General features: G+C 40.3%; 11 protein-coding genes and 5 pseudogenes across 11 annotated transcripts in view; all 16 read left to right on the top strand.

The window, feature by feature from the left end:
• Positions 1-794: 794 nt before the first annotated feature.
• Positions 795-10,665, top strand: LOC137353681 (ferritin heavy chain B-like). The gene is made up of 6 exons (XM_068020042.1): positions 795-899; positions 1,992-2,138; positions 2,990-3,115; positions 9,011-9,157; positions 9,952-10,077; positions 10,519-10,665. The coding sequence occupies exons 1-6, from the start codon at positions 795-797 to the stop codon at positions 10,663-10,665; spliced, it is 798 nt and encodes a 265-aa protein (XP_067876143.1).
• Positions 10,666-14,495: 3,830 nt separating this feature from the next.
• Positions 14,496-27,554, top strand: LOC137353682 (ferritin heavy chain B-like). Its single transcript, XM_068020043.1, has 6 exons — positions 14,496-14,600; positions 15,693-15,839; positions 16,365-16,490; positions 26,168-26,314; positions 26,846-26,971; positions 27,408-27,554. Exons 1-6 carry the CDS (start codon positions 14,496-14,498, stop codon positions 27,552-27,554), a joined length of 798 nt encoding a protein of 265 aa, XP_067876144.1.
• On the top strand, positions 19,256-21,202 carry LOC137353308 (ferritin heavy chain B-like; annotated as a pseudogene).
• A 2,494-nt stretch (positions 27,555-30,048) lies between the features above and the next one.
• Positions 30,049-38,750, top strand: LOC137353577 (ferritin heavy chain B-like; annotated as a pseudogene).
• Positions 38,751-42,941: 4,191 nt separating this feature from the next.
• Positions 42,942-46,181, top strand: LOC137353578 (ferritin heavy chain B-like). The gene is made up of 6 exons (XM_068019941.1): positions 42,942-43,046; positions 44,094-44,240; positions 45,030-45,155; positions 45,596-45,737; positions 45,868-46,057; positions 46,145-46,181. Exons 1-6 carry the CDS (start codon positions 42,942-42,944, stop codon positions 46,179-46,181), a joined length of 747 nt encoding a protein of 248 aa, XP_067876042.1.
• A 1,730-nt stretch (positions 46,182-47,911) lies between these two features.
• On the top strand, positions 47,912-51,319 carry LOC137353579 (ferritin heavy chain B-like; annotated as a pseudogene).
• Positions 51,320-53,620: 2,301 nt separating this feature from the next.
• Positions 53,621-63,190, top strand: LOC137353684 (ferritin heavy chain B-like). Its single transcript, XM_068020044.1, has 6 exons — positions 53,621-53,725; positions 54,842-54,988; positions 55,525-55,650; positions 61,545-61,691; positions 62,483-62,608; positions 63,044-63,190. Exons 1-6 carry the CDS (start codon positions 53,621-53,623, stop codon positions 63,188-63,190), a joined length of 798 nt encoding a protein of 265 aa, XP_067876145.1.
• A 2,491-nt stretch (positions 63,191-65,681) lies between these two features.
• Positions 65,682-74,288, top strand: LOC137353580 (ferritin heavy chain B-like; annotated as a pseudogene).
• Positions 74,289-78,029: 3,741 nt separating this feature from the next.
• Positions 78,030-87,603, top strand: LOC137353685 (ferritin heavy chain B-like). Its single transcript, XM_068020045.1, has 6 exons — positions 78,030-78,134; positions 79,229-79,375; positions 79,894-80,019; positions 85,953-86,099; positions 86,893-87,018; positions 87,457-87,603. The coding sequence occupies exons 1-6, from the start codon at positions 78,030-78,032 to the stop codon at positions 87,601-87,603; spliced, it is 798 nt and encodes a 265-aa protein (XP_067876146.1).
• A 2,169-nt stretch (positions 87,604-89,772) lies between these two features.
• Positions 89,773-91,742, top strand: LOC137353581 (ferritin heavy chain B-like; annotated as a pseudogene).
• A 3,748-nt stretch (positions 91,743-95,490) lies between these two features.
• Positions 95,491-98,119, top strand: LOC137353686 (ferritin heavy chain B-like). The gene is made up of 4 exons (XM_068020046.1): positions 95,491-95,595; positions 96,714-96,860; positions 97,393-97,518; positions 97,969-98,119. The coding sequence occupies exons 1-4, from the start codon at positions 95,491-95,493 to the stop codon at positions 98,113-98,115; spliced, it is 525 nt and encodes a 174-aa protein (XP_067876147.1). The 3' UTR covers positions 98,116-98,119.
• Positions 98,120-102,299: 4,180 nt separating this feature from the next.
• On the top strand, positions 102,300-105,082 carry LOC137353582 (ferritin heavy chain, oocyte isoform-like). Its single transcript, XM_068019942.1, has 4 exons — positions 102,300-102,404; positions 103,431-103,577; positions 104,373-104,498; positions 104,936-105,082. The coding sequence occupies exons 1-4, from the start codon at positions 102,300-102,302 to the stop codon at positions 105,080-105,082; spliced, it is 525 nt and encodes a 174-aa protein (XP_067876043.1).
• A 3,836-nt stretch (positions 105,083-108,918) lies between these two features.
• On the top strand, positions 108,919-111,167 carry LOC137353687 (ferritin heavy chain B-like). The gene is made up of 4 exons (XM_068020048.1): positions 108,919-109,023; positions 109,780-109,926; positions 110,452-110,577; positions 111,021-111,167. Exons 1-4 carry the CDS (start codon positions 108,919-108,921, stop codon positions 111,165-111,167), a joined length of 525 nt encoding a protein of 174 aa, XP_067876149.1.
• A 4,107-nt stretch (positions 111,168-115,274) lies between these two features.
• On the top strand, positions 115,275-124,554 carry LOC137353688 (ferritin heavy chain B-like). The gene is made up of 6 exons (XM_068020049.1): positions 115,275-115,379; positions 116,125-116,271; positions 116,975-117,100; positions 123,232-123,378; positions 123,913-124,038; positions 124,408-124,554. The coding sequence occupies exons 1-6, from the start codon at positions 115,275-115,277 to the stop codon at positions 124,552-124,554; spliced, it is 798 nt and encodes a 265-aa protein (XP_067876150.1).
• A 3,247-nt stretch (positions 124,555-127,801) lies between these two features.
• LOC137353583 (ferritin heavy chain B-like) lies at positions 127,802-135,677 on the top strand. Its single transcript, XM_068019943.1, has 7 exons — positions 127,802-127,906; positions 128,640-128,786; positions 129,317-129,442; positions 133,235-133,381; positions 133,898-134,023; positions 134,393-134,541; positions 135,563-135,677. The coding sequence occupies exons 1-7, from the start codon at positions 127,802-127,804 to the stop codon at positions 135,675-135,677; spliced, it is 915 nt and encodes a 304-aa protein (XP_067876044.1).
• A 5,848-nt stretch (positions 135,678-141,525) lies between these two features.
• The window catches only part of LOC137353689 (ferritin heavy chain B-like), a 2,063-nt gene continuing 1,796 nt past the window's right edge, over positions 141,526-141,792 (top strand). The window contains exon 1 of the mRNA XM_068020050.1: positions 141,526-141,627. Within this exon, the coding sequence (XP_067876151.1) occupies positions 141,526-141,627 (102 nt within the window). The remainder of the gene's footprint in view (positions 141,628-141,792) is intronic.

The following is a 141,792-nucleotide window of genomic DNA, read 5'->3' on the forward strand; positions in this document are numbered from 1 at the left end:
TCGGTGTGTTATTGCTTTGCTTTGTTACTGGTTAATTCTTGTTTTATAATAAATTGATAATTTTGTTATTAAATAAACCTGGTTAGTCTATTTATACTGGGGTAAAAATAGAGTATATGATTGACCAAATCAGTAACTGGGTAAACATTTAAATACATGTTGTGACCTGTGGAGAAGCGGGATTAGAAAAAAATTGCACTCCTCCCACCTCAGTCCAAACAGAAAATACAGAGGAACAATTTTCTCTGGTGACATAGTCCAGGACAAGGGGTATAATCTTAAAATTAGAGCTAGACCATTCAGGGGTGATGTCAGGAAGCATTTTTTCACAAAAAGTGAAATGAAAAGCCGGAACTGTCTCCCCCAAAATGTTGAGATCAATTAAATATTTCAAAAGTGAGATTTTTGTCAGGTTTGGGTATGAAGGAATATGGATCCAATGCAGGCAAAATGCATTTAGATACAAACCATGATCTAATTGAATGGTGGAACAGGCTTGAGGGGCTGATTGGCCTCCTCCTGTTCCTATGTTCCAATCACAGTCTAATCATCCAAACCTGCCTGAATTCCACAGCTCTCATTGTCTCTGGGTCCACCCCCACAACCCGTCTACATTGTTAATTGGTGCCTGGATTCATGAGCGATTCCTGACTGGCTACCTGGAATTGTCAATCATCATTAATGATGTCATTCCCTGTTTGAATGCAGGCTGTCCCAGTAGCATAAATACAAGAGCTTGGGTAGGAAGCAGTTATATTGTTGTTTGAGCTTAGCTTCTGTTAGTAGTAAAGATTATGATGGCCTCTCAAGTGCGTCAGAACTACCACAAGGACTGTGAAGATGCTGTTAACAAGCAAATCAACCTGGAGCTCTATTCCTCTTATGTTTATCTTTCCATGGTGTGTATTGCTTTCTGGGGGTCCTATTTCAAAGTTAAGAGTGGAATTTCAATGGATTTTGAGTAGCTAGAATTTTTCTGGGCCAATTAGTTGGGTTTATTATCTATCTCTGTAGTTCTCCCTGGTCTTAAATCAGTGAACACCCTTGAAACAGGGACTCTGTTCCTTTCTCTGTAATCTGTCCAATTTTGAAAGTAACTCTAAGGTTCCATGAGGTTTCCAATTGAGGATTCATGTTGAAGATGTATAAACCTAGTCACATTTTCCCACTTAAATGATGATTTACTTTTAGTGACTATTTAGCAAACATTGTCTGACTAGTTCTGGCCAGTCTTTTCCCCCTTTGTTAATGAGTAAATCCTGTGGTGCTGTCCTTTTTGTAGGAGGGGTAATTATCTTGCATGAAGCAGTAATCTACAGGTCTTTACTGAATGAAGAGAATAAAATCTCAATCACTTCAGTCTTCTTTGGGGGGAACAAAGGATATGTCCTACTGTTTAGTATAATTTGAATGCTGAAATGTAACTTTGATCCAAATACTATTGCTTTTAGTGATCTTGCAGGGAGGGGTGTTTCAACAATTTTGCATTTTACAGTATAAACTTGAAAAGCTAAGCCCCTTTTAATTGAAAGCAAATTCTTTTGAGGTGAAGGTGATTTATCTACCATGTAATTACTACCATTTTTCATTCTCATGAATGAGACTTGGGTAGTTGAGTAAATCCTGTAGTGTTAAGCTCTTGTCTGAGGAGTAGTGATATTACATGAAGCAGTAATCTTAAAAATCTCATTCTACTGAATGCAACTTCTCTTCTATCACTTCACTGGGGGACAAAAGATGTCCTGCTGATAACTATAGTTTGAGTGCCTGAAATGCAACTTTGATCCAAACAGTGTTACTGCTTTTTTTTTGTAATGTTACAGGGAGGGGTATTTCAACATTTAACATTTTACAGCCGAATTTTGGAAACCCAAGCCCCTTTAATTGAAAGCAAATTCTTTTGAGATAAAGAATGGGTGATTTATTTACCAGACCATAAATGAGATTTGGGTCTGACCTCTCTCCCCTTCCCATTTTGTCTCTACCTGCAGTCCTATTACTTTGATCGGGATGATGTTGCCCTGCGTCACTTTGCTGAGTTCTTCAAGGAGCAGTCACATGAGGAACGGGAGCACGCTGAGAAACTGATGAAATTCCAGAATAAACGTGGAGGCCGAATCATCTTGGCAGACATCAAGGTTGGGATCTTATCTTCACGGAATCCATGATCTAACTTGGATACTTTCAGGCTATGTTCCTTATTCTAATGTCAGTACTCAATCCAGAGTTTAATGAGTAAAATTTCTAGTGTTGGTGAGTTGGTATGACTGACCTTTGTCTCCTATATTTATAAAATCAATAAATGGATTTTCAGAAGTAACAACGTCTGCTTTGTCAACTATTGGCTGAAACATAGTGCTTAACTAGGTAACAGTCTTGAGACATGAAATCGTGTGACATTGATCACAAGTCGTGGGAGTCAGTTGCCAGCATTCGCCAGAGCTGGCGGGCAGCCATAAAGACAGGGCTAAATTGTGGCGAGTCGAAGAGACTTAGTAGTTGGCAGGAAAAAAGACAGAGGCGCAAGGGGAGAGCCAACTGTGCAACAGCCCCAACAAACAAATTTCTCTGCAGCACCTGTGGAAGAGCCTGTCACTCCAGAATTGGCCTTTATAGCCACTCCAGGCGCTGCTTCACAAACCACTGAACACCTCCAGGCGCGTATCCATTGTCTCTCGAGATAAGGAGGCCCAAAAGAAGTCTTGAGAATGTGGGCCACAGCTGTAGATGTCCCTTAGATGTAGTTGAGGATTATAAAGGAGTAAAAGAAAATTTAGCGTAATTGGGATCTGAGCTTTGACTAAAAATGGCAGTGCAGAGGCAATGAACTGATCCAGTGTCCTGTAATGGTCTGTCAACCCAGTGATTAAACCCCATCCCTCATAGTATTGGGGTGCACAGATTGTCTTTGCTGCTAACATTGTTGACCTTGAGCATAACATCCCTTGGACTTTGCACTCCCACTAACAGGACCACTATTTTGTTCCAGAAGCCAGAGCAGGATGAGTGGAGCAATGGTCTGGAGGCAATGCAGAGAGCTCTGCAGATGGAGAAGGATGTGAACCAGAGTCTGCTGGATCTGCACAAACTCTCCACTGGCAACACTGACCCTCATGTAAGTTAATATTGGAATGAGTTTTCAGATGGATTGAATGTGATAATTGGAATGTGCCTTTAACTCTGGTAGTGTTCCATATGTTTTTGGGCCTTTTATATTTTTATATATTTTTTTTTAAAAAGCCATTCACACTGTTTGTGGATCACCAAACTGTTCACAAGGTACTTGGTTTCTATGGCATCAATCTTTTGTATTCACTTTGTGTAATGGATTTGACTTGCCATATTCTAGGTAAATTTTGGTCTTGTCTGGCTAAACTTACTCACAGAATAGAATGATTTCATTCTGTGCTGACCACTTTGCCTGTTGCCTGTGCTTGTTCTCTAGAGCAAGTTTCGCTCCCATCTGCAGTACTTGCACCATTATCCCAGTGCAAATAAAATCTTATCGAATGAAGTTACTTGCATTTTTTAAAGCTAACTATACTTGCCTGTTTCTCATGTTCTAGTTGTGTGACTTCCTGGAGACTCACTACTTGGATGAGCAAGTGAAGATGATCAAGAAGCTTGGAGATCATATCACCAACCTGAAGAGACTGGGAGCCCCTGACAATGGCATGGGAGAGTACCTGTTTGACAAGCACACGCTGAGTTGATTAGCATTCTAGAATCGTTAGTTCTGTAATATTGGTTGAAATAAAATGTGATCCATTTCTCATTAGTATGCAATCTTATTTCTTGCTGGATGTGGAAATAAAGGTATTTATGGACTGAATTTGTTTTTCTTCTCTAAGTAACTCATTTTATTATTCAGATGACCAAGGTACCTTACTGTCCAATATCTAATTCCACTGAAACTTTACCATGCCTTTGAGTTTTGACCTCCTACATCCAGATTCGGTGAAGTGATTCAATGTCTGCTTCGGTTAGTCTGCTCGCATCTTCCAATTTTCAGTGAGAAACTTGTAGGGAATGTCTGAAATATGCAAGTTTCACTGCAAAAGTAATTTCTTGCATCGACAGCTGATATGTCATGCAGCTGTATGACACAAGGACGGGATGCTGAATTTGGTTTTGACCCCCTGTTCTCATTGAAGCAAAGGGCAATGCAGAGAGATTTGATAGAGAAGGGACCATGTTGACCAAGGAAGATCTAGTCCTGTTAGCTGACAACATAAGTACTCACCAACGCAGCCTTGGGGGCTTTGGGCAAGTGATGTAGGAGTATCTGAGGAGAATTTTTTTTTTAATACAACCAGTGGCAGTGCTTTGGAACCTGCTGGTTATGCAAATAGTGGCAGTGTAGCCAATAACTGACTACAAAAGGAAATTGGATCAGCATTTGGAGGAAAATACTTGTCGGTGCTAGAGTAGGGGAATGGGGCTGAATGTACTGTACTGGTCACAAAAAACTCCATGGACTGAATGGCCTCCTGTGTCATAAATGACTGACAATTCATTGTAAAACTTTCACCATCTTAATCTACCTTTGACCAGGTTGTCATTTGGCCAACTATTACTTGCAACCCTATTCACCCAGGAGCTATATTTATGAATGTCTGGGATGAGTGAATGCAGAAATACTTGGGTCAGGTAGTTATAACCCCTTCTATTTCAGGTTAAAATCATCGCTAGCAAACAAGTCTCAAGTTCAGCTTTGCAGAAGCAACAACACAGGAATTCACAACTCTTAAATTCCATGGGGCTAGACCTCCATGTTGCACTGAGACAGAGCAACAGTGTTCTGTTCGAAGCTCTCCACTTTTCATTTCCCCAACATGTCAGTTGGTTTGCGAATTCACTTTGGGCTGGCCAATCTTTTTCAAAATATTGTGGTTAGCACTGTGAGGATACATTCATTCTAGACCCATCAAGCGCAGTGTCAATTCTCCAAGAGATGGATCCAATTGTGCTCAACACAAAATGAAGTTCCATTTGCAGACTCCTGCGATTATGTTGACAAACTCTGAATCTGAGAACAGATTCAATCAGATTCACTTTGAGAAAACTCAAAGTAACCAACATCAAATACACCATTGACAGGATTCTACTGAAGAGATTAGGAAAAATGGAAGTACATGGAATTGCAGGAAACCTTTAGACATGGTCATGGAGTTGGTTGGGAGGTAGGAAACAGAGAATAGAGATAATGGGTATGAACTCCAATTGGCAGGATATGACTAGTCATCTCTCCCAGGGATCTGTACCAGGGCCTCAGTTTTTCATTATATTTATAAATGACATGAAGGAATCGAGAGCCATATATCCAAGTTTGCTAATGACGCTAAGTTACTTCGGTGTTACAGTAGGTGGAGTCAATTGGAGCAGAAAATTGAAAAGCAACATTGATAGATTGTGAGTAGCCAAAACTGTGATCGATAAATTTCAATGTGCGATAGAGCGAGAACAGAGAGAGATAAATCAGAATATTTTCTAAATGGTGAGGAGCTAGGAACTGTGGAGGAGCAGAGAGAGTTAGGGGTCTGTGTACAGAAATTACTAAAAGCTAGTGGAGTGGTATTTAAATGAATTAAAAAGTCGAATAGACTTCATCTCAAGGGTCTGGAATACAAAGGGGTGGAGGTTATGCTTTATTTGTATAAAGCTCTGGTTAGATCACATCTGGAGTATTGTGTTCAGCTTTGATATATTGACCTTGGTGGGAGTGCAGCACAGATTCACCAGAATGATACCAGGGATAAAAGGGTTAAATTACGAGGACAGTTTGCATTAACGACTCTTGTATTCTTCAATTATAGAAGAGTAACGAATTATTATAATTGATGTGTTTAACATGAGTACTAGATTTGATCAGGTGTTGTTATAACGGTGTTGCTACTTTCTTGTTGGTTTTTTTTGGTAGACTCATATTTTAGATTTATGGACATTGTTTTATTTTGGGAAAACTGAAAAGGATTCTATGGATTTTCTTGTCATTGTGGTCATTGAAAGGGCACTGAGAGGATTTGTGGTGAACAACCCTCACTGGCAGTCTCCAGTCTTCAGATAAATATCCCAGCAGGGGCTTTTTGACTTGGAGAAGATGTTTACAGAGAAGTGACAGGTCAAGATTTATAGGGGTCAGGAGGCTTGACTCTTGAGATATTGTTTTTGATTTTGCTTTGAACAGTGTGTTGCAGTGTGAACTGTTTTGAAGACAATTGGAGAAAACCAGCCAAGAGAGCAGTCACCATCAGCATCCTCTTCTATCTTTTTAAGAACTTCCTGTGAATTAAGTGTAAGAAATAGTGAAACTAATATTGCATGTCTCCTGAAAAGGCTGCCAGAAACCCTGATGGCGCATTTCACGTGGAAAACCTACCAAACCAATCTTCAATGTCGCCTGAAAAGAACTGTTCTGGAAAGATCCCAGTGGCAGCAGTCTACATGTATTTGGGACACCAAACCAAAAAAGGGACAACAGACATTTTTCTGTATCTTCTCTTTTTTCTTCAAGAATTAACAATATTTGGCCAAAGTATTCTTTTTTGCCTTTTTTGTAACAGAGCTCTAAAAAGAAAATCTCTTTTTCTGGTTATCCAGTGTATGTGTGTATGTGTCTGTGTGAGGTAAAGACCTGCTACCCGACCCTAACACGACGGGACCTGACGACATGTGTCGGGTACAGGTCGGGTCGGGTCGCTCATTTGGGTGCGGCTTTCAGGCACTTCAGGTAAGAAGTGTTGAAAGTAAAAAACCCAGCTGAGGTGGGAGTCCAGGACGTCAAAGAGGGAAACTCTAAGTCTGCGCAGTGAGCGAGTGAACGTCCCTATGACGTCATCACGCTCATGCTGCAGCTTCCTGCAGATTGGGAGTCGCAAGGTAGGTAAAAGGAACATTCCGGTAGTTGGGTTGGGCTCAGGTCGGTTTGGGCTGGGTCGGGGTCGGGCTCTGGTTAGGGCATGGGAAGAAAATGGAGGGACTCGGGCCGGATGGGGCTCGGGTCAGATGTGGTTCTGTTGGGTTTGCATTGGGTTTTTTTTCGTGACCTGAGCAGGCCTTTAGTGTGAGGGGCTAAGATAAAAGGGAACTTTCATATTTCAATCTGTGTGTTACTGGTCTTGTTTTATAATTAACTGATAATTTTGTTGTTTATTAAAGAAACCTGGTTGGTGTATTTTATTTTGGGGTAAAAATAGAGTCTATGATTGACCGTATTGGTAACTGGGTAAACATTTAAATATATGTTGTGACCTGTGGAGAAGTGGAACTAGAAAAAACAATGCCCTCCTCCCACCTCAGTCAGAACAGTATATAGAGAGAAACTATTTTCTCTGGTGGGGCAGTCCAGGACAGGGGCTATCATCTGAATATTAGAACTAGACCATTCAGGGGTGATGTTAGGAAACATTTCTTCACAAAAAGGGATATGGAAATCTGGAATTCTCTCCCCCAAAATGTTGACATCAATTAAACATTTCAAAACTAAAACTGTTAGATTTTTGTTAGGTTTGGTATGATGCAATATGGATCCAATGCAGGCAAATGTCCTTAAGTGACAAACCATGATCTAATTGAATGGTGGAACAGGCTTGAGGGGCTGATTGGCTTCCTCCTGTTCCTATGTTCCAATCACAGTATAATCATCCAAACCTGCCTGTCTTCCACAGCTCTCATTGTCGCTGGGTCCAACCCCCACAGCCTGACTCCATTGTTAACCGGTGCCTGGATTCATGAGCGATTCCTGACTGGCTGCCTGGAATTGTCAATCATCATTAATGATGTCATTCCCTGTTTGACTGCAGGCTGTCCCAACAGTACAAATACAAGAGCTTGTGCAGGAAGTAGTTATATTGTTGTTTGAAGTTAGCAGGAAAGATTATGATGGCATCTCAAGTGTGTCAGAACTACCACAAGGACTGTGAAGATGCTGTTAACAAGCAAATCAACCTGGAGCTCTATTCCTCCTATGTTTATCTTTCCATGGTGTGTATTGTTTTCTTGGGGTTCTGTTTCAAAGTTAAGACTGGGATTTCAATGTATTTTGAGTAGATAGAATTTCTGTAGGTCTCACAGCTCCAGCGACCTGGGTTCAATTCTGGGTACTGCCTGTGTCGAGTTTGCAAGTTCTCCCTGTGTCTGCGTGGGTTTCCTCCAGGTGCTCCAGTTTCCTCCCATATGACAAAGACTTGCAGGTTGATAGGTTAATTGGCCATTATAAATTGCCCCTAGTATAGGTCGGTGGTAGGGAAATATAGGGACAGGTGGAGATGTGGTAGGAATATGGGATTAGTGTAGGATTAGTGTAAATGGGTGGTTGATGGTCAGCACAGACTCGGTAGGTCGAAGGGCCTGTTTCAGTGCTGTATTTCTAAACTTAAACTAAATATTAATTGGGTTTATAATGTATCTTTCTAGTTCTCCTAGACTTAAATCAGTGAACACCCTTGAAACAGGGACTCTATTCCTTGCTCTGTAATATTTATGTCCAGTTTTGAAAGTAACTCCAAAGTTCCGCGTGGTTTCCAATAGAGGATTCACGATCATGTATAAACCTATTCAACTTGAATGGCAACAATTACGTTTAGTGACTAGTTAGTGGAACACTGTCTTTCCCCCTTTGTAAATGAGTAAATCCTGTGGTGCTGAATTCTTTTGTTTGAGTAATGAATTTGCATGAAGCAGTAATTGAAAAGTCTCATTCAGTCCAATAAGACTTTTAGATCACTTGTCTCTTCATTGGTGGACGAAGGATGTCCTGCTGATAAATGTAGTTTAAATGCTGAAATGAAACTTGGATCCAAATAGTGTTACTGCTTTTAGTAATGTCACTGGGAGGAGCATTTCATCACGGTTAGTATTTTACAATATTAACTTGAAAAACCAAGCCCCTTAATTGAAGAAAATTCTTTTGAGATAAAGAATGGATGATTTACCAGGATGTTATTTTTAACATGACCATGAATAAGATTTGGGTCTGACCTCTCCCTTTCCATTTTGCCTCTACCTGCAGTCCTATTATTTTGACCGGGATGATGTTGCCCTGTGTCACTTTGCTGAGTTCTTCAAGGAGCAGTCACATGAGGAACGGGAGCACGCTGAGAAACTGATGAAATTCCAGAATAAACGTGGAGGCCGGATCATCTTGGAGGACATCAAGGTTAGATTTAATAAGCCGCTCCCTTCAACAGATTGGACTGCAGTTTTGATTCGATAGGATAAAAGCAAAATACTGCAGATGCTGGAAATCTGAAATAAAACCAAGAAATGCTGGAACCACTCAGCAGGTCTGGCAGCATCTGTGGAAAGAGAAGCAGAGTTAACGTTTTGGGTCGGTGACCCTTCTTCGGAAATCCGGAATGTTAACTCTGCTTCTCTTTCCACAGATGCTGCCAGACCTGCTGAGTGGTTCCAGCATTTCTTGTTTTTATTTCAGATTTCCAGCATCTGCAGTATTTTGCTTTCATCCTATGTTCCTTTATTCTAATGTCAGTACTCAATCTAGAGTTTAATGAGTAAAATTTCTAGTGTTGGTGAGTTGGTATGACTGACCTTTGTCTCCTATATTTATAAAATCAATAAATGGATTTTCAGAAGGAACAACGTCTGCTTTGTCAACCATTGGCTGAAACATACAGTGCTTAACTAGGTAACAGTCTTGAGAATTTGGGCCACAGCTGTAGATGTCCCTTAGATGTAGTTGAGGATTATGAAGGAGAAAAAGAAAATTTAGCATATTTGGGGGAATTGGGATCAGAGCTTTGGCCAAAAATGGCAGTGCAGAGGCAATGAACTGATCCAGTGTCCTGTAATGGTCTGTCAACCCAGTGATTAAACCCCATCCCTCATAGTATTGGGGTGCACAGATTGCCTTTGCTGCTAACATTGTTGACCTTGAGCATAACATCCCTTGGACTTTGCACTCCCACTAACAGGACCACTATTTTGTTCCAGAAGCCAGAGCAGGATGAGTGGAGCAATGGTCTGGAGGCAATGCAGAGAGCTCTGCAGATGGAGAAGGATGTGAACCAGAGTCTGCTGGATCTGCACAAACTCTCCACTGGCAACAGTGACCCTCATGTAAGTTAATATTGGAATGAGCTTCCAGGTTTGAAGGTGATGATTAGAATCTGCCTTTAACTCTGGTAGCATTCCATAAGTTTTTTTTTTTGTCTTCATATTTAAAAACCAAGACATCCACACTAGATCTGGATCACTGAACAGTTTGCAAGGTACTTGGTTTCTCTGGCATCAATCTTGACTTGACTCCCAGTTTAATGGAATTGATTTGCCACATGTGGGTAAATTTAGGCTTTGTCTGGCTAAATATATCCACAGAATCTGAATGATTTTCCTTCTGTGCTGACCACTTGGCCCACTGCCTGTGCTTCTTTCTCTCGAAAGTCTCGCTCCCATGTGCAGTACTTGTGCTATTATCCCAGTGCAAATAAAAATCTTATCCAATGAAGATTCTTGCTTTTTTTAAGCTAACTATACTCACCTGTTTCTCTTATGTTCTAGTTGTGTGACTTCCTGGAGACTCACTACTTGGATGAGCAAGTGAAGATGATCAAGAAGCTTGGAGATCACACCACCAACCTGAAGAGACTGGGAGCTCCTGACAATGGCATGGGAGAGTACCTGTTTGACAAACACACGCTGAGTTAATTAGGGTTCTGCAACTATTAGTTCTGTACTTGCTGAATGCTTTTTGATTGCCAGTTTTCTCGTCTCTTGCTGTATATGGAAATAAAAGTATTTATAATGGATCTGATCTTTGTATAATTCAATAACTGATTTGATTATTCAGATCATTATGCCGAGTTATATACTGATTCCATTTAAACATTTCCCTCTCCCTGGCCAGCCTCCCAAACTTGGTTCAATGCCTTCCGAGGATAACTTACTCACATCTCCCAATTTTCATCGAGAAGCTTGTAGAGGATATCTGAAATATGCAGCTTCTGCTGCAGCCATGTTCTTGCTGCTGTAGGTGAAGTAGCATGAACTTGTGAAATATGGGGAAAGGATACCCAATTTCTACCTGCATGTGACCTTTATGTCCACTTTTAGACAAGAATTAACCACCTTTAATCTGCCATTTGATTAACTAATATCTGTATCCCTATTCACCAAAAGGGTATGTTTACCAATGTCTCGCCTCAGTACAGGGAGATGCTTGGATGAGGTAGTAGGAGACCCTTACGAATTGAGCTCATAAATCTTCCCTCATAACAGTCCTGCACTTTGCCGACAGTGTACTGTGATCTTACAGGTCTTAAATTCCATGGGGATTGTGCTCCATCGCTCCAGCGTTATGTGGAGCAACAACGATCACTTTAAAGCTTCTCCATTTTCTATTTCCCTAATTTGCTGGTTAGGTTGCAGAGTCAGTGTGGATCACTTTCCATCTATTGTGGTCAAGATTGGTATCCCTGGCTTGGTCTAGACCCACCTGGGGGTGCATCAACTTTCCAAGTCATCTAAATTTGGATCCAATTGTGCAAAATGGAATTTCCATTAACAAACTCATACAATTACATTATTAATTACTGACTCTGAACAGATTCAGTTTGAGGAAAGCCAATATCAAACACATCACGGACATGGTTCAACACAAGAGATGAGGAAAAATGGAAGCCTGTGCAATTGGAGGAAATCTTTATTTATGGGTGGAGATTTGGTTTTCAGATGGGAGACAGAGTAGGGATAATGGGTGTGTACTCCAAACTATGGCTCGTCATCCTTTCCCGGGATCTATACTGTGGCTTCAGCTTTTCATTATATTTATAAATGATATCGATGAAGGAATAGAGTGCAGGATATGCAGGTTTTCTGATGCCACTATGTTGGGTGGCACAGTTAGTGTAAATTGGAGCAGGAATTTGCAAAGGGACATTGATAGAGTAAGTGAGTGTGAAAATAGGACTGCAGGTAGAGACAAAAAAAAAATTGAAGAAAGCCAGGTCACATCCAAAATTCCCTCCATGGTCACATCAAAAATGGTGGCAGTATCATAGATGAAATACCCATTCATAACTTCAATACCTTGCTTTTGAAAGCATTTACAGTTTAAGGGAGAAAGTATGATTCTTACACAAAGCACAATTGGCTTCATTAATCTTTTCTGAAAAGGTTGAAAGTCCCTCCTCATGAAGTAGAAACAAGGCAAGTGGCTAAAATTAGACAAGAGGGATCCATGATATTTTTTGGTAGAATCTATTAGAGGTCCAAGTGCAGGTAGGAAACCGAGAGTAGAGATAATGGGTCTGTACTCTAATTGGCAGGCTACGATGAGTCATCTCTCCCAGGGATCTGTACCTGGGCCTCAGTTTTTCATTACATTTTTAAATGACATGAAGGAATCGAGAGCCATATATCCAAGTTTGCTAATGACACTAAGTTACTTAGGTGGAGTAAATTGGAGCAGAAAATTGAAAAGCGACATTGATAGATTGTGAGTAGCCAAAAGTGTGATCGATAAATTTCAATGTCAGAGCGAGGACAGAGAGACATAAATCAGAATATTTTCCAAATGGTGAGGAGCTAGGAACTGTGGAGGAGCAGAGAGAGTTAGGGGTCCGTGTAAATTACTAAAAGCTAGTGGACTAGTACATAAATGAATTAAAATGTCTAATAGTCTGTTAGTCTTCATCTCAAGGAGTCTGTAAAACATAGGGTGGAGGTTATTGTATATTTGTATAAAGCCCTGGTTAGATCACATCTGGAGTACTGTGTTCAGCTTTGATATATTGACCTTGGTGGGAGTGCAGCACAGATTCACCAGAATGATACCAGGGATAAAAGGGTTAAATTACGAGGACAGTTTGCATGAATGACTTTTGTATTTTTCAAGTATAGAAGAGTAAAGAATTATTATAATTGATATGTTGAACATGAATAATAGATATGATAAGGTATCGTTGTGATGGTGTTGCTATATTTCTCGTTGGTTTTTGTTGAGGACTCATATTTTAGATTTATGGACATTGTTTTATTTTGGGAAAATTGAAAAGGATTGTATGGATTTTTTTTCACTGGGGTCATTGAAAGGGCACTGAGAGGACTTGTTGTAAACAACACTCACTGGAAGTTACCTGTCTTCAGATAAATATCAGCAGGGGCTTTTTGACTTGGAGAAGATATTTACAGAGAAGTGACAGGTCAAAATGTACAGGGGTCAGGAGGCTTGACTCTCGAGATATTGTTTTTGGTTTTGCTTTGAACTGTGTATTGGGATATAAACTGTTTCAAGGCAATTGGAGAAAACCAGCCAAGAGAGCAGTCACCATCAGCATCCTCTTCCATCTTTTTGAGAACTTCCTGTGAATTAAGTGTAGGAAATAGAGAAACTGATGCTGCATGTCTCCTGAAAAGGCTGCCAGAAACCCCTGACGGTGCATCTCACCTGGAACACCAGCCAAACTGATCTTCAATGTCGCCTGAAAAGAACTATTCTGGAAAGATCCCAGTGGCAGCAGTCTAAGGGTATTTAGGACGGAAAAACAAAAAAGGGACAACTGACATCTTTCCATATCTTCTCTTTTATCTGCAAGAATTAGCAAGTATCAGGCCAAAGTATTCCTTTTTGTCTTTTTTTTGTAACAGAGTTCTAAAAAGAAAATCTTTTTTTTTCTGGTTCTCCAGTGTGTGTGTGTATGTTTGTGTGAGGGGCTAGGGTAAAAGGGAACTTTCATTTTTCAATCGGTGTGTTATTGCTTTGCTTTGTTACTGGTTAATTCTTGTTTTATAATAAATTGATAATTTTGTTATTAAATAAACCTGGTTAGTCTATTTATACTGGGGTAAAAATAGAGTATATGATTGACCAAATCAGTAACTGGGTAAACATTTAAATACATGTTGTGACCTGTGGAGAAGCGGGATTAGAAAAAAATTGCACTCCTCCCACCTCAGTCCAAACAGAAAATACAGAGGAACAATTTTCTCTGGTGACATAGTCCAGGACAAGGGGTATAATCTTAAAATTAGAGCTAGACCATTCAGGGGTGATGTCAGGAAGCATTTTTTCACAAAAAGTGAAATGAAAAGCCGGAACTGTCTCCCCCAAAATGTTGAAATCAATTAAATATTTCAAAAGTGAGATTTTTGTCAGGTTTGGGTATGAAGGAATATGGATCCAATGCAGGCAAAATGCATTTAGATACAAACCATGATCTAATTGAATGGTGGAACAGGCTTGAGGGGCTGATTGGCCTCCTCCTGTTCCTATGTTCCAATCACAGTCTAATCATCCAAACCTGCCTGAATTCCACAGCTCTCATTGTCTCTGGGTCCACCCCCACAACCCGTCTACATTGTTAATTGGTGCCTGGATTCATGAGCGATTCCTGACTGGCTACCTGGAATTGTCAATCATCATTAATGATGTCATTCCCTGTTTGAATGCAGGCTGTCCCAGTAGCATAAATACAAGAGCTTGGGTAGGAAGCAGTTATATTGTTGTTTGAGCTTAGCTTCTGTTAGTAGTAAAGATTATGATGGCCTCTCAAGTGCGTCAGAACTACCACAAGGACTGTGAAGATGCTGTTAACAAGCAAATCAACCTGGAGCTCTATTCCTCTTATGTTTATCTTTCCATGGTGTGTATTGCTTTCTGGGGGTCCTATTTCAAAGTTAAGAGTGGAATTTCAATGCATTTTGAGTAGCTAGAATTTTTCTGGGCCAATTAGTTGGGTTTATTATCTATCTCTGTAGTTCTCCCTGGTCTTAAATCAGTGAACACCCTTGAAACAGGGACTCTGTTCCTTTCTCTGTAATCTGTCCAATTTTGAAAGTAACTCTAAGGTTCCATGAGGTTTCCAATTGAGGATTCATGTTGAAGATGTATAAACCTAGTCACATTTTCCCACTTAAATGATGATTTACTTTTAGTGACTATTTAGCAAACATTGTCTGACTAGTTCTGGCCAGTCTTTTCCCCCTTTGTTAATGAGTAAATCCTGTGGTGCTGTCCTTTTTGTAGGAGGGGTAATTATCTTGCATGAAGCAGTAATCTACAGGTCTTTACTGAATGAAGAGAATAAAATCTCAATCACTTCAGTCTTCTTTGGGGGGAACAAAGGATATGTCCTACTGTTTAGTATAATTTGAATGCTGAAATGTAACTTTGATCCAAATACTATTGCTTTTAGTGATCTTGCAGGGAGGGGTGTTTCAACAATTTTGCATTTTACAGTATAAACTTGAAAAGCTAAGCCCCTTTTAATTGAAAGCAAATTCTTTTGAGGTGAAGGTGATTTATCTACCATGTAATTACTACCATTTTTCATTCTCATGAATGAGACTTGGGTAGTTGAGTAAATCCTGTAGTGTTAAGCTCTTGTCTGAGGAGTAGTGATATTACATGAAGCAGTAATCTTAAAAATCTCATTCTACTGAATGCAACTTCTCTTCTATCACTTCACTGGGGGACAAAAGATGTCCTGCTGATAACTATAGTTTGAGTGCCTGAAATGCAACTTTGATCCAAACAGTGTTACTGCTTTTTTTTTGTAATGTTACAGGGAGGGGTATTTCAACATTTAACATTTTACAGCCGAATTTTGGAAACCCAAGCCCCTTTAATTGAAAGCAAATTCTTTTGAGATAAAGAATGGGTGATTTATTTACCAGACCATAAATGAGATTTGGGTCTGACCTCTCTCCCTTTTCCATTTTGTCTCTACCTGCAGTCCTATTACTTTGATCGGGATGATGTTGCCCTGCGTCACTTTGCTGAGTTCTTCAAGGAGCAGTCACATGAGGAACGGGAGCACGCTGAGAAACTGATGAAATTCCAGAATAAACGTGGAGGCCGAATCATCTTGGCAGACATCAAGGTTGGGATCTTATCTTCACGGAATCCATGATCTAACTTGGATACTTTCAGGCTATGTTTCTTATTCTAATGTCAGTACTCAATCCAGAGTTTATTGAGTAAAATTTCTAGTGTTGGTGAGTTGGTATGACTGACCTTTGTCTCCTATATTTATAAAATCAATAAATGGATTTTCAGAAGTAACAATGTCTGCTTTGTCAACTATTGGCTGAAACATAGTGCTTAACTAGGTAACAGTCTTGAGAATGTGGGCCACAGCTGTAGATGTCCCTTAGATGTAGTTGAGGATTATAAAGGAGTAAAAGAAAATTTAGCGTAATTGGGATCCGAGCTTTGACCAAAAATGGCAGTGCAGAGGCAATGAACTGATCCAGTGTCCTGTAATGGTCTGTCAACCCAGTGATTAAACCCCATCCCTCATAGTATTGGGGTGCACAGATTGTCTTTGCTGCTAACATTGTTGACCTTGAACATAACATCCCTTGGACTTTGCACTCCCACTAACAGGACCACTATTTTGTTCCAGAAGCCAGAGCAGGATGAGTGGAGCAATGGTCTGGAGGCAATGCAGAGAGCTCTGCAGATGGAGAAGGATGTGAACCAGAGTCTGCTGGATCTGCACAAACTCTCCACTGGCAACACTGACCCTCATGTAAGTTAATATTGGAATGAGTTTTCAGATGGATTGAATGTGATAATTGGAATGTGCCTTTAACTCTGGTAGTGTTCCATATGTTTTTGGGCATTTTATATTATATATTTTTTTTAAAAAAGCCATTCACACTGTTTGTGGATCACCAAACTGTTCACAAGGTACTTGGTTTCTATGGCATCAATCTTTTGTATTCACTTTGTGTAATGGATTTGACTTGCCATATTCTAGGTACATTTTGGTCTTGTCTGGCTAAACTTACTCACAGAATAGAATGATTTCATTCTGTGCTGACCACTTTGCCTGTTGCCTGTGCTTGTTCTCTGGAGCAAGTCTCGCTCCCATCTGCAGTACTTGCACCATTATCCCAGTGCAAATAAAATCTTATCGAATGAAGTTACTTGCATTTTTTAAAGCTAACTATACTTGCCTGTTTCTCATGTTCTAGTTGTGTGACTTCCTGGAGTCTCACTACTTGGATGAGCAAGTGAAGATGATCAAGAAGCTTGGAGATCACATCACCAACCTGAAGAGACTGGGAGCCCCTGACAATGGCATGGGAGAGTACCTGTTTGACAAGCTCACCCTGAGTTGATTGGGGTTCTGCAACAATTAGTTCTATACTTTCTGAATTCTTTTTGATTGCCAGTTTTCTCATCTCTTGCTGTATATAGAAATAAAAGTATTTATCATGGATCTGATCTTTGTATAATTCAATAGCTGACTTGATTATTCAGATCATTATGCCTAGTTATATAATGATTCCATTTAAACCTTTCCCTGGCCAGCCTCCCAAACTTGGTTCAATGCCTTCTGAGGATAACTTACTCACATCTCCCAATTTTCATCGAGAAGCTTGGAGAGGATATCGGAAATATGCAGTTTCTGCGACAGAAGTGTTCTTGCTGCTGTAGGTGAAGTAGCATGAACTTGTGGAATATGGGGAAAAGATACCCAATTTCTACCTGCATATGACCTTTTTGTCCACTTATTATAGACAAGAATTAACCACCTTTAATCTGCCATTTGATTAACTAATATCTGTACCCCTAATTCACCTAAAGGGTATGTTTACCAATGTCTAGCCTCAGTACAGGGAGATGCTTGGGTGAGGTAGTAGGAGACCCCTACGAGTTGACCTCCTAAATCTTCCCTCATAATAGTCTTGCACGTTGCAGAAAGTGCACTGCGACTTTACAGGTCTTAAATTCCATGGGGATTGTGCTCCATCTCTCCAGCGTTATGTGGAGCAACAATGATCACTTTAAAGCTTCTCCATTTTCTATTTCCCTAATTTGCTGGTTAGGTTGCAGAGTCAGTGTGGATCACTTTCCATCTATTGTGGGCAAGATTGGTATCCCTGGCTTGGTCTAGACCCACCTGGAATACATCAATTTTCCAAGCCATCTTAATTTGGACCCAACTGTGCAAAATGGAATTTCCATTAACCAACTCATACAATTACATTATTAATTACTGACTCTGAACAGATTCAGTTTGAAGAACGCCAATATCAAATACATCATTGACAAGGTTCAACACAAGAGGTTAGGGAAAAATGGAAGCCTGTGCAATTGGAGGAAATCTTTCACTGGGTGGAGATTTGGTTTTTGAGGTGGGAGACAGAGAGTAGGGATAATGGGTATGTACTCCAAACTATGGCTCGTCATCCTTTCCTGGGATCTATACTGTGGCTTCAGCTTTTCATTATATTTATAAATGATATCGATGAAGGAATAGAGTGCAGGATATGCAGGTTTTCTGATGCCACTATGTTGGGTGGCACAGTTAGTGTAAACTGGAGCAGGAATTTGCAAAGGGACGCTGATAGAGTAAGTGAGTGTGAAAAATTATGAATGATGGAGTTTAATGTGAAGTTAAGGTTCCATGGACAGAAATTAATCAAAACCAGTGGACCAAAACAAAACAAATTGAAAAAACAAAATCAATGTTCATCTCTCACGAGGGCTGAAAATCAAAGTGGTGGAGGTTATGTTACAGTTGTATAAAGCTCAGGGTTAACCACATCTGAAGTACTGTGTTCATTTTGATCTGTTGGCCTTGGTGGGGGAACAGCACCAATTCACCAGAATGATACTCAGGCTAAATGATAAGGTCACTTTGCACTGACTGGTATGTATTCCTTCGTGTATTGAAGATTAAGTGATGATTATAATTGAGCTGTTGAAGATAATTAATGGGTTTAATAACGTAGATAGAGAGAAACTATTTTCTCTGGGACAGGGCTTCATCTTCAGATTAGGCAATTCAGGGATGATATTGGAAAGCATTTCTTCACAACATGGGAAAATAGAAATCTGGAACTCTCTTCCCCAAAATGGATCAAGTCAACATTCAAAATTGATGTTAGGTTTTTGTGAGTTAAGGTCATGAAATCATGAACCAAGGCAGGGAAATGGCATTAAGACACAGAGCAGCCATGATCTAATTGAATGGTGGAACAGACTTGAATTGGCCTCCTCCTGTTCCTTTGTTCCAATCACAGAATAATCTTGTAAATCAACCTGCACTCCACATCCCTGATTGGCTCTGGGTATCTCACCCCACCCGCTGCTCCTTAATTGGTGCCTCGAGGCATGGAGGATTCCTGACTGGCTATCAGGGATTGTCAATCATCATTGGTGATGTCATTCCCTGTTTGAATACAGGCTGATCCAGTTGCATAAATACAAGAGCTTGTGAGGGAAGTGGTTAGATTGCTGTTGTTGTGTTTGATTTAACTTCTGTCAATATTAGAAGTGAAGATGGTTTCCCAAGTGTGACAGAACTACCACAAGGACTGTGAGGATGCTGTTAACAAGCAGATTAACCTGGAGCTCTATTCCTCCTATGTTTACCTGTCCATGGTGAGTTTTGTATGTTTTGGGGTCCTAATTCAAAATTCAGGCTGTGACTTCATTGTATGCTGTTGTTTAGTGAATTGGCTTTTGGATGTATCTCAATAGCTCTCCCGAGACTTAATCCAGTGGATTATATTTAATAGTAATTCTGTAGAAGGTCTCATTAACAGACTGCTCCCGGCTCTGTAGTTGTCTTATTCGGAGATATTTTATACCTGAAACCAGCTCCATGGTTCCATGAAGCTTGTAATTGAGGATTCATCTTGAAGTATTAACTTGGTCAAATTTGTAACTTGGATGACAACAATTAACTTTAATTGGGTGACTCGTGAGTGAAATATGGACTGGCTTTCTCTTTTTACTAATTGAGTGAAATTCTTTGAATCCTCTGTCACGGAACCTGGATCTTGGTACTTGATTGTGCCAAAATGTTGAACTGCTGAATCTGGAAGGTTTTACTTTTTTTTAATTTAAATCCCTGAATTGGGGAAAGGGATTGGTGAAGGAGGGGGGGGAGGGAAGAATGTCCCACTGAAATTTGAGCTTTCAACCTGCACTTGGACCTCTAATAGATTCTGCCAAAAAATATCATGTTTCCCTCTTGTCTAATTTTAGCCACTTGCCTTGTTTCTACTTCATGAGGAGGGACTTTCAACCTTTTCAGAAAAGATTAATGAAGCCAATTGTGCTTTGTGTAAGAATCATACTTTCTCCCTTAAACTGTAAATGCTTTCAAAAGCAAGGTATTGAAGTCATGAATGGGTATTTCATCTACTATGATACAGCCACCATTTTTGATGTGACCATGGAGGGAATTTTGGATGTGACCTGGCTTCTTCAATTTTTTTTTTTTGTCTCTACCTGCAGTCCTATTACTTTGATCGGGATGATGTTGCCCTGCGTCACTTTGCTGAGTTCTTCAAGGAGCAGTCACATGAGGAACGGGAGCACGCTGAGAAACTGATGAAATTCCAGAATAATCTTGGAGGACATCAAGGTTGGGTTTAATGAATGAGTGACCTCCTGTCTGGATCCCTGTAAATTGATGCTTTAGAAAGTATTTGAAAGAATTGATTCCATGGTTTAATGCAGTAATTGTATACATTTGTGACCCACTAGTTGCTTTTCCCCATTGTTCACCTTCTACTTTCTCATGCGTTTTTGTTTTAATCCATTGTAAGTGAACTGTCTGACTTTCCTCTTCAGAAGCCAGAGCAGGATGAGTGGAGCAATGGTCTGGAGGCAATGCAGAGAGCTCTGCAGATGGAGAAGGATGTGAACCAGAGTCTGCTGGATCTGCACAAACTCTCCACTGGCAACACTGACCCTCATGTAAGTTCCTAACATTGCAATTTTTCATGCATTGGTGATATTGGAATTTGCCCTGCACTCTACATTGGTAAACTTCTGTGTCAGTTTGTTTTTCATTTTTAGATTTTTGTTTTTGGGCCAAGAAGCCATCTACGCTGTAGACCTGGATCATTAAACTGTTCCCAAGGCACTGTGTATCTGCAGCATCAAAATGTTTCTTGTGCAGTCCATTCCCTGTTTTATTAAAATTGGTTTGCCATTTTTGGGTAATTCTGCTCTTGTCTAGTTAAATGTGCCCATGTCACACTGTCCCAATTCCAAACCGGTGTAATTTCCCTTCTGGAGAAGATCCTCATTAAACACCTGTTTGGCATTTTCTATTTCATGTTCTAGTTGTGTGACTTCCTGGAGACTCTCTACTTGGAGGAGCAAGTGAAGATGATCAAGAAGCTAAGAGATCACATCACCAACCTGAAGAGACTGGGAGCCCCTGACAATGGCATGGGAGAGTACCTGTTTGACAAGCTCACCCTGAGTTGATTAGCATTATAGAACCATAGTTCTGTAATATTGGGAGAAATAAAATGTGATCCATTTCTGGTTATTATGTAGTTTTCTCATTTCTTGCTGTATGTGGAAATAAAAGTATTTATCATGGAGTGGTCTTTTGTTTTTCTTTGTATAGATAAGTAACTCATTTCATTATTCAGATTACCAAGATACCTAGCTGTCTAATATCTGGTTCCACTGCAACTTTACCATGCCTTTTGAGTTTTGCCCTCCTACATCCAGTTTCTGAGAACTGATTTCAATGTCTGCTTAGGATAGTTTGTTCACATCTTCCAATTTCACTGAAAAACCTGTCGGGAATATCTGAAATATGCAATTTTTATCACAAAGGTAGTTTCTTACATCTGCAGCTGAAATGTTGTGCAACATGAGAAAGGGATGCTGAATTTTGTTTTGACCCCCTGTTCTCATTGGAGCACAAGGCAATGCAGAGAGATTTGATAGAGATGTGAAGATACTGACAGGGGAACAAAGGAAGATCTATTCCTGTTAACTGATTGTACAAGTACTTGGGACACACACGTAGGGGGTTTGGGCAAGAGATGAAGGAATAGTTGAGGTGAACCTTTTTTTTTAATGACCTGGAACATCCTGCAGCGAAAGCAAAAAATGACATCAAAAAGAAATTGGGTGAGCAGGTGGAGGCAAAAAAACTTGTAGGTGCGAGAGTAGGAGAATGGGACTGAATGCAGTGTACTGGTAACCAGAGACTCCGTGGACCGAATGGCCTCTTGTGTCATAGATGACTGACATTATTCATTGTAAAATATTCACCATCTTAATCTGCCTCGTGGCCAGGTTGTCATTTGTTCAACCATTACTTGCACCCCTATTCACCAGGAGCCATACTTACGAATGTCTGGGATGAGTGAGTGCAGAAATACTTGGGTCAGGTAGTTATAACACTCTATGTCAGGTTAAAATTTTCCCTCACAATCAAGTCTCAATAGACTTCAGTTTTGCAGAAGCAACAACACAGGACTTTACAACTCCTAAATTCCCTGGGGCTTGACCTCCATGTTGCACTTAGACGGAGCAACAGAGTTCTGTTCGAAGCTCTCCACTTTTCATTTCCCCAACATGTCAGTTGGTTTGCAGATGTGCTGTGGAATGTTTCGGGCTGGACAATCTTTTTCAATATATTGTGGTTAGCATTGTTAGAATAGATTCATTCTACACCCATCAAACGCAGTGTCAATTCTCCAAGAGATGGATCTAATTGTGTTCAACACAAAATGAAGTTCCATTTGCAGACTGCTGCAATTATGTTGACAAACTCTGAATCTGAGAACAGATTCGATCAGGTTCACTTTGAGAAAACTCCAAGAAGCCAACATCAAATACATCATTGACAAGATTCTACTCAAGAGATTAGGAAAAACGGAAGCACGTGGAATTGCAGGAAACCTTTAAACATGGTTGTGGAGTTGGTTGGGAGGTAGGAAACCGAGAGTAGAGATAATGGGTATGTACTCCAATTGGCAGGATACGACGAGTCATCTCTCCCAGGGATCTGTACCTGGGCCTCAGTTTTTCATTACATTTTTAAATGACATGAAGGAATCGAGAGCCATATATCCAAGTTTTCTAATGACACTAAGTTAGGTGTTACAGTAGGTAGAGTAATTTGGAGCAGAAAATTGAAAAGGGATGTTGATAGATTAGGTGAGTAGCCAAAACTATGATAGATGAATTTCAATGTCAGATAGAGCGAGGACAGAGAGACATAAATCAGAATATTTTCCAAATGGAGAGGAGCTAGGAACTGTGGAGGAGCAGAGAGAGTTAGGGGTCCGTGTACAGAAATTACTAAAAGCTAGTGGACTAGTACATAAATGAAGTAAAATGTCTAATAGACTGTTAGTCTTCATCTCAAGGAGTCTGTAAAACATAGGGTGGAGGTTATGCTATATTTGTATAAAGCCCTGGTTAGATCACATCTGGAGTACTGTGTTCAGCTTTGACATATTGACCTTGGTGGGAGTGCAGCACAGATTCACCAGAATGATACCAGGGATAAAAGGGTTAAATTACGAGGACAGTTTGCATGAATGACTTTTGTATTTTTCAAGTATAGAAGAGTAAAGAATTATTATAATTGATATGTTGAACATGAATAATAGATATGATAAGGTATCGTTGTGACGGCGTTGCTATATTTCTCGTTGGTTTTTGTTGAGGACTCATATTTTACAATGATGGACATTGTTCTATTTTGGGAAAATTGAAAAGGATTGTATGGTTATTTTTTCACTGGGGTCATTGAAAGGGCACTGAGAGGACTTATTGTAAACAACACTCACTGGAAGTTACCTGTCTTCAGATAAATATCAGCAGGGGCTTTTTGACTTGGAGACGATATTTACAGAGAAGTGACAGGTCAAAATGTACAGGGGTCAGGAGGCTTGACTCTTGAGATATTGTTTTTGGTTTTGCTTTGAACTGTGTATTGGGGTATAAGCTGTTTCAAGGCAATTGGAGAAAACCAGCCAAGAGAGCAGTCACCATCAGCATCCTCTTCCATCTTTTTGAGAACTTCCTGTGAATTAAGTGTAAGAAATAGAGAAACTGATGCTGCATGTCTCCTGAAAAGGCTGCCAGAAACCCCTGATGGTGCATCTCACCTGGAAAACCAGCCAAACTGATCTTCAATGTCGCCTGAAAAGAACTATTCTGGAAAGATCCCAGTGGCAGCCGCCTAAGGGTATTTGGGACACCAAACAAAAAAAGGGACAACTGACATCTTTCCATATCTTCTCTTTTATCTGCAAGAATTAGCAAGTATCAGGCCAAAGTATTCCTTTTTGTCTTGTTTTTATAACAGAGTTCTAAAAAGAAAATCTTTTTTTTCTGGTTCTCCAGTGTGTGTGTGTATATTTGTGTGAGGGGCTAGGGTAAAAGGGAACTTTCATTTTTCAATCGGTGTGTTATTGCTTTGCTTTGTTACTGGTTAATTCTTGTTTGATAATAAATTGATAATTTTGTTATTAAATAAACCTGGTTAGTCTATTTATACTGGGGTAAAAATAGAGCATATGATTGACCAAATCAGTAACTGGGTAAACATTTAAATACATGTTGTGACCTATGGAGAAGCGGGATTAGAATAAAATTGCACTCCTCCCACCTCGGTCCAAACAGAAAATACAGAGGAACAATTTTCTCTGGTGACATAGTCCAGGACAAGGGGTATAATCTTAAAATTAGAGCTAGACCATTCAGGGGTGATGTCAGGAAGCATTTTCTCACAAAAAGTGAAATGAAAAGCCGGAACTGTCTCCCCCAAAATGTTTAGATCAATTAAATATTTCAAAAGTGAGATTTTTGTTAGGTTTGGGTATGAAGAAATATGGATCCAATGCAGGCAAAATGCATTTAGATACAAACCATGATCTAATTGAATGGTGGAACAGGCTTGAGGGGCTGATTGGCCTCCTCCTGTTCCTATGTTCCAATCACAGTCTTATCATCCAAACCTGCCTGAATTCCACAGCTCTCATTGTGTCTGGGTCCACCCCCACAACCCGTCTACATTGTTAATTGGTGCCTGGATTCATGAGCGATTCCTGACTGGCTACCTGGAATTGTCAATCATCATTAATGATGTCATTCCCTGTTTGAATGCAGGCTGTCCCAGTAGCATAAATACAAGAGCTTGGGTAGGAAGCAGTTAGATTGTTGTTTGAACTTAGCTTCTGTTAGTAGTAAAGATTATGATGGCCTCTCAAGTGTGTCAGAACTACCACAAGGACTGTGAAGATGCTGTTAACAAGCAAATCAACCTGGAGCTCTATTCCTCCTATGTTTATCTTTCCATGGTGTGTATTGCTTTCTGGGGGTCCTATTTCAAAGTTAAGATTGGAATTTCAATGCATTTTGAGTAGCTAGAATTTTTCTGGGCCAATCAGTTGGGTTTATTATCTATCTCTGTAGTTCTCCCTGGTCTTAAATCAGTGAACACCCTTGAAACAGGGACTCTGTTCCTTTCTCTGTAATCTGTGTCCAATTTTGAAAGTAACCCTCAGGTTCCATGAGGTTTCCAACTGAGGATTCATGTTGAAGATGTATAAACCAAGTCACATTTTCCCACTTAAATGATGATTTACATTTAGTGACTAGTTAGTAAACATTGTCTGACTGGTTCTGGACTGTCTTTTTCCCCCTTTGTTAATGAATAAATCCTGTGGTGCTGTCCTCTTTATAGGAGGGGTAATTATCTTGCATGAAGCAGTAGTCTACAGGTCTTTCTCTACTGAATGAAGAGAATAAAATCTCACTCACTTCAATCTTCATTGGGGGTAACAAAGGATGTCCTACTGTTTAGTATAATTTGAATGCTGAAATGTAATTCCGATCCAAATAGTATTATTGCTTTTAGTGATCTTGCAGGGAGGGGTGTTTCAACAATTTTCCATTTTACAGTATAAACTTGAAAAGCTAAGCCCCTTTTAATTGAAAGCAAATTCTTTTGAGGTGAAGGTGATTTATCTACTGTGTAATTACTACCATTTTTCATAGTCATGAATGAGACTTGGGTAGTTGAGTAAATCCTGTAGTGTTAAGCTCTTGTCTGAGGAGTAGTGATATTACATGAAGCAGTAATCTTAAAAATCTCATTCTACTGAATGCAACTTCTCTTCTATCACTTCATTGGGTGACAAAGGATGTCCTGCTGATAACTATAGTTTGAGTGCCTGAAATGCAACTTTGATCCAAACAGTATTACTGCTTTTTTTTTTTGTAATGTTACAGGGAGGGGCATTTCAACATTTAACATTTTACAGCTGAATTTTGGAAACCCAAGCCCTGTTAATTGAAAGCAAATTTTTTTGATATAAAGAATGGGTGATTTATTTACCATACCATTTCTGACATTGCCATAAATGAGATTTGGGTCTGACCTCTCTTCCCTTTCCATTTTGTCTCGACCTGCAGTCCTATTACTTTGACCGGGATGATGTTGCCCTGCGTCACTTTGCTGAGTTCTTCAAGGAGCAGTCACATGAGGAACGGGAGCACGCTGAGAAACTACTGAAATTCCAGAATAAACGTGGAGGCCGAATCATCTTGGCAGACATCAAGGTTGGGATTTTATCTTCCTGGAACCCATGATCTAACTTGGATACTTTCAGGCTATGTTCCTTATTCTAATGTCAGTACTCAATCTAGAGTTTAATGAGTAAAATTTCTAGTGTTGGTGAGTTGGGATGAGTGACCTTTTGTCTCCTATATTTATAAAATCAATAAATGGATTTTCAGAAGGAACAACGTCTGCTTTGTCAACTATTGGCTGAAACATACAGTGCTTAACTAGGTAACAGTCTTGAGAATGTGGGCCACAGCTGTAGATGTCCCTTGGATGTAGTTGAGGATTATCAAGGAGAAAAAGAAAATTTAGCGTAATTGGGATTCGAGCTTTGGCCAAAAATTGCAGTGTAGAGGCAATGAACTGATCCAGTGTCCTGTAATGGTCTGTCAACCCAGTGATTAAACCCCATCCCTCATAGTATTGGGGTGCACAGATTGTCTTTGTTACTGCTAACCCTGTTGACCTTGAGCATAACATCCCTTGGACTTTGCACTCCCACTAACAGGACCACTATTTTGTTCCAGAAGCCAGAGCAGGATGAGTGGAGCAATGGTCTGGAGGCAATGCAGAGAGCTCTGCAGATGGAGAAGGATGTGAACCAGAGTCTGCTGGATCTGCACAAACTCTCCACTGGCAACACTGACCCTCATGTAAGTTAATATTGGAATGAGTTTTCAGGTTTGAAGGTGATTAGAATCTGCCTTTAACTCTGGTAGCATTCCATAAGTTTTTTGTCTTCATATTTTAAAAAAACCAAGACATCCACACTAGATCTGGATCACTGAACAGTTTGCAAGGTACTTGGTTTCTCTGGCATCAATCTTGACTTGACTCTCAGTTTAATGGAATTGATTTGCCACATGTGGGTAAATTTAGGCTTTGTCTGGTTAAATATATCCACAGAATCTGAATGATTTCCTTCTGTGTTGTTCACTTGGCCCACTGCCTGTGCTTCTTTCTCTCGAGAAAGTCTCGCTCCCATGTACAGTACTTGTGCTATTATCCCAGTGCAAATAAAAATCTTATCCAATGAAGATTCTTGCTTTTTTTTAAGCTAACTATACTCACCTGTTTCTCATGTTCCAGTTGTGTGACTTCCTGGAGACTCACTACTTGGATGAGCAAGTGAAGATGATCAAGAAGCTTGGAGATCACACCACCAACCTGAAGAGACTGGGAGCCCCTGACAATGGCATGGGAGAGTACCTGTTTGACAAGCACACGCTGAGTTAATTAGGGTTCTGCAACAATTAGTTCTGTACTTGCTGAATGCTTTTTGATTGCCAGTTTTCTCATCTCTTGCTGTATATAGAAATAAAAGTATTTATCATGGATCTGATCTTTGTATAATTCAATAGTTGATTTGATTCTTCAGATCATTATGCATAGTTACATACTGATTCCATTTAAACCTTTCCCTCTCCCTGGCCAGCCTCCCAAATTTGGTTCAATGCCTTCCGAGGATAACTTACTCACATCTCCCAATTTTCATCGAGAAGCTTGTAGAGGATATCTGAAATATGCAGTTTCTGCTACAGAAGTGTTCTTGCTGCTGTAGGTGAAGTAGCATGAACTTGTGGAATATGGGGAAAGGATACTCAATTTCTACCTGCATATGATCTTTTTGTCCACTTATTATAGACAAGAATTAACCACCTTTAATCTGCCATTTGATTAACTAATATCTGTACCCCTAATTCACCTAAAGGTTATGTTTACCAATGTCTAGCCTCAGTACAGGGAGATGCTTGGGTGAGGTAGTAGGAGACCCCTACGAGTTGACCTCCTAAATCTTCCCTCATAATAGTCTTGCACGTTGCAGAAAGTGCACTGCGACTTTACAGGTCTTAAATTCCATGGGGATTGTGCTCCATCTCTCCAGCGTTATGTGGAGCAACAATGATCACTTTAAAGCTTCTCCATTTTCTATTTTCCTAATTTGCTGGTTAGGTTGCAGAGTCAGTGTGGATCACTTTCCATCTATTGTGGTCAAGATTGGTATCCCTGACTTGGTCTGGACCCACCTGGCCGTACATCAATTTTCCAAGCCATCTTAATTTGGATCTAACTGTGCAAAATGGAATTTCCATTAACAAACTCATACAATTACATTATGAATTGCTGACTCTGAACAGATTCAGTTTGAGGAAAGCCAATATCAAATACATCACGGACATGGTTCAACACAAGAGGTAAGGAAAAATGGAAGCCTGTGCAATTGGAGGAAATCTTTATTTATGGGTGGAGATTTGGTTTTGAGGTGGGAGACAGAGTAGGGATAATGGGTATGTACTCCAAACTATGGCTCGTCATCCTTTCCTGGGATCTATACTGTGGCTTCAGCTTTTCATTATATTTATAAATGATATCGGTGAAGGAATAGAGTGCAGGATATGCAGGTTTTCTGATGCCACTATGTTGGGTGGCACAGTTAGTAGTGTAAATTGGAGCAGGAATTTGCAAAGGGACATTGATAGAGTAAGTGAGTGTGAAAAATTATGAATGATGGAGTTTAATTTGAAGTCAAGGTTCCATGTACAGAAATTAATAAAAACATTGAAAAAACAAAATCAATGTTCATCTCTCACGAGGGCTGAAAATCAAAGTGGTGGAGGTTATGTTACAGTTGTATAAAGCTCGGGGTTAACCACATTTGAAGTACTGTGTTTTTTTTTAAGAGATACAGCACTGAAACAGGCCCTTCGGCCAACCGAGTCTGTGCTGACCATCAACCACCCATTTATACTAATCCTACACTAATCCCATATTCCTACCCCATCCCCACCTGTCCATACATTTCCCGACCACCTACCTACACTAGGGGCAATTTACAATGGCCAATTTACCTACCAACCTGCAAGTCTTTTGGCTGTGGGAGGAAACCCACGCAGACACAGGGAGAAGTTGCAAGCTCCACACAGGCAGTACCCAGAATTGAACCCGGGTCGCTGGAGCTGTGAGGCTGCAGTGCTAACCACTGCGCCACTGTGCCGCCCTAATAGTTCATTTCAATCTATTGGCCTTGGTGGGGGCACAGCACAGATTCACCAGAATGATACTCAGGCTAAATGATAAGGTCACTTTGCACTGACTAGTCTGTATTCCTTCGTGTATTGAAGATTAAGTGATGATTATAATTGAGCTGTTGAAGATAATTAATGGGTTTAATAACGTAGATAGAGAGAAACTATTTTCTCTGGGACAGGGCTTCATCTTCAGATTAGGCAATTCAGGGATGATATTAGGAAGCATTTCATCATAACACGGGAAAATAGAAATCCGGACCTCTCTTCCCCAAAATGGATCAAGTCAACATTCAAAACTGATGTTAGGTTTTTGTGAGTTAAGGTCATGAAATCATGAACCAAGGCAGGGAAATGGCATTAAGACACAGAGCAGCCATGATCTAATTGAATGGTGGAACAGACTTGAATTGGCCTCCTCCTGTTCCTTTGTTCCAATCACAGAATAATCTTGTAAACCAACCTGCATTCCACATCCCTGATTGGCTCTGGGTATCTCACCCCACCCACTGCTCCTTAATTGGTGTCTTGAGACATGAACGATTCCTGACTGGCTATCAGGGATTGTCAATCATCATTGGTGATGTCATTCCCTGTTTGAATACAGGCTGATCCAGTTGCATAAATACAAGAGCTTGTGAGGGAAGTGGTTAGATTGCTGTTGTTGTGTTTGAATTTAACTTCTGCCAATATTAGAAGTGAAAATGGCTTCCCAAGTGCGTCAGAACTACCACAAGGACTGTGAGGATGCTGTTAACAAGCAGGTTAACCTGGAACTCTATTCCTCCTATGTTTACCTGTCCATGGTGAGTTTTGTATTTTTTGGGGTCCTAATTCAAAATTCAGGCTGTGACTTCATTGTATGCTGTTGTTTAATGAATTGGCTTTAGGATGTATCTCAATAGCCCTCCCTGGACTTAATCCAGTGGATTATATTTAATAGTAATTCTGTAGAAGGTCTCATTAACAGACTGCTCCCGGCTCTGTAGTTGTCTTATTCGGAGATATTTTATACCTGAAACCAGCTCCATGGTTCCATGAAGCTTGTAATTGAGGATTCATCTTGAAGTATTAACTTGGTCAAATTTGTAACTTGGATGAAAACAATTAACTTTAATTGGGTGTCTAGTGAGTGAAACATGGAATGGTTTTTCCCAGTTTTCTCTTTTTCCTAATTGAGTGAAATTCTTTGAATCCTCTCTGTCGTGGAACCTGGATCTTGGTACTTGATCGTGCCAAAATGTTAAACTGCTGAATGTGGAAGGTTTTACTTTTTTTTTTTTAAATCCCTGATATTGAACCTGAATTGATGAAGTGGGGAGGGAGGGAAGAATGTCCCACTGAAATTTGAGCTTTCAACCTGCACTTGGACCTCTAATAGATTCTACCAAAAAATATCATGGATCCCTCTTGTCTAATTTTAGCCACTTGCCTTGTTTCTACTTCACGAGGAGGGACTTTCAACCTTTTCAGAAAAGATTCATGAAGCCAATTGTGCTTTGTGTAAGAATCATACTTTCTCCCTTAAACTGTAAATGCTTTCAAAAGCAAGGTATTGAAGCCATGAATGGGTATTTCATCTACTATGATGCAGCCACCATTTTTGATGTGACCATGGAGGGAATTTTGGATCTGACCTGGCTTTCTTCAATTTTTTTTTTTTGTCTCTACCTACAGTCCTATTACTTTGACCGGGATGATGTTGACCTGCGTCACTTTGCTGAGTTCTTCAAGGAGCATTCACATGAGGAACAAGAGCACGCTGAGAAACTGATGAAATTCCAGAATAAACGTGGAGGCTGAATCATCTTGGAGGACATCAAGGTTGGATTCAATGCATGTGTGGCCTCCTGTCTGTAAACTGATGCTTTAGAAAGTATTTGAAAGAATTGATTCCATGGTTTACTGCAGTAATTGTATACATTTGTGACCCACTAGTTGCTTTTCCCCATTGTTCACCTTCTACTTTCTCATGTGTTTTTGTTTTAATCCATTGTAAGTGAACTGTCTGACTTTCCTCTTCAGAAGCCAGAGCAGGATGAGTGGAGCAATGGTCTGGAGGCAATGCAGAGAGCTCTGCAGATGGAGAAGGATGTGAACCAGAGTCTGCTGGATCTGCACAAACTCTCCACTGGCAACACTGACCCTCATGTAAGTTCCTAACATTGCAATTTTTCATGCACTGGTGATATTGGAATCTGCCCTTCACTCTACATTGGTAAACTTCTGTGTCAGTTTGTTTCTCGTTTTTAAATTTTTGTTTTTATGCCAAGAAGCCATCTACGCTGTAGACCTGGATCATTAAACTGTTCCCAAGGCACTTTGTATCTGCAGCATCAAAATGTTTCTTGTGCAGTCCATTCCCTGTTTATTAAAATTGGTTTGCCATTTTTGGGTAATTCTGCTCTTGTCTGATTAAATGTGCCCATGTCACACTGTCCCAATTCCAAACAAGTGTAATTTCTCTTCTGGAGAAGATCCTCATTAAACATCTGTTTGGCATTTTCTATTTCATGTTCTAGTTGTGTGACTTCCTGGAGACTCACTACTTAGATGAACAAGTGAAGATGATCAAGAAGCTAGGAGATCACATCACCAACCTGAAGAGACTGGGAGCCCCTGACAATGTCATGGGAGAGTACCTGTTTGACAAGCTCACCGAGTTGATTAGCGTTATAGAACCATAGTTCTGTAATATTGGTAGAAATAAAATGTGATCCATTTCTGGTTATTATGTAGATTTCTCATTTCTTGCTGTCTGTGGAAATAAAAGTATTTATCATGGAGTGATCTTTGTTTTTCTTTGTATAGATAAGTAACTCATTTCATTATTCAGATTACCAAGATACCTAGCTGTTTAATATCTGGTTCCACTGCAACTTTACCATGCCTTTTGAGTTTTGCCCTCCTACGTCCAGCTTCTGAGAACTGATTGAATGTCTGCTTTGGCCAGTTTGCTCACATCTTCCAATTTCAGTGAGAAACTTGTAGGGAATATCTGAAATATGCAGTTTTTATCACAAAGTTAGTTTCTTACAGCTGCAGATGCAATGGTGTGCAACATGAGGAAGGGATGCTGAATTTGGTTTTGATCCCTGTTCTCATTGGACCACAGGGCAATGCAGAGAGTTTTGGTAGAGATGTGAAGATGCTGCCAGGTGCACAAAGGAAGATCTATTCCGGTTAACTGATTGTATGTCCCAAGTACTTGTACTCTTAGGGGGTTTGGGCAAGAGATGAAGGAGTAGCTGAGGCGAACCTTTTTTTATATATACAGCCAGTGTTAATAAACTGGACCTTCCATAAGTGTAGCCAAAAAATGACAAAAAAAGGAAATTGGATGAGCATATGGAGGCAAAAAAACGTGTAGGTGTAAGAGTAGGGGAATGGGACTGAATGCATTGTACTGGTCACCAGAGCCTCCGTTGACTGAATGGCCTCCTGTGTCATAAATGACTGATACTATTCATTATAAAATATTCACCATCTTAATCTGCCTCGTGGCCAGGTTGTCATTTGTTCAACCATTACTTGCACCCCTATTCACCAGGAGCCATTCTTACGAATGTCTGGGATGAGTGAGTGCAGAAATACTTGGGTCAGGTAGTTATAACACTCTAGGTCAGGTTATAATTTTCCCTCGCAATCAAGTCTCAATAGACTTCAGTTTTGCAGAAGCAACAACACAGGACTTTACAACTCCTAAATTCCATGGGGCTTGACCTCCATGTTGCACTTAGACGGAGCAACAGAGTTCTGTTCGAAGCTCTCCACTTTTCATTTCCCCAACATGTCAGTTGGTTTGCAGATGTGCTGTGGAATGTTTCGGGTTGGACAATCTCTTTCAATATATTGTGGTTAGCATTGTTAGAATAGATTCATTCTACACCCATCAAGCGCAGTGTCAATTCTCCAAGAGATGGATCTGATTGTGCTCAACACAAAATGAAGTTCCATTTGCAGACTGCTGCAATTATGTTGACAAACTCTGAATCTGAGAACAGATTCGATCAGGTTCACTTTGAGAAAACTTAAAGAAGCCAACATCAAATACATCATTGACAAGGTTCAACAGGGGCTGAAAATGGAAGCCTGTGAAATTGGAGGAAACCCTTAACATATTTGGAGATTTGGTTTTGAGGTAGGAGACAGAGAGTAGGGATAATGGCTATGTACTCCAAGCTATGGCTCATCATCCCTTCCAGGGATCTATACTGGGGCCTCAGCTTTTTGTTATATTTATATAAGGGAAAGAGTAGAGACCAAAGCGGAAATCTGTGTGTGGTGCCAGAGGACGTCAGTGAGGTTTTAAATGATTACTTTTCATCTGTGTTCACTATGGAGAAGGACGATGTAGGTGCAGGGAGGGGGATTGTGATATACTTGAACAAATTAGCATTGAAAGGGACGAAGTATTAACTGTTTAAGCAGGCTTCAAAGTGGTTAAATCCCCAGGCCCCGATGAAATGTATCCCAGGCTGTTATGTGAGGCAAGAGAGGTGATAGCAAGAGCTCTGACACAAATTTCCAAATACTCTCTGGCCACAGGAGAGCTGCCAATGGACTGGAGGACAGCGAATGTGGTACGATTATTCAAGAAGGGTAGCAGGGATAAACCAGGTGAGTCTAACATCAGTGGTAGGGAAAAAGTTCTGAGGGACAGGATTAATCAAGAATAGTCAGCACAGCTTTGTCAGGAGGAGATCATGGCTAACTAACTTGATTGAATTTTTCGAGGAGGTGACTAGATGTGTAGATGAGGGTAAAGCAGTTGATGTAGTCTACATGGACTTCAGTAAGGCTTTTGATAAGGTCCCGAATGGGAGATTGGTTAAGAAGGTAAGAGCCCATGGGATCCAGGGCAATTTGGGAAATTGGATCCAAAATTGGCTTAGTAGCAGGAGGTAGAGGGTGATGGTTGAGGGTTGTTTTTGCAATTGGAAGCCTGTGACCAGTGGTGTACCGCAGGGATTGGTGCTGGGACCCTTACTGTTTGTAGTGTACATTAATGATTTAGATGTGAATACAGGAGGTATGATCAGTAAGTTCACAGATGACACGAATATTGGTGGTGTCATAAAGAGTGAGAAGAAAAGCCTTAGATTACAGGATGGGCTGGTAAGATGGGCAGAGCAGTGGCAAATGGAGATTAATCCTGAGAAGTGTAAGGTGATGCATTTTGGGAGGACTAACAAGGCAAGGGAATATACAATAGATGGTCGGACCCAAGGAAGTACAGAGGGTCAGAGGGACCTTGGTGGACTTGTCCATAGATCACTAAAGGCAGCAGCACAGTTAGATAAGGTGGTTAGGAAGGCATATGGGATTCTTGCCTTAATTAGCCAAGGCATAGAGTATAAGAACAGTGATGGAGCTTCATAAAACACTATTTAGGCCAGAGCTGGAGTACTGTGTACAGTTCGAGTTGCCACACTAAAGGAAGGACTTGGTTGCACTGGAGAGGATGCAGAGCGTGTTGCCTGGGCAGGAACATTTCAGCTATGAAGAGAGACTGGATAGGCTAGTGTTGTTTTCCTTAGAGCAGAGAAGACTGAAGGGGGACCTGATAGAGGTATACAAAATTATGAGGGGCATAGATAGATAGGAAAAAACTTTTTTCCCATAGCAGAACAGCAGAAGGGCGGCACAGTGGCGCAGTGGTTAGCACTGCAGCCTCACAGCTGCAGGGACCCGGGTTCGATTCTGGGTACTGCCTGTGTGGAGTTTGCAAGTTCTCCCTGTGTCTGCGTGGGTTTTCTCTGGGTGCTCCGGTTTCCTCCCACAAGCCAAAGACTTGCAGGTTGGTAGGTAAATTGGCCATTATAAATTGTCACTAGTCTTGGTAGGTGGTAGGGAAATATAGGGACAGGTGGGGATGTTTGGTAGGAATATGGGATTAGTGTAGGATTAGTATAAATGGGTGGTTGATGGTCGGCACAGACTCGGTGGGCCGAAGGGCCTGTTTCAGTGCTGTATCTCTAATCTAATCTAAGAGGTGTCAATAACCAGGGGGCATAAATTTAAGGTAAGGGTAGGAGGTTTCGAGAGGATTTTAGGAAATATTTTTTCACCCAGAGGGTGGTTGGAATCTGGAACACATTGCCTGAAGGGGTGGTAGAGGCAGGAACCCTCACAACATTTAAGAAGTATTTAGATGAGCACTTGAAACGCCATAGCATACAGGGCTATGGGCCAAGTGCCAGAAAATGGGATTAGAATAGATAGGTGTTTGATGGCCGGCACAGACACAATGGGTTGAAGGGCCTGTTTCTGTGCTGTATAACTATAAATGATTAGATTAGATTAGATTAGAGATACAGCACTGAAACAGATGATATAGATATAGATGAAAGGATAGAGTGCTGTATATCCAAGTTTGCTGCTGACACTAAGTTAGGTAGCACAGTAAGCAGTGTAAATTGGATCAGGAATTTGCAAAGGGACATTGATAGATTAAGTGAGTGAGCAAAACTGTGATTGATGGAGTTCAATGTGAAATTACTAAATTACTAACAACTAATGGACACTTACATAAATGTATTAATAAGTCTACTAGAAATTTAGTCTTCATTTCAAGGGGGCTGGATTACAAAGGGGTGGAGGTTAAGCTATATTTGTATAAAGTTCTGGTTAGACTACATCTGGAGTACTGTGTTCAGCTCTGATATATTGGCCTTGGAGGGAGTGCAGCACAGATTCACCAGAATGATACCAGGGATTACAGGGTTAAATTACTTGTACAGTTTGCATAGAAGAGTCTTGTATCCCCTCGAGTATAGATGATTAAAGAATGATTATGAAGCAATATGGATCCAATGCAGTCAAATGGCCTTAAGAGACAAACCATGATCTAATTGAATGGTGGAACAGGCTTGAGGGGCTGATTGGCCTCCTCCTGTTCCTATGTTCCAATCACAGTATCATCATCCAAACCTGCCTGTATTCCACAGCTCTCATTGTCCCTGGGTCCAACCCCCACAGCCCATTCGACACTGTCAATTGGTGCCTGATTCCTGAATGATTCATGAACTATTCCTGAATGGCTACCTGGAATTGTCAATCATCAATAATGACGTAATTCCCCTGCTTGAATGCAGGGTGGCCCACTAGTATAAATACAAGAGATTGTGTAGGAAGTAGTTAGATTGCTGTTGTTTAATTTTTTAGCTATTATTAAAGATTATGATGGCCTCTCAAGTGCGTCAGAACTACCACAAGGACTGTGAAGATGCTGTTAACAAGCAAATCAACCTGGAGCTCTATTCCTCCTATGTTTATATTTCCATGGTGTGTATTGTTTTCTTGGGGTCCTATTTCAAAGTTAAGACTGGAATTTCAATACATTTTGAGTAGCTAGAATTTCTCTAGGTCCAACAATTGGGTTTATAATCTATCTCTGTAGTTTTCCCTTGATTTAAATCAGTGAACACTCTTGAGACAGGGACTTTATTCCTTGCTCTATAATATTTGAAAATAACTCCAAGGTTCCATGTGGTTTCCAATAGAGGATTCATGTTGAAGATGTATAAACCTATTCAACTTTGCCAACTTGGATGGCAACAATTAAGTTTAGTGACTAGTTAGTGGAACACTGTCTGACTAGTTCTGGTCTGTCTTTCCCCTTTTGTAAATGAGTAAATCCTGTGGTGCTGAACTCTTTTGTTTGAGTAATGATTTTGTATGAAGCAGTAATCTAAAAGTCTTATTCTACTGAATGAAACTTTTCAATCACTTGTATCTTCATTGGGGGACAAAGGATGTCCTATTGTTAAATGTAGTTTAAATGCTGAAATGAAACTTGAATCCAAATAGTATTACTGCTTTTAATAATGTCACTGGGAGGAGCATTTGAACATATTAACTATTTTACAATATTAGCTTGAAAATCCAAGCCCCTTAATTGAAAAATAATCTTTTGAGATAAAGAATGAGTGATTTACCATTATGTTGCTACCATTTTTAACATGGCCATGAATGAGATTTGGGTCTGACCTCTCCCTTTCCATTTTTGCCTCTACCTGCAGTCCTATTACTTTGACCGGGATGATGTTGCCCTGCATCGCTTTGCTGAGTTCTTTAAGGAGCAGTCACATGAGGAAAAGGAGCATGCTAAGAAACTGATGAAATTCCAGAATAAACGTGGAGGCCGAATCATCTTGGCAGACATCAAGGTTGGGATCTTATCTTCATGGAATTCATGATCTAACTTGGATACTTTCAGGCTATGTTCCTTATTCTAATGTCAGTACTCAACCTAGATATTAATGAGTAAAATTTCTAGTGTTGGTGAGTTGGTATGACTGACCTTTGTCTCCTATATTTATAAAATCAATAAATGGATTTTCAGAAGGAACAATGTCTGCTTTGTCAACTATTTCATGAAACATACAGTGCTTCACTAGGTTACAGTCTTGAGAATGTGGGCCACAGCTGCAGATGTCCCTTGGATGTAGTTGAGGATTATCAAGGAGAAAAAGAAAGTTTAGCGTAATTGGGATTAGAGCTTTGGCCAAAAATGGCAGTGCAGAGGCAATGAACTGATCCAGTGTCCTGTAATGGTCTGTCAACCCAGTGATTAAACCCTCATAGTATTGGGGTGCACAGATTGCCTTTGCTGCTAACATTGACCTTGAGCATAACATCCCTTGGACTTTGCACTCTCACTAACAGGACCACTATTTTGTTCCAGAAGCCAGAGCAGGATGAGTGGAGCAATGGCCTGGAGGCAATGCAGAGAGCTCTGCAGATGGAGAAGGATGTGAACCAGAGTCTGCTGGATCTGCACAAACTCTCCACTGGCATCACTGACCCTCATGTAAGTTGATATTGGAATGAGTTTTCAGATGGATTGAATGTGATAATTGGAATCTGCCTTTAACTCTGGTAGCATTCCATATGTTTTTGGGCCTTTTTTATAATAAAAAAAAAGGCATTCACACTGTTTATCTGGATCACCAAACTGTTCACAAGGTACTTGGTTTCTCTGGCATCAATCTTTTGTAATCACTCCGTGTAATGGATTTGACTTACCATATTCTGGGTAAATTTTGGTCTTGTTTGGCTGAATTTACTCACAGAATAGAATGACTTCCTTCTGTGCTGACCACTTGGCCTGCTGCCTGTGCTTGTTCTCTAGAGCAAGTCTTGCTCCCATGTACAGTACTTGCACCATTATCCTAGTGCAAATAAAAAATCTTATCGCATGAAGATTCTTGCATTTTTTAAAGCTAACTATACTTGCCTGTTTCTCATGTTCTAGTTGTGTGACTTCCTGGAGTCTCACTACTTGGATGAGCAAGTGAAGATGATCAAGAAGCTTGGAGATCACATCACCAACCTGAAGAGACTGGGAGCCCCTGACAATGGCATGGGAGAGTACCTGTTTGACAAACACACGCTGAGTTGATTAGCATTCTAGATTCATTAGTTCTGTAATATTGGTAGAAATAAAATGTGATCCATTTCTCCATTAGTATGTAATAGTCATTTCTTGCTGTATGTGGAAATAAAAGTATTTATGGACTGAATTTGTTTTTCTTTGTATAGATAAGTAACTCATTTCATTACTCTGATCACCAAGATACCTTGCTGTCTAATATCTAATTCCACTGAAACTTTACCATGCCTTTTTGAGTTTTGACCTCCTGCATCCAGCTTCTGCGAAGTGATTCAATGTCTGCTTAGGATAGTTTGCTCACATCTTCCAATTTTCAGTGAGAAACCTGTAGGGAATGTCTGAAATATGCAAGTTTTTCTGCAAAAGTAGTTTCTTGCATCTGCAGCTGATATGTCATGCAGTTGTGTGACATAAGGAAGGGATGTTGAATTTGGTTTTGACCCCTGTTCTCATTGGAGCGAAGGGCAATGCAGAGAGATTTGATAGAGATGGGACCATGTTGACCAAGGAAGATCTAATCCTGTTAGCTGATAACACAAGTACTCACCAACGCAGCCTTGGGGGGTTTGGGCAAGTGATGTAGGAGTATCTGAGGAGAATTTTTTTTTTTAATAGTATCAGTGGCAATGCCTTGGAACTTGCTGCTTATGCGAATGGTGGCAGTGTAGCCAATAAATGATTTCAAAAGGAAATTGGATGAGCATTTGGAGGAAAATACTCGTAGGTGCTAGAGTAGGGGAATGGGGCTGAATGTATTGTACTGGTCACGGGAAACTCCATGGACTGAATAGCCTCCTGTGTCATAAATGACTGACACTTCATTGTAAAACCTTCACCATCTTAATCTACCTTTGACCAGGTTGTCATTTGGCCAACTATTACTTGCAACCCTATTCACCCAGGAGCTATATTTATGAATGTCTGGGATGAGTGAATGCAGAAATACTTGGGTCAGGTAGTTATGACCCCCTCTATTTCAGGTTAAAATCATCGCTTGCAAACAAGTCTCAAGTTCAGCTTTGCAGAAGCAACAACACAGGAATTCACAACTCTTAAATTCCTTGGGGCTAGACCTCCATGTTGCACTTAAACAGAGCAACAGCATTCTGTTTGAAGCTCTCCACTTTTCATTTCCCCAACATGTCAGTTGGTTTGCAAATTCGCTTTGGGCTGGGCAACCTTTTTCAAAATATTGTGGTTAGCACTGTGAGAATAGATTCATTCTAGACCCATCAAGCGCAGTGTCAATTCTCCAAGAGATGGATCCAATTGTGCTCAACACAAAATGAAGTTCCATTTGCAGACTCCTGCGATTATGTTGACAAACTCTGAATCTGAGAACAGATTCAATCGGATTCACTTCGAGAAAACTCAAAGTAGCCAACATCAAATACATCATTGACAGGATTCTACTGAAGAGATTAGGAAAAATGGAAGTACATGGAATTGCAGGAAACCTTTAGACATGGTCATGGAGTTGGTTGGGAGGTAGGAAACAGAGAATAGAGATAATGGGTATGTACTCCAATTGGCAGGATATGACTAGTCATCTCTCCCAGGGATCTGTACCAGGGCCTCAGTTTTTCATTACATTTTTAAATGACATGAAGGAATCGAGAGCCATATATCCAAGTTTGCTAATGACACTAAGTTACTTAGGTGTTACAGTAGGTGGAGTAAATTGGAGCAGAAAATTGAAAAGCGACATTGATAGATTGTGAGTAGCCAAAACTGTGATCGATAAATTTCAATGTGAGATAGAGCGAGAACAGAGAGAGATAAATCAGAATATTTTCTAAATGGTGAGGAGCTAGGAACTGTGGAGGAGCAGAGAGAGTTAGGGGTCCGTGTACAGAAATTACTAAAAGCTAGTGGAGTGGTATTTAAATGAATTAAAAAGTCGAATAGACTTCATCTCAAGGGTCTGGAATACAAAGGGGTGGAGGTTATGCTTTATTTGTATAAAGCTCTGGTTAGATCACATCTGGAGTACTGTGTTCAGCTTTGATATATTGACCTTGGTGGGAGTGCAGCACAGATTCACCAGAATGATACCAGGGATAAAAGGGTTAAATTACGAGGACAGTTTGCATTATCGACTCTTGTATTCTTCAAGTATAGAAGAGTAAAGAATTATTATAATTGATGTGTTTAACATGAGTACTAGATTTGATCAGGTGTTGTTATAACGGTGCTGCTACATTTCTTGTTGGTTTTTTTGGGTAGACTCATATTTTAGATTTATGGACATTGTTTTATTTTGGGAAAACTGAAAAGGATTCTATGGATTTTCTTGTCATTGTGGTCATTGAAAGGGCACTGAGAGGATTTGTGGTGAACAACCCTCACTGGCAGTCTCCAGTCTTCAGATAAATATCCCAGCAGGGGCTTTTTGACTTGGAGAAGATGGTTACAGAGAAGTGACAGGTCAAGATTTATAGGGGTCAGGAGGCTTGACTCTTGAGATATTGTTTTTGATTTTGCTTTGAACAGTGTGTTGGAGTGTGAACTGTTTTGAAGACAATTGGAGAAAACCAGCCAAGAGAGCAGTCACCATCAGCATCCTCTTCTATCTTTTTAAGAACTTCCTGTGAATTAAGTGTAAGAAATAGGGAAACTAATATTGCATGTCTCCTGAAAAGGCTGCCAGAAACCCTGATGGCGCATTTCACGTGGAAAACCTACCAAACTGATCTTCAATGTCGCCTGAAAAGAACTGTTCTAGAAAGATCCCAGTGGCAGCAGTCTACATGTATTTGGGACACCAAACCAAAAAAGGGACAACAGACATTTTTCGGTATCTTCTCTTTTTTCTTCAAGAATTAACAATATTTGGGCAAAGTATTCTTTTTTGCCTTTTTTGTAACAGAGCTCTAAAAAGAAAATCTCTTTTTCTGGTTATCCAGTGTGTGTGTGTATGTGTCTGTGTGAGGTAAAGACCTGCTACCCGACCCTAACACGACGGGACCTGACGACATGTGTCGGGTACAGGTCGGGTCGGGTCGCTCATTTGGGTGCGGCTTTCAGGCACTTCAGGTAAGAAGTGTTAAAAGTAAAAAACCCAGCTGAGGTGGGAGTCCGAGACGTCAAAGAGGGAAACTCTAAGTCTGCGCAGTGAGCGAGTGAACGTCCCTATGACGTCATCACGCTCATGCTGCAGCTTCCTGCAGATTGGGAGTCGCAGGGTAGGTAAAAGGAACATTCCGGTAGTTGGGTTGGGCTCAGGTCGGTTTGGGCTGGGTCGGGGTCGGGCTCGGGTCAGGGCATGGGAAGAAAATGGAGGGACTCGGGCCGGATGGGGCTCGGGTCAGATGTGGTTCTGTTGGGTTTGCATCGGGTTTTTTTTCGTGACCTGAGCAGGCCTTTAGTGTGAGGGGCTAAGATAAAAGGGAACTTTCATATTTCAATCTGTGTGTTACTGGTTAAGTCTTGTTTTATAATTAACTGATAATTTTGTTGTTTATTAAAGAAACCTGGTTGGTGTATTTTATTTTGGGGTAAAAATAGAGTCTATGATCGACCGTATTGGTAACTGGGTAAACATTTAAATATATGTTGTGACCTGTGGAGAAGTGGAACTAGAAAAAACAATGCCCTCCTCCCACCTCAGTCAGAACAATATATAGAGAGAAACTATTTTCTCTGGTGGGGCAGTCCAGGACAGGGGCTATAATCTGAATATTAGAACTAGACCATTCAGGGGTGATGTTAGGAAACATTTCTTCACAAAAAGGGATATGGAAATCTGGAATTCTCTCCCCCAAAATGTTGACATCAATTAAACATTTCAAAACTAAAACTGTTAGATTTTTGTTAGGTACAGGTATGATGCAATATGGATCCAATGCAGGCAAATGTCCTTAAGTGACAAACCATGATCTAATTGAATGGTGGAACAGGCTTGAGGGGCTGATTGGCTTCCTCCTGTTCCTATGTTCCAATCACAGTATAATCATCCAAACCTGCCTGTATTCCACAGCTCTCATTGTCGCTGGGTCCAACCCCCACAGCCTGACGACATTGTTAACTGGTGCCTGGATTCAATAACTATTCCTGACTGGCTACCTGGAATTGTCAATCATCATTAATGATGTCATTCCCTGTTTGAATGCAGGCTGTCCCAACGGTACAAATACAAGAGCTTGTGCAGGAAGTAGTTACATTGTTGTTTGAACTTAGCTTCTGTTAGTAGGAAAGATTATGATGGCATCTCAAGTGTGTCAGAACTACCACAAGGACTGTGAAGATGCTGTTAACAAGCAAATCAACCTGGAGCTCTATTCCTCCTATGTTTATCTTTCCATGGTGTGTATTGTTTTCTTGGCGTTCTGTTTCAAAGTTAAGACTGGGATTTCAATGTATTTTGAGTAGCTAGAATTTCTGTAGGTCTCACAGCTCCAGTGACCTGGGTTCAATTCTGGGTACTGCCTGTGTGGAGTTTGCAAGTTCTCCCTGTGTCTGCGTGGGTTTCCTCCGGGTGCTCTGGTTTCCTCCCATATGAAAAAGACTTGCTGGTTGATAGGTTAATTGGCCATTATAAATTGCTCCTAGTATAGGTAGGTGGTAGGGAAATATAGGGATAGGTGGAGATGTGGTAGGAATATGGGATTAGTGTATGATTTAGTATAAATGGGTGGTTGATGGTCAGCACAGACTCGGTAGGTCGAAGGGCCTGTTTCAGTGCTGTATTTCTAAACTAAAACTAAATATTAATTGGGTTTATAATGTATCTTTCTAGTTCTCCTAGACTTAAATCTGTGAATACCCTTGAAACAGGGACTCTATTCCTTGCTCTGTAATATTTATGTCCAATTTTGAAAGTAACTCCAGTTCTGTGTAGTTTCCAATAGAGGATTCATGATCATGCATAAACCTATTCAACTTGAATGGCAACTATGAAGTTTAGTGACTAGTTAGTGGAACACTGTCTGACTAGTTCTGGTCTGTCTTTCCCCCTTTGTAAATGAGTAAATCCTGTGGTGCTGAATTCTTTTGTTTTGAGTAATGAATTTGCATGAAGCAGTAATTGAAAAGTCTCATTCAGTCCAATAAGACTTTTAGATCACTTGTCTCTTCTTTGGTGGACGAAGGATGTCCTGCTGATAAATGTAGTTTAAATGCTGAAATGAAACTTGGATCCAAATAGTGTTACTGCTTTTAGTAATGTCACTGGGAGGAGCATTTCATCATGGTTAGTATTTTACAATATTAACTTGAAAAACCAAGCCCCTTAATTGAAGAAGATTCTTTTGAGATAAAGAATGGATGATTTACTAGGATGTTATTTTTAATGTGACCATGAATGATATTTGGGTCTGACCTCTCCCTTTCCATTTTTGCCTCTACCTGCAGTCCTATTACTTTGACCGGGATGATGTTGCCCTGCGTCACTTTGCTGAGTTCTTCAAGGAGCAGTCACATGAGGAACGGGAGCACGCTGAGAAACTGATGACATTCCAGAATAAACGTGGAGGCCGGATCATCTTGGAGGACATCAAGGTTAGATTTAATAAGCCGCTCCCTTCAACAGATTGGACTGCAGTTTCCATTCTATCGGATAAAAGCAAAATACTGCAGATGCTGGAAATCTGAAATAAAAACAAGAAATGCTGGAACCACTCAGCAGGTCTGGCAGCATCTGTGAAAAGAGAAGCAGAGTTAATGTTTTGGGTCGGTGACCCTCCTTCGGAAATCCGGAATGTTAACTCTGCTTCTCTTTCCACAGATGTTGCCAGACCTGCTGAGTGGTTCCAGCATTTCTTGTTTTTATTTCAGATTTCCAGCATCTGCAGTATTTTGCTTTCATCCTATGTTCCTTTATTCTAATAATGTCAGTACTCAATCTAGAGTTTAATGAGTAAAATTTCTAGTGTTGGTGAGTTGGTATGACTGACCTTTGTCTCCTATATTTATAAAATCAATAAATGGATTTTCAGAAGGAACAACGTCTGCTTTGTCAACCATTGGCTGAAACATACAGTGCTTAACTAGGTAACAGTCTTGAGAATGTGGGCCACAGCTGTAGATGTCCCTTAAATGTAGTTGAGGATTATAAAGGAGAAAAAGAAAATTTTGCATATTTGGGGTAATTGGGATTGGAGCTTTGGCCAAAAATGGCAGTGAACTGATCCAGTGTCCTGTAATGGTCTGTCAACCCAGTGATTAAACCCCATCCCTCATAGTATTGGGGTGCACAGATTGTCTTTGTTACTGCTAACATTGTTGACCTTGAGCATAACATCCCTTGGACTTTGCACTCCCACTAAAAAGACTACTATTCTGTTCCAGAAGCCAGTGCAGGATGAGTGGAGCAATGGTGTAGAGGCAATGCAGAGAGCTCTGCAGATGGAGAAGGATGTGAACCAGAGTCTGCTGGATCTGCACAAACTCTCCACTGGCAACACTGACCCTCATGTAAGTTAATATTGGAATGAGTTTTCAGGTTTGAAGGTGATGATTAGAATCTACCCTTAACTCTGGTAGAATTCCATAAGTTTTTTTTTTTGTCTTATTTAAAAAAACCAAGACATCCACACTAGATCTTGATCACTCAACAGTTTGCAAGGTACTTGGTTTCTCTGGCATCAATCTTGACTTGACTCCCAGTTTAATGGAATTGATTTGCCACATGTGGGTAAATTTTGGCCTTGTCTGGCTAAATATATCCACAGAATCTGAATGATTTCCTTCTGTGCTGACCACTTGGCCCACTGCCTGTGCTTCTTTCTCCAGAGAAAGTCTCGCTCCCATGTGCAGTACTTGTGCTATTATCCCAGTGCAAATAAAAATCTTATCTAATGAAGATTCTTGCTTTTTTAAGCTAACTATACTCGCCTGTTTCTCTTATGTTCTAGTTGTGTGACTTCCTGGAGACCCATTACTTGGATGAGCAAGTGAAGATGATCAAGAAGCTTGGAGATCACATCACCAACCTGAAGAGACTGGGAGCTCCTGACAATGGCATGGGAGAGTACCTGTTTGACAAGCACACGCTGAGTTAATTAGGGTTCTGCAACAATTAGTTCTATACTTTCTGAATTCTTTTTGATTGCCAGTTTTCTCATCTCTTGCTGTATATAGAAATAAAAGTATTTATCATGGATCTGATCTTTGTATAATTCAATAGCTGACTTGATTATTCAGATCATTATGCCTAGTTATATACTGATTCCATTTAAACCTTTCCCTGGCCAGCCTCCCAAACTTGGTTCAATGCCTTCTGAGGATAACTTACTCACATCTCCCAATTTTCATCGAGAAGCTTGTCGAGGATATCGGAAATATGCAGTTTCTGCGACAGAAGTGTTCTTGCTGCTGTAGGTGAGGTAGCATGAACTTGTGGAATATGGGGAAAGGATACCCAATTTCTACCTGCATATGACCTTTTTGTCCACTTATTATAGACAAGAATTAACCACCTTTAATCTGCCATTTGATTAACTAATATCTGTACCCCTAATTCACCTAAAGGGTATGTTTACCAATGTCTAGCCTCAGTACAGGGAGATGCTTGGGTGAGGTAGTAGGAGACCCCTACGAGTTGACCTCCTAAATCTTCCCTCATAATAGTCTTGCACGTTGCAGAAAGTGCACTGCGACTTTACAGGTCTTAAATTCCATGGGGATTGTGCTCCATCTCTCCAGCGTTATGTGGAGCAACAATGCTCACTTTAAAGCTTCTCCATTTTCTATTTCCCTAATTTGCTGGTTAGGTTGCAGAGTCAGTGTGGATCACTTTCCATCTATTGTGGTCAAGATTGGTATCCCTGGCTTGGTCTAGACCCACCTGGAATACATCAATTTTCCAAGCCATCTTAATTTGGACCCAACTGTGCAAAATGGAATTTCCATTAACAAACTCATACAATTACATTATTAATTACTGACTCTGAACAGATTCAGTTTGAGGAACGCCAATATCAAATACATCATTGACAAGGTTCAACACAAGAGGTAAAGAAAAATGGAAGCCTGTGCAATTGGAGGAAATCTTTCACTATGGGTGGAGATTTGATTTTTGAGGTGGGAGACAGAGTAGGGATAATGGGTATGTACTCCAAACTATGGCTCGTCATCCTTTCCTGGGATCTATACTGTGGCTTCAGCTTTTCATTATATTTATAAATGATATCGATGAAGGAATAGAGTGCAGGATATGCAGGTTTTCTGATGCCACTATGTTGGGTGGCACAGTTAGTGTAAACTGGAGCAGGAATTTGCAAAGGGACGCTGATAGAGTAAGTGAGTGTGAAAAATTATGAATGATGGAGTTTAATGTGAAGTTAAGGTTCCATGGACAGAAATTAATCAAAACCAGTGGAGAGATACAAACAAAATTGAAAAAACAAAATCAATGTTCATCTCTCACGAGGGCTGAAAATCAAAGTGGTGGAGGTTATGTTACAGTTGTATAAAGCTCAGGGTTAACCACATCTGAAGTACTGTGTTCATTTTGATCTGTTGGCCTTGGTGGGGGAACAGCACCAATTCACCAGAATGATACTCAGGCTAAATGATAAGGTCACTTTGCACTGACTGGTATGTATTCCTTCGTGTATTGAAGATTAAGTGATGATTATAATTGAGCTGTTGAAGATAATTAATGGGTTTAATAACGTAGATAGAGAGAAACTATTTTCTCTGGGACAGGGCTTCATCTTCAGATTAGGCAATTCAGGGATGATATTGGAAAGCATTTCTTCACAACACGGGAAAATAGAAATCTGGAACTCTCTTCCCCAAAATGGATCAAGTCAACATTCAAAATTGATGTTAGGTTTTTGTGAGTTAAGGTCATGAAATCATGAACCAAGGCAGGGAAATGGCATTAAGACACAGAGCAGCCATGATCTAATTGAATGGTGGAACAGACTTGAATTGGCCTCCTCCTGTTCCTTTGTTCCAATCACAGAATAATCTTGTAAACCAACCTGCATTCCACATCCCCGATTGGCTCTGGGTATCTCACCCCACCCACTGCTCCTTAATTGGTGCCTCGAGGCATGGAGGATTCCTGACTGGCTATCAGGGATTGTCAATCATCATTGGTGATGTCATTCCCTGTTTGAATACAGGCTGATCCAGTTGCATAAATACAAGAGCTTGTGAGGGAAGTGGTTAGATTGCTGTTGTTGTGTTTGATTTAGCTTCTGTCAATATTAGAAGTGAAGATGGTTTCCCAAGTGTGACAGAACTACCACAAGGACTGTGAGGATGCTGTTAACAAGCAGATTAACCTGGAGCTCTATTCCTCCTATGTTTACCTGTCCATGGTGAGTTTTGTATGTTTTGGGGTCCTAATTCAAAATTCAGGCTGTGACTTCATTGTATGCTGTTGTTTAGTGAATTGGCTTTTGGATGTATCTCAATAGCCCTCCCTAGACTTAATCCAGTGGATTATATTTAATAGTAATTCTGTAGAAGGTCTCATTAACAGACTGCTCCCGGCTCTGTAGTTGTCTTATTCGGAGATATTTTATACCTGAAACCAGCTCCATGGTTCCATGAAGCTTGTAATTGAGGATTCATCTTGAAGTATTAACTTGGTCAAATTTGTAACTTGGATGACAACAATTAACTTTAATTGGGTGACTCGTGAGTGAAATATGGACTGGCTTTCTCTTTTTACTAATTGAGTGAAATTCTTTGAATCCTCTGTCACGGAACCTGGATCTTGGTACTTGATTGTGCCAAAATGTTAAACTGCTGAATCTGGAAGGTTTTACTTTTTTTTAATTTAAATCCCTGAATTGGGGAAAGGGATTGGTGAAGGAGGGGGGGGGAGGGAAGAATGTCCCACTGAAATTTGAGCTTTCAACCTGCACTTGGACCTCTAATAGATTCTGCCAAAAAATATCATGTTTCCCTCTTGTCTAATTTTAGCCACTTGCCTTGTTTCTACTTCATGAGGAGGGACTTTCAACCTTTTCAGAAAAGATTAATGAAGCCAATTGTGCTTTGTGTAAGAATCATACTTTCTCCCTTAAACTGTAAATGCTTTCAAAAGCAAGGTATTGAAGTCATGAATGGGTATTTCATCTACTATGATACAGCCACCATTTTTGATGTGACCATGGAGGGAATTTTGGATGTGACCTGGCTTTCTTCAATTTTTTTTTTTGTCTCTACCTGCAGTCCTATTACTTTGATCGGGATGATGTTTCCCTGCGTCACTTTGCTGAGTTCTTCAAGGAGCAGTCACATGAGGAACGGGAGCACGCTGAGAAACTGCTGAAATTCCAGAATAAACGTGGAGGCCGAATCATCTTGGAGGACATCAAGGTTGGGTTTAATGAATGAGTGACCTCCTGTCTGGATCCCTGTAAATTGATGCTTTAGAAAGTATTTGAAAGAATTGATTCCATGGTTTAATGCAGTAATTGTATACATTTGTGACCCACTAGTTGCTTTTCCCCATTGTTCACCTTCTACTTTCTCATGTGTTTTTGTTTTAATCCATTGTAAGTGAACTGTCTGACTTTCCTCTTCAGAAGCCAGAGCAGGATGAGTGGAGCAATGGTCTGGAGGCAATGCAGAGAGCTCTGCAGATGGAGAAGGATGTGAACCAGAGTCTGCTGGATCTGCACAAACTCTCCACTGGCAACACTGACCCTCATGTAAGTTCCTAACATTGCAATTTTTCATGCATTGGTGATATTGGAATCTGCCCTTCACTCTACATTGGTAAACTTCTGTGTCAGTTTGTTTTTCATTTTTAGATTTTTGTTTTTGGGCCAAGAAGCCATCTACGCTGTAGACCTGGATCATTAAACTGTTCCCAAGGCACTGTGTATCTGCAGCATCAAAATGTTTCTTGTGCAGTCCATTCCCTGTTTTATTAAAATTGGTTTGCCATTTTTGGGTAATTCTGCTCTTGTCTGGTTAAATGTGCCCATGTCACACTGTCCCAATTCCAAACCAGTGTAATTTCCCTTCTGGAGAAGATCCTCATTAAACACCTGTTTGGCATTTTCTATTTCATGTTCTAGTTGTGTGACTTCCTGGAGACTCTCTACTTGGAGGAGCAAGTGAAGATGATCAAGAAGCTAAGAGATCACATCACCAACCTGAAGAGACTGGGAGCCCCTGACAATGGCATGGGAGAGTACCTGTTTGACAAGCTCACCCTGAGTTGATTAGCATTATAGAACCATAGTTCTGTAATATTGGTAGAAATAAAATGTGATCCATTTCTGGTTATTATGTAGTTTTCTCATTTCTTGCTGGATGTGGAAATAAAAGTGGTCATGGAGTGGTCTTTTGTTTTTCTTTGTATAGATAAGTAACTCATTTCATTATTCAGATTACCAAGATACCTAGCTGTCTAATATCTGGTTCCACTGCAACTTTACCATGCCTTTTGAGTTTTGCCCTCCTACATCCAGTTTCTGAGAACTGATTTCAATGTCTGGTTAGGATAGTTTGTTCACATCTTCCAATTTCACTGAAAAACCTGTCGGGAATATCTGAAATATGCAATTTTTATCACAAAGGTAGTTTCTTACATCTGCAGCTGAAATGTTGTGCAACATGAGAAAGGGATGCTGAATTTTGTTTTGACCCCCTGTTCTCATTGGAGCACAAGGCAATGCAGAGAGATTTGATAGAGATGTGAAGATGCTGACAGGGGAACAAAGGAAGATCTATTCCTGTTAACTGATTGTACAAGTACTTGGGACACACACGTAGGGGGTTTGGGCAAGAGATGAAGGAATAGCTGAGGTGAACCTTTATTTTTTTTAATGACCTGGAACATCCTGCAGCGAAAGCAAAAAATGACATCAAAAAGAAATTGGGTGAGCATGTGGAGGCAAAAAAACTTGTAGGTGCGAGAGTAGGAGAATGGGACTGAATGCAGTGTACTGGTAACCAGAGACTCCGTGGACCGAATGGCCTCTTGTGTCATAAATGACTGACATTATTCATTGTAAAATATTCACCATCTTAATCTGCCTCGTGGCCACGTTGTCATTTGTTCAACCATTACTTGCACCCCTATTCACCAGGAGCCATACTTACGAATGTCTGGGATGAGTGAGTGCAGAAATACTTGGGTCAGGTAGTTATAACACTCTATGTCAGGTTAAAATTTTCCCTCACAATCAAGTCTCAATAGACTTCAGTTTTGCAGAAGCAACAACACAGGACTTTACAACTCCTAAATTCCATGGGGCTTGACCTCCATGTTGCACTTAGACGGAGCAACAGAGTTCTGTTCGAAGCTCTCCACTTTTCATTTCCCCAACATGTCAGTTGGTTTGCAGATGTGCTGTGGAATGTTTCGGGCTGGACAATCTTTTTCAATATATTGTGGTTAGCATTGTTAGAATAGATTCATTCTACACCCATCAAACGCAGTGTCAATTCTCCAAGAGATGGATCTAATTGTGTTCAACACAAAATGAAGTTCCATTTGCAGACTGCTGCAATTATGTTGACAAACTCTGAATATGAGAACAGATTCCATCAGGTTCACTTTGAGAAAACTCCAAGAAGCCAACATCAAATACATCATTGACAAGATTCTACTCAAGAGATTAGGAAAAACGGAAGCACGTGGAATTGCAGGAAACCTTTAAACATGGTTGTGGAGTTGGTTGGGAGGTAGGAAACCGAGAGTAGAGATAATGGGTATGTACTCCAATTGGCAGGATACGACGAGTCATCTCTCCCAGGGATCTGTACCTGGGCCTCAGTTTTTCATTACATTTTTAAATGACATGAAGGAATCGAGAGCCATATATCCAAGTTTGCTAATGACACTAAGTTAGGTGTTACAGTAGGTAGAGTAATTTGGAGCAGAAAATTGAAAAGGGATGTTGATAGATTAGGTGAGTAGCCAAAACTATGATAGATGAATTTCAATGTCAGATAGAGCGAGGACAGAGAGACATAAATCAGAATATTTTCCAAAAGGAGAGGAGCTAGGAACTGTGGAGGAGCAGAGAGAGTTAGGGGTCCGTGTACAGAAATTACTAAAAGCTAGTGGACTAGTACATAAATGAATTAAAATGTCTAATAGACTGTTAGTCTTCATCTCAAGGAGTCTGTAAAACATAGGGTGGAGGTTATGCTATATTTGTATAAAGCCCTGGTTAGATCACATCTGGAGTACTGTGTTCAGCTTTGACATATTGACCTTGGTGGGAGTGCAGCACAGATTCACCAGAATGATACCAGGGATAAAAGGGTTAAATTACGAGGACAGTTTGCATTAATGACTTTTGTATTCTTCAAGTATAGAAGAGTAAAGAATTATTATAATTGATATGTTGAACATGAATAATAGATATGATAAGGTATCGTTGTGACGGTGTTGCTATACTTCTCGTTGGTTTTTGTTGAGGACTCATATTTTACAATTATGGACATTGTTTTATTTTGGGAAAATTGAAAAGGATTGTATGGATTTTTTTTTCACTGGGGTCCTTGAAAGGGCACTGAGAGGACTTATTGTAAACAACACTCACTGGAAGTTACCTGTCTTCAGATAAATATCAGCAGGGGCTTTTTGACTTGGAGAAGATATTTACAGAGAAGTGACAGGTCAAAATGTACAGGGGTCAGGAGGCTTGACTCTTGAGATATTGTTTTTGGTTTTGCTTTGAACTGTGTATTGGGGTATAAACTGTTTCAAGGCAATTGGAGAAAACCAGCCAAGAGAGCAGTCACCATCAGCATCCTCTTCCATCTTTTTGAGAACTTCCTGTGAATTAAGTGTAAGAAATAGAGAAACTGATGCTGCATGTCTCCTGAAAAGGCTGCCAGAAACCCCTGATGGTGCATCTCACCTGGAAAACCAGCCAAACTGATCTTCAATGTCGCCTGAAAAGAACTATTCTGGAAAGATCCCAGTGGCAGCCGCATAAGGGTATTTGGGACACCAAACAAAAAAAGGGACACCTGACATCTTTCCAAAGCTTCTCTTTTATCTGCAAGAATTAGCAAGTATCAGGCCAAAGTATTCCTTTTTGTCTTGTTTTTATAACAGAGTTCTAAAAAGAAAATCTTTTTTTTCTGGTTCTCCAGTGTGTGTGTGTATGTTTGTGTGAGGGGCTAGGGTAAAAGGGAACTTTCATTTTTCAATCGGTGTGTTATTGCTTTGCTTTGTTACTGGTTAATTCTTGTTTTATAATAAATTGATAATTTTGTTATTAAATAAACCTGGTTAGTCTATTTATACTGGGGTAAAAATAGAGTATATGATTGACCAAATCAGTAACTGGGTAAACAGTTAAATACATGTTGTGACCTGTGGAGAAGCGGGATTAGAAAAAAATTGCACTCCTCCCACCTCGGTCCAAACAGAAAATACAGAGGAACAATTTTCTCTGGTGACATAGTCCAGGACAAGGGGTATAATCTTAAAATTAGAGCTAGACCATTCAGGGGTGATGTCAGGAAGCATTTTTTCACAAAAAGTGAAATGAAAAGCCGGAACTGTCTCCCCCAAAATGTTGAGATCAATTAAATATTTCAAAAGTGAGATTTTTGTTAGGTTTGGGTATGAAGAAATATGGATCCAATGCAGGCAAAATGCATTTAGATACAAACCATGATCTAATTGAATGGTGGAACAGGCTTGAGGGGCTGATTGGCCTCCTCCTGTTCCTATGTTCCAATCACAGTCTAATCATCCAAACCTGCCTGAATTCCACAGCTCTCATTGTCTCTGGGTCCACCCCCACAACCCGTCTACATTGTTAATTGGTGCCTGGATTCATGAGCGATTCCTGACTGGCTACCTGGAATTGTCAATCATCATTAATGATGTCATTCCCTGTTTGAATGCAGGCTGTCCCAGTAGCATAAATACAAGAGCTTGGGTAAGAAGCAGTTAGATTGTTGTTTGAACTTAGCTTCTGTTAGTAGTAAAGATTATGATGGCCTCTCAAGTGTGTCAGAACTACCACAAGGACTGTGAAGATGCTGTTAACAAGCAAATCAACCTGGAGCTCTATTCCTCTTATGTTTATCTTTCCATGGTGTGTATTGCTTTCTGGGGGTCCTATTTCAAAGTTATGATTGGAATTTCAATGCATTTTGAGTAGCTAGAATTTTTCTGGGCCAATCAGTTGGGTTTATTATCTATCTCTGTAGTTCTCCCTGGTCTTAAATCAGTGAACACCCTTGAAACAGGGACTCTGTTCCTTTCTCTGTAATCTGTGTCCAATTTTGAAAGTAACTCTCAGGTTCCATGAGGTTTCCAACTGAGGATTCATGTTGAAGATGTATAAACCTAGTCACATTTTCCCACTTAAATGATAATTTACATTTAGTGACTAGTTAGTAAACATTGTTTGACTTGTTCTGGACTGTCTTTTTCCCCCTTTGTTAATGAATCAATCCTGTGGTGCTGTCCTTTTTATAGGAGGGGTAATTATCTTGCATGAAGCAGTAGTCTACAGGTCTTTCTCTACTGAATGAAGAGAATAAAATCTCACTCACTTCAATCTTCATTGGGGGGAGCAAAGGATGTCCTACTGTTTAGTATAATTTGAATGCTGAAATGTAATTCTGATCCAAATAGTATTATTGCTTTTAGTGATCTTGCAGGGAGGGGTGTTTCAACAATTTTCCATTTTACAGTATAAACTTGAAAAGCTAAGCCCCTTTTAATTGAAAGCAAATTCTTTTGAGGTGAAGATGATTTATCTACCATGTAATCACTACCATTTTTCATAGTCATAAATGAGACTTGGGTAGTTGAGTAAATCCTGTAGTGTTAAGCTCTTGTCTGAGGAGTAGTGATATTACATGAAGCAGTAATCTTAAAAATCTCATTCTACTGAATGCAACTTCTCTTCTATCACTTCATTGGGGGACAAAGGATGTCCTGCTGATAACTATAGTTTGAGTGCCTGAAATGCAACTTTGATCCAAACAGTATTACTGCTTTTCTTTTTGTAATGTTACAGGGAGGGGCATTTCAACATTTAACATTTTACAGCTGAACTTTGGAAACCCAAGCCCCTTTAATTGAAAGCAAATTCTTTTGATATAAAGAATGGGTGATTTATTTACCATACCATTTTTGACATTGCCATAAATGAGATTTGGGTCTGACCTCTCTTCCCTTTCCATTTTGTCTCTACCTGCAGTCCTATTACTTTGACCGGGATGATGTTGCCCTGCGTCACTTTGCTGAGTTCTTCAAGGAGCAGTCACATGAGGAACGGGAGCACGCTGAGAAACTGATGAAATTCCAGAATAAACGTGGAGGCCGAATCATCTTGGCAGACATCAAGGTTGGGATCTTATCTTCACGGAATCCATGATCTAACTTGGATACTTTCAGGCTATGTTCCTTATTCTAATGTCAGTACTCAATCTAGAGTTTAATGAGTAAAATTTCTAGTGTTGGTGAGTTGGCATGAGCGACCTTTTGTCTCCTATATTTATAAAATCAATAAATGGATTTTCAGAAGGAACAACGTCTGCTTTGTCAACTATTGGCTGAAACATAGTGCTTAACTAGGTAACAGTCTTTGAGAATGTGGGCCACAGCTGTAGATGTCCCTTAGATGTAGTTGAGGACCAAAAAGGAGAAAGAGAAAATTTAGCATATTTGGGGTAATTGGGATTCGAGCTTTGGCCAAAAATTGCAGTGTAGAGGCAATGAACTGATCCAGTGTCCTGTAATGGTCTGTCAACCCAGTGATTAAACCCCATCCCTCATAGTATTGAGGTGCACAGATTGTCTTTGCTGTTAACATTGTTGACCTTGAGCATAACATCCCTTGGACTTTGCACTCCCACTAACAGGACCACTATTTTGTTCCAGAAGCCAGAGCAGGATGAGTGGAGCAATGGTCTGGAGGCAATGCAGAGAGCTCTGCAGATGGAGAAGGATGTGAACCAGAGTCTGCTGGATCTGCACAAACTCTCCACTGGCAACACTGACCCTCATGTAAATTAATATTGGAATGAGTTTTCAGATGGATTGAATGTGATAATTGGAATGTGCCTTTAACTCTGGTAGTGTTCCATATGTTTTTGGGCCTTTTATATTTATATATTAAACAGTGTGAATGGCTTTTTTTTTTTATCTGGATCACCAAACTGTTCACAAGGTACTTGGTTTCTCTGGCATCAATCTTTTGTAATCACTTTGTGTAATGGATTTGACTTGCCATATTCTGGGTAAATTTTGGTCTTGTCTGGCTAAACTTATTCACAGAATAGAATGATTTCCTTCTGTGCTGACCACTTTGCCTGTTGCCTGTGCTTGTTCTCTGGAGCAAGTCTCGCTCCCATCTGCAGTACTTGCACCATTATCCTAGTGCAAATAAAATCTTATCGAATGAAGTTACTTGCATTTTTTAAAGCTAACTATACTTGCCTGTTTCTCATGTTCTAGTTGTGTGACTTCCTGGAGACTCACTACTTGGATGAGCAAGTGAAGATGATCAAGAAGCTTGGAGATCACATCACCAACCTGAAGAGACTGGGAGCCCCTGACAATGGCATGGGAGAGTACCTGTTTGACAAGCACACGCTGAGTTGATTAGCATTCTAGAATCGTTAGTTCTGTAATATTGGTTGAAATAAAATGTGATCCATTTCTCATTAGCATGCAATGTTATTTCTTGCTGGATGTGGAAATAAAGGTATTTATGGACTGAATTTGTTTTTCTTCTCTAAGTAACTCATTTCATTACTCAGATCACCAAGGTACCTTACTGTCCAATATCTAATTCCACTGAAACTTTACCATGCCTTTGAGTTTTGACCTCCTACATCCAGCTTCTGCGAAGTGATTCAATGTCTGCTTAGGTTAGTCTGCTCACATCTTCCAATTTTCAGTGAGAAACTTGTAGGGAATGTCTGAAATATGCAAGTTTCACTGCAAAAGTAGTTTCTTGCATCGACAGCTGATATGTCATGCAGCTGTATGACACAAGGAAGGGATGCTGAATTTGGTTTTGACCCCCTGTTCTCATTGGAGCAAAGGGCAATGCAGAGAGATTTGATAGAGAAGGGACCATGTTGACCAAGGAAGTTCTATTCCTGTTAGCTGATAACACAAGTACTCACCAACGCAGCCTTGGGGGCTTTGGGCAAGTGATGTAGGAGTATCTGAGGAGAATTTTTTTTTTAATACAACCAGTGGCAATGCCTTGGAACTTGCTGGTTATGTAGATGGTGGCAGTGTAGCCAATAACTGACTACAAAAGGAAATTGGATCAGCATTTGGAGGAAAATACTTGTAGGTGCTAGAGTAGGGGAATGGGGCTGAATGTACTGTACTGGTCACAAAAGACTCCATGGACTGAATGGCCTCCTGTGTCATAAATGACTCTGACAATTCATTGTAAAACATTCACCATCTTAATCTACCTTTGACCAGGTTGTCATTTGGCCAACTATTACTTGGAACCCTATTCACCCAGGAGCTATATTTATGAATGTCTGGGATGAGTGAATGCAGAAATACTTGGGTCAGGTAGTTATACCCCCTTCTATTTCAGGTTAAAATCATCGCTAGCAAACAAGTCTCAAGTTCAGCTTTGCAGAAGCAACAACACAGGAATTCACAACTCTTAAATTCCATGGGGCTAGACCTCCAGGTTGCACTGAGACAGAGCAACAGTGTTCTGTTCGAAGCTCTCCACTTTTCATTTCCCCAACATGTCAGTTGGTTTGCAAATTCGCTTTGGGCTGGCCAATCTTTTTCAACGTATTGTGGTTAGCACTGTGAGAATACATTCATTCTAGACCCATCAAGCGCAGTGTCAATTCTCCAAGAGATGGATCCAATTGTGCTCAACACAAAATGAAGTTCCATTTGCAGACTCCTGCGATTATGTTGACAAACTCTGAATCTGAGAACAGATTCAATCGGATTCACTTCGAGAAAACTCAAAGTAGCCAACATCAAATACATCATTGACAGGATTCTACTGAAGAGATTAGGAAAAATGGAAGTACATGGAATTGCAGGAAACCTTTAGACATGGTCATGGAGTTGGTTGGGAGGTAGGAAACAGAGAATAGAGATAATGGGTATGTACTCCAATTGGCAGGATATGACTAGTCATCTCTCCCAGGGATCTGTACCAGGGCCTCAGTTTTTCATTATATTTATAAATGACATGAAGGAATCGAGAGCCATATATCCAAGTTTGCTAATGACGCTAAGTTACTTCGGTGTTACAGTAGGTGGAGTCAATTGGAGCAGAAAATTGAAAAGCAACATTGATAGATTGTGAGTAGCCAAAACTGTGATCGATAAATTTCAATGTGCGATAGAGCGAGAACAGAGAGAGATAAATCAGAATATTTTCTAAATGGTGAGGAGCTAGGAACTGTGGAGGAGCAGAGAGAGTTAGGGGTCTGTGTACAGAAATTACTAAAAGCTAGTGGAGTGGTATTTAAATGAATTAAAAAGTTGAATAGACTTCATCTCAAGGGTCTGGAATCCAAAGGGGTGGAGGTTATGCTTTATTTGTGTAAAGCTCTGGTTAGATCACATCTGGAGTATTGTGTTCAGCTTTGATATATTGACCTTGGTGGGAGTGCAGCACAGATTCACCAGAATGATACCAGGGATAAAAGGGTTAAATTACGAGGACAGTTTGCATTAACGACTCTTGTATTCTTCAAGTATAGAAGAGTAAAGAATTATTATAATTGATGTGTTTAACATGAGTACTAGATTTGATCAGGTGTTGTTATAACGGTGCTGCTACATTTCTTGTTTTTTTTTGGTAGACTCATATTTTACAATTATGGACATTGTTTTATTTTGGGAAAACTGAAAAGGATTCTATGGATTTTCTTGTCATTGAAAGGGCACTGAGAGGATTTGTGGTGAACAACCCTCACTGGCAGTCTCCAGTCTTCAGATAAATATCCCAGCAGGGGCTTTTTGACTTGGAGAAGATGTTTACAGAGAAGTGACAGGTCAAGATTTATAGGGGTCAGGAGGCTTGACTCTTGAGATATTGTTTTTGATTTTGCTTTGAACAGTGTGTTGGAGTGTGAACTGTTTTGAAGACAATTGGAGAAAACCAGCCAAGAGAGCAGTCACCATCAGCATCCTCTTCTATCTTTTTGAGAACTTCCTGTGAATTAAGTGTAAGAAATAGGGAAACTAATATTGCATGTCTCCTGAAAAGGCTGCCAGAAACCCTGATGGCGCATTTCACGTGGAAAACCTACCAAACCGATCTTCAATGTCGCCTGAAAAGAACTGTTCTGGAAAGATCCCAGTGGCAGCAGTCTACATGTATTTGGGACACCAAACCAAAAAAGGGACAACAGACATTTTCCGTATCTTCTCTTTTTTTCTTCAAGAATTAACAATATTTGGGCAAAGTATTCTTTTTTGCCTTTTTTGTAACAGAGCTCTAAAAAGAAAATCTATTTTTCTGGTTATCCAGTGTGTGTGTGTATGTGTCTGTGTGAGGTAAAGACCTGCTACCCAACCCTAACACGACGGGACCTGACGACATGTGTCGGGTACAGGTCGGGTCGGGTCGCTCATTTGGGTGCGGCTTTCAGGCACTTCAGGTAAGAAGTGTTAAAAGTAAAAAACCCAGCTGAGGTGGGAGTCTGGGACGTCAAAGAGGGAAACTCTAAGTCTGCGCAGTGAGCGAGTGAACGTCCCTATGACGTCATCACGCTCATGCTGCAGCTTCCTGCAGATTGGGAGTCGCAAGGTAGGTAAAAGGAACATTCCGGTAGTTGGGTTGGGCTCAGGTCGGTTTGGGCTGGGTCGGGCTCTGGTCAGGGCATGGGAAGAAAATGGAGGGACTCGGGCCGGATGGGGCTCGGGTCAGATGTGGTTCTGTTGGGTGTGCATCGGGTATTTTTTCGTGACCTGAGCAGGCCTTTAGTGTGAGGGGCTAAGATAAAAGGGAACTTCCATATTTCAATCTGTTACTGGTTAAGTCTTGTTTTATAATTAACTGATAATTTTGTTTATTAAAGAAACCTGGTTGTTGTATTTTATTTTGGGGTAAAAATAGAGTCTATGATTGACCGAATCGGTAACTGGGTAAACATTTAAATATATGTTGTGACCTGTGGAGAAGTGGAACTAGAAAAAACAATGCCCTCCTCCCACCTCAGTCAGAACAGTATATAGAGAGAAACTATCTTCTCTGGTGGAGCAGTCCAGGACAGGGGCTAGAATCTGAATATTAGAACTAGACCATTCAGGGGTGATGTTAGGAAACATTTCTTCACAAAAGGGGATATGGAAATCTGGAATTCTCTCCCCCAAAATGTTGACATCAATTAAACATTTCAAAACTAAAACTGTTAGATTTTTGTTCGGTACAGGTATGATGCAATATGGATCCAATGCAGGCAAATGTCCTTAAGTGACAAACCATGATCTAATTGAATGGTGGAACAGGCTTGAGGGGCTGATTGGCCTCCTCCTGTTCCTATGTTCCAATCACAGTATCATCCAAACCTGCCTGTATTCCACAGCTCTCATTGTCTCTGGGTCCAACCCCCATAGCCTGACTCCATTGTTAACTGGTGCCTGGATTCATGAACTATTCCTGACTGGCTACCTGGAATTGTCAATAATCATTAATGATGTCATTCCCTGTTTGAATGCAGGCTGTCCCAACAGTACAAATACAAGAGCTTGTGCAGGAAGCAGTTATATTGTTGTTTGAACTTAGCTTCTGTTGGTAGGAAAGATTATGATGGCATCTCAAGTGTGTCAGAACTACCACAAGGACTGTGAAGATGCTGTTAACAAGCAAATCAACCTGGAGCTCTATTCCTCCTATGTTTATCTTTCCATGGTGTGTATTGTTTTCTTGGGGTCCTGTTTCAAAGTTAAGATTGGAATTTCAATGTATTTTGAGTAGCTTGAATTTCTGTAGGCCTCACAGCTCCAGTGAGCTGGGTTCAATTCTGGGTACTGCCTGTGTGGAGTTTGCAAGTTCTCTCTGTGTCTGCGTGGGTTTTCTCCGGGTGCTCCGGTTTCCTCCCATATGCCAAAGACTTGCTGGTTGATAGGTTAATTGGCCATTATAAATTGCTCCTAGTATAGGTAGGTGGTAGGGAAATATAGGGACAGGTGGAGATGTGGTAAGAATATGGGATTAGTATAAATGGGTGGTTGATGGTCGGCACAGACTCGGTAGGTCGAAGGGCCTTTTTCAGTGCTGTATTTCTAAACTAAAACTAAATATTAATTGGGTTTATAATGTATCTTTCTAGTTCTCTTAGACTTAAATCAGTGAACACCCTTGAAACAGGGACTCTATTCCTTGCTCTGTAATATTTATCTCCAATTTTGAAAGTAACTCCAAAGTTCTGTGGTTTCCAATAGAGGATTCACGATCATGTATAAACCTATTCAACTTGAATGGCAACAATTAAGTTTAGTGACTAGTTAGTGGAACATTGTCTGACTAGTTCTGGTCTGTCTTTCCCCCTTTGTAAATGAGTAAATCCTGTGGTGCTGAGTTCTTTTGTTTGAGTAATGAATTTGCATGAAGCAGTAATCTAAAAGTCTTATTGGACTGAATGAGACTTTTCAATCACTTGTCTCTCCTTTGGTGGACGAAGGATGTCCTGCTGATAAATGTAGTTTAAATGCTGAAATGAAACTTGGATCCAAATAGTGTTACTGCTTTTAGTAATGTCACTGGGAGGAGCATTTCATCATAGTTAGTATTTTACAGATTAACTTGAAAAACCAAGCCCCTTAATTGAAGAAGATTCTTTTGAGATAAAGAATGGATGATTTACCAGGATGTTACCATTTTTAACATGACCATGAATGAGATTTGGGTCTGACCTCTCCCTTTCCATTTTTGCCTCTACCTGCAGTCCTATTATTTTGACCGGGATGATGTTGCCCTGCGTCACTTTGCTGAGTTCTTCAAGGAGCAGTCACATGAGGAACGGGAGCACGCTGAGAAACTGATGAAATTCCAGAATAAACGTGGAGGCCGGATCATCTTGGAGGACATCAAGGTTAGATTTAATAAGCTGCTCCCTTCAACAGATTGGACTGCAGTTTAAATTCTATAGGATGAAAGCAAAATACTGCAGATGCTGGAAATCTGAAATAAAAACAAGAAATGCTGGAACCACTCAGCAGGTTTGGCAGCATCTGTGGAAAGAGAAGCAGTTAACGTTTTGGGTCGGTGACCCTCCTTCGGAAATCCGGAATGTTAACTCTGCTTCTCTTTCCACAGATGCTGCCAGACCTGCTGAGTGGTTCCAGCATTTCTTGTTTTTATTTAAGATTTCCAGCATCTGCAGTATTTTGCTTTCATCCTATGTTCCTTTATTCTAATGTCAGTACTCAATCTATCTAGAGTTTAATGAGTAAAATTCTAGTGTTGGTGAGTTGGTATGACTGACCTTTGTCTCCTATATTTATAAAATCAATAAATGGATTTTCAGAAGGAACAACGTCTGCTTTGTCAACTATTGGCTGAAACATAGTGCTTAACTAGGTAACAGTCTTGAGAATGTGGGCCACAGCTGTAGATGTCCCTTAGATGTAGTTGAGGATTATAAAGGAGAAAAAGAAAATTTAGCGTAATTGGGATTCGAGCTTTGGCCAAAAATGGCAGTGCAGAGGCAATGAACTGATCCAGTGTCCTGTAATGGTCTGTCAACCCAGTGATTAAACCCCATCCCTCATCGTATTGGGGTGCACAGATTGTCTTTGTTACTGCTAACATTGATTGTTGACCTTGAGCATAACATCCCTTGGACTTTGCACTCCCACTAACAGGACCACTATTTTGTTCCAGAAGCCAGTGCAGGATGAGTGGAGCAATGGTGTAGAGGCAATGCAGAGAGCTCTGCAGATGGAGAAGGATGTGAACCAGAGTCTGCTGGATCTGCACAAACTCTCCACTGGCAACACTGACCCTCATGTAAGTTAATATTGGAATGAGTTTTCAGGTTTGAAGGTGATTAGAATCTGCCTTTAACTCTGGTAGCATTCCATAAGTTTTTTGTCTTCATATTTAAAAACACCAAGACATCCACACTAGATCTGGATCACTGAACAGTTTGCAAGGTACTTGGTTTCTCTGGCATCAATCTTGACTTGACTCTCAGTTTAATGGAATTGATTTGCCACATGTGGGTAAATTTAGGCTTTGTCTGGTTAAATATATCCACAGAATCTGAATGATTTCCTTCTGTGTTGTTCACTTGGCCCACTGCCTGTGCTTCTTTCTCTCGAGAAAGTCTCGCTCCCATGTACAGTAAATGTGCTATTATCCCAGTGCAAATAAAAATCATATCCAATGAAGATTCTTGCTTTTTTTTAAGCTAACTATACTCACCTGTTTCTCATGTTCCAGTTGTGTGACTTCCTGGAGACTCACTACTTGGATGAGCAAGTGAAGATGATCAAGAAGCTTGGAGATCACATCACCAACCTGAAGAGACTGGGAGCCCCTGACAATGGCATGGGAGAGTACCTGTTTGACAAGCACACGCTGAGTTAATTAGGGTTCTGCAACTATTAGTTCTGTACTTGCTGAATGCTTTTTTGATTGCCAGTTTTCTCATCTCTTGCTGTATATAGAAATAAAAGTATTTATCATGGATCTGATCTTTGTATAATTCAATAGTTGATTTGATTATTCAGATCATTATGCATAGTTACATACTGATTCCATTTAAACCTTTCCCTCTCCCTGGCCAGCCTCCCAAATTTGGTTCAATGCCTTCCAAGGATAACTTACTCACATCTCCCAATTTTCATCGAGAAGCTTGTAGAGGATATCTGAAATATGCAGTTTCTGCTACAGAAGTGTTCTTGCTGCTGTAGGTGAAGTAGCATGAACTTGTGAAATACTGGGAAAGGATACCCAATTTCTACCTGCATGTGACCTTTATGTCCACTTATTATAGTCCAGAATTAACCACCTTTAATCTGCCATTTGCTTAACTAATATCTGTACCCCTAATTCACCTAAAGGGGATGTTTACCAATGTCTTGCCTCAGTACAGGGAGATGCTTGGGTGAGGTAATAGGATACCCCTATGAGTTGAGCTCATAAATCTTCCTTCATAATAGTCTTGCACTTTGCAGAAAGTGCACTGTGACTTTACAGGTCTAAAATTCCATAGGGATTGTGCTTCTATCTCTCCAGCGTTATGTAGATCAACACCGTTCACTTTAAAGCTTCTCCATTTTCTATTTCCCTAATTTGCTGGTTAGGTTGCAGAGTCAGTGTGGATCACTTTCCATCTATTGTGGGCAAGATTGGTATCCCTGACTTGGTCTGGACCCACCTGGGCGTACATCAATTTTCCAAGCCATCTTAATTTGGATCTAACTGTGCAAAATGGAATTTCCATTAACAAACTCATACAATTACATTATGAATTGCTGACTCTGAACAGATTCAGTTTGAGGAAAGCCAATATCAAATACATCACGGACATGGTTCAACACAAGAGGTAAGGAAAAATGGAAGCCTGTGCAATTGGAGGAAATCTTTATTTATGGGTGGAGATTTGGTTTTGAGGTGGGAGACAGAGTAGGGATAATGGGTATGTACTCCAAACTATGGCTCGTCATCCTTTCCTGGGATCTATACTGTGGCTTCAGCTTTTCATTATATTTATAAATGATATCGATGAAGGAATAGAGTGCAGGATATGCAGGTTTTCTGATGCCACTATGTTGGGTGGCACAGTTAGTGTAAATTGGAGCAGGAATTTGCAAAGGGACATTGATAGAGTAAGTGAGTGTGAAAAATTATGAATGATGGAGTTTAATTTGAAGTCAAGGTTCCATGTACAGAAATTAATAAAAACATTGAAAAAACAAAATCAATGTTCATCTCACGAGGGCTGAAAATCAAAGTGGAGGAGGTTATGTTACAGTTGTATAAAGCTCGGGGTTAACCACATTTGAAGTACTGTGTTTCTTTTTACGAGATACAGCACTGAAACAGGCCCTTCAGCCCACCGAGTCTGTGCTGACCATCAACCACCCATTTATACTAATCCTACACTAATCCCATATTCCTACCCCATCCCCACCTGTCCATACATTTCCCTACCACCTACCTACACTAGGGGCAATTTACAATGGCCAATTTACCTACCAACCTGCAAGTCTTTTGGCTGTGGGAGGAAACCCACGCAGACACAGGGAGAACTTGCAAACTCCACACAGGCAGTACCCAGAATTGAACCCGGGTCGCTGGAGCTGTGAGGCTGCAGTGCTAACCACTGCGCCACTGTGCCGCCCTAATAGTTCATTTCGATCTATTGGCCTTGGTGGGGGCACAGCACAGATTCACCAGAACGATACCAGGGCTAAATGATAAGGTCACTTTGCACTGACTGGTATGTATTCCTTCGTGTATTGAAGATTAAGTGATGATTATAATTGAGCTGTTGAAGATAATTAATGGGTTTAATAACGTAGATAGAGAGAAACTATTTTCTCTGGGACAGGGCTTCATCTTCAGATTAGGCAATTCAGGGATGATATTGGAAAGCATTTCTTCACAACACGGGAAAATAGAAATCTGGAACTCTCTTCCCCAAAATGGATCAAGTCAACATTCAAAATTGATGTTAGGTTTTTGTGAGTTAAGGTCATGAAATCATGAACCAAGGCAGGGAAATGGCATTAAGACACAGAGCAGCCATGATCTAATTGAATGGTGGAACAGACTTGAATTGGCCTCCTCCTGTTCCTTTGTTCCAATCACAGAATAATCTTGTAAATCAACCTGCACTCCACATCCCTGATTGGCTCTGGGTATCTCACCTCACCCACTGCTCCTTAATTGGTGCCTCGAGGCATGGAGGATTCCTGACTGGCTATCGGGGATTGTCAATCATCATTGGTGATGTCATTCCCTGTTTGAATACAGGCTGATCCAGTTGCATAAATACAAGAGCTTGTGAGGGAAGTGGTTAGATTGCTGTTGTTGTGTTTGAATTTATTTTCTGCCAATATTAGAAGTGAAAATGGCTTCCCAAGTGCGTCAGAACTACCACAAGGACTGTGAGGATGCTGTTAACAAGCAGGTTAACCTGGAACTCTATTCCTCCTATGTTTACCTGTCCATGGTGAGTTTTGTATTTTTTGGGGTCCTAATTCAAAATTCAGGCTGCGACTTCATTGTATGCTGTTGTTTAATGAATTGGCTTTAGGATGTATCTCAATAGCCCTCCCTGGACTTAATCCAGTGGATTATATTTAATAGTAATTCTGTAGAAGGTCTCATTAACAGACTGCTCCTGGCTCTGTAGTTGTCTTATTCGGAGATATTTTATACCTGAAACCAGCTCCATGGTTCCATGAAGCTTGTAATTGAGGATTCATCTTCAAGTATTGACTTGGTCAAATTTGTAACTTGGATGAAAACAATTAACTTTAATTGGGTGTCTAGTGAGTGAAACATGGAATGGTTTTTCCCAGTTTTCTCTTTTTCCTGATTGAGTGAAATTCTTTGAATCCTCTGTTGTGGAACCTGGATCTTGGTACTTGATCGTGCCAAAATGTTAAACTGCTGAATGTGGAAGGTTTTACTTTTTTTTTTAAATCCCTGATATTGAACCTGAATTGATGAAGGAGGGAGGGAAGAATGTCCCACTGAAATTTGAGCTTTCAACCTGCACTTGGACCTCTAATAGATTCTACCAAAAAATATTATGGATCCCTCTTGTCTAATTTTAGCCACTTGCCTTGTTTCTACTTCACGAGGAGGGACTTTCAACCTTTTCAGAAAAGATTAATGAAGCCAATTGTGCTTTGTGTAAGAATCATACTTTCTCCCTGAAACTGTAAATGCTTTCAAAAGCAAGGTATTGAAGCCATGAATGGGTATTTCATCTACTATGATGCAGCCACCATTTTTGATGTGACCATGGAGGGAATTTTGGATCTGACCTGGCTTTCTTCAATTTTTTTTTTTTGTCTCTACCTACAGTCCTATTACTTTGACCGGGATGATGTTGACCTGCGTCACTTTGCTGAGTTCTTCAAGGAGCATTCACATGAGGAACAAGAGCACGCTGAGAAACTGATGAAATTCCAGAATAAACGTGGAGGCTGAATCATCTTGGAGGACATCAAGGTTGGATTCAATGCATGTGTGGCCTCCTGTCTGTAAACTGATGCTTTAGAAAGTATTTGAAAGAATTGGTTCTGAGCTGATTCCATGGTTTAATGCAGTAATTGTATACATTTGTGACCCACTGGTTGCTTTTCCCCATTGTTTACCTTCTACTTTCTTGTTTTTGTTTTAATCCATTGTAAGTGAACTGTCTGACTTTCCTCTTCAGAAGCCAGAGCAGGATGAGTGGAGCAATGGTCTGGAGGCAATGCAGAGAGCTCTGCAGATGGAGAAGGATGTGAACCAGAGTCTGCTGGATCTGCACAAACTCTCCACTGGCAACACTGACCCTCATGTAAGTTCCTAACATTGCAATTTTTCATGCACTGGTGATATTGGAATCTGCCCTTCACTCTACATTGGTAAACTTCTGTGTCAGTTTGTTTCTCGTTTTTAGATTTTTGTTTTTATGCCAAGAAGCCATCTACGCTGTAGACCTGGATCATTAAACTGTTCCCAAGGCACTTTGTATCTGCAGCATCAAAATGTTTCTTGTGCAGTCCATTCCCTGTTTATTAAAATTGGTTTGCCATTTTTGGGTAATTCTGCTCTTGTCTGATTAAATGTGCCCATGTCATACTGTCCCAATTCCAAACAAGTGTAATTTCTCTTCTGGAGAAGATCCTCATTAAACATCTGTTTGGCATTTTCTATTTCATGTTCTAGTTGTGTGACTTCCTGGAGACTCACTACTTAGATGAACAAGTGAAGATGATCAAGAAGCTTGGAGATCACATCACCAACCTGAAGAGACTGGGAGCCCCTGACAATGGCATGGGAGAGTACCTGTTTGACAAGCTCACCCTGAGTTGATTAGCATTATAGAACCATAGTTCTGTACTATTGGTAGAAATAAAATGTGATCCATTTCTGGTTATTATGTAGATTTCTCATTTCTTGCTGTCTGTGGAAATAAAAGTATTTATCATGGAGTGATCTTTGTTTTTCTTTGTATAGATAAGTAACTCATTTCATTATTCAGATCCCCAAGATACCTAGCTGTTTAATATCTGGTTCCACTGCAACTTTACCATGCCTTTTGAGTTTTGCCCTCCTTCGTCCAGCTTCTGAGAACTGATTGAATGTCTGCTTTGGCCAGTTTGTTCACATCTTCCAATTTCAGTGAGAAACTTGTAGGGAATATCTGAAATATGCAGTTTTTATCACAAAGTTAGTTTCTTACAGCTGCAGATGCAATGGTGTGCAACATGAGGAAGCGATGCTGAATTTGGTTTTGATCCCTGTTCTCATTGGACCACAAGGCAATGCAGAGAGTTTTGGTAGAGATGTGAAGATGCTGCCAGGTGGACAAAGGAAGATCTATTCCGGTTAACTGATAGTACAAGTACTTGGGACATACACTTAGGGGGTTTGGGCAAGAGATGAAGGAGTAGCTGAGGCGAACATTTTTTATATATACAGCCAGTGTTAATAACCTGGACCTTCCATAAGTGAAGCCAAAAAATGACAACAAAAGGAAATTGGATGAGCATATGGAGGCAAAAAAATGTGTAGGTGTAAGAGTAGGGGAATGGGACTGAATGCATTGTACTGGTCACCAGAGCCTCCGTTGACCGAATGGCCTCCTGTGTCATAAATGACTGACATTATTCATTATAAAATATTCACCATCCTAATCTGCCTCGGGGCCAGGTTGTCATTTGTTCGACCATTACTTGCACCCCTATTCACCAGGAGCCATACTTACGAATGTCTGGGATGAGTGAGTGTAGAAATACTTGGGTCAGGTAGTTATAACACTCTAGGTCAGGTTATAATTTTCCCTCGCAATCAAGTCTCAATAGACTTCAGTTTTGCAGAAGCAGCAACACAGGACTTTACAACTCCTAAATTCCCTGGGGCTTGACCTCCATGTTGCACTTAGACGGAGCAACAGAGTTCTGTTCGAAGCTCTCCACTTTTCATTTCCCCAACATGTCAGTTGGTTTGCAGATGTGCTGTGGAATGTTTCGGGTTGGACAATCTCTTTCAATATATTGTGGTTAGCATTGTTAGAATAGATTCATTCTACACCCATCAAGCGCAGTGTCAATTCTCCAAGAGATGGATCTGATTGTGCTCAACACAAAATGAAGTTCCATTTGCAGACTGCTGCAATTATGTTGACAAACTCTGAATCTGAGAACAGATTCGATCAGGTTCACTTTGAGAAAACTTAAAGAAGCCAACATCAAATACATCATTGACAAGGTTCAACAGGGGCTGAAAAATGGAAGCCTGTGAAATTGGAGGAAACCCTTAACATATTTGGAGATTTGGTTTTGAGGTAGGAGACAGAGAGTAGGGATAATGGCTATGTACTCCAAGCTATGGCTCATCATCCCTTCCAGGGATCTATACTGGGGCCTCAGCTTTTTGTTATATTTATATAAGGGAAAGAGTAGAGACCAAAGCGGAAATCTGTGTGTGGTGCCAGAGGACGTCAGTGAGGTTTTAAATGATTACTTTTCATCTGTGTTCACTATGGAGAAGGACGATGTAGGTGCAGGGAGGGGGATTGTGATATACTTGAACAAATTAGCATTGAAAGGGACGAAGTATTAACTGTTTAAGCAGGCTTCAAAGTGGTTAAATCCCCAGGCCCCGATGAAATGTATCCCAGGCTGTTATGTGAGGCAAGAGAGGTGATAGCAAGAGCTCTGACACAAATTTCCAAATACTCTCTGGCCACAGGAGAGCTGCCAATGGACTGGAGGACAGCGAATGTGGTACGATTATTCAAGAAGGGTAGCAGGGATAAACCAGGTGAGTCTAACATCAGTGGTAGGGAAAAAGTTCTGAGGGACAGGATTAATCAAGAATAGTCAGCACAGCTTTGTCAGGAGGAGATCATGGCTAACTAACTTGATTGAATTTTTCGAGGAGGTGACTAGATGTGTAGATGAGGGTAAAGCAGTTGATGTAGTCTACATGGACTTCAGTAAGGCTTTTGATAAGGTCCCGAATGGGAGATTGGTTAAGAAGGTAAGAGCCCATGGGATCCAGGGCAATTTGGGAAATTGGATCCAAAATTGGCTTAGTAGCAGGAGGTAGAGGGTGATGGTCAAGGGTTGTTTTTGCAATTGGAAGCCTGTGACCAGTGGTGTACCGCAGGGATTGGTGCTGGGACCCTTACTGTTTGTAGTGTACATTAATGATTTAGATGTGAATACAGGAGGTATGATCAGTAAGTTCACAGATGACACGAATATTGGTGGTGTCATAAAGAGTGAGAAGAAAAGCCTTAGATTACAGGATGGGCTGGTAAGATGGGCAGAGCAGTGGCAAATGGAGATTAATCCTGAGAAGTGTAAGGTGATGCATTTTGGGAGGACTAACAAGGCAAGGGAATATACAATAGATGGTCGGACCCAAGGAAGTACAGAGGGTCAGAGGGACCTTGGTGGACTTGTCCATAGATCACTAAAGGCAGCAGCACAGTTAGATAAGGTGGTTAGGAAGGCATATGGGATTCTTGCCTTAATTAGCCAAGGCATAGAGTATAAGAACAGTGATGGAGCTTCATAAAACACTATTTAGGCCAGAGCTGGAGTACTGTGTACAGTTCGAGTTGCCACACTAAAGGAAGGACTTGGTTGCACTGGAGAGGATGCAGAGCGTGTTGCCTGGGCAGGAACATTTCAGCTATGAAGAGAGACTGGATAGGCTAGTGTTGTTTTCCTTAGAGCAGAGAAGACTGAAGGGGGACCTGATAGAGGTATACAAAATTATGAGGGGCATAGATAGATAGGAAAAAACTTTTTTCCCATAGCAGAACAGCAGAAGGGCGGCACAGTGGCGCAGTGGTTAGCACTGCAGCCTCACAGCTGCAGGGACCCGGGTTCGATTCTGGGTACTGCCTGTGTGGAGTTTGCAAGTTCTCCCTGTGTCTGCGTGGGTTTTCTCTGGGTGCTCCGGTTTCCTCCCACAAGCCAAAAGACTTGCAGGTTGGTAGGTAAATTGGCCATTATAAATTGTCACTAGTATAGGTAGGTGGTAGGGAAATATAGGGACAGGTGGGGATGTTTGGTAGGAATATGGGATTAGTGTAGGATTAGTATAAATGGGTGGTTGATGGTCGGCACAGACTCGGTGGGCCGAAGGGCCTGTTTCAGTGCTGTATCTCTAATCTAATCTAAGAGGTGTCAATAACCAGGGGGCATAAATTTAAGGTAAGGGTAGGAGGTTTCGAGAGGATTTTAGGAAATATTTTTTCACCCAGAGGGTGGTTGGAATCTGGAACACATTGCCTGAAGGGGTGGTAGAGGCAGGAACCCTCACAACATTTAAGAAGTATTTAGATGAGCACTTGAAACGCCATAGCATACAGGGCTATGGGCCAAGTGCCAGAAAATGGGATTAGAATAGATAGGTGTTTGACGGCCGGCACAGACACAATGGGTTGAAGGGCCTGTTTCTGTGCTGTATAACTATAAATGATTAGATTAGATTAGATTAGAGATACAGCACTGAAACAGATGATATAGATATAGATGAAAGGATAGAGTGCTGTATATCCAAGTTTGCTGCTGACACTAAGTTAGGTAGCACAGTAAGCAGTGTAAATTGGATCAGGAATTTGCAAAGGGACATTGATAGATTAAGTGAGTGAGCAAAACTGTGATTGATGGAGTTCAATGTGAAATTACTAAATTACTAACAACTAATGGACACTTACATAAATGTATTAATAAGTCTACTAGAAATTTAGTCTTCATTTCAAGGGGGCTGGAATACAAAGGGGTGGAGGTTAAGCTATATTTGTATAAAGTTCTGGTTAGACTACATCTGGAGTACTGTGTTCAGCTCTGATATATTGGCCTTGGAGGGAGTGCAGCACAGATTCACCAGAATGATACCAGGGATTACAGGGTTAAATTACTTGTACAGTTTGCATAGAAGAGTCTTGTATCCCCTCGAGTATAGATGATTAAAGAATGATTATGAAGCAATATGGATCCAATGCAGTCAAATGGCCTTAAGAGACAAACCATGATCTAATTGAATGGTAGAACAGGCTTGAGGGGCTGATTGGCCTCCTCCTGTTCCTATGTTCCAATCACAGTATCATCATCCAAACCTGCCTGTATTCCACAGCTCTCATTGTCCCTGGGTCCAACCCCCACAGCCCATTCGACACTGTCAATTGGTGCCTGATTCCTGAATGATTCATGAACTATTCCTGAATGGCTACCTGGAATTGTCAATCATCAATAATGACGTCATTCCCCTGCTTGAATGCAGGGTGGCCCACTAGTATAAATACAAGAGATTGTGTAGGAAGTAGTTAGATTGCTGTTGTTTAATTTTTTAGCTATTGTTAAAGATTATGATGGCCTCTCAAGTGCGTCAGAACTACCACAAGGACTGTGAAGATGCTGTTAACAAGCAAATCAACCTGGAGCTCTCTTCCTCCTATGTTTATCTTTCCATGGTGTGTATTGTTTTCTTGGGGTCCTATTTCAAAGTTAAGACTGGAATTTCAATACATTTTGAGTAGCTAGAATTTCTCTAGGTCCAACAATTGGGTTTATAATCTATCTCTGTAGTTTTCCCTTGATTTAAATCAGTGAACACTCTTGAGACAGGGACTTTATTCCTTGCTCTATAATATTTGAAAATAACTCCAAGGTTCCATGTGGTTTCCAATAGAGGATTCATGTTGAAGATGTATAAACCTATTCAACTTTGCCAACTTGGATGGCAACAATTAAGTTTAGTGACTAGTTAGTGGAACACTGTCTGACTAGTTCTGGTCTGTCTTTCCCCTTTTGTAAATGAGTAAATCCTGTGGTGCTGAACTCTTTTGTTTGAGTAATGATTTTGTATGAAGCAGTAATCTAAAAGTCTTATTCTACTGAATGAAACTTTTCAATCACTTGTATCTTCATTGGGGGACAAAGGATGTCCTATTGTTAAATGTAGTTTAAATGCTGAAATGAAACTTGAATCCAAATAGTATTACTGCTTTTAATAATGTCACTGGGAGGAGCATTTGAACATATTAACTATTTTACAATATTAGCTTGAAAATCCAAGCCCCTTAATTGAAAAATAATCTTTTGAGATAAAGAATGAGTGATTTACCATTATGTTGCTACCATTTTTAACATGGCCATGAATGAGATTTGGGTCTGACCTCTCCCTTTCCATTTTTGCCTCTACCTGCAGTCCTATTACTTTGACCGGGATGATGTTGCCCTGCATCGCTTTGCTGAGTTCTTGAAGGAGCAGTCACATGAGGAAAAGGAGCATGCTGAGAAACTGATGAAATTCCAGAATAAACGTGGAGGTCGTATCATCTTGGAGGACATCAAGGTTGGCTACTTGACTTGGAGGAGTCTATGATCTAACTTGGATACTTTCAGTGACTGTTATTCTAATAACTTCAGTTCTCAACCTAGAGATTAATGAGTAAAATTCTTTGTTAATGAGTTGGTATGATTGATTTTTCTCTCTTCTATACATGATCAATAAATAGATGTTCAGATAGAACAATTTCTGTACTGTAAACTATTGGCTCAAACATGTGGTGCTTAACTAGGCAACAGTCTGGAGAATGTGGGGCACAGCTGTAGACTTCCCATGAATGGAGTTGAGGATTTTGAAAAAATTGGAGCTTCTGCCAAAAGGGCAGAGCAATGAACTGATCCAGTGTCCTGTAATGGTCTGTCAGACCAATTGTTAAACCACATCCCTCACAATGCTACCTCAGTTTTGGGGTGCACAAATTATCTTTGTTACTGCTAACCCTGTTGACCTTGAGCATAATATCCCTTGGACTTGGCACTCCCACTAACAGGACCACTATTCTATTCCAGAAGCCAGTACAGGATGAGTGGAGCAATGGTCTGGAGGCAATGCAGAGAGCTCTGCAGATGGAGAAGGATGTGAACCAGAGTCTGCTGGATCTGCACAAACTCTCCACTGGCAACACTGACCCTCATGTAAGTTCCTAACATTGCAATTTTTCATGCACTGGTGATATTGGAATCTGCCCTTCACTCTACATTGGTAAACTTCTGTGTCAGTTTGTCTTTCATTTTTAGATTTTTGTTTTTGGGCCAAGAAGCCATCTACGCTGGATCATTAAACTGTTCCCAAGGCACTGTGTATCTGCAGCATCAAAATGTTTCTTGTGCAGTCCATTCCCTGTTTATTAAAATTGGTTTGCCATTTTTGGGTAATTCTGCTCTTGTCTGGTTAAATGTGCCCATGTCACACTGTCCCAATTTCAAACAAGTGTAATTTCTCTTCTGGAGAAGATCCTCATTAAACATCTGTTTGGCATTTTCTATTTCATGTCTAGTTGTGTGACTTCCTGGAGACTCACTACTTGGATGAGCAAGTGAAGATGATCAAGAAGCTTGGAGATCACATCACCAACCTGAAGAGACTGGGAGCACCTGACAATGGCATGGGAGAGTACCTGTTTGACAAGCACACGCTGAGTTGATGAGCATTATAGAATCATAGTTCTGTAATATTGGTCGAAATAAAATGTGATCCATTTCTGGTTATTATGTAGATTTCTCATTTCTTGCTGTCTGTGGAAATAAAAGTATTTATCATGGAGTGATCTTTGTTTTTCTTTGTATAGATAAGTAACTCATTTCATTATTCAGATCCCCATGATACCTAGCTGTTTAATATTTGGTTCCACTGCAACTTTACCATGCCTTTTGAGTTTTGCCCTCCTACATCCAGCTTCTGAGAACTGATTTCAATGTCTGCTTTGGCCAGTTTGCTCACATCTTCCAATTTCAGTGAGAAACCTGTCGGGAATATCTGAAATATGCAATTTTTATCACAAAGGTAGTTTCTTACAGCTGCAGATGCAATGTTGTGTAACATGAGGAAGGGATGCTGAATTTGGTTTTGATCCCTGTTCTCATTGGAGCACAAGGCAATGCAGAGAGTTTTGGTAGCGATGTGAAGATGCTGACTGGTGTTAACTGATAGTACAAGTACAGGACCCATACTTTGGGGGTTTAGGCAAGAGATGAAGGAGTAGCTGAGGTGAACCTTTTTTATATATACAGCCAGTGTTCATGACCTGGACCTTCCATAAGTGGAGCCAAAAAATGACATCAAAAGGAAATTGGATGAGCAGGTGGAGACAAAAAAAACGTGTAGGTGCAAGAGTAGGGGAATGGGACTGAATGCATTGTACTGGTCACCAGAGCCTCCGTGGACTGAATGGCCTCCTGTGTCATAAATGACTGATACTATTCATTGTAAAATATTCACCATCCTAATCTGCCTCGGGGCCAGGTTGTCATTTGTTCAACCATTACTTGCACCCCTATTCACCAGGAGCCATACTTACGAATGTCTGGGATGAGTGAGTGTAGAAATACTTGGGTCAGGTAGTTATAACACTCTAGGTCAGGTTATAATTTTCCCTCGCAATCAAGTCTCAATAGACTTCAGTTTTGCAGAAGCAACAACACAGGACTTTACAACTCCTAAATTCCCTGGGGCTTGACCTCCATGTTGCACTTAGACGGAGCAACAGAGTTCTGTTCGAAGCTCTCCACTTTTCATTTCCCCAACATGTCAGTTGGTTTGCAGATGTGCTGTGGAATGTTTCGGGCTGGACAATCTCTTTCAATATATTGTGGTTAGCATTGTTAGAATAGATTCATTCTACACCCATCAAGCACAGCGTCAATTCTCCAAGAGATGGATCTAATTGTGCTCAACACAAAATGAAGTTCCATTTGCAGACTGCTGCAATTATGTTGACAAACTCTGAATCTGAGAACAAACTCTGAATCTGTGAACAGACTCAATCAGGTTCACTGTGAGAAAACTTAAAGAAGCCAACATCAAATACATCATTGACAAGATTCTACTCGAGATTAGGAAAAACGGAAGCACGTGGAATTGCAGGATACGTTTAGACATGGTTGTGGAGTTGGTTGGGAGGTAGGAAACCGAGAGTAGAGATAATGGGTATGTACTCCAATTGGCAGGATACGACGAGTCATCTCTCCCAGGGATCTGTACCTGGGCCTCAGTTTTTCATTACATTTTTAAATGACATGAAGGAATCGAGAGCCATATATCCAAGTTTGCTAATGACACTAAGTTAGGTGTTACAGTAAGTAGAGTAAATTGGAGCAGAAAATTGAAAAGGGAAGTTGATAGATTAATAGATAAATTGATAGATAAATTTCAATGTCAGATAGAGCGAGGACAGAGAGACATAAATCAGAATATTTTCCAAATGGTGAGGAGCTAGGAACTGTGGAGGAGCAGAGAGAGTTAGGGGTCCGTGTACAGAAATTACTAAAAGCTAGTGGACTAGTACATAAATGAATTAAAATGTCTAATAGACTGTTAGTCTTCATCTCAAGGAGTCTGTAAAACATCGGGTGGAGGTTATTGTATATTTGTATAAAGCCCTGGTTAGATCACATCTGGAGTACTGTGTTCAGCTTTGATATATTGACCTTGGTGGGAGTGCAGCACAGATTCACCAGAATGATACCAGGGATAAAAGGGTTAAATTACGAGGACAGTTTGCATTAATGACTTTTGTATTCTTCAAGTATAGAAGAGTAAAGAATTATTATAATTGATATGTTGAACATGAATAATAGATATGATAAGGTATCGTTGTGACGGTGTTGCTATACTTCTCGTTGGTTTTTGTTGAGGACTCATATTTTACAATTATGGACATTGTTTTATTTTGGGAAAATTGAAAAGGATTGTATGGATTTTTTTTTCACTGGGGTCATTGAAAGGGCACTGAGAGGACTTATTGTAAACAACACTCACTGGAGTTACCTGTCTTCAGATAAATATCAGCAGGGGCTTTTTGACTTGGAGAAGATATTTACAGAGAAGTGACAGGTCAAAATGTACAGGGGTCAGGAGGCTTGACTCTTGAGATATTGTTTTTGGTTTTGCTTTGAACTGTGTATTGGGGTATAAACTGTTTCAAGGCAATTGGAGAAAACCAGCCAAGAGAGCAGTCACCATCAGCATCCTCTTCCATCTTTTTGAGAACTTCCTGTGAATTAAGTGTAAGAAATAGAGAAACTGATGCTGCATGTCTCCTGAAAAGGCTGACAGAAACCCCGATGGTGCATCTCACCTGGAAAACCAGCCAAACTGATCTTCAATGTCGCCTGAAAAGAACTATTCTGGAAAGATCCCAGTGGCAGCCGCCTAAGGGTATTTGGGACACCAAACAAAAAAAGGGACAACTGACATCTTTCCATATCTTCTCTTTTATCTGCAAGAATTAGCAAGTATCAGGCCAAAGTATTCCTTTTTGTCTTGTTTTTATAACAGAGTTCTAAAAAGAAAATCTTTTTTTTCTAGTTCTCCAGTGTGTGTGTGTATGTTTGTGTGAGGGGCTAGGGTAAATGGGAACTTTCATTTTTCAATCGGTGTGTTATTGCTTTGCTTTGTTACTGGTTAATTCTTGTTTAATAATAAAATAATAATTTTGTTATTAAATAAACCTGGTTAGTCTATTTATACTGGGGTAAAATTAGAGTATATGATTGACCAAATCAGTAACTGGGTAAACATTTAAATACATGTTGTGACCTGTGGAGAAGTGGGATTAGAAAGAAATTGCACTCCTCCCACCTCGGTCCAAACAGAAAATACAGAGGAACAATTTTCTCTGGTGACATAGTCCAGGACAAGGGGTATAATCTTAAAATTAGAGCTAGACCATTCAGGGGTGATGTCAGAAGCATTTTTTCACAAAAAGTGAAATGAAAAGCCGGAACTGTCTCCCCCAAAATGTTGAGATCAATTAAATATTTCAAAAGTGAGATTTTTGTCAGGTTTGGGTATGAAGGAATATGGATCCAATGCAGGCAAAATGCATTTAGAGACAAATCATGATCTAATTGAATGGTGGAACAGGCTTGAGGGGCTGATTGGCCTCCTCCTGTTCCTATGTTCCAATCACAGTCTAATCATCCAAACCTGCCTGAATTCCACAGCTCTCATTGTCTCTGGGTCGAACCCCCACAGTCCGTCTACATTGTTAATTGGTGCCTGGATTCATGAGCGATTCCTGACTGGCTACCTGGAATTGTCAATCATCATTAATGATGTCATTCCCTGTTTGAATGCAGGCTGTCCCAGTAGCATAAATACAAGAGCTTGGGTAGGAAGCAGTTATATTGTTGTTTGAACTTAGCTTCTGTTAGTAGTAAAGATTATGATGGCCTCTCAAGTATGTCAGAACTACCACAAGGACTGTGAAGATGCTGTTAACAAGCAAATCAACATGGAGCTCTATTCCTCCTATGTTTATCTTTCCATGGTGTGTATTGCATTCTGGGGGTCCTATTTCAAAGTTAAGATTGGAATTTCAATGCATTTTGAGGAGCTGGAATTTTTCTGGGCCAATCAGTTGGGTTTATTATCTATCTCTGTAGTTCTCCCTGGTCTTAAATCAGTGAACACCCTTGAAACAGGGACTATGTTCCTTTTTCTGTAATTTGTCCAATTTTGAAAGTAACTCTAAGGTTCCATGAGGTTTCCAATTGAGGAATCATGTTGAAGATGTATAAACCTAGTCACATTTTCCCACTTAAATGATAATTTACTTTTAGTGACTATTTAGCAAACATTGTCTGACTAGTTCTGGCTAGTCTTTTCCCCCTTTGTTAATGAGTAAATCCTGTGGTGCTGTCCTTTTTGTAGGAGGGGTAATTATATTGCATGAAGCAGTAATCTACAGGTCTTTACTGAATGAAGAGAATAAAATCTCAATCACTTCAGTCTTCTTTGGGGGGAACAAAGGATGTCCTACTGTTTAGTATAATTTGAATGCTGAAATGTAACTTTGATCCAAATACTATTGTTGCTTTTAGTGATCTTGCAGGGAGGGGTGTTTCAACAATTTTGCATTTTACAGTATAAACTTGAAAAGCTAAGCCCCTTTTAATTGAAAGCAAATTCTTTTGAGGTGAAGGTGATTTATCTACCATGTAATTACTACCATTTCTCATAGTCATGAATGAGACTTGGGTAGTTGAGTAAATCCTGTAGTGTTAAGCTCTTTTGTCTGAGGAGTAGTGATATTACATGAAGCAGTAATCTAAAAATCTAATGCTACTGAATGCAACTTCTCTTCTATCACTTCATTGGGTGACAAAGGATGTCCTGCTGATAACTATAGTTTGAGTGCCTGAAATGCAACTTTGATCCAAACAGTATTAATGTTTTTTTTTTGTAATGTTACAGGGAGGGGCATTTCAACATATTTAACATTTTACAGCTGAAACTTTAATTGAAAGCAAATTCTTTTGAGATAAAGAATGGGTGATTTATTTACCAAACCATTTTTGACATGGCCATAAATGTGATTTGGGTCTGACCTCTCTCCCCTTCCCATTTTGTCTCTACCTGCAGTCCTATTACTTTGACCGGGATGATGTTGCCCTGCGTCACTTTGCTGAGTTCTTCAAGGAGCAGTCACATGAGGAATGGGAGCACGCTGAGAAACTGATGAAATTCCAGAATAAACGTGGAGGCCGAATCATCTTGGCAGACATCAAGGTTGGGATCTTATCTTCATGGAATCCATGATCTAACTTGGATACTTTCAGGCTATGTTCCTTATTCTAATGTCAGTACTCAACCTAGATATTAATGAGTAAAATTTCTAGTGTTGGTGAGTTGGTATGACTGACCTTTGTCTCCTATATTTATAAAATCAATAAATGGATTTTCAGAAGGAACAATGTCTGCTTTGTGAACTATTTCATGAAACATACAGTGCTTCACTATGTAACAGTCTTGAGAATGTGGGCCACAGCTGTAGATATCCCTTGGATGTAGTTGAGGATTATCAAGGAGAAAAAGAAAGTTTAGCGTAATTGGGATTAGAGCTTTGGCCAAAAATGGCAGTGCAGAGGCAATGAACTGATCCAGTGTCCTGTAATGGTCTGTCAACCCAGTGATTAAACCCTCATAGTATTGGGGTGCACAGATTGCCTTTGCTGCTAACATTGACCTTGAGCATAACATCCCTTGGACTTTGCACTCTCACTAACAGGACCACTATTTTGTTCCAGAAGCCAGAGCAGGATGAGTGGAGCAATGGCCTGGAGGCAATGCAGAGAGCTCTGCAGATGGAGAAGAATGTGAACCAGAGTCTGCTGGATCTGCACAAACTCTCCACTGGCATCACTGACCCTCATGTAAGTTGATATTGGAATGAGTTTTCAGATGGATTGAATGTGATAATTGGAATCTGCCTTTAACTCTGGTAGCATTCCATATGTTTTTGGGCCTTTTTTATAATAAAAAAAAAAGGCATTCACACTGTTTATCTGGATCACCAAACTGTTCACAAGGTACTTGGTTTCTCTGGCATCAATCTTTTGTAATCACTCCGTGTAATGGATTTGACTTACCATATTCTGGGTAAATTTTGGTCTTGTTTTCTGAATTTACTCACAGAATAGAATGACTTCCTTCTGTGCTGACCACTTGGCCTGCTGCCTGTGCTTGTTCTCTAGAGCAAGTCTTGCTCCCATGTACAGTACTTGGACCATTATCCTAGTGCAAATAAAAAATCTTATCGCATGAAGATTCTTGCATTTTTTAAAGCTAACTATACTTGCCTGTTTCTCATGTTCTAGTTGTGTGACTTCCTGGAGTCTCACTACTTGGATGAGCAAGTGAAGATGATCAAGAAGCTTGGAGATCACATCACCAACCTGAAGAGACTGGGAGCCCCTGACAATGGCATGGGAGAGTACCTGTTTGACAAACACACGCTGAGTTGATTAGCATTCTAGATTCATTAGTTCTGTAATATTGGTAGAAATAAAATGTGATCCATTTCTCCATTAGTATGTAATAGTCATTTCTTGCTGTATGTGGAAATAAAAGTATTTATGGACTGAATTTGTTTTTCTTTGTATAGATAAGTAACTCATTTCATTACTCTGATCACCAAGATACCTTGCTGTCTAATATCTAATTCCACTGAAACTTTACCATGCCTTTTTGAGTTTTGACCTCCTGCATCCAGCTTCTGCGAAGTGATTCAATGTCTGCTTAGGATAGTTTGCTCACATCTTCCAATTTTCAGTGAGAAACTTATAGGGAATGTCTGAAATATGCAAGTTTTTCTGCAAAAGTAGTTTCTTGCATCTGCAGCTGATATAATCATGCAGTTGTGTGACATAAGGAAGGGATGTTGAATTTGGTTTTGACCCCTGTTCTCATTGGAGCGAAGGGCAATGCAGAGAGATTTGATAGAGATGGGACCATGTTGACCAAGGAAGATCTAATCCTGTTAGCTGATAACACAAGTACTCACCAACGCAGCCTTGGGGGGTTTGGGCAAGTGATGTAGGAGTATCTGAGGAGAATTTTTTTTTTAATAGTATCAGTGGCAATGCCTTGGAACTTGCTGCTTATGCGAATGGTGGCAGTGTAGCCAATAAATGATTTCAAAAGGAAATTGGATGAGCATTTGGAGGAAAATACTCGTAGGTGCTAGAGTAGGGGAATGGGGCTGAATGTATTGTACTGATCACGGGAAACTCCATGGACTGAATAGCCTCCTGTGTCATAAATGACTGACACTTCATTGTAAAACCTTCACCATCTTAATCTACCTTTGACCAGGTTGTCATTTGGCCAACTATTACTTGCAACCCTATTCACCCAGGAGCTATATTTATGAATGTCTGGGATGAGTGAATGCAGAAATACTTGGGTCAGGTAGTTATGACCCCCTCTATTTCAGGTTAAAATCATCGCTTGCAAACAAGTCTCAAGTTCAGCTTTGCAGAAGCAACAACACAGGAATTCACAACTCTTAAATTCCTTGGGGCTAGACCTCCATGTTGCACTTAGACAGAGCAACAGCATTCTGTTTGAAGCTCTCCACTTTTCATTTCCCCAACATGTCAGTTGGTTTGTAAATTCGCTTTGGGCTGGCCAATCTTTTTCAACATATTGTGGTTAGCACTGTGAGAATACATTCATTCTAGACCCATCAAGCGCAGTGTCAATTCTCCAAGAGATGGATCCAATTGTGCTCAACACAAAATGAAGTTCCATTTGCAGACTCCTGCGATTATGTTGACAAACTCTGAATCTGAGAACAGATTCAATCGGATTCACTTCGAGAAAACTCAAAGTAGCCAACATCAAATACACCATTGACAGGATTCTACTGAAGAGATTAGGAAAAATGGAAGTACATGGAATTGCAGGAAACCTTTAGACATGGTCATGGAGTTGGTTGGGAGGTAGGAAACAGAGAATAGAGATAATGGGTATGAACTCCAATTGGCAGGATATGACTAGCCATCTCTCCCAGGGATCTGTACCTGGGCCTCAGTTTTTCATTATATTTATAAATGACATGAAGGAATCGAGCGCCATATATCCAAGTTTGCTAATGACACTAAGTTACTTAGGTGTTACAGTAGGTGGAGTAAATTGGAGCAGAAAATTGAAAAGCGACATTGATAGATTGTGAGTAGCCAAAACTGTGATCGATAAATTTCAATGTGAGATAGAGCGAGAACAGAGAGAGATAAATCAGAATATTTTCTAAATGGTGAGGAGCTAGGAACTGTGGAGGAGCAGAGAGAGTTAGGGGTCCGTGTACAGAAATTGCTAAAAGCTAGTGGAGTGGTATTTAAATGAATTAAAAAGTCGAATTGACTTCATCTCAAGGGTCTGGAATACAAAGGGGTGGAGGTTATGCTTTATTTGTATAAAGCTCTGGTTAGATCACATCTGGAGTACTGTGTTCAGCTTTGATATATTGACCTTGGTGGGAGTGCAGCACAGATTCACCAGAATGATACCAGGGATAAAAGGGTTAAATTACGAGGACAGTTTGCATTATCGACTCTTGTATTATACAAGTATAGAAGAGTAAAGAATTATTATAATTGATGTGTTTAACATGAGTACTAGATTTGATCAGGTGTTGTTATAACGGTGCTGCTACATTTCTTGTTGGTTTTTTTTGGTAGACTCATATTTTAGATTTATGGACATTGTTTTATTTTGGGAAAACTGAAAAGGATTCTATGGATTTTCTTGTCATTGTGGTCATTGAAAGGGCACTGAGAGGATTTGTGGTGAACAACCCTCACTGGCAGTCTCCAGTCTTCAGATAAATATCCCAGCAGGGGCTTTTTGACTTGGAGAAGATGTTTACAGAGAAGTGACAGGTCAAGATTTATAGGGGTCAGGAGGCTTGACTCTTGAGATATTGTTTTTGATTTTGCTTTGAACAGTGTGTTGGAGTGTGAACTGTTTTGAAGACAATTGGAGAAAACCAGCCAAGAGAGCAGTCACCATCAGCATCCTCTTCTATCTTTTTGAGAATTTCCTGTGAATTAAGTGTAAGAAATAGGGAAACTAATATTGCATGTCTCCTGAAAAGGCTGCCAGAAACCCTGATGGCGCATTTCACGTGGAAAACCTACCAAACTGATCTTCAATGTCGCCTGAAAAGATCTGTTCTAGAAAGATCCCAGTGGCAGCAGTCTACATGTATTTGGGACACGAAACCAAAAAAGGGACAACAGACATTTTTCGGTATCTTCTCTTTTTTCTTCAAGAATTAACAATATTTGGGCAAAGTATTCTTTTTTGCCTTTTTTGTAACAGAGCTCTAAAAAGAAAATCTCTTTTTCTGGTTATCCAGTGTGTGTGTGTATGTGTCTGTGTGAGGTAAAGACCTGCTACCCGACCCTAACACGACGGGACCTGACGTCATGTGTCGGGTACAGGTCGGGTCGGGTCGCTCATTTGGGTGCGGCTTTCAGGCACTTCAGGTAAGAAGTGTTAAAAGTAAAAAACCCAGCTGAGGTGGGAGTCCGAGACGTCAAAGAGGGAAACTCTAAGTCTGCGCAGTGAGCGAGTGAACGTCCCTATGACGTCATCACGCTCATGCTGCAGCTTCCTGCAGATTGGGAGTCGCAGGGTAGGTAAAAGGAACATTCCGGTAGTTGGGTTGGGCTCAGGTCGGTTTGGGCTGGGTCGGGGTCGGGCTTGGGTCAGGGCATGGGAAGAAAATGGAGGGACTCGGGCCGGATGGGGCTCGGGTCAGATGTGGTTCTGTTGGGTTTGCATCGGGTTTTTTTTCGTGACCTGAGCAGGCCTTTAGTGTGAGGGGCTAAGATAAAAGGGAACTTTCATATTTCAATCTGTGTGTTACTGGTTCAGTCTTGTTTTATAATTAACTGATAATTTTGTTGTTTATTAAAGAAACCTGGTTGGTGTATTTTATTTTGGGGTAAAAATAGAGTCTATGATCGACCGTATTGGTAACTGGGTAAACATTTAAATATATGTTGTGACCTGTGGAGAAGTGGAACTAGAAAAAACAATGCCCTCCTCCCACCTCTGTCAGAACAATATATAGAGAGAAACTATTTTCTCTGGTGGGGCAGTCCAGGACAGGGGCTATAATCTGAATATTAGAACTAGACCATTCAGGGGTGATGTTAGGAAACATTTCTTCACAAAAAGGGATATGGAAATCTGGAATTCTCTCCCCCAAAATGTTGACATCAATTAAACATTTCAAAACTAAAACTGTTAGATTTTTGTTAGGTACAGGTATGATGCAATATGGATCCAATGCAGGCAAATGTCCTTAAGTGACAAACCATGATCTAATTGAATGGTGGAACAGGCTTGAGGGGCTGATTGGCTTCCTCCTGTTCCTATGTTCCAATCACAGTATAATCATCCAAACCTGCCTGTATTCCACAGCTCTCATTGTCGCTGGGTCCAACCCCCACAGCCTGACGACATTGTTAACTGGTGCCTGGATTCAATAACTATTCCTGACTGGCTACCTGGAATTGTCAATCATCATTAATGATGTCATTCCCTGTTTGAATGCAGGCTGTCCCAACGGTACAAATACAAGAGCTTGTGCAGGAAACAGTTACATTGTTGTTTGAACTTAGCTTCTGTTAGTAGTAAAGATTATGATGGCATCTCAAGTGTGTCAGAACTACCACAAGGACTGTGGAGATGCTGTTAACAAGCAAATCAACCTGGAGCTCTATTCCTCCTATGTTTATCTTTCCATGGTGTGTATTGTTTTCTTGGCGTTCTGTTTCAAAGTTAAGACTGGGATTTCAATGTATTTTGAGTAGCTAGAATTTCTGTAGGTCTCACAGCTCCAGCGACCTGGGTTCAATTCTGGGTACTGCCTGTGTGGAGTTTGCAAGTTCTCCCTGTGTCTGCGTGGGTTTCCTCCGGGTGCTCTGGTTTCCTCCCATATGCCAAAGACTTGCTGGTTGATAGGTTAATTGGCCATTATAAATTGCTCCTAGTATAGGTAGGTGGTAGGGAAATATAGGGACAGGTGGAGATGTGGTAGGAATATGGGATTAGTGTATGATTTAGTATAAATGGGTGGTTGATGGTCAGCACAGACTCTGTAGGTCGAAGGGCCTGTTTCAGTGCTGTATTTCTAAACTAAAACTAAATATTAATTGGGTTTATAATGTATCTTTCTAGTTCTCCTAGACTTAAATCTGTGAATACCCTTGAAACAGGGACTCTATTCCTTGCTCTGTAATATTTATGTCCAATTTTGAAAGTAACTCCAGTTCTGTGTAGTTTCCAATAGAGGATTCACGATCATGTATAAACCTATTCAACTTGAATGGCAACAATGAAGTTTAGTGACTAGTTAGTGGAACACTGTCTGACTAGTTCTGGTCTGTCTTTCCCCCTTTGTAAATGAGTAAATCCTGTGGTGCTGAATTCTTTTGTTTGAGTAATGAATTTGCATGAAGCAGTAATTGAAAAGTCTCATTCAGTCCAATAAGACTTTTAGATCACTTGTCTCTTCATTGGTGGACGAAGGATGTCCTGCTGATAAATGTAGTTTAAATGCTGAAATGAAACTTGGATCCAAATAGTGTTACTGCTTTTAGTAATGTCACTGGGAGGAGCATTTCATCATGGTTAGTATTTTACAATATTAACTTGAAAAACCAAGCCCCTTAATTGAAGAAGATTCTTTTGAGATAAAGAATGGATGATTTACTAGGATGTTATTTTTAACGTGACCATGAATGATATTTGGGTCTGACCTCTCCCTTTCCATTTTTGCCTCTACCTGCAGTCCTATTACTTTGACCGGGATGATGTTGCCCTGCGTCACTTTGCTGAGTTCTTCAAGGAGCAGTCACATGAGGAACGGGAGCACGCTGAGAAACTGATGACATTCCAGAATAAACGTGGAGGCCGGATCATCTTGGAGGACATCAAGGTTAGATTTAATAAGCCGCTCCCTTCAACAGATTGGACTGCAGTTTCCATTCTATCGGATAAAAGCAAAATACTGCAGATGCTGGAAATCTGAAATAAAAACAAGAAATGCTGGAACCACTCAGCAGGTCTGGCAGCATCTGTGAAAAGAGAAGCAGAGTTAATGTTTTGGGTCGGTGACCCTCCTTCGGAAATCCGGAATGTTAACTCTGCTTCTCTTTCCACAGATGTTGCCAGACCTGCTGAGTGGTTCCAGCATTTCTTGTTTTTATTTCAGATTTCCAGCATCTGCAGTATTTTGCTTTCATCCTATGTTCCTTTATTCTAATAATGTCAGTACTCAATCTATCTAGAGTTTAATGAGTAAAATTTCTAGTGTTGGTGAGTTGGTATGACTGACCTTTGTCTCCTATATTTATAAAATCAATAAATGGATTTTCAGAAGGAACAACGTCTGCTTTGTCAACTATTGGCTGAAACATACAGTGCTTAACTAGGTAACAGTCTTGAGAATGTGGGCCACAGCTGTAGATGTCCCTTAAATGTAGTTGAGGATTATAAAGGAGAAAAAGAAAATTTTGCATATTTGGGGTAATTGGGATTGGAGCTTTGGCCAAAAATGGCAGTGAACTGATCCAGTGTCCTGTAATGGTCTGTCAACCCAGTGATTAAACCCCATCCCTCATAGTATTGGGGTGCACAGATTGTCTTTGTTACTGCTAACATTGTTGACCTTGAGCATAACATCCCTTGGACTTTGCACTCCCACTAAAAAGACTACTATTCTGTTCCAGAAGCCAGAGCAGGATGAGTGGAGCAATGGTCTGGAGGCAATGCAGAGAGCTCTGCAGATGGAGAAGGATGTGAACCAGAGTCTGCTGGATCTGCACAAACTCTCCACTGGCAACACTGACCCTCATGTAAGTTAATATTGGAATGAGTTTTCAGGTTTGAAGGTGATGATTAGAATCTACCCTTAACTCTGGTAGAATTCCATAAGTTTTTTTTTTGTCTTATTTAAAAAACCAAGACATCCACACTAGATCTTGATCACTGAACAGTTTGCAAGGTACTTGGTTTCTCTGGCATCAATCTTGACTTGACTCCCAGTTTAATGGAATTGATTTGCCACATGTGGGTAAATTTTGGCCTTGTCTGGCTAAATATATCCACAGAATCTGAATGATTTCCTTCTGTGCTGACCACTTGGCCCACTGCCTGTGCTTCTTTCTCCAGAGAAAGTCTCGCTCCCATGTGCAGTACTTGTGCTATTATCCCAGTGCAAATAAAAATCTTATCTAATGAAGATTCTTGCTTTTTTAAGCTAACTATACTCGCCTGTTTCTCTTATGTTCTAGTTGTGTGACTTCCTGGAGACCCATTACTTGGATGAGCAAGTGAAGATGATCAAGAAGCTTGGAGATCACATCACCAACCTGAAGAGACTGGGAGCTCCTGACAATGGCATGGGAGAGTACCTGTTTGACAAGCACACGCTGAGTTAATTAGGGTTCTGCAACAATTAGTTCCATACTTTCTGAATTCTTTTTGATTGCCAGTTTTCTCATCTCTTGCTGTATATAGAAATAAAAGTATTTATCATGGATCTGATCTTTGTATTATTCAATAGCTGACTTGATTATTCAGATCATTATGCCTAGTTATATACTGATTCCATTTAAACCTTTCCCTGGCCAGCCTCCCAAACTTGGTTCAATGCCTTCTGAGGATAACTTACTCACATCTCCCAATTTTCATCGAGAAGCTTGGAGAGGATATCTGAAATATGCAGTTTCTGCTACAGAAGTGTTCTTGCTGCTGTAGGTGAGGTAGCATGAACTTGTGGAATATGGGGAAAGGATACCCAATTTCTACCTGCATATGACCTTTTTGTCCACTTATTATAGACAAGAATTAACCACCTTTAATCTGCCATTTGATTAACTAATATCTGTACCCCTAATTCACCTAAAGGGTATGTTTACCAATGTCTAGCCTCAGTACAGGGAGATGCTTGGGTGAGGTAGTAGGAGACCCCTACGAGTTGACCTCATAAATCTTCCCTCAATAGTCTTGCACGTTGCAGAAAGTGCACTGTGACTTTACAGGTCTTAAATTCCATGGGGATTGTGCTCCATCTCTCCAGCGTTATGTGGAGCAACAATGGTCACTTTAAAGCTTCTCCATTTTCTATTTCCCTAATTTGCTGGTTAGGTTGCAGAGTCAGTGTGGATTACTTTCCATCTATTGTGGTCAAGATTGGTATCCCTGGCTTGGTCTAGACCCACCTGGAATACATCAATTTTCCAAGCCATCTTAATTTGGACCCAACTGTGCAAAATGGAATTTCCATTAACAAACTCATACAATTACATTATTAATTACTGACTCTGAACAGATTCAGTTTGAGGAACGCCAATATCAAATACATCATTGACAAGGTTCAACACAAGAGGTAAGGAAAAATGGAAGCCTGTGCAATTGGAGGAAATCTTTCACTATGGGTGGAGATTTGGTTTTTGAGGTGGGAGACAGAGAGTAGGGATAATGGGTATGTACTCCAAACTATGGCTCGTCATCCTTTCCTGGGATCTATACTGTGGCTTCAGCTTTTCATTATATTTATAAATGATATCGATGAAGGAATAGAGTGCAGGATATGCAGGTTTTCTGATGCCATTATGTTGGGTGGCACAGTTAGTGTAAACTGGAGCAGGAATTTGCAAAGGGACACTGATAGAGTAAGTGAGTGTGAAAAATTATGAATGATGGAGTTTAATGTGAAGTTAAGGTTCCATGGACAGAAATTAATCAAAACCAGTGGAGAGATACAAACAAAATTGAAAAAACAAAATCAATGTTCATCTCTCACGAGGGCTGAAAATCAAAGTGGTGGAGGTTATGTTACAGTTGTATAAAGCTCAGGGTTAACCACATCTGAAGTACTGTGTTCATTTTGATCTGTTGGCCTTGGTGGGGGAACAGCACCAATTCACCAGAATGATACTCAGGCTAAATGATAAGGTCACTTTGCACTGACTGGTATGTATTCCTTCGTGTATTGAAGATTAAGTGATGATTATAATTGAGCTGTTGAAGATAATTAATGGGTTTAATAACGTAGATAGAGAGAAACTATTTTCTCTGGGACAGGGCTTCATCTTCAGATTAGGCAATTCAGGGATGATATTGGAAAGCATTTCTTCACAACATGGGAAAATAGAAATCTGGAACTCTCTTCCCCAAAATGGATCAAGTCAACATTCAAAATTGATGTTAGGTTTTTGTGAGTTAAGGTCATGAAATCATGAACCAAGGCAGGGAAATGGCATTAAGACACAGAGCAGCCATGATCTAATTGAATGGTGGAACAGACTTGAATTGGCCTCCTCCTGTTCCTTTGTTCCAATCACAGAATAATCTTGTAAACCAACCTGCATTCCACATCCCTGATTGGCTCTGGGTATCTCACCCCACCCACTGCTCCTTAATTGGTGTCTGGAGACATGAACGATTCCTGACTGGCGATCGGGGATTGTCAATCATCATTGGTGATGTCATTCCCTGTTTGACTGCAGGCTGATCCAGTTGCATAAATACAAGAGCTTGTGAGGGAAGTGGTTAGATTGCTGTTGTTGTGTTTGATTTAACTTCTGTCAATATTAGAAGTGAAGATGGTTTCCCAAGTGTGACAGAACTACCACAAGGACTGTGAGGATGCTGTTAACAAGAAGATTAACCTGGAGCTCTATTCCTCCTATGTTTACCTGTCCATGGTGAGTTTTGTATGTTTTGGGGTCCTAATTCAAAATTCAGGCTGTGACTTCATTGTATGCTGTTGTTTAGTGAATTGGCTTTTGGATGTATCTCAATAGCTCTCCCTAGACTTAATCCAGTGGATTATATTTAATAGTAATTCTGTAGAAGGTCTCATTAACAGACTGCTCCTGGCTCTGTAGTTGTCTTATTCAGAGATATTTTATACCTGAAACCAGCTCCATGGTTCCATGAAGCTTGTAATTGAGGATTCATCTTGAAGTATTAACTTGGTCAAATTTGTAACTTGGATGACAACAATTAACTTTAATTGGGTGACTCGTGAGTGAAATATGGACTGGCTTTCTCTTTTTACTAATTGAGTGAAATTCTTTGAATCCTCTGTCACGGAACCTGGATCTTGGTACTTGATTGTGCCAAAATGTTAAACTGCTGAATCTGGAAGGTTTTACTTTTTTTTAATTTAAATCCCTGAATTGGGGAAAGGGATTGGTGAAGGGGGGTGGGGGGGGGAGGGAAGAATGTCCCACTGAAATTTGAGCTTTCAACCTGCACTTGGACCTCTAATAGATTCCACCAAAAAATATCATGGATCCCTCTTGTCTAATTTTAGCCACTTGCCTTGTTTCTACTTCATGAGGAGGGACTTTCAACCTTTTCAGAAAAGATTAATGAAGCCAATTGTGCTTTGTGTAAGAATCATACTTTCTCCCTTAAACTGTAAATGCTTTCAAAAGCAAGGTATTGAAGTCATGAATGGGTATTTCATCTACTATGATACAGCCACCATTTTTGATGTGACCATGGAGGGAATTTTGGATGTGACCTGGCTTTCTTCAATTTTTTTTTTTTGTCTCTACCTGCAGTCCTATTACTTTGATTGGGATGATGTTGCCCTGTGTCACTTTGCTGAGTTCTTCAAGGAGCAGTCACATGAGGAACGGGAGCACGCTGAGAAACTGCTGAAATTCCAGAATAAACGTGGAGGCCGAATCATCTTGGAGGACATCAAGGTTGGATTCAATGAATGAGTGACCTCCTGTCTGGATCCCTGTAAATTGATGCTTTAGAAAGTATTTGAAAGAATTGATTCCATGGTTTAATGCAGTAATTGTATACATTTGTGACCCACTAGTTGCTTTTCCCCATTGTTCACCTTCTACTTTCTCATGTGTTTTTGTTTTAATCCATTGTAAGTGAACTGTCTGACTTTCCTCTTCAGAAGCCAGAGCAGGATGAGTGGAGCAATGGTCTGGAGGCAATGCAGAGAGCTCTGCAGATGGAGAAGGATGTGAACCAGAGTCTGCTGGATCTGCACAAACTCTCCACTGGCAACACTGACCCTCATGTAAGTTCCTAACATTGCAATTTTTCATGCATTGGTGATATTGGAATCTGCCCTGCACTCTACATTGGTAAACTTCTGTGTCAGTTTGTTTTTCATTTTTAGATTTTTGTTTTTGGGCCAAGAAGCCATCTACGCTGTAGACCTGGATCATTAAACTGTTCCCAAGGCACTGTGTATCTGCAGCATCAAAATGTTTCTTGTGCAGTCCATTCCCTGTTTTATTAAAATTGGTTTGCCATTTTTGGGTAATTCTGCTCTTGTCTAGTTAAATGTGCCCATGTCACACTGTCCCAATTCCAAACCGGTGTAATTTCCCTTCTGGAGAAGATCCTCATTAAACACCTGTTTGGCATTTTCTATTTCATGTTCTAGTTGTGTGACTTCCTGGAGACTCTCTACTTGGAGGAGCAAGTGAAGATGATCAAGAAGCTAAGAGATCACATCACCAACCTGAAGAGACTGGGAGCCCCTGACAATGTCATGGGAGAGTACCTGTTTGACAAGCTCACCCTGAGTTGATTAGCATTATAGAACCATAGTTCTGTAATATTGGGAGAAATAAAATGTGATCCATTTCTGGTTATTATGTAGTTTTCTCATTTCTTGCTGTATGTGGAAATAAAAGTATTTATCATGGAGTGGTCTTTTGTTTTTCTTTGTATAGATAAGTAACTCATTTCATTATTCAGATTACCAAGATACCTAGCTGTCTAATATCTGGTTCCACTGCAACTTTACCATGCCTTTTGAGTTTTGCCCTCCTACATCCAGTTTCTGAGAACTGATTTCAATGTCTGCTTAGGATAGTTTGTTCACATCTTCCAATTTCACTGAAAAACCTGTCGGGAATATCTGAAATATGCAATTTTTATCACAAAGGCAGTTTCTTACATCTGCAGCTGAAATATTGTGCAACATGAGAAAGGGATGCTGAATTTTGTTTTGACCCCCTGTTCTCATTGGAGCACAAGGCAATGCAGAGAGATTTGATAGAGATGTGAAGATGCTGACAGGGGAACAAAGGAAGATCTATTCCTGTTAACTGATAGTACAAGTACTTGGGACACACACGTAGGGGGTTTGGGCAAGAGATGAAGGAATAGCTGAGGTGAAACTTTTTTTTTTTTAATGACCTGGAACATCCTGCAGCGAAAGCAAAAAATGACATCAAAAAGAAATTGGGTGAGCAGGTGGAGGCAAAAAAACTTGTAGGTGCGAGAGTAGGAGAATGGGACTGAATGCAGTGTACTGGTAACCAGAGACTCCGTGGACCGAATGGCCTCTTGTGTCATAAATGACTGACATTATTCATTGTAAAATATTCACCATCTTAATCTGCCTCGTGGCCAGGTTGTCATTTGTTCAACCATTACTTGCACCCCAATTCACCAGGAGCCATACTTACGAATGTCTGGGATGAGTGAGTGCAGAAATACTTGGGTCAGGTAGTTATAACACTCTATGTCAGGTTATAATTTTCCCTCGTAATCAAGTCTCAATAGACTTCAGTTTTGCAGAAGCAACAACACAGGACTTTACAACTCCTAAATTCCCTGGGGCTTGACCTCCATGTTGCACTTAGACGGAGCAACAGAGTTCTGTTCGAAGCTCTCCACTTTTCATTTCCCCAACATGTCAGTTGGTTTGCAGATGTGCTGTGGAATGTTTCGGGCTGGACAATCTCTTTCAATATATTGTGGTTAGCATTGTTAGAATAGATTCATTCTACACCCATCAAACGCAGTGTCAATTCTCCAAGAGATGGATCTAATTGTGTTCAACACAAAATGAAGTTCCATTTGCAGACTGCTGCAATTATGTTGACAAACTCTGAATCTGAGAACAGATTCCATCAGGTTCACTTTGAGAAAACTCCAAGAAGCCAACATCAAATACATCATTGACAAGATTCTACTCAAGAGATTAGGAAAAACGGAAGCACGTGGAATTGCAGGAAACCTTTAAACATGGTTGTGGAGTTGGTTGGGAGGTAGGAAACCGAGAGTAGAGATAATGGGTATGTACTCCAATTGGCAGGATACGACGAGTCATCTCTCCCAGGGATCTGTACCTGGGCCTCAGTTTTTCATTACATTTTTAAATGACATGAAGGAATCGAGAGCCATATATCCAAGTTTGCTAATGACACTAAGTTAGGTGTTACAGTAGGTAGAGTAATTTGGAGCAGAAAATTGAAAAGGGATGTTGATAGATTAGGTGAGTAGCCAAAACTATGATAGATGAATTTCAATGTCAGATAGAGCGAGGACAGAGAGACATAAATCAGAATATTTTCCAAATGGTGAGGAGCTAGGAACTGTGGAGGAGCAGAGAGAGTTAGGGGTCCGTGTACAGAAATTACTAAAAGCTAGTGGACTAGTACATAAATGAATTAAAATGTCTAATAGACTGTTAGTCTTCATCTCAAGGAGTCTGTAAAACATAGGGTGGATGCTTTGCTATATTTGTATAAAGCCCTGGTTAGATCACATCTGGAGTACTGTGTTCAGCTTTGATATATTGACCTTGGTGGGAGTGCAGCACAGATTCACCAGAATGATACCAGGGATAAAAGGGTTAAATTACGAGGACAGTTTGCATTAATGACTTTTGTATTTTTCAAGTATAGAAGAGGAAAGAATTATTATAATTGATATGTTGAACATGAATAATAGATATGATAAGGTATCGTTGTGACGGTGTTGCTATATTTCTTGTTGGTTTTTGTTGAGGACTCATATTTTACAATTATGGACATTGTTTTATTTTGGGAAAATTGAAAAGGATTGTATGGATTTTTTTTTCACTGGGGTCCTTGAAAGGGCACTGAGAGGACTTATTGTAAACAACACTCACTGGAAGTTACCTGTCTTCAGATAAATATCAGCAGGGGCTTTTTGACTTGGAGAAGATATTTACAGAGAAGTGACAGGTCAAAATGTACAGGGGTCAGGAGGCTTGACTCTTGAGATATTGTTTTTGGTTTTGCTTTGAACTGTGTATTGGGGTATAAACTGTTTCAAGGCAATTGGAGAAAACCAGCCAAGAGAGCAGTCACCATCAGCATCCTCTTCCATCTTTTTGAGAACTTCCTGTGAATTAAGTGTAAGAAATAGAGAAACTGATGCTGCATGTCTCCTGAAAAGGCTGCCAGAAACCCCTGATGGTGCATCTCACCTGGAAAACCAGCCAAACTGATCTTCAATGTCGCCTGAAAAGAACTATTCTGGAAAGATCCCAGTGGCAGCCGCATAAGGGTATTTGGGACACCAAACAAAAAAAGGGACACCTGACATCTTTCCATATCTTCTCTTTTATCTGCAAGAATTAGCAAGTATCAGGCCAAAGTATTCCTTTTTGTCTTGTTTTTATAACAGAGTTCTAAAAAGAAAATCTTTTTTTTCTGGTTCTCCAGTGTGTGTGTGTATGTTTGTGTGAGGGGCTAGGGTAAAAGGGAACTTTCATTTTTCAATCGGTGTGTTATTGCTTTGCTTTGTTACTGGTTAATTCTTGTTTTATAATAAATTGATAATTTTGTTATTAAATAAACCTGGTTAGTCTATTTATACTGGGGTAAAAATAGAGTATATGATTGACCAAATCAGTAACTGGGTAAACATTTAAATACATGTTGTGACCTGTGGAGAAGCGGGATTAGAAAAAAATTGCACTCCTCCCACCTCGGTCCAAACAGAAAATACAGAGGAACAATTTTCTCTGGTGACATAGTCCAGGACAAGGGGTATAATCTTAAAATTAGAGCTAGACCATTCAGGGGTGATGTCAGGAAGCATTTTTTCACAAAAAGTGAAATGAAAAGCCGGAACTGTCTCCCCCAAAATGTTGAGATCAATTAAATATTTCAAAAGTGAGATTTTTGTTAGGTTTGGGTATGAAGAAATATGGATCCAATGCAGGCAAAATGCATTCAGAGACAAACCATGATCTAATTGAATGGTGGAACAGGCTTGAGGGGCTGATTGGCCTCCTCCTGTTCCTATGTTCCAATCACAGTCTAATCATCCAAACCTGCCTGAATTCCACAGCTCTCATTGTCTCTGGGTCCAACCCCCACAACCCGTCTACATTGTTAATTGGTGCCTGGATTCATGAGCGATTCCTGACTGGCTACCTGGAATTGTCAATCATCATTAATGATGTCATTCCCTGTTTGAATGCAGGCTGTCCCAGTAGCATAAATACAAGAGCTTGGGTAGGAAGCAGTTAGATTGTTGTTTGAACTTAGCTTCTGTTAGTAGTAAAGATTATGATGGCCTCTCAAGTGTGTCAGAACTACCACAAGGACTGTGAAGATGCTGTTAACAAGCAAATCAACCTGGAGCTCTATTCTTCTTATGTTTATCTTTCCATGGTGTGTATTGCTTTCTGGGGGTCCTATTTCAAAGTTAAGATTGGAATTTCAATGCATTTTGAGTAGCTAGAATTTTTCTGGGCCAATCAGTTGGGTTTATTATCTATCTCTGTAGTTCTCCCTGGTCTTAAATCAGTGAACACCCTTGAAACAGGGACTCTGTTCCTTTCTCTGTAATCTGTGTCCAATTTTGAAAGTAACTCTCAGGTTCCATGAGGTTTCCAACTGAGGATTCATGTTGAAGATGTATAAACCTAGTCACATTTTCCCACTTAAATGATAATTTACATTTAGTGACTAGTTAGTAAACATTGTTTGACTCGTTCTGGACTGTCTTTTTCCCCCTTTGTTAATGAATCAATCCTGTGGTGCTGTCCTTTTTATAGGAGGGGTAATTATCTTGCATGAAGCAGTAGTCTACAGGTCTTTCTCTACTGAATGAAGAGAATAAAATCTCACTCACTTCAATCTTCATTGGGGGGAGCAAAGGATGTCCTACTGTTTAGTATAATTTGAATGCTGAAATGTAATTCTGATCCAAATAGTATTATTGCTTTTAGTGATCTTGCAGGGAGGGGTGTTTCAACAATTTTCCATTTTACAGTATAAACTTGAAAAGCTAAGCCCCTTTTAATTGAAAGCAAATTCTTTTGAGGTGAAGGTGATTTATCTACCATGTAATTACTACCATTTTTCATAGTCATGAATAAGACTTGGGTAGTTGAGTAAATCCTGTAGTGTTAAGCTCTTGTCTGAGGAGTAGTGATATTACATGAAGCAGTAATCTTAAAAATCTCATTCTACTGAATGCAACTTCTCTTCTATCACTTCATTGGGGGACAAAGGATGTCCTGCTGATAACTATAGTTTGAGTGCCTGAAATGCAACTTTGATCCAAACAGTATTACTGCTTTTTTTTTTTTGTAATGTTACAGGGAGGGGCATTTCAACATTTAACATTTTACAGCCGAATTTTGGAAACCCAAGCCCCTTTAATTGAAAGCAAATTCTTTTGATATAAAGAATGGGTGATTTATTTACCATACCATTTTTGACATTGCCATAAATGAGATTTGGGTCTGACCTCTCTTCCCTTTCCATTTTGTCTCTACCTGCAGTCCTATTACTTTGACCGGGATGATGTTGCCCTGCGTCACTTTGCTGAGTTCTTCAAGGAGCAGTCACATGAGGAACGGGAGCATGCTGAGAAACTGATGAAATTCCAGAATAAACGTGGAGGCCGAATCATCTTGGCAGACATCAAGGTTGGGATCTTATCTTCACGGAATCCATGATCTAACTTGGATACTTTCAGGCTATGTTCCTTATTCTAATGTCAGTACTCAATCCAGAGTTTAATGAGTAAAATTTCTAGTGTTGGTGAGTTGGTATGACTGACCTTTGTCTCCTATATTTATAAAATCAATAAATGGATTTTCAGAAGGAACAATGTCTGCTTTGTCAACTATTGGCTGAAACATAGTGCTTAACTAGTTAACAGTCTTGAGAATGTGGGCCACAGCTGTAGATGTCCCTTAGATGTAGTTGAGGACCAAAAAGGAGAAAAAGAAAATTTAGCATATTTGGGGTAATTGGGATTCGAGCTTTGGCCAAAAATTGCAGTGTAGAGGCAATGAACTGATCCAGTGTCCTGTAATGGTCTGTCAACCCAGTGATTAAACCCCATCCCTCATAGTATTGGTGCACAGATTGTCTTTGCTGCTAACATTGTTGACCTTGAGCATAACATCCCTTGGACTTTGCACTCCCACTAACAGGACCACTATTCTGTTCCAGAAGCCAGAGCAGGATGAGTGGAGCAATGGTCTGGAGGCAATGCAGAGAGCTCTGCAGATGGAGAAGGATGTGAACCAGAGTCTGCTGGATCTGCACAAACTCTCCACTGGCAACACTGACCCTCATGTAAGTTAATATTGGAATGAGTTTTCAGATGGATTGAATGTGATAATTGGAATGTGCCTTTAACTCTGGTATTGTTCCATATGTTTTTGGGCCTTTTATATTTATATATTAAACAGTGTGAATGGCTTTTTTTTTTTATTTGGATCACCAAACTGTTCACAAGGTACTTGGTTTCTCTGGCATCAATCTTTTGTAATCACTTTGTGTAATGGATTTGACTTGCCATATTCTGGGTAAATTTTGGTCTTGTCTGGCTAAACTTATTCACAGAATAGAATGATTTCCTTCTGTGCTGACCACTTTGCCTGTTGCCTGTGCTTGTTCTCTGGAGCAAGTCTCGCTCCCATCTGCAGTACTTGCACCATTATCCTAGTGCAAATAAAATCTTATCGAATGAAGTTACTTGCATTTTTTAAAGCTAACTATACTTGCCTGTTTCTCATGTTCTAGTTGTGTGACTTCCTGGAGACTCACTACTTGGATGAGCAAGTGAAGATGATCAAGAAGCTTGGAGATCACATCACCAACCTGAAGAGACTGGGAGCCCCTGACAATGGCATGGGAGAGTACCTGTTTGACAAGCACACGCTGAGTTGATTAGCATTCTAGAATCGTTAGTTCTGTAATATTGGTTGAAATAAAATGTGATCCATTTCTCATTAGTATGCAATGTTATTTCTTGCTGGATGTGGAAATAAAGGTATTTATGGACTGAATTTGTTTTTCTTCTCTAAGTAACTCATTTCATTACTCAGATCACCAAGGTACCTTACTGTCTAATATCTAATTCCACTGATACTTTACCATGCCTTTGAGTTTTGACCTCCTACATCCAGCTTCTGTGAAGTGATTCAATGTCTGCTTAGGTTAGTCTGCTCACATCTTCCAATTTTCAGTGAGAAACTTGTAGGGAATGTCTGAATTATGCAAGTTTCACTGCAAAAGTAGTTTCTTGCATCGACAGCTGATATGTCATGCAGCTGTATGACACAAGGAAGGGATGCTGAATTTGGTTTTGACCCCCTGTTCTCATTGGAGCAAAGGGCAATGCAGAGAGATTTGATAGAGAAGGGACCATGTTGACCAAGGAAGATCTATTCCTGTTAGCTAATAACACAAGTACTCACCAACGCAGCCTTGGGGGCTTTGGGCAAGTGATGTAGGAGTATCTGAGGAGATTTTTTTTTTTAATACAACCAGTGGCAATGCCTTGGAACTTGCTGGTTATGTAGATGGTGGCAGTGTAGCCAATAACTGACTACAAAAGGAAATTGGATCAGCATTTGGAGGAAAATACTTGTAGGTGCTAGAGTAGGGGAATGGGGCTGAATGTACTGTACTGGTCACAAAAGACTCCATGGACTGAATGGCCTCCTGTGTCATAAATGACTCTGACAATTCATTGTAAAACATTCACCATCTTAATCTACCTTTGACCAGGTTGTCATTTGGCCAACTATTACTTGGAACCCTATTCACCCAGGAGCTATATTTATGAATGTCTGGGATGAGTGAATGCAGAAATACTTGGGTCAGGTCGTTATACCCCCTTCTATTTCAGGTTAAAACCATCGCTAGCAAACAAGTCTCAAGTTCAGCTTTGCAGAAGCAACAACACAGGAATTCACAACTCTTAAATTCCATGGGGCTAGACCTCCATGTTGCACTGAGACAGAGCAACAGTGTTCTGTTCGAAGCTCTCCACTTTTCATTTCCCCAACATGTCAGTTGGTTCACAAATTTGCTTTGGGCTGGCCAATCTTTTTCAAAATATTGTGGTTAGCACTGTGAGAATACATTCATTCTAGACCCATCAAGCGCAGTGTCAATTCTCCAAGAGATGGATCCAATTGTGCTCAACACAAAATGAAGTTCCATTTGCAGACTCCTGCGATTATGTTGACAAACTCTGAATCTGAGAACAGATTCAATCGGATTCACTTCGAGAAAACTCAAAGTAGCCAACATCAAATACATCATTGACAGGATTCTACTGAAGAGATTAGGAAAAATGGAAGTACATGGAATTGCAGGAAACCTTTAGACATGGTCATGGAGTTGGTTGGGAGGTAGGAAACAGAGAATAGAGATAATGGGTATGTACTCCAATTGGCAGGATATGACTAGTCATCTCTCCCAGGGATCTGTACCAGGGCCTCGGTTTTTCATTACATTTTTAAATGACATGAAGGAATCGAGAGCCATATATCCAAGTTTGCTAATGACACTAAGTTACTTAGGTGTTACAGTAGGTGGAGTAAATTGGAGCAGAAAATTGAAAAGCGACATTGATAGATTGTGAGTAGCCAAAACTGTGATCGATAAATTTCAATGTGAGATAGAGCGAGAACAGAGAGAGATAAATCAGAATATTTTCTAAATGGTGAGGAGCTAGGAACTGTGGAGGAGCAGAGAGAGTTAGGGGTCCGTGTACAGAAATTACTAAAAGCTAGTGGAGTGGTATTTAAATGAATTAAAAAGTCGAATAGACTTCATCTCAAGGGTCTGGAATACAAAGGGGTGGAGGTTATTGTATATTTGTATAAAGCTCTGGTTAGATCACATCTGGAGTATTGTGTTCAGCTTTGATATATTGACCTTGGTGGGAGTGCAGCACAGATTCACCAGAATGATACCAGGGATAAAAGGGTTAAATTACGAGGACAGTTTGCATTAACGACTCTTGTATTCTTCAAGTATAGAAGAGTAAAGAATTATTATAATTGATGTGTTTAACATGAGTACTAGATTTGATCAGGTGTTGTTATAACGGTGCTGCTACATTTCTTGTTGGTTTTTTTTGGTAGACTCATATTTTAGATTTATGGACATTGTTTTATTTTGGGAAAACTGAAAAGGATTCTATGGATTTTCTTGTCATTGTGGTCATTGAAAGGGCACTGAGAGGATTTGTGGTGAACAACCCTCACTGGCAGTCTCCAGTCTTCAGATAAATATCCCAGCAGGGGCTTTTTGACTTGGAGAAGATGTTTACAGTGAAGTGACAGGTCAGGATTTATAGGGGTCAGGAGGCTTGACTCTTGAGATATTGTTTTTGATTTTGCTTTGAACAGTGTGTTGGAGTGTGAACTGTTTTGAAGACAATTGGAGAAAACCAGCCAAGAGAGCAGTCACCATCAGCATCCTCTTCTATCTTTTTGAGAATTTCCTGTGAATTAAGTGTAAGAAATAGGGAAACTAATATTGCATGTCTCCTGAAAAGGCTGCCAGAAACCCTGATGGCGCATTTCACGTGGAAAACCGACCAAACTGATCTTCAATGTCGCCTGAAAAGAACTGTTCTGGAAAGATCCCAGTGGCAGCAGTCTACATGTATTTGGGACACCAAACCAAAAAAGGGACAACAGACATTTTTCTGTATCTTCTCTTTTTTCTTCAAGAATTAACAATATTTGGGCAAAGTATTCTTTTTTGCCTTTTTTGTAACAGAGCTCTAAAAAGAAAATCTCTTTTTCTGGTTATCCAGTGTGTGTGTGTATGTGTCTGTGTGAGGTAAAGACCTGCTACCCGACCCTAACACGACGGGACCTGACGACATGTGTCGGGTACAGGTCGGGTCGGGTCGCTCATTTGGGTGCGGCTTTCAGGCACTTCAGGTAAGAAGTGTTAAAAGTAAAAAACCCAGCTGAGGTGGGAGTCCGGGACGTCAAAGAGGGAAACTCTAAGTCTGCGCAGTGAGCGAGTGAACGTCCCTATGACGTCATCACGCTCATGCTGCAGCTTCCTGCAGATTGGGAGTCGCAGGGTAGGTAAAAGGAACATTCCGGTAGTTGGGTTGGGCTCAGGTCGGTTTGGGCTGGGTCGGGGTCGGGCTCGGGTCTGGGCTTGGGAAGAAAATGGAGGGACTCGGGCCGGATGGGGCTCGGGTCAGATGTGGTTCTGTTGGGTTTGCATCGGGTTTTTTTTCGTGACCTGAGCAGGCCTTTAGTGTGAGGGGCTAAGATAAAAGGGAACTTTCATATTTCAATCTGTGTGTTACTGGTTAAGTCTTGTTTTATAATTAACTGATAATTTTGTTGTTTATTAAAGAAACCTGGTTGGTGTATTTTATTTTGGGGTAAAAATAGAGTCTATGATTGACCGTATTGGTAACTGGGTAAACATTTAAATATATGTTGTGACCTGTGGAGAAGTGGAACTAGAAAAAACAATGCCCTCCTCCCACCTCAGTCAGAACAATATATAGAGAGAAACTATTTTCTCTGGTGGAGCAGTCCAGGACAGGGGCTATCATCTGAATATTAGAACTAGACCATTCAGGGGTGATGTTAGGAAACATTTCTTCACAAAAAGGGATATGGAAATCTGGAATTCTCTCCCCCAAAATGTTGACATCAATTAAACATTTCAAAACTAAAACTGTTAGATTTTTGTTCGGTACAGGTATGATGCAATATGGATCCAATGCAGGCAAATGTCCTTAAGTGACAAACCATGATCTAATTGAATGGTGGAACAGGCTTGAGGGGCTGATTAGCTTCCTCCTGTTCCTATGTTCCAATCACAGTATAATCATCCAAACCTGCCTGTATTCCACAGCTCTCATTGTCTCTGGGTCCAACCCCCACAGCCTGACTCCATTGTTAACAGGTGCCTGGATTCAATAACTATTCCTGAGTGGCTACCTGGAATTGTCAATCATCATTAATGATGTCATTCCCTGTTTGAATGCAGGCTGTCCCAACGGTACAAATACAAGAGCTTGTGCAGGAAACAGTTACATTGTTGTTTGAACTTAGCTTCTGTTAGCAGGAAAGATTATGATGGCATCTCAAGTGTGTCAGAACTACCACAAGGACTGTGAAGATGCTGTTAACAAGCAAATCAACCTGGAGCTCTATTCCTCCTATGTTTATCTTTCCATGGTGTGTATTGTTTTCTTGGGGTCCTGTTTCAAAGTATTTTGAGTAGCTAGAATTTCTGTAGGTCTCACAGTTCCAGCGACCTGGGTTCAATTCTGGGTACTGCCTGTGTGGAGTTTGCAAGTTCTCTGTGTGTCTGCGTGGGTTTCCTCCGGGTGCTCCGGTTTCCTCCCATATGCCAAAGGCTTGCTGGTTGATAGGTTAATTGGCCATTATAAATTGCTCCTAGTATAGGTAGGTGGTAGGGAAATATAGGGACAGGTGGAGATGTGGTAGGAATATGGGATTAGTGTATGATTAGTATAAATGGGTGGTTGATGGTCAGCACAGACTCGGTAGGTTGAAGGGCCTGTTTCAGTGCTGTATTTCTAAACTAAAACTAAATATTAATTGGGTTTATAATGTATCTTTCTAGTTCTCCTAGACTTCAATCAGTGAACACCCTTGAAACAGGGACTCTATTCCTTGCTCTGTAATATTTATGTCCAATTTTGAAAGTAACTCCAAAGTTCCGTGTGGTTTCCAATAGAGGATTCACAATCATGTATAAACCTATTCAACTTGAATGGCAACAATTAAGTTTAGTGACTAGTTAGTGGAACACTGTCTGACTAGTTCTGGTCTGTCTTTCCCCCTTTGTAAATGAGTAAATCCTGTGGTGCTGAATTCTTTTGTTTGAGTAATGAATTTGCATGAAGCAGTAATTGAAAAGTCTCATTCAGTCCAATAAGACTTTTAGATCACTTGTCTCTTCATTGGTGGACGAAGGATGTCCTGCTGATAAATGTAGTTTAAATGCTGAAATGAAACTTGGATCCAAATAGTGTTACTGCTTTTAGTAATGTCACTGGGAGGAGCATTTCATCATGGTTAGTATTTTACAATATTAACTTGAAAAACCAAGCCCCTTAATTGAAGAAAATTCTTTTGAGATAAAGAATGGATGATTTACCAGGATGTTATTTTTAACATGACCATGAATAAGATTTGGGTCTGACCTCTCCCTTTCCATTTTGCCTCTACCTGCAGTCCTATTACTTTGACCGGGATGATGTTGCCCTGCGTCACTTTGCTGAGTTCTTCAAGGAGCAGTCACGTGAGGAAAAGGAGCACGCTGAGAAACTGATGACATTCCAGAATAAACGTGGAGGCCGAATCATCTTGGAGGACATCAAGGTTAGATTTAATAAGCCGCTCCCTTCAACAGATTGGACTGCAGTTTTGATTCTATAGGATAAAAGCAAAATACTGCAGATGCTGGAAATCTGAAATAAAACCAAGAAATGCTGGAACCACTCAGCAGGTCTGGCAGCATCTGCGGGAAGAGAAGCAGAGTTAACGTTTTGGGTCGGTGACCCTTCTTCGGAAATCCGGAATGTTAACTCTGCTTCTCTTTCCACAGATGCTGCCAGACCTGCTGAGTGGTTCCAGCATTTCTTGTTTTTATTTCAGATTTCCAGCATCTGCAGTATTTTGCTTTCATCCTATGTTCCTTTTATTCTAATGTCAGTACTCAATCTAGAGTTTAATGAGTAAAATTTCTAGTGTTGGTGAGTTGGTATGACTGACCTTTGTCTCCTATATTTATAAAATCAATAAATGGATTTTCAGAAGGAACAACGTCTGCTTTGTCAACTATTGGCTGAAACATACAGTGCTTAACTAGGTAACAGTCTTGAGAATGTGGGCCACAGCTGTAGATGTCCCTTAAATGTAGTTGAGGATTATGAAGGAGAAAAAGAAAATTTAGCATATTTGGGGGAATTGGGATCAGAGCTTTGGCCAAAAATGGCAGTGCAGAGGCAATGAACTGATCCAGTGTCCTGTAATGGTCTGTCAACCCAGTGATTAAACCCCATCCCTCATAGTATTGGGGTGCACAGATTGCCTTTGCTGCTAACATTGTTGACCTTGAGCATAACATCCCTTGGACTTTGCACTCCCACTAACAGGACTGCTATTTTGTTCCAGAAGCCAGAGCAGGATGAGTGGAGCAATGGTCTGGAGGCAATGCAGAGGGCTCTGCAGATGGAGAAGGATGTGAACCAGAGTCTGCTGGATCTGCACAAACTCTCCACTGGCAACACTGACCCTCATGTAAGTTAATATTGGAATGAGCTTCCAGGTTTTAAGGTGATGATTAGAATCTGCCTTTAACTCTGGTAGCATTCCATAAGTTTTTTTTTGTCTTCATATTTAAAAACCAAGACATCCACACTAGATCTTGATCACTGAACAGTTTGCAAGGTACTTGGTTTCTCTGGCATCAATCTTGACTTGACTCCCAGTTTAATGGAATTGATTTGCCACATGTGGGTAAATTTAGGCTTTGTCTGGCTAAATATATCCACAGAATCTGAATGATTTCCTTCTGTGCTGACCACTTGGCCCACTGCCTGTGCTTCTTTCTCTAGAGAAAGTCTCGCTCCCATGTGCAGTACTTGTGCTATTATCCCAGTGCAAATAAAAATCTTATCCAATGAAGATTCTTGCTTTTTTAAGCTAACTATACTCACCTGTTTCTCATGTTCCAGTTATGTGACTTCCTGGAGACTCACTACTTGGATGAGCAAGTGAAGATGATCAAGAAGCTTGGAGATCACATCACCAACCTGAAGAGACTGGGAGCCCCTGACAATGGCATGGGAGAGTACCTGTTTGACAAGCTCACCCTGAGTTAATTAGGGTTCTGCAACTATTAGTTCTGTACTTGCTGAATGCTTTTTGATTGCCAGTTTTCTCGTCTCTTGCTGTATATGGAAATAAAAGTATTTATCATGGATCTGATCTTTGTATAAGTCAATAACTGATTTGATTATTCAGATCATTATGCCTAGTTATATACTGATTCCATTTAAACCTTTCCCTCTCCCTGGCCAGCCTCCCAAACTTGGTTCAATGCCTTCTGAGGATAACTTACTCACATCTCCCAATTTTCATCGAGAAGCTTGTAGAGGATATCGGAAATATGCAGCTTCTGCTACAGCCATGTTCTTGCTGCTGTAGGTGAAGTAGCATGAACTTGTGAAATATGGGGAAAGGATACCTAATTTCTACCTGCATGTGACCTTTATGTCCACTTATAGACCAGAATTAACCACCTTTAATCTGCCATTTGATTAACTAATATCTGTATCCCTATTCACTAAAAGGGTATGTTTACCAATGTCTCGCCTCAGTACAGGGAGATGCTTGGATGAGGTAGTAGGAGACCCCTACGAATTGAGCTCATAAAGCTTCCTTCATAACAGTCCTGCACTTTGCCGAAAGTGTACTGTGACCTTACAGGTCTTAACTTCGATGGGGATTGTGCTCCATCTCTCCAGCGTTATGTGGAGCAACAACGATCACTTTAAAGCTTCTCCATTTTCTATTTCCCTAATTTGCTGGTTAGGTTGCAGAGTCAGTGTGGATCACTTTCCATCTATTGTGGTCAAGATTGGTATCCCTGGCTTGGTCTAGACCCACCTGTGGGTGCATCAACTTTCCAAGCCATCTTAATTTGGATCCAATTGTGCAAAATGGAATTTCCATTAACAAACTCATACAATTACATTATGAATTACTGACTCTGAACAGATTCAGTTTGAGGAAAGCCAATATCAAATACATCACGGACATGGTTCAACACGAGATGAGGAAAAATGGAAGCCTGTGCAATTGGAGGAAATCTTTATTTATGGGTGGAGATTTGGTTTTGAGATGGGAGACAGAGTAGGGATAATGGGTGTGTACTCCAAACTATGGCTCGTCATCCTTTCCTGGGATCTATACTGTGGCTTCAGCTTTTCATTATATTTATAAATGATATCGATGAAGGAATAGAGTGCAGGATATGCAGGTTTTCTGATGCCACTATGTTGGGTGGCACAGTTAGTGTAAATTGGAGCAGGAATTTGCAAAGGGACATTGATAGAGTAAGTGAGTGTGAAAATAGGACTGCAGGTAGAGACAAAAAAAAAATTGAAGAAAGCCAGGTCACATCCAAAATTCCCTCCATGGTCACATCAAAAATGGTGGCAGTATCATAGATGAAATACCCATTCATAACTTCAATACCTTGCTTTTGAAAGCATTTACAGTTTAAGGGAGAAAGTATGATTCTTACACAAAGCACAATTGGCTTCATTAATCTTTTCTGAAAAGGTTGAAAGTCCCTCCTCATGAAGTAGAAACAAGGCAAGTGGCTAAAATTAGACAAGAGGGATCCATGATATTTTTTGGTAGAATCTATTAGAGGTCCAAGTGCAGGTAGAAAACCGAGAGTAGAGATAATGGGTATGTACTCTAATTGGCAGGCTACGATGAGTCATCTCTCCCAGGGATCTGTACCTGGGCCTCAGTTTTTCATTACATTTTTAAATGACATGAAGGAATCGAGAGCCATATATCCAAGTTTGCTAATGACACTAAGTTACTTAGGTGTTACAGTAGGTGGAGTAAATTTGAGCAGAAAATTGAAAAGCGACATTGATAGATTGTGAGTAGCCAAAAGTGTGATCGATAAATTTCAATGTCAGAGCGAGGACAGAGAGACATAAATCAGAATATTTTCCAAATGGTGAGGAGCTAGGAACTGTGGAGGAGCAGAGAGAGTTAGGGGTCCGTGTAAATTACTAAAAGCTAGTGGACTAGTACATAAATGAATTAAAATGTCTAATAGTCTGTTAGTCTTCATCTCAAGGAGTCTGTAAAACATAGGGTGGATGTTTTGCTATATTTGTATAAAGCCGTGGTTAGATCACATCTGGAGTACTGTGTTCAGCTTTGATATATTGACCTTGGTGGGAGTGCAGCACAGATTCACCAGAATGATACCAGGGATAAAAGGGTTAAATTACGAGGACAGTTTGCATGAATGACTTTTGTATTCTTCAAGTATAGAAGAGTAAAGAATTAATATAATTGATATGTTGAACATGAATAATAGATATGATAAGGTATCGTTGTGACGGTGTTGCTATATTTCTCGTTGGTTTTTGTTGAGGACTCATATTTTAGATTTATGGACATTGTTTTATTTTGGGAAAATTGAAAAGGATTGTATGGATTTTTTTTCACTGGGGTCATTGAAAGGGCACTGAGAGGACTTGTTGTAAACAACACTCACTGGAAGTTACCTGTCTTCAGATAAATATCAGCAGGGGCTTTTTGACTTGGAGAAGATATTTACAGAGAAGTGACAGGTCAAAATGTACAGGGGTCAGGAGGCTTGACTCTCGAGATATTGTTTTTGGTTTTGCTTTGAACTGTGTATTGGGATATAAACTGTTTCAAGGCAATTGGAGAAAACCAGCCAAGAGAGCAGTCACCATCAGCATCCTCTTCCATCTTTTTGAGAACTTCCTGTGAATTAAGTGTAAGAAATAGAGAAACTGATGCTGCATGTCTCCTGAAAAGGCTGCCAGAAACCCCTGACGGTGCATCTCACCTGGAACACCAGCCAAACTGATCTTCAATGTCCCCTGAAAAGAACTATTCTGGAAAGATCCAAGTGGCAGCAGTCTAAGGGTATTTAGGACGGAAAACCAAAAAAGGGACAACTGACATCTTTCCATATCTTCTCTTTTATCTGCAAGAATTAGCAAGTATCAGGCCAAAGTATTCCTTTTTGTCTTTTTTTTGTAACAGAGTTCTAAAAAGAAAATCTTTTTTTTTCTGGTTCTCCAGTGTGTGTGTGTATGTTTGTGTGAGGGGCTAGGGTAAAAGGGAACTTTCATTTTTCAATCGGTGTGTTATTGCTTTGCTTTGTTACTGGTTAATTCTTGTTTTATAATAAATTGATAATTTTGTTATTAAATAAACCTGGTTAGTCTATTTATACTGGGGTAAAAATAGAGTATATGATTGACCAAATCAGTAACTGGGTAAACATTTAAATACATGTTGTGACCTGTGGAGAAGTGGGATTAGAAAAAAATTGCACTCCTCCCACCTCGGTCAAACAGAAAATACAGAGGAACAATTTTCTCTGGTGACATTGTCCAGGACAAGGGGTATAATCTTAAAATTAGAGCTAGACCATTCAGGGGTGATGTCAGGAAGCATTTTCTCACAAAAAGTGAAATGAAAAGCCGCAACTGTCTCCCCCAAAATGTTCAGATCAATTAAATATTTCAAAAGTGAGATTGTTAGGTTTGGGTATGAAGAAATATGGATCCAATGCAGGCAAAATGCATTTAGATACAAACCATGATCTAATTGAATGGTGGAATAGGCTTGAGGGGCTGATTGGCCTCCTCCTGTTCCTATGTTCCAATCACAGTCTAATCATCCAAACCTGCCTGAATTCCACGGCTCTCATTGTCTCTGGGTCCACCCCCACAACCCGTCTACATTGTTAATTGGTGCCTGGATTCATGAGCGATTCCTGACTGGCTACCTGGAATTGTCAATCATCATTAATGATGTCATTCCCTGTTTGAATGCAGGCTGTCCCAGTAGCATAAATACAAGAGCTTGGGTAGGAAGCAGTTAGATTGTTGTTTGAACTTAGCTTCTGTTAGTAGTAAAGATTATGATGGCCACTCAAGTGTGTCAGAACTACCACAAGGACTGTGAAGATGCTGTTAACAAGCAAATCAACCTGGAGCTCTATTCCTCCTATGTTTATCTTTCCATGGTGTGTATTGCTTTCTGGGGGTCCTATTTCAAAGTTATGATTGGAATTTCAATGCATTTTGAGTAGCTAGAATTTTTCTGGGCCAATCAGTTGGGTTTATTATCTATCTCTGTAGTTCTCCCTGGTCTTAAATCAGTGAACACCCTTGAAACAGGGACTCTGTTCCTTTCTCTGTAATCTGTGTCCAATTTTGAAAGTAACCCTCAGGTTCCATGAGGTTTCCAATTGAGGATTCATGTTGAAGATGTATAAACCTAGTCACATTTTCCCACTTAAATGATAATTTATATTTAGTGACTAGTTAGTAAACATTGTCTGACTAGTTCTGGACTGTCTTTTTCCCCCTTTGTTAATGAATCAATCCTGTGGTGCTGTCCTTTTTATAGGAGGGGTAATTATCTTGCATGAAGCAGTAGTCTACAGGTCTTTCTCTACTGAATGAGGAGAATAAAATCTCACTCGCTTCAATCTTCATTGGGGGGAGCAAAGGATGTTCTACTCTTTAGTATAATTTGAATGCTGAAATGTAATTCTGATCCAAATAGTATTATTGCTTTTAGTGATCTTGCAGGGAGGGGTGTTTCAACAATTTTCCATTTTACAGTATAAACTTGAAAAGCTAAGCCCCTTTTAATTGAAAGCAAATTCTTTTGAGATTAAGAATGGGTGATTTATTTACCATACCATTTTTGACATGGCCATAAATGAGATTTGGGTCTGACCTCTCTTCCTTTTCCATTTTGTCTCTACCTGCAGTCCTATTACTTTGACCGGGATGATGTTGCCCTGCGTCACTTTGCTGAGTTCTTCAAGGAGCAGTCACATGAGGAACGGGAGCACGCTGAGAAACTGCTGAAATTCCAGAATAAACGTGGAGGCCGAATCATCTTGGCAGACATCAAGGTTGGGATCTTATCTTCATGGAATCCATGATCTAACTTGGATACTTTCAGGCTATGTTCCTTATTCTAATAATGTCAGTACTCAATCTAGAGTTTAATGAGTAAAATTTCTAGTGTTGCTATGACTGACCTTTGTCTCCTATATTTATAAAATCAATAAATGGATTTTCAGAAGGAACAATGTCTGCTTTGTCAACTATTTCATGAAACATACAGTGCTTCACTATGTAACAGTCTTGAGAATGTGGGCCACAGCTGTAGATGTCCCTTGGATGTAGTTGAGGATTATCAAGGAGAAAAAGAAAGTTTAGCGTAATTGGGATCAGAGCTTTGGCCAAAAATGGCAGTGCAGAGGCAATGTATTGATCCAGTGTCCTGTAATGGTCTGTCAACCCAGTGATTAAACCCCATCCCTCATAGTATTGGGATGCACAGATTGTCTTTGTTACTGCTAACATTGTTGACCTTGAGCATAACATCCCTTGGACTTTGCACTCCCACTAACAGGACCACTATTCTGTTCCAGAAGCCAGAGCAGGATGAGTGGAGCAATGGTCTGGAGGCAATGCAGAGAGCTCTGCAGATGGAGAAGGATGTGAACCAGAGTCTGCTGGATCTGCACAAACTCTCCACTGGCAACACTGACCCTCATGTAAGTTAATATTGGAATGAGTTTTCAGATGGATTGAATGTGATAATTGGAATCTGCCCTTAACTCTGGTAGCATTCCATATGTTTTTGGGCCTTTTATTTTTTTTAAAAAGGCATTCACACTGTTGATCTGGATCCCCAAACTGTTCACAAGGTATTTGGTTTCTCTGGCATCGATCTTTTGTATTCACTTTGTGTAATGGATTTGACTTGCCATATTCTGGGTAAATTTTGGTCTTGTCTGGCTAAACTTACTCACAGAATAGAATGATTTCATTCTGTGCTGACCACTTGGCCTGCTGCCTGTGCTTGTTCTCTAGAGCAAGTCTTGCTCCCATGTCCAGTACTTGCACCATTATCCTAGTGTAAATAAATAATCTTATCGCATGAAGTTACTTGCATTTTTTTAAAGCTAACTATACTTGCCTGTTTCTCATGTTCTAGTTGTGTGACTTCCTGGAGACTCACTACTTGGATGAGCAAGTGAAGATGATCAAGAAGCTTGGAGATCACATCACCAACCTGAAGAGACTGGGAGCTCCTGACAATGGCACGGGCGAGTACTTGTTTGACAAGCACACGCTGAGTTGATTAACACTCCAGAATCATTAGTTCTATAATATTGGTAGAAATAAAATGTGATCCATTTCTCATTAGTATGCAATCTTCTCAGTTCTTGCTGTATGTGGAAATAAAAGTATTTATGGATGGAATTTGTTTTTCTTTGTATAGATAAGTAACTCATTTCATTACCTTGCTGTCTAATATCTAATTCCACTGAAACTTTACCATGCCTTTTTGAGTTTTGCTCTCCTACATCCAGCTTCTGTGAAGTGATTCAATGTCTGCTTGGGATAGTTAAGTCGCCTTTTCCAATTTTCAGTGAGAAACTTGTAGGGAATGTCTGAAGTATGCAAGTTTTACTGCAAAAGTGGTTTGCTGCAGCTGATATATCATGCAGTTGTGCGACATAAGGAATGGATGCTGAATTTGGTTTTGACCCCTGTTCTCATTGGAGCAAAGGGCAATGCAGCGAGATTTGAAAGAGATGGGAACATTTTGACCAAGGAAGATCTATTCCTGTTCGCTGATAACGCAAGTACTCGCCAATGCAGCCTTGGGGGGTTTGGGCAAGTGATGTAGGAGTATGTGAGGAGAATTTTTTTTTTTTTTTAATACAACCAGTGGCAATGCCTTGGAACTTGCTGCTTCTGCAGATGGTGGCAGTGTAGCCCATAAATAACTTCAAAAGGAAATTGGATGAGCATTTGGAGGAAAATACGTGTAGGTGCTAGAGTAGGGGAATGGGGCTGAATGTATTGTACTGGTCACGAAAGACTCCATGGACCGAATGGCCTCCTGTGTCATAAATAACTGACACTTCACAGTAAAACCTTCACCATCTTAATCTACCTTTGACCAGGTTGTCATTTGGCCAACTATTACTTGGAACCCTATTCATCCAGGAGCTATATTTATGAATGTCTGGGATGAGTGAATGCAGAAATACTTGGGTCAGGTAGTTATGACCCCCTCTATTTCAGGTTAAAATCATTGCTTGCAAACAAGTCTCAAGTTCAGCTTTGCAGAAGCAACAACACAGGAATTCACAACTCTTAAATTCCTTGGGGCTAGACCTCCATGTTGCACTTAGACAGAGCAACAGCATTCTGTTCGAAGCTCTCCACTTTTCATTTCCCCAACATGTCAGTTGGTTTGCAAATTTGCTTTGGGCTGGCCAATCTTTTCAAAATATTGTGGTTAGCACTGTGAGAATAGATTCATTCTAGACCCATCAAGCGCAGTGTCAATTCTCCAAGAGATGGATCCAATTGTGCTCAACACAAAATGAAGTTCCATTTGCAGACTCCTGCGATTATGTTGACAAACTCTGAATGTGAGAACAAATTCAATCGGATTTACTTTGAGAAAACCCAAAAGTAGCCAACATCAAATACACCATTGACAGGATTCTACTGAAGAGATTAGGAAAAATGGAAGTACATGGAATTGCAGGAAACCTTTAGACATGGTCATGGAGTTGGTTGGGAGGTAGGAAACAGAGAATAGAGATAATGGGTATGTACTCCAATTGGCAGGATATGACTAGTCATCTCTCCCAGGGGTCTGTACCTGGGCCTCAGTTTTTCATTACATTTATAAATGACATGAAGGAATCGAGAGCCATATATCCAAGTTTGCTAATGACACTAAGTTACTTAGGTGTTACAGTAGGTGGAGTAAATTTGAGCAGAAAATTGAAAAGCGACATTGATAGATTGTGAGTAGCCAAAACTGTGATCGATAAATTTCAATGTCAGAGCGAGGACAGAGAGACATAAATCAGAATATTTTCTAAATGGTGAGGAGCTAGGAACTGTGGAGGAGCAGAGAGAGTTAGGGGTCTGTGTACAGAAATTACTAAAAGCTAGTGGACTAGTACATAAATGAATTAAAAAGTCAAATAGACTTCATCTCAAGGGTCTGGAATACAAAGGGGTGGAGGTTATGCTATATTTGTATAAAGCTCTGGTTAGATCACATCTGGAGTATTGTGTTCAGCTTTGATATATTGACCTTGGTGGGAGTGCAGCACAGATTCACCAGAATGATACCAGGGATAAAAGGGTTAAATTACGAGGACAGTTTGCATTAACGACTCTTGTATTCTTCAAATATGGAAGAGTAAAGAATTATTATAATTGATGTGTTTAACATGAGTACTAGATTTGATCAGGTGTTGTTATAACGGTGCTGCTACATTTCTTGTTGGTTTTTTTTGGTAGACTCATATTTTAGATTTATGGACATTGTTTTATTTTGGGATTGTGGTCATTGAAAGGGCACTGAGAGGATTTGTGGTGAACAACCCTCACTGGCAGTCTCCAGTCTTCAGATAAATATCCCAGCAGGGGCTTTTTGACTTGGAGAAGATGTTTACAGAGAAGTGACAGGTCAAGATTTATAGGGGTCAGGAGGCTTGACTCTTGAGATATTGTTTTTGATTTTGCTTTGAACAGTGTGTTGGAGTGTGAACTGTTTTGAAGACAATTGGAGAAAACCAGCCAAGAGAGCAGTCACCATCAGCATCCTCTTCTATCTTTTTAAGAACTTCCTGTGAATTAAGTGTAAGAAATAGGGAAACTAATATTGCATGTCTCCTGAAAAGGCTGCCAGAAACCCTGACGGCGCATTTCACGTGGAAAACATACCAAACTGATCTTCAATGTCGCCTGAAAAGAACTGTTCTGGAAAGATCCCAGTGGCAGCAGTCTACATGTATTTGGGACACCAAACCAAAAAAGGGACAACAGACATTTTTCTGTATCTTCTCTTTTCTCTTCAAGAATTAACAATATTTGGGCAAAGTATTCTTTTTTGCCTTTTTTGTAACAGAGCTCTAAAAAGAAAATCTCTTTTTCTGGTTATCCAGTGTATGTGTGTGTGTGTGTATGTGTCTGTGTGAGGTAAAGACCTGCTACCTGACCCTAACACGACGGGACCTGACGACATGTGTCGGGTACAGGTCGGGTCGGGTCGCTCATTTGGGTGCGGCTTTCAGGCACTTCAGGTAAGAAGTGTTAAAAGTAAAAAACCCAGCTGAGGTGGGAGTCCGGGACGTCAAAGAGGGAAACTCTAAGTCTGCGCAGTGAGCGAGTGAACGTCCCTATGACGTCATCACGCTCATGCTGCAGCTTCCTGCAGATTGGGAGTCGCAAGGTAGGTAAAAGGAACATTCCGGTAGTTGGGTTGGGCTCGGGTCAGGGCATGGGAAGAAAATGGAGGGACTCGGGCCGGATGGGGCTCGGGTCAGATGTGGTTCTGTTGGGTTTGCATCGGGTTTTTTTTCATGACCTGAGCAGGCCTTTAGTGTGAGGGGCTAAGATAAAAGGGAACTTTCATATTTCAATCTGTGTGTTACTGGTCTTGTTTTATAATTAACTGATAATTTTGTTGTTTATTAAAGAAACCTGGTTGGTGTATTTTATTTTGGGGTAAAAATAGAGTCTATGATTGACCATATTGGTAACTGGGTAAACATTTAAATATATGTTGTGACCTGTGGAGAAGTGGAACTAGAAAAAACAATGCCTTCCTCCCACCTCAGTCAGAACAGTATATGGAGAGAAACTATTTTCTCTGGTGGAGCAGTCCAGGACAGGGGCTATAATCTGAATATTAGAACTAGACCATTCAGGGGTGATGTTAGGAAACATTTCTTCACAAAAAGGGATATGGAAATCTGGAATTCTCTCCCCCAAAATGTTGACATCAATTAAACATTTCAAAACTAAAACTGTTAGATTTTTGTTCGGTACAGGTATGATGCAATATGGATCCAATGCAGGCAAATGTCCTTAAGTGACAAACCATGATCTAATTGAATGGTGGAACAGGCTTGAGGGGCTGATTGGCCTCCTCCTGTTCCTATGTTCCAATCACAGTATCATCATCCAAACCTGCCTGAATTCCACAGCTCTCATTGTCGCTGGGTCCAACCCCCACAGCCTGACTCCATTGTTAACTGGTGCCTGGATTCGTGAACTATTCCTGACTGGCTACCTGGAATTGTCAATCATCATTAATGATGTCATTCCCTGTTTGACTGCAGGCTGTCCCAGCAGTACAAATACAAGAGTTTGTGCAGGAAGCAGTTACATTGTTGTTTGAACTTAGCTTCTGTTAGTAGTAAAGATTATGATGGCATCTCAAGTGTGTCAGAACTACCACAAGGACTGTGAAGATGCTGTTAACAAGCAAATCAACCTGGAGCTCTATTCCTCCTATGTTTATCTTTCCATGGTGTGTATTGTTTTCTTGGGGTCCTATTTCAAAGTTAACATTGGAATTTCAGTGCATTTTGAGAATCTAGAATTTTTCTAGGCCCATCAATTGTGTTTTATAATCTATTTCTGTAGTCCTCCCTAGACTTAAATCAGTGAATACCCTTGAAACAGGGACTCTATTCCTTGCTCTGTAATATTTTTTCAATTTGGAAAGTGACTCCAAGGTACCAATAGAGGATTCATGTTGAAGATGTATAAACCTAGTTATCTTGGATGGCAACAATTAATTTTAGTGACTAGTTAGTGAAACATTGTCTGATTAGTTCTGGCCTTTCTTTATTTCCCCCTTTGTAAATGAATAAATTTTGTGGTGTTGAGCTCTTTTGTATGAGGAATAATGGTCTTGCATGAAGCAGTCATCTACTGAATGAAGAGTGGGGGAGGGGGAAGAAATCTCTATGTTTAAATATTCATTGGGGGAACAAAGGATGTCCTACTTAACTATAGTTTGAATGCTGAATACAACTTTGGTCCAAATAGTATTACTGCTTTTTGTAATCGTCACAGGGAGGGGCATTTCAACACATTTGGTGTTTTACAGCCTAAACTTGAAAAGCCAAGCCCCTTTAATTGAAAGCAAATTCTTTTTGATGTAAAGAATGAGTGATTTATCTACCATGATATTACTACCATTTTTGACATGGCTGCCAATGAGATTTGGGTCTGGTTTCTCTTCCTTTCCATTTTGTCTCTACTTGCAGTCCTATTACTTTGACCGGGATGATGTTGCCCTGTGTCACTTTGCTGAGTTCTTCAAGGAGCAGTCACATGAGGAACGGGAGCACGCTGAGAAACTGATGCAATTCCAGAATAAACGTGGAGGCCGAATCATCTTGGAGGACATCAAGGTTGGGTTTTTAACATGAAGGAGTCTATGATCTAACTTGGATATTTTCAGAGAATGTTCCTTATTCTAATAACTTCAGTTCTCCATCTGGTCAGATTAATGAGTAAAATTTCTAGTGTTGGTGAGTGGCTATTGGATGAGTTGGTATGACTGATCTTTGCCTCTTCATTAGATATAAGGTCAATAAATGGATATTCAGAAGGAACAACTTCTGCATTGTAAAGTATTGGCTCAAACATAAATGTCAGTTATACAGCACAGAAACAGGCCCTTTGGCCCATCTGTGCTGGCCATCAAGCACCTATCGCTTTGAATCCTATTTTCCAGCACTTGGCCCGTAGCCTTGTATGTTATGGTGTTTCAAGTACACATCTAAACTCTAAAATGAGGGTTCCTGCATCTACTGCCCCTTCAGTTCATGTGTTCTAGATTCCAACTGCCCTCTAGGTGAAAATATCTTTCCTCAAATCCCCTCTAACCCTCCTGCCTCCTTGCATTAAGTCTATGCCCATGGTTATTTTTCCCTCTGCTAAGGGAAAGGTTTCTTCTATCAATGCCCCTCATAATTTTGTTATCCATTTGCAATGGTCCCTCATAATATTGGGGTGCACAGATTATTTTTGTTGTCACTAACCCTGTTGACCTTGAGCATAACATCCCTTGGACTTTGCACTCCCACTAACAGGACCACTATTCTGTTCCAGAAGCCAGAGCAGGATGAGTGGAGCAATGGTCTGGAGGCAATGCAGAGAGCTCTGCAGATGGAGAAGGATGTGAACCAGAGTCTGCTGGATCTGCACAAACTCTCCACAGGCAACACTGACCCTCATGTAAGTTAATATTGGAATGAGTTTTCAGGTTTGAAGGTGATAATTAGAATTTAACCAAAACTCTGGTAAAATTCCATAGGTTTTTGGCTTTAATAAAAAAAAAAATTCATCCACACTGTAGATCTGGATCACTAAACTGTTCACAAGGTACTTTCTTTCTCTGGCATCAAACTTTTGTGTTCACTCTCCATGTAATAGATTTGACTTGCCGCATCTGGATAAATTTTGAACTTGTCTGGCTAAACTTATCCACAGATTCAGAATGATTCCCTGTTGCCTGTGCTTGTTCTCTTGAGCAAGTCTCGCTCCCATCTACAGTACTTTCACCATTATCCCAGTGCAAATAAAAAATCTCATCGAAGGAAGATACTTGGTTTTTTTTAAAGCTAACTATACTCAACTAGTTTCTTTTTTTTAATGTTCTAGTTGTGTGACTTCCTGGAGACTCACTACTTGGATGAGCAAGTGAAGATGATCAAGAAGCTTGGAGATCACATCACCAACCTGAAGAGACTGGGAGCCCCTGACAATGGCATGGGAGAGTACCTGTTTGACAAACACATGCTGAGTTGATTGGGGTTCTTGAAACATTCATTCTCCACATGGTGGAAATAAAATGTGATTCAATTCTGGCGAATGCTTTCTTGTTAATTCCCAGTTTTCTCATCTCTTGTTGGATATGGAAATAAAAGTATTAATCATGGAACTGGTCTTTGTATAATTCAGTAGATGATTTGATTATTCAGTATGATTCCATTAAAATGTTTCCCTTTCCCAGGCCAGCCTCCCAAACTTCCTTCAATGCCTGCTGAAGCTTGTTTATTCACATCTCCCAATTTTAATGTAGTTTGTAGGGGATATCTGAAATATGCAATTCTGTTGTTAAAGTGTCCTTGCCTTTATCTGGCAGTTGTGGAACAGAAGGAAGTGGGAAAGAATACTGCATTATTGCCTTTTTATCGTAGAGAAGAATTGACTACTTTAATCTGCCGTTTGTTCAACCAAAACCTGCATTCCTGTTTACGAAAGGGGCTATGCTTACCAGTATCTGGGCTGAGTACATGGAGATACTTGGGTCAGGTAGTGAAAGTAAGAATCACCCAATAATTCAGCTTATAAATCTTCCCTCACAGTAGACATGCGCTTCACAAAAAGTGCACCATGACTTTACAGGTCTTAAATTCCATGGGGATTGTGCTCCACATCAGACTGTAGAGATGGAGCAACAGAGTTCATTTTAAAGCTTCTGCAGTTTCTATTTTCTTGGTTTGCAGATTCAGATAGCATCTCTTTCCATCTATTGTGGTCAAGATTGGTATCCCTGATTTGTTCTAGATCCAACAGGGGTATGTCAATTCTCCAAGCCATGTTAATTTGGATCCTATTGCAAAATGGAATTTCTATTTGCAAACATACAATTACGTTATGAATCTGAACAGATACATGTCTGAGGAAAGCTGACATCAACTACATCATGGACAAGGTTCAACACAAGAGATAAGGACAAATGGAAGCCTGTGGAATTGGAGGAAATCTTCAAATATGGTGGGAGATTTGGTTTTGAGATAGGAGACAGAGTAGGATAATGGGTATGTACTCCAAGCTATGGCTCGTCATCCATTCTAGGGATCTATACTGGGGCCTCAGCTTTTCATTATATTTATAAATGATATAGATGAAGGAATAGAGTACAGTATATCCAAGTTTGCTGATGCCACTATGTTAGGTAGCACACTCAATGGTGTAAATTGGAACTGAAATTTGCAAAGGGACATTGCTAGATTAAGTGAGTGAGAAAAACTGTGATTGATTGAGTTTAATGTGAAGACCAAGAAAGATAAATCAGATAAAAGCAAAATACTGCGGATGCTGGAAATCTGAAACAAAAACAAGAAATGCTGGATTCACTCAGCAGGTCTGGCAGCATCTGTGGAAAGAGAAGCAGAGTTAACGTTTCGGGTCAGTGACCCTTCTTCGGAACTGACAAATATTAGAAAAGTCACAGATTATAAACAAGTGAGGTGGGGGTTGGGCAAGAGATAACAAAGGAGAAGGTGCAGATTGGACCAGGCCACATAGCTGACCAAAAGGTCACGGAGCAAAGGCAAACAATATGTTAATGGTGTGTTGAAAGACAAAGCATTAGTACAGATTAGGTGTGAATATACTGAATATTGAACATCAGCAAGTGCAAACCTGAAGAAAAACAACCTGAAAAAAACAGTGGGTGAGCAAACTGAACAAACTAAGATGAACTGAAATAAATACAAAAAAAGATTGTAAAAAATGTAAAAAGGAATGCCAAAAAAAAAGGAAGAAAAAATAACTAAAAATGAAAGTAAAGTGGGGGGCTGTCATGCTCTGAAATTATTGAACTCAATGTTCAGACCGGCAGGCTGTAGTGTGCCTAATCGATAGATGAGATGCTGTTCCTCGAGCTTGCGTTGATGTTCACTGGAACACTGCAGCAATCCCAGGACAGAGATGTGAGCATGAGAGCAGGGGGGAGTGTTGAAATGGCAAGCAACCGGAAGCTCAGGGTCCTGCTTGCGGACAGAGCGGAGATGTTCCGCAAAGCGGTCACCCAGTCTGCGCTTGGTCTCCCCAATGTAGAGGAGACCACACTGTGAGCAGCGAATACAGTATACTACATTGAAAGAAGTACAAGTAAATCGCTGCTTCACCTGAAACATCTCCGCTCAGTCCGCAAGCAGGACCCTGAGCTTCCGGTTGCTTGCCATTTCAACACTCCCCCCTGCTCTCATGCTCACATCTCTGTCCTGGGATTGCTGCAGTGTTCCAGTGAACATCAACGCAAGCTCGAGGAACAGCATCTCATCTATCGATTAGGCACACTACAGCCTGCCGGTCTGAACATTGAGTTCAATAATTTCAGAGCATGAGAGCCCCCCACTTTACTTTCATTTTTAGTTATTTTTTCTTCCTTTTTTTTTTGGCATTCCTTTTTACATTTTTTACAATCTTTTTTTGTATTTATTTCAGTTCATCTTAGTTTGTTCAGTTTGCTCACCCACTGTTTTTTTCAGGTTGTTTTTCTTCAGGTTTGCACTTGCTGATGTTCAATATTCAGTATATTCACACCTAATCTGTACTAATGCTTTGTCTTTCAACACACCATTAACATATTGTTTGCCTTTGCTCCGTGACCTTTTGGTCAGCTATGTGGCCTGGTCCAATCTGCACCTTCTCCTTTGTTATCTCTTGCCCAACCCCCACCTCACTTGTTTATAATCTGTGACTTTTCTAATATTTGTCAGTTCCGAAGAAGGGTCACTGACCAGAAACGTTAACTCTGCTTCTCTTTCCACAGATGCTGCCAGACCTGCTGAGTGAATCCAAGATAAATCAGATGTTTTCTGGATAGTGAGGAGTTCAGAACTGTGAAGGAGCAGCAGTGAGATTGAAGGTTCCATGTACAGAAATTATTAAAAACTAGTGGACAGAGACAAAAAAAATTGGAAAAGCAAATACAATGTTAGTCTCTCAAGAGGGCTGGAAATCAAAGTGGTGGAGGTTATGTTACAGTTGTATAAAGCTCGGGGTTAACCACATCTGAAGTACTGTGTTCATTCAGTTCTATTGGCCTTGGTGGGGGCACAGCACTGATTCACCAGAATGACACCAGGGCTAAATGACTTAAATTATAAGGTCACTTTGCACAGTCTGTATTCCCTGGAGTATTGAAGATTAAGGGATGATTATAATTGAGGTGTTGAAGATAATTAATGGGTTTAATAATGTAGATAGAAACTATTTCCTCTGGAACAGATTCAGATTAGGCAATTCATGGATGATATTAGGAAGCATTTCTTCACAACAAGGAATATTGAAATCTGGAACTCTCTTCCCCAAAATGGATCAAGTCAACATTTCAAAATTGCTGTTAGGTTTTTGTGAGTTAAGGTCATGAAATCATGAACCAAGGCAGGGAAATGGCATTAAGACACAGAGCAGCCATGATCTAATTGAATGGTGGAACAGACTTGAATTGGCCTCCTCCTGTTCCTTTGTTCCAATCACAGAATAATCTTGTAAACCAACCTGCATTCCACATCCCTGATTGGCTCTGGGTATCTCACCCCACCCACTGCTCCTTAATTGGTGCTTCGTGGCATGGAAGATTCCTGACTGGCTATCAGGGATTGTCAATCATCATTGGTGATGTCATTCCCTGTTTGAATGCAGGCTGATCCAGTTGCATAAATACAAGAGCTTGTGAGGGAAGTGGTTAGATTGCTGTTGTTGTGTTTGAATTTAACTTCTGCCAATATTAGAAGTGAAGATGGCCTCCCAAGTGTGTCAGAACTACCACAAGGACTGTGAGGATGCTGTTAACAAGCAGGTTAACCTGGAACTCTATTCCTCCTATGTTTACCTGTCTATGGTGAGTTTTGTATTTTTTGGGGTCCTAATTCAAAATTCAGGCTGTGACTTCATTGCATTCTGTTGGTCAATGAATTGGCTTTTGGATGTATCTCAATAGCCCTCCCTAGACTTAATCCAGTGGATTATGTTTAACAGGAATTCTGTAGAAGGTCTCATTAACAGACTGCTCCCTGCTTTCTAAGAGTTGTCTTATTCTGAGATATTTTATACTTGAAACCAGCTCCATGAAGCTTGTAATTGAGGATTCATCTTGAAATATTAACTTGGTCAAATTTGTAACTTGGATGAAAACAAATTTAATTGGGTGACTAGTGAGTGAAATATGGACTGGTTTTGCCCAATTTTCTCTCTTTTACTAATTGAGTGAAATTCTCTGAATCCTCTCTGTTATGGAACCTGGATCTTGGTATTTGATTGTGCCCAAGTGTTAAACTGCTGAATGTGAAAGGCTTTACTCTTTTTTTTTTTTTTTTCTTCATTCCTGATATTGGACCTGAATTGGTGGAGCGGTAGAGGGAGGAGGGAAACAGGTCCTACTGAAATTTCAGCTTTCAACCTGCAACTGTTTTTGCGAGTGGAAGCCTGTGACCAGTAGTGTACTGCAGGGATCGGTGCTAGGACCCTTGCTGTTTGTAGCGTACATCTAATGATTTAGATGTGACTATAGGAGGTATAAGTTTGCAGATGACACAAAAATTGGTGGTGTAAATAGTGAGGAGGAAAGCCTTAGATTACAGGATGATATAGATGGGTTGTTAAGATGGGTGGAGCAGTGGCAAATGGAATTGAATCCTGAGAAATGTGAGGTGATGCATTTTGGGAGGACTAATAAGGCAAGGGAATATACAATGGATGGTAGGACCCTGGGAAGTACAGAGGGTCAGAGGGACCTTGGTGTACTTGTCCATGGATCATTGAAGGCAGCAGCACAGGTAGATAAAGGTGGTTAGGAAGGCATATGGGATACTTGCCTTTATTAGCCAAGGCATAGAATATAAAAGCAGGGAGATTATGATGGAGCTGTATAAAATGCTAGTTAAGCCACAGCTGGAGTAATGTGTACAGTTCTCGGCACCCCACCATGGGAATGATGTGATTGCTCTGGAGAGGGTGCAGAGGAGACTCACCAGGATGTTGCCTGGGCTGGAGCATTTCAGCTTTGAAGAGAGGCAGAAATGGCTAGGGTTGTTTTCCTTAGAGCAGAGAAGTGGGGGGTGGTGGGGGGGGGGGGGGCATGGAATATGATTGAGGTATACAAAATTATAAACCCTCAACATTTTAAGAAGTATTTAGGTGAGCATGTGAAATGCCAGAGCATACAAGGCGACAGGCCAAGTTCTGGAAAATGGGATTAGAATAGTTAGGTGCTTGATGGCCAGCATGGACACGATGGGCCTGTTTCTGTGCTGTATGACTCTGACTTGGGCCACTAATACTTTAGCCCAAAAAATATTACGAATCCCTTGTGTCTAATGTTACCACTTGCCTTGCTTCTACTTCATCGGGAGGGACTTTCAACACTTCCAGAAAAGATTAATGAAGCCAATTGTGCTTTATTTGTCGGAAACATACTTTCTCCATTAAATTGTAAATTCTTTCAAAAGCAAGGTATTGTAGTTGTGAATGGATAATTCATTTACCACGATACTGCTGTCATTTTTGATGTGACCATGGAGAAGATTTGGATCTGACCTGGCTTTCTCCATTTTTGTCTCTACCTGCAGTCCTATTACTTTGACCGGGATGATGTTGCCCTGCGTCACTTTGCTGAGTTCTTCAAGGAGCAGTCACATGAGGAACGGGAGCACGCTGAGAAACTGATGAAATTCCAGAATAAACGTGGAGGCCGAATCATCTTGGAGGACATCAAGGTTGGATTGCAACTGAGGAGTCTTCTGTAATGTCATTTTTAGGTTGCTTAAAAGGTGTTTCCTCATGAATGCCCTTAAGTTCCCACTCCAGTGGCATTTAATGAGTAAAATTGCTAGTGTTAGTGAAATGAAGATGGGTGTTATGATGGGCCACCCTAGCTAATGAATATAGGAAGATCACTAAATGTGGATGCTCAGAAGAAATGAGTTTGGGCACCATATACTAACTATTGGCTCAAATCGTGTGGCGCTTGGCTAGGAAAGGACTCTGGGGATTGTGGATCACAGCTGTAATCTTGCATGGGCAGAGTAATTTGAAGATTTTTAAAAATGCAGTGTAACTGGGAATAGAGTTTCTTGACTCTACCCTGCCATTTTTAGCCAATTAACTGATCTCATGGTCTCCACCCTTCATACTTCCTCATAGTATTGAGGTGGACAGATTAACTTCTGCTGCTTTTAACCCTATTGACCTTGAGCATAACATCCCTTGGACTTTGCACTCCCACTAACAGGACCACTATTCTGTTCCAGAAGCCAGAGCAGGATGAGTGGAGCAATGGTCTGGAGGCAATGCAGAGAGCTCTGCAGATGGAGAAGGATGTGAACCAGAGTCTGCTGGATCTGCACAAACTCTCCACTGGCAACACTGACCCTCATGTAAGTTCCTAACATTCCAACTTTTCATGAGTTGGTGATATTGGAATCTGCCCTTCACTCTACATTGGTAAAATTCTGTCAGTTTGTTTTTCACTTTCAGATTTTATTTGATTTTGGGCCAAGAAGCCATCTACACTGTAGACCTGGATCACTAAACAGTTCCCAAGGCACTTTGTATCTGCAGCATTAAAATGTTTCTTGTGCAGTCCATTCCCTGTTTATTAAAATTGATTTGTCAATTTTGGGTAATTCTGCTCTTGTCTGATTAAATGTGCCCATGTCACACTATCCCAATACCAAAAAAGAGTAATTTCTCTTCTGGAGAAGATCCTCACTAAACATCTGTTTGGCATTTTCTGTTTCATCTAGTTGTGTGACTTCCTGGAGACTCACTACTTGGATGAGCAAGTGAAGATGATCAAGAAGCTTGGAGATCACATCACCAACCTGAAGAGACTGGGTGCCCCTGACAATGGCATGGGAGTGTACCTGTTTGACAAGCACACGCTGAGTTGATTGGGGTTCTTGAAACATTCATTCTCCACATGGTGGAAATAAAATGTGATTCAATTCTGGTTATTATGTAGTTCTCTCATTTCTTGCTGTATATTGAAATAAAAGTATTTATCATAGACTGATTTTTTTTTTTCCTCTCTTTTGATAAGTAACTCATTTCATTATTCTGATCAGCAAGATACTGAGCTGTGTAATAGTTGATTCTATTGAATCTTTAACATGCTGGTTAAGTTTTGCCCTCCTACATCTAGCTTCCTAAACTTGATTCAATGACTGCCTAGGGTAGTTTGCTCACATCTTCCATTTGTCACTGAGAAACTTGTAGGGGATATGTGAAATATGTAATTTTGATGCAATGTCATGCAATTGTGGGACATGAGGAAGGGATGCTGAAGTAGTGCCTTTGCTTGCCTTTTGTTTTCACCCCTCCTCTCAGTGGAAGAAATGCCAATGTGGAGAGATTTGATAGAGGTGTAAAGATGTTGACAGGTAGGCAAAGGAAGATCTGTTCCTGGTAGCTGATAGTACAAGTAGTTGGGAACACTGCTTAAGGGGTTTAGGCAAGAGTTGTAGGAGGATGTGAGGAGAATATTTCTTTGACACCACCAATGGTAATGACCTGGAACTTGCTGCCTATGTAGCCAATAAATGATTTCAAAAGGAAATTGGATGAGCATTTGGAGGAAAAAATAACTTGCAGGTGCTAGAGCAGGAAAATGGGACTGAATGTATTATGCTAGTCACCAGATACTCCATGGGCCGAATGGCTTCCTATGTCAAAAATGACTCTGACTCTATTCATTGTAAAGCATTCACCATCTTAATCTGCCTTTTGGCTGTGTTGCCATTTGTTCAACTGTTACTTGCACTCCTATTCACTAAAAGCCCTACTTACCAATGTCTGGGATAGTCAATGCAGAAATATTTGGGTTAGGTAGTCACAACACTGTCTATTTCAGGTTAAAATTTTCCCTTGCAAAAGTAACAACACAGGACTTCATAACTCTTAAATTCCATGGGCTAGACCTCCAATTTGCATTTCGATGGAGCAACAGAGTTCTGTTTGAAGCTCTCCACTTTTCATTTCTCCAACATGTCTGTTGGTTTGCAAATTCACGGCGTAATGTCTTGGGCTGGACAATCTCTTTAAATCTATTGTGGTCATTGGTATCACAGATTCATTCTAGACCCATCAAGCGCAGTGTCATTTCTCCAAGAGATGGATCCAATTGTGCTCAACACAAAATAAATTTCTATTTGCAGACTCCTGCGATTATGTTGACAAGCTCTGAATCGGAGAACAGATTCAATCAGATTCACTTTGAGAAAACACAAATAAGCCAACATCAAATACATCATTGACTAGATTCTACTGAAGAGATGAGGAAAAATAGAAGCACATGGAATTGGAGGAAACCTTGAGATATGGTTGTGGAATTGGTTGGGAAGTAGGAAACAGAGAGTAGGGGTAATGGGTATGAACTCCAATTGGCAGGATATGACTAATCATCTCTCCCAGGGATCTGTACCAGGGTCTCAGTTTTTCATTACATTTATAAATGACATGAAGGAATCGAGAGCCATATATCCAAGTTTGCTAATGACACTAAGTTAAGTGGTATAGTAAGTAGAGTAAATTGGAGCAGAAAATTGAAAAGAGACATTGATAGATTAAGTGAGTAGCCAAAAATGTGATAGATGAATTTCAATGTGAGATAGAGTGAGGACAGAGAGAGATAAATCAGAGTATTTTCTAAATGGTGAGGAGCTAGGAACTGTGGAGGAGCAGAGAGAGTTAGGGGTCCGTGTACAGAAATTACTAACAGCTAGTGGACAGGTACTTAAATGAATTAAAATGTTTAATAGACTGTTAGTCTTCATCTCAAGGGCGCGGGAATACAAAGGGGTAGAGGTTATGCTTTATTTGTGTAAATCTCTGGTTAGATCACATCTGGAGTACTGTGTTCAGCTCTGATATATTGATCTTTGTGGGAGTGCAGCACAGATTCACCAGAATGATACCAGGGATAAAAGGGTTAAATTTCAAGGACAGTTTGCATTGACGACTCTTGTATTCCTCAAGTATAGAAGATTAAAGAATGATTATAATTGATGTGTTGAACATGAATAATAGGTTTGATAGGTTATTGTTATGACGGTGCTGCAACATTTCTTGTTAGTTTTTTTTGGCAGACTCGTATTTTAGAATTATGGCCATTGTTTTATTTTGGGAAAACTGAAAAGGATTCTATGGATGGTCGGGTTGGGCTCGGCTCCGTTCGGGTCGGGCTCGGGTCAGGTCGGGCGTGGGAAGAAAATGGAGGGATTCGGGCAGGATCAGGCTTGGGTCCGATGTGGTTCTGTTGGGTCCGCGTCGGGTTTTTTTTCATGACCTGAGCAGGCCTTTAGTGTGAGGGGCTAAGATAAAAGGGAACTTTCATATTTCAATCTGTGTGATAATGCTTTGTTACTGGTTAAGTCTTGTTTTATAATAAACTGATAATTTTGTTGTTTATTAAAGAAACCTGGTTGGTGTATTTTATTCTGGGATAAAAATAGAGTCTATGATTGACCGTATCGGTAACTGGGTAAACATTTAAATATATGTTGTGACCTGTGGAGAAGTGGAACTAGAAAAACAATGCACTCCTCCCACCTCGGTCAGAACAGTATATAGAGAAAAACTATTTTCTCTGTTGGGGCAGTCCAGGACAGTAGGTATAATCTTAAAATTAGAGCCAGACCATTCAGGGGTGATGTCAGGAAGCATTTCTTACAAAACGGGAAATGGAAATCTGGAATTCTCTCCCCCAAAATATTGAGATCAATTAAACATTTCAAAACTGAGACTGTTAGATTTTTGTTAGGTACAGGTATGAAACAATATGGAACCAATGCAAGCAAATGGCCTTAAGATGCAAACCATGATCTAATTGAATGGTGGAACAGGCTTGAGGGGCTGATTGGCCTCCTCATATTCCTATGTTCCAATCACATTATAATCATCCAAACCTGCCTGTATTCCACAGCTCTCATTGTCTCTGGGTCCAACCCCACAGCCCGGCTACATTGTTAATTGGTGCCTGGATTCATGAGTGATTCCTGACTGGCTACCTGGAATTGTCAATCATCATTAATGATGTCGTTCCCCTATTTGAATGCAGGCTGTCCCAGCGGTATAAATACAAGAGATTGTGCAGGAAGCAGTTAGATTGTTGTTACTTAGCTTTTGCTAGTAGTAAAGATTATGATGGCCTCTCAAGTGTGTCAGAATTACCACAAGGACTGTGAGGATGCTGTTAACAAGCAAATCAACCTGGAGCTCTATTCCTCCTATGTTTATCTTTCCATGGTGTGTATTGTTTTCTTGGGTCCTGTTTCAAAGTTAAGACTGGAATTTCAATGCATTTTGAGTAACTATAATTTTTCTAGGTCAATCAATTGGGTTTATAGTCTATCTCTGTAGTTCTCCCTTGACTTAAATCAGTGAATACCCTTGAAACAGAGACACTATTCCTTGTTCTGTAATATGTACTCAATTTTGAAAGTAACTCCCATGTTCCATGAAGTTTCCAATCGAGGATTCATGTTGAAGATGTATAAACTTTGTCAACTTTTCCAACTTGAATGGCAACCATTAAGTTTAGTGACTAGTTTGGTGAAACGTTGACTAGTTCTGGCCTGTCTTTCCTCCTTTAGTAAATGAGTAAATCCTGTGTTGCTGAACTCTTTTGCATGAAGCAGTAATCTAAAAGTCTTATTCCACTGAATGAAACTTTTCAATCACTTGCATCTTCATTGGGGACAAAGTATATCCTGCTGATAATTGTAGTTTAAATGCTGAAATGGAACTTTGATCCAAATAGTATTACTGCTTTTTGTTGTGTTACAGGGAGGAGCATTTCAACATAGTTAGTGTTTTATAGTATTAACTTGTAAAACCAAGCCCCTTAATTGAAAGCAAATTCTTTTGAGATCAAGAATGGATGATTTATTTACCATGATGTTGCTACCATTTTTGATGATCCTATAAATCAGATTTGGGTCTGATATATCTTCCCTTTACATTTTGCTTTTACCTGCAGTCCTATTACTTTGACCGGGATGATGTTGCCCTGCGTCACTTTGCTGAGTTCTTCAAGGAGCAGTCACATGAGGAACGGGAGCACGCTGAGAAACTGATGAAATTCCAGCATAAACGTGGAGGTCGTATCATCTTGGAGGATATCAAGGTTGTGTTCTTAAAGGAGTCTATGATCTAACTTTGATACTTTCAGCGAATGTTCCTTATTCTAATAACTTCAGTTCTCGACCTAGAGATTAATGAGTAAAATTCCTAATGTTGATGACTTGGTATGACTGGCTGATCTTTCTCTCCTATAGATATCAAGTCAATAAATAAATATTCAGATGGAACAATTTCTGTACTGTAAACTATTGGCTCAAACATATGGTGCTTAACTAGGTAACAGTCTGGAGAATGTGGGCCACAGCTGTAGACTTTCCATGGATGGAGGATTTTGAGAGGAAATTGGAACATATTTGGGGTAATTGGGATTGGAGCATCTGCCAAAATGGCAGAGCAATGAACTGATCATGTCCTGTAATGGTCTGTCATCCCAGTTGTTAAACCACATCCCTCACAATGCTACTTCATAGTATTGGGGTGCACAGATTATCTTTGTTGCTAACCCTGTTGACCTTGAACATAACATCCCTTGGACTTTGCGCTCCCACTAAAAAGACTACTATTCTGTTCCAGAAGCCAGAGCAGGATGAGTGGAGCAATGGTCTGGAGGCAATGCAGAGAGCTCTGCAGATGGAGAAGGATGTGAACCAGAGTCTGCTGGATCTGCACAAACTCTCCACTGGCAACACTGACCCTCATGTAAGTTAATATTGGAATGAGTTTTCAGGTTTGAAGGTGATCATTAGAAACTACCCTTAACTTTGGTAGAACTCCATATGTTTCTTGGGTTTTTAAAAAAAAAAAGCCATTCACACTGTTGATCTGGATCACTAAACTATTCACAAGGTACTTGGTTTCTCTGGCATCAATCTTTTGCATTTGTTCTGTGTAATGGAATTGACTTGCCACATGTGGGTAAATTTTGGTCTTGTCTGGCTAAACATATCCACAGGATCAGCATGATTTCCTTCTGTGCTGACATCTTGGCCTGCTGCCTGTGCTTGTTCTCTAGAGCAAGTCTCACTCCCATGTACAGTCCTTTCACCATTATCCCAGTGCAAATAACATTCTTATCCAATGAAGATTATTGCTTTTTTTTTAAAGCTAACTCTACTCTGCTAATTTCTCTTTATGTTCTAGTTGTGTGACTTCCTGGAGACTCACTACTTGGATGAGCAAGTGAAGATGATCAAGAAGCTTGGAGATCACATCACCAACCTGAAGAGACTGGGAGCTCCTAACAATGGCATGGGAGAGTACCTGTTTGACAAGCACACACTGAGTTGATTGGGGTTCTACAACTATTAATTCTATACTTGCTGAATGCTTTCTAGTTAATTCCCAGTTTTCTCATCTCTTGCTGTATATGAAAATAAAAGTATTCATCATGGAACTGGTCTTTGTATAATTCAGTAGCTGATTTGATTATTCAGATTATTATGCGGAGCTACCAATGATTCCATTTAAACCCCTTTTCCTTCTCCTTGGTTCAATGCCTGCCTCGGATAATTTACTCACATCTCCCAATTTTCATTGCGAAGTTTGTAGAGGATATCTGAAATATGCATTTTCTGCTACAGCAGTGTTCTTGCTGCTGTAGGTGAAATATTATGAACTTGTGGAATATTGAGAAAGGACACTGCATTAGTACCTACGTGTGACCTTTTTGTCCACTTATTATCGCCAAGGGTTAACCTGCCATTTGTTCAACTAATATCTGTACCCCTATTCACCAAAGGGGTATGTTTACCAATGTTTGGGCTGAGTCCATGGAGATACTTCAGTCACTTACTGAAAGTAAGAAGCACCCACTAATTGAGCTTATCAATCTTCCCTCACCGTAGACATGAGCTTTGTAAAAGGTGCACCATGACTTTATAGGTCGTAAATTCCATGGGGATTGTGCTCCATATCACACTGTAGAGATGGAGCAACAGTGTTCACTTTAAAGCTTCTCTATTTTCCCCAGTTTGCTGGCTGGTTTGCAGAGTCAGTGTGGATCACTTTCCATCTATTGTGATGAAGATTGGTATCCCTGACTTGTTCTAGACCCACACATGGGTACATCAATTCTCCAAGCCATATTAATTTGGATCCAATTCCACTCAATGCAAAGTGGAATTTCCATTTGCATACTCCTACAATTATGTTCAGAATTGCTGAATCTGAACAGTTTCAGTTTAAGGAAAGCTGACGTCAAATGCATCACAGACAAGGTTCAACACGAGAAAAAGAAAAATGGGAGGCTGTGGAATTGAAGGAAATCTTCAAATATGTTTGGAGATTTGGTTTTGAGGTAGGAGAGAGTGTAGGGATAATGGGTATGTACTCCAAGCTTATGGCTTGTCATCCATTCTAGGGATCTATACTGGGGCCTCAGCTTTTCATTATATTTATGAATGATAATGAAGGAATAGAGTGCAGAATATCCAAGTTATGTTAGGTAGCACACTCAATAGTGTAAATTGGAGCAGAAACTTGCAAAGGGACAATGCTAGATTAAGTGAGTGAGAAAAATTTTGATTGATTGAGTTTAATGTGAAGACCAAGAAAGATAAATCAGATGTTTTCTGGATAGTGAGGAGTTCAGAACTGTGAAGGAGCAGCAGTGAGATTGAAGGTTCCATGTACAGAAATTATTAAAAACCAGTGGACAGAGACAAAAAAAATTGAAAAAGCAAATACAATGTTAGTCTCTCAAGAGGGCTGTAAATCAAAGTGGTGGAGGTTATGTTACAGTTGTATAAAGCTTGGGGTTAACCACATCTGAAGTACTGTGTTCATTTAGATCTATTGGCCTTGGTGGGGGCACAGCACTGATTCACCAGAATGATACCAGGGCTAAATGACTTAAATTATAAGGTCACTTTGCACAGTCTGTATTCCCTGGAGTATTGAAGATTAAGGGATGATTATAATTGAGGTGTTGAAGATAATTAATGGGTTTAATAACGTAGATAGAAACTATTTCCTCTGGAACAGATTCAGATTAGGCAATTCAGGGATGATATTAGGAAGCATTTCTTCACAACAAGGAATATTGAAATCTGGAACTCCTTTCCCCAAAATGGATCAAGTCAACATTTCAAAATTGATGTTGTTAGGTTTTTGTGAGTTATGATCATGAAATCATATTGAACCAAGGCAGGTAAATGGCATTAAGACACAGAGCAGCCATGATCTAATTGAATGGTGGAACAGACTTGAATTGGCCTCCTCCTGTTCCTTTGTTCCAATCACAGAATAATCTTGTAAACCAACCTGCATTCCACATCCCTGATTGGCTCTGGGTATCTCACCTCACCCACTGCTCCTTAATTGGTGCCTCGAGGCATGGAAGATTCCTGACTGGCTATCAGGGATTGTCAATCATCATTGGTGATGTCATTCCCTGTTTGAATGCAGGCTGATCCAGTTGCATAAATACAAGAGCTTGTGAGGGAAGTGGTTAGATTGCTGTTGTTGTGTTTGAATTTAACTTCTGTTAATAGTAGAAGTGAAGATGGTTTCCCAAGTGTGTCAGAACTACCACAAGGACTGTGAGGATGCTGTTAACAAGCAGATCAACCTGGAACTCTATTCCTCTTATGTTTACCTGTCTATGGTGAGTTTTGTGTGTTTTGGGGTCCTAATTCAACATTCAGGCTGTGACTTCATTGCATTCTGTTGGTTAATGAATTGGTTTTAGGATGTATCTCAATAGCCCTCCCTAGATGTAATCCAGTGGATTATGTTTAACAGTAATTCTGTAGAAGGTCTCATTAACAGACTGCCTCCTGCTCTGTAGTTGTCTTATTCTGAGATATTTTATACCTGAAACCAGCTCTGTGAAGCTTGTAATTGAGGATTCATCTTGAAGTATTAACTTGGTCAAATGTGTAACTTGGATACAAACAATTACATTTAGTTGGGTGACTAGTGAGTGAAATATGGACTGATTTTTGCCCAGTTTAATTGAGTGAAATTCTCTGAATCCTCTCTTTGCCATGGAAGTTGGATCTTGTTCGTGCCAAATAGTTAAACTGCTGAATCTGCAAGGCTTTACTTTTTTTCATTCCTGATATTTGGACTTGAATTGGGGGTGGGGTTTGGTGGAGGAGAGGGTATTTGGGGGTGGGTGTTGGAGGTGTGGAAATGAAGGGGGAGGGGGGGGGTGGAAAAGGCAGGATGTCCCACTGAAATTTCAACTTTCAACCTGCATTTGGACCACAAATACTTTAGCCCAAAAAATATTATGGATCCCCGTGTCTAATTTTTACTACTTTCCTTGTTTTTACTTCATGGGGAGGGACTTCCAACAGTTTCAGAAAAGATTAATGAAGCCAATTGTTCTTTCTTTGAAAGAAACATACTTTCTCCATTAAACTGTAAATGCTTTCAAAAGCAAGGGATTGGAATCATGAATGGGTAATATTGCGGCCATTCTTCATGTCTCCATGGAGGAGATTTGGATCTAACCTGGCTTTCTGCATTTTATGTCTCTACCTGCAGTCCTATTACTTTGACCGGGATGATGTTGCCCTGTGTCACTTTGCTGAGTTCTTCAAGGAGCAGTCACATGAGGAACGGGAGCACGCTGAGAAACTGATGCAATTCCAGAATAAACGCGGAGGCCGAATCATCTTGGAGGACATCAAGGTTGGCTTGTAACTTTTGTAATGTCATTTTAGGTTGCTTAAAAGATGTTTCCTACTGAACCCTTAAATTCCTAATCCAGTGAGATTTAATGAGTAAAATTGCTAGTGTTAGTGATATGACGATGGGTGTTATGATGGGCCACCTGAGCTGATGAATATAGGAGCATCACTAAATGTGCATGTTCAGAAGGAATGAGTTTGTGCACCATATATGAACTATTGGCTCAAATCTTGTGGTGCTTAGCTAGGAAACTATTTTTGAATATTAATGCTGTAAACTTTCATGGAGGAAGTAATTTGAAGATTTTTTTTTTAAATGCAGTGTAATTGGGAATGGAGTTTGACTCTGCCCTGCCATTTTTAGCCAATTAACTGATATCATGGTCTCCGCCCTTCATACTTCCTCATAATACTGAGGTGGGCAGAATAACTTGTGTTGCTTTTAACCCTGTTGACCTTGAGCATAACATCCCTTGGACTTTGCACTCCCACTAACAGGACCACTATTTTATTCCAGAAGCCAGAGCAGGATGAGTGGAGCAATGGTCTGGAGGCAATGCAGAGAGCTCTGCAGATGGAGAAGGATGTGAACCAGAGTCTGCTGGATCTGCACAAACTCTCCACTGGCAACACTGACCCTCATGTAAGTTCCTAACATTGCAATTATTCATGAATTGGTGATATTGGAATCTGCCCTTCACTCTCCATTGGTAAAATTGTGTAAGTTTGTTTATCCACTTTCAGATTTTTGTTTTTGGGCCAAGAAGCCATCTACACTGTAGACCTGGATCATTAAACTGTTCCCAAGGCACTTTGTATCTGCCACATTAAAATGTTTCTTGTGCAGTCCATTCCACATTTATTAGAATTGATTTGCCATTTTTGGGTAAATCTGCTCTTGTCTGGTTAGTGTGACATGGGCACATTTATCTCAATTTAATTGAAGAAAATTTCTCTTCTGGAGAAGATCCTCACTAAACATCTGTTTGGCATTTTCTATTTCATGTTCTAGTTGTGTGACTTCCTGGAGACTCACTACTTGGATGAGCAAGTGAAGATCATCAAGAAGCTTGGAGATCACATCACCAACCTGAAGAGACTGGGAGCCCCTGACAATGGCATGGGAGAGTACCTGTTTGACAAGCACACACTGGGGGAAGAGTGACTGAACTGACTGCAGGGATCAAACTTGTTGCATTTACTGCTTGCTTATGTAATTGTGTGTGTGTGTGTGAGAGATCATCTTCCTCTAGGAAATAATGGCTTCTGACTTTCAAAGAACTCAAGACTATCTGATATATAACTATAAATAAAATGTTCAATATTGAAATGAGTTTTGTTTCATTCATCAGGTGAATGCTTGATGTCAGCTGAATTCCACTGGTAACTTTATCTTGGATTTCAGGCTTGTACTGTTTTCTGTTCCAACCTGGGATCTCTGTGGGGGCTTGGACATTTTCAGCCATATGCTAAATATCCAATTTCAAGTGGGAGCAAATTTTTATTGCAACCAGCCATGACATGAACAACACTGACTTTTTAAAAATCTTTCTTACTATTTTTAAAAACTTGGCTGGATTGTTTATCAAAATTGACATAAGACAGGTCCCCAAAAGCTTAGAAGTATCTTTTTTAGGGAGTAAACACTGGAGTTTAGGGGTCTAGGCAGCTAAATGCAAGGAACTGTGTCCTATGCATGGTTCTTCTCTCTGCATCAATGGAACATCTGTTAACACCTCATACACTGAAATATCAGCGAATGTAACTTTGCATTAATTATTAGAGGATATTTTGCAGCAAATTTGTTTTATGATTTTAGACTTGGGATCGATCCTACTAATGCTGTGGGATGAGAAGTTTAGTATTCAAGTAAACTTCTACCAGTCCTAGTCTGAGTTCTTACTGTGGGTTACACCTGCTGTAGTTCACTCAGCTAGCTGCATACCTGCTGCGTCAGACTTCCTGGTAAGCTTTGGCTGTAATGCTCACAAGGGCAGAGTTCTGCAAATTCAAGTACTAAAGGGAATAACAATTGGGTGGTTGGGAAGTCAACCCGAAATGCCATAATTTCACTGGCCATGAGGAGGGGGGGTGAGGAGAAAGCCTAGATTCCTTGCTGGGAAAGGATTGAACTTAAGTCTGGAAATCAAAATTCTTGCATTTCTTACTCTATTCTCATTAGGTTCTTGACATCAATAGAAGCTTGGGTAGGGAACAGGAGAATGTGTGGAACTGTACTCTACTTTAATCCTTCTGGAAGGAGTGAACATATTTCATTAAATACACAAAGCAAATAACTTCAAAGAATTAAAATGATATTTATCCTTTTATTGACCACCACACCCCAACCTCTTACATTTTCTCTTCAAGTTATAAGTCTAATACCAGCAGCTCCTCCATACATATATCAATTTGTATTTAGGTACATTGTACATTTCATACCAAATAGGAATCATCCATTCCAAATCCTGTTAGATCTCCATTTGTCTCTTTTACCCCTATTAATAGATTCATATATTGATGCTGCAGCTGTAATTATCCCAATGTTTATAAGTTAAATTTAGGAACGCAGGTGAGAACTGCAGTGAGTGCAATCAAATTGCAGTCTTCAATGTTCCCTATAAGCTGTGCAGCAATTGTCCGTGGGCCGTGCACAGAACAAATAAGTTGTGCCCAGGCAGTAGTCCCTTCAAGATGCATGCATAGCTGCTTAGCAATGTTTAAGGGAATTGTAAGGAACGTTGGTCTTCAGTCATTCCACGTTAAAGTGGGCCTGTACTGTGTGCTGTGCTAAAGTCTTTGCCCCTATCACCCCTGTGCTCGCTGACCTACATTGGCTCCCAGTCAAGCATTATCTTGATTTTAAACTTCTCATTCTTGTTTTCATAGCCTCAAACCACACCCCCCTCCCCCATTTCTGTAATTTCCTCCAGGCCCACAACACTCCAAGATTTTTGCCCTCCTCTAATTCTGCCCTATCGAGCATCCCTGATTCTAATCACTTCAGCATTGGTGGCCGTGCCTTCAGTTCTCTAGGTCCCAGTGTCTGGAATATGCTCCCTATACCTCACCACCTCACTTTCCTCCTTAAAACCTACCTCTTTGACTAATCTTTTGGTTATCTGACTTAATATCTCCTTATGTTGCTTGGCATTATACTTTGTTTTATAATGCTGCTGTGAAGCACCTTGGGACATAGTATTACATTAAAAGCACTATATAAATATAACATAAAAGCAAAATATTGCAGATGCTGGAAATCTGAAATAAAAACAATAAATGCTGGAAATACTCAGCATGTCTGGCAGCATCTATGGAGAGAGAAGCAGAGATAACGTTTCAGGTCAGTGACCCTTCTTCAGAATGTAACATATTGTTGTTATTTCCTTGAGCTTTTCACATTGATCAACATCCCTACTCCCTATAGGTAGTGATACTGAATTTATAGTGGTCCTGTGGAAAGGATCAATCAATAGTTTCTTCAGAACCAGTAACCACAGGCCTTATACAAAGTCTCTGCTGTTTACCTGGGAGGCCATTGAGTGACCATGTGATATCAGTTTGGTCAAAACCCTTTGCGACCACACCAGAACAGGGGTGAACACCCGGATGCATTTTCTGTTCAGGTGGGTCAACTGTGTCCATTGGTGGCATCTCTCCCAAGAGATTCTTGCCAGTAGCACGATTGGTGGCTCTGGATGGGAATCACTGCCACCCTGTCTGGTCCATCTAAAACAGAGATTTAATCCAAGACAATGCATCTCATTACCTAATCTAGGACTGGACCACTTCTGTAATGAAACCAGATGTCAACACATTGGATCTCAGAAAAACACCAATGTGAGGTAAAAGATCCAGAGGGAGAGATGAGACTTATTTCTCAAGTTGTTACAATCTGGAATGCACTGCCTGTAAGTGTGATTGAAGCAGTTACAATAAAAATTTTGAAGAGGGAGTTGGATTTAAACATTAAAAAATTGCAGGGATATGGGGAAAGAGCACAGAGTGGGACTAATTGGATAGTTCTTTCAAAGAGCTAGCACAGGTACAATGGGCTGAATGGACCTCTATGTGCTGTTTGACTCGATGATGAACCAGAGAGTTAGAGAACATCTGAATCTCATTCAATCAGATTCAAATATTCTTTAGCTCATTGAAAGTTGACCATAAAAGGACTCATCTAATATACAGAATTATCAGGCAGGAAATGACCAGCTAGTCCATTAAGCCTGCCCCAAAACACACTACAGTAAATGGAGACGTGTCTGTGGGTGACACTGTATTCAGTAATGTTCACTCCCTCTCATTCTCACATTTCCATCTCTCTGTGCAATGGTTGGTTTGCAAATTCACTCAAGCCCACTTGATTGCTTTCAATATTACATCAGCTCCACAGTTCCTTGCAATTTACAAACTTGGTCAGATTATGAAAAGCCACTCCAGCAAAAGTAACAAATTATCATTTAACTCAAATGAGAGCATTAAACAACGAGACATTCTCAGATTTGAAGAAGGTCAAGGAATCCAAAAGCAGTGACATCATCGAGACTAATCTCCCAATCCTGTCTGCCATCCAAAGCTCTGATTGGCTCTGGGCATCAACCCTTCCCCCACACCCCCTCTCTTTTTTTAATTGGTGCCTGGATTCATGGGAGATTCCTGATTGACAATCCCTGATAGCCAATCATCATTAGTGATGTCATTCCCTACTTGTATGCAGGCTGGTCCAGTGGTATAAATACAAGAGCTTTGCTCAGTCCTGGAGCTTTCTTGGTGGTTCTGAGTATTTTGAGTCTAGAGATGATGCAGAGAGCTCAGCAGATAGAGAAGGGGGTGAATCAGAGTCTGCTGGATCTACACAAACTCTCTGCTGGCAACACTGACCCTCATGTAAGTTCTTTTATGTGGGCTTTTGGCTAAGTTAGAGTTCAAGGAACCTTGCAGTCCTTCTGACTATTCAGAGGATCTTCATGTCAAAAAGATATCTTGGGGAGGGGGGTTTTGGGAATGGAGGGGAAAGTAAAGACTGGGAGGTTGACTGGACATTGACTACTAAAGGTGTCCTGATCTAACCATGCATTAGGCTATATGTTAACTTAATGCAGTAATTCTAGTAATTGCATCATTTGATCAACCCCTAGTGCAAGAGGATAAAATACAAAGTGTTGAAGGGAACTTTGACATCTGCTGCTGAACATAACCAGTTTCCCTCTTTTTCAGCTGTGTCACTTCCTGGAGACTCACTACTTGGATGAGCAAGTGAAGATGATCAAGAAGCTTGGAGATCACATCACCAACCTGAAGAGACTGGGAGCCCCTGACAATGGCATGGGAGAGTACCTGTTTGACAAGAGCACACTAGGGAAGAATGACTAAACTGACTGCAGGGAACAAGTTTTTTTGTTTGTAAAATTGTGTGCAAGACATTCCTTTTAGGGAATAATGGCTTGTGACTGCAAAATGTTGAGACCTTTTCTGTTGTGAAATATAACTGTAAATTGCACCAGATTTTGTTTAAGATTAATGCCTGATGTAAACCACATTCAAGAATTATGCTGGGCTGCATGACAACTTAATCATGGGTTCAGTCCTGTGAACTGTATTCTGTTCCTAGCTGGAATGCTGTATTGATTTGGAGGGTTTTGGGAGGGCCTAGCCATCTGTATATAAAACTAACTATTCATGCTGGTACTGAATCTCTAATGTCTCATATCAGTGGTTGTAGATTTGTTAAAATGCAGAGCATGTTGCCCAGTGACTTGATGTTGTACTAATTGAGTTAAAGCATCAAACTTGTTTCAGGCTGATACCTGTCCTGGGAAGAGCTGTTAATATCTTGTAAGCTTCAACCACTCCTACTTTGCCTTCCTGCTGGAGGATATACCTGTGGTTGCTCACTCAGCCACAGCCATAACAGTTGCTTTAGACTTTTCTGGGATGCTTTGTAAGTATAATCATTCAGAGTGTGGGACTTTGTCTCCTCTTAGGCTGGTTTGGACACGAGCATTACAGGAATAACAGAATACACTCAAAGCACCAAGTCAGATATTAAACTTTATTGAAATAAAAACAAGCACTGCTGGAAATGCTCAATAGGTCTGGCAGCATCTGTGGAGAGAGAGAGAAACAGAGTTAATGTTTCAGGTCAGCAATAAACACAAACATAAATAAATGTTAAACTTTATTGAGTTACTCCTGCTAGTTAACAATCACACATAGGCCAAAACACCCAACTACATCATTGATCTCTGGCTGAGAAGTTCAGTAATTTTCCATCATGTGAACAGCTGCACTAATTGAGGTTTGTGGATTTGTTGTAAGACACATCTGTTAAGCCAGCCACCCTACAGATAAAGGTGTTTTGCAGAAGTCAACAGATTAAGTTCAGTGTTATCTTACTCTTTATAGGATTTTCTGTTGCTCATTAATTCCTTGAATTGGAATGGGCTTTGTTCTTTCCTGATAATGTTATCCAATCTTTGCTGTTCCTGCCACAGCTCAGCCAGCTGAATTTGAAAAACAAGGAATTCTCTTAACATCAATTCACTGGTTTTTTGTAGGGCATAACAGAGAATATAGGCAATCTTCAATATGGAGCTAAATTTTAGTAAAGCTATTTCTGTCTTACAAAATGTCAATGAGAAAATTTCCTGAATATAAAATACTAAAGGGAAGTACAATTGGGTGACTGGGAAATCAACCCGAAATAAGGTAATTGCCAGTGGCCTTATAAAGGAAAGAAACACAAACTTGTTTCCGAAAATCTTGCACTTGAAATCTCTCTATCTTGAATAATCTATCTAGGCTCTTACACCCTACAATAAGAAATTGAGTAAGGCATTGACGGCAGAGAAGTACCCGTGGAACTGTGCTCCAATCTAATCCTTCTGGAAGGAGTGAATGTATTTCATTAAATGCACAAAGCAATTAACTTAAAACACAAAGTGAGTTAAACAGATATTTCACCTTCCACCACCCCTGCTCTAACAATTCCTCTGCCATCACTTTAGAAACCCCAAATCAGCAATTGCTCTATAAATGTATCAATTTGTCATGATGTGTTTCATACCAAATATTGGATCTTCATTTGTCTCCTTCACTCCGATGGATGGATTCAAATGTTGATGCTGCAACTGTAATTATCCAATGTTTAACAGTTAATTTCAGAAGCTTAGTTGAGAACTGCTGTGAGTACAATGACATTGCAGTCTTCAGTCATTCCATTGTGTGAAAATTCACATAACAAAGGATACTTCTCATCACATTGAACTTTCGTATTGATCAACATCCTTCCTATCTACAGGGAGTGATACTGAATTTAAAGAGAACCTATGGAAAAGATCAATCAGTAGTTCCCTCAGAACTGGTAACCACAGGCCTTAATCAAAGTCTCTGGCCTCCACATGGCTATTGAGGGACCATGTGATGTCCATCAATTTGGTCAAAACCCTTTGCAACCACAGGATATTCACTGCATCTTGGATCCTTTTTGACCAGAACAGGTGTAAATACCTGGATACATTTTCTGTTCAGGTGGGTCAACTGTGCCCATTGGTGGCATCTCTCCCAAGAGGCTCATGGCTGTCGTGCGATTGGTGGCTCTGGATGTGAATCACTGTCACCCTGTCTGGCCCATCTAAAACAGAGATTTAATCCAAGACAACACATCTCATCAGCTAATCCAGACTGAACCACTTCTGCAATGAAACCAGATGTTAAGGCATTGGATCTCAGAGAAACACCAACGTGAGGCAAAAGAACCAGATTATGAAAAGCCACGTCAGGGAAAGAAACTAATTATTATCACATAATTGATACTAAGCATTAAACAACGAGATATGTTCAGACTTGAAGGCCAATTAACCCAAAAGCAGTAATAACATTGAGGCTAATCTGCCAAAACCTCCTGTATTCCAAACCTCTGATTGACTCTGGGTCTCGCCCCCTCACCCAAACCCCCTCTCCATTGTTAATTGGCCCGGATTCATAGGAGATACCTGACTGGCTATCAGGGATGTCAATCATCGTTAGTGATGTCATTCCTGTTTGAATGCAGGCTGCTCCAGTGGTATAAATACAAGAGCCTGTATTAGAATGTGTTAGTATTCTTTAAGTGATAGTGAGTTTTAAAAAAAACAAGTAAAAATGGCTTCTCAAGTGCATCAGAACTACCACAAGGACTGTGAGGATGCTATTAACAAGCAGATCAACCTGGAGCTCTATTCCTCCTATGTTTACCTGTCCATGGTGAGTCTTGTGTTTCTTGTCACTGCATTCTGAAAAGTTGGAATTTCTGCACTTCAATGAATTGGCTTTAAGCTATATTTCTCTTGACCCTCTTCCCTGGGTGAGGAAACCTCTTGGGTAATGAGAGCTTCAAGTGTGTAAGACAGGGTAATGTTGAGTTAATGG

The sequence above is a fragment of the Heterodontus francisci genome, chromosome 41 (genome assembly GCF_036365525.1).
Source record: "Heterodontus francisci isolate sHetFra1 chromosome 41, sHetFra1.hap1, whole genome shotgun sequence".
In the NCBI taxonomy this organism is placed as follows: Eukaryota; Metazoa; Chordata; class Chondrichthyes; order Heterodontiformes; family Heterodontidae; genus Heterodontus; species Heterodontus francisci.

Bases quoted from the DNA above. Each gene is read 5' to 3' on its own strand.
- LOC137353681 (XM_068020042.1), top strand. From the start codon at position 795: ATGATGGCCTCTCAAGTGCGTCAGAACTACCACAAGGACTGTGAAGAT. The intron at 900-1,991 runs GTGTGTATTGCT...CTCTACCTGCAG, and splicing joins CTTATGTTTATCTTTCCATG to TCCTATTACTTTGATCGGGA. The intron at 10,078-10,518 runs GTAAGTTAATAT...CTTATGTTCTAG, and splicing joins CTGGCAACAGTGACCCTCAT to TTGTGTGACTTCCTGGAGAC.
- LOC137353682 (XM_068020043.1), top strand. From the start codon at position 14,496: ATGATGGCCTCTCAAGTGCGTCAGAACTACCACAAGGACTGTGAAGAT. The intron at 15,840-16,364 runs GTTGGGATCTTA...ATTTTGTTCCAG, and splicing joins TCATCTTGGCAGACATCAAG to AAGCCAGAGCAGGATGAGTG. The intron at 26,972-27,407 runs GTAAGTTAATAT...CTCATGTTCCAG, and splicing joins CTGGCAACACTGACCCTCAT to TTGTGTGACTTCCTGGAGAC.
- LOC137353578 (XM_068019941.1), top strand. From the start codon at position 42,942: ATGATGGCATCTCAAGTGTGTCAGAACTACCACAAGGACTGTGAAGAT. The intron at 44,241-45,029 runs GTTAGATTTAAT...ATTCTGTTCCAG, and splicing joins TCATCTTGGAGGACATCAAG to AAGCCAGTGCAGGATGAGTG. The intron at 45,738-45,867 runs GTTAATTAGGGT...ATAATTCAATAG, and splicing joins GTTTGACAAGCACACGCTGA to CTGACTTGATTATTCAGATC.
- LOC137353684 (XM_068020044.1), top strand. From the start codon at position 53,621: ATGATGGCCTCTCAAGTGTGTCAGAACTACCACAAGGACTGTGAAGAT. The intron at 54,989-55,524 runs GTTGGGATCTTA...ATTTTGTTCCAG, and splicing joins TCATCTTGGCAGACATCAAG to AAGCCAGAGCAGGATGAGTG. The intron at 61,692-62,482 runs GTTAGATTTAAT...ATTTTGTTCCAG, and splicing joins TCATCTTGGAGGACATCAAG to AAGCCAGTGCAGGATGAGTG.
- LOC137353685 (XM_068020045.1), top strand. From the start codon at position 78,030: ATGATGGCCTCTCAAGTATGTCAGAACTACCACAAGGACTGTGAAGAT. The intron at 86,100-86,892 runs GTTAGATTTAAT...ATTCTGTTCCAG, and splicing joins TCATCTTGGAGGACATCAAG to AAGCCAGAGCAGGATGAGTG. The intron at 87,019-87,456 runs GTAAGTTAATAT...CTTATGTTCTAG, and splicing joins CTGGCAACACTGACCCTCAT to TTGTGTGACTTCCTGGAGAC.
- LOC137353686 (XM_068020046.1), top strand. From the start codon at position 95,491: ATGATGGCCTCTCAAGTGTGTCAGAACTACCACAAGGACTGTGAAGAT. The intron at 96,861-97,392 runs GTTGGGATCTTA...ATTCTGTTCCAG, and splicing joins TCATCTTGGCAGACATCAAG to AAGCCAGAGCAGGATGAGTG. The intron at 97,519-97,968 runs GTAAGTTAATAT...CTCATGTTCTAG, and splicing joins CTGGCAACACTGACCCTCAT to TTGTGTGACTTCCTGGAGAC.
- LOC137353582 (XM_068019942.1), top strand. From the start codon at position 102,300: ATGATGGCATCTCAAGTGTGTCAGAACTACCACAAGGACTGTGAAGAT. The intron at 102,405-103,430 runs GTGTGTATTGTT...CTCTACCTGCAG, and splicing joins CCTATGTTTATCTTTCCATG to TCCTATTACTTTGACCGGGA. The intron at 103,578-104,372 runs GTTAGATTTAAT...ATTTTGTTCCAG, and splicing joins TCATCTTGGAGGACATCAAG to AAGCCAGAGCAGGATGAGTG.
- LOC137353687 (XM_068020048.1), top strand. From the start codon at position 108,919: ATGATGGCCACTCAAGTGTGTCAGAACTACCACAAGGACTGTGAAGAT. The intron at 109,024-109,779 runs GTGTGTATTGCT...CTCTACCTGCAG, and splicing joins CCTATGTTTATCTTTCCATG to TCCTATTACTTTGACCGGGA. The intron at 110,578-111,020 runs GTAAGTTAATAT...CTCATGTTCTAG, and splicing joins CTGGCAACACTGACCCTCAT to TTGTGTGACTTCCTGGAGAC.
- LOC137353688 (XM_068020049.1), top strand. From the start codon at position 115,275: ATGATGGCATCTCAAGTGTGTCAGAACTACCACAAGGACTGTGAAGAT. The intron at 115,380-116,124 runs GTGTGTATTGTT...CTCTACTTGCAG, and splicing joins CCTATGTTTATCTTTCCATG to TCCTATTACTTTGACCGGGA. The intron at 124,039-124,407 runs GTAAGTTCCTAA...TGTTTCATCTAG, and splicing joins CTGGCAACACTGACCCTCAT to TTGTGTGACTTCCTGGAGAC.
- LOC137353583 (XM_068019943.1), top strand. From the start codon at position 127,802: ATGATGGCCTCTCAAGTGTGTCAGAATTACCACAAGGACTGTGAGGAT. The intron at 127,907-128,639 runs GTGTGTATTGTT...TTTTACCTGCAG, and splicing joins CCTATGTTTATCTTTCCATG to TCCTATTACTTTGACCGGGA. The intron at 133,382-133,897 runs GTTGGCTTGTAA...ATTTTATTCCAG, and splicing joins TCATCTTGGAGGACATCAAG to AAGCCAGAGCAGGATGAGTG.